General features: G+C 37.8%; 2 protein-coding genes across 6 annotated transcripts; both read right to left on the minus strand.

Annotated features, from left to right (window-relative positions):
* Window positions 1–34,910: 34,910 nt before the first annotated feature.
* LOC145988988 (histone-lysine N-methyltransferase SETMAR-like) lies at window positions 34,911–35,679 on the minus strand. Its single transcript, XM_083124290.1, has 2 exons — window positions 35,346–35,679; window positions 34,911–35,086 (listed from the first exon to the last, which is right to left on the minus strand). Exons 1-2 carry the CDS (start codon window positions 35,677–35,679, stop codon window positions 34,911–34,913), a joined length of 510 nt encoding a protein of 169 aa, XP_082980416.1.
* Window positions 35,680–40,262: 4,583 nt separating this feature from the next.
* Window positions 40,263–99,199, minus strand: LOC145988567 (uncharacterized). Of its 5 annotated transcripts, XM_083123516.1 has the most exons (5): window positions 99,068–99,199; window positions 93,913–94,116; window positions 87,314–87,760; window positions 43,471–44,155; window positions 40,263–43,405 (listed from the first exon to the last, which is right to left on the minus strand). In XM_083123516.1, the coding sequence occupies exons 2-5, from the start codon at window positions 94,041–94,043 to the stop codon at window positions 43,343–43,345; spliced, it is 1,326 nt and encodes a 441-aa protein (XP_082979642.1). In that variant the 5' UTR covers window positions 94,044–94,116; window positions 99,068–99,199; the 3' UTR covers window positions 40,263–43,342. The 5 variants fall into 5 exon arrangements, with proteins under 5 accessions (XP_082979642.1, XP_082979641.1, XP_082979639.1 ...); XM_083123515.1 differs by having other exon boundaries at window positions 40,263–44,155; XM_083123513.1 differs by lacking the exons at window positions 40,263–43,405; window positions 43,471–44,155 and adding an exon at window positions 76,562–80,878.
* Between the last annotated feature and the right edge of the window lie 15,039 nt (window positions 99,200–114,238).

A 114,238-nucleotide genomic window follows, 5' to 3' on the forward strand; every position in this document is an offset into this window, starting at 1 on the left:
CAATCTATTTTACAATTGACTTATGTCATACAGCGCTCTTTCTGTGAGATATTGCTTGATTAACTGTTTTTTTTTCTTAAAAGGAGTGATATTTTTTAGCCAAGAAGGAAGTTTAACTTTCATCGTCAAACTTTACCTAAAACAGTTAACTGAACGTTTTAGTTATTATTACTCGTACCTATGAATAGTGAATTATTGCATCAACTATGAAAAACTTTTCTGTTATACCTTACTGCAATAAAACACAAGAGGATCATAATTAGAATATTTTTCACTATAATTATGTACATTGGAGCGGGAAACTTGGAGCACAGGGTATACCGAGGGAAAATGTAACACTTTGAACATTTCAATTTTATGCAGGTTCCAGAAGCAGAGCTATTTTCTTATAACCTTGCTTGTACTTCAAAGCTAATGAAGAATGAAAGTATTTTTCCTCAAGTCTGAATATTTCGTAGTTTTCATTGAACAGGTAGTTCCATAACAACAAAGTTAACTGCTACAACTATATCGTACTCTGAGTATAGTTATAATGCAGCCAGGGGATGGTTGTAACAGACTAGAAGTACACCGTTCTCACTTCAGGCAAATGTATAATTAGGGCCTGGATAGTTATGCACATAAAATACCTAAAATATGCACTAAATAAGTGCAAAATAGGCAAATATATATTCACTTTATAAAAACACGTTAAGCAGTAGAGTTCCTGTTTGCATATGAAAGTAATATCTTAGCTGATATAAGTTTTGCTAGTGACATACTCAAAGCGGGTGACTGGGTTATGGGTCGGCACCCTAAATCCTTCATTGCGTCCCATTGTATTTCGTGAGATATATATATATATATGCATCTATAGTATTGGATTTCTATAAAAAAGGTAAAAAAAAGGTAAAGTGCTCCCCTGTACTTAGCACCACGCCATGAAGGGGTATAGGGGGTGTGAGGGTAACGCCTCACACTTTCTTGATCCGGTCGTGAGTGGGGGTGATGTGATCAGCATCACGCTCCTGACCGCCTTTACCCCCCAGAGTTTCCCCCAGGTACCCATGATATTCGACGCTGGGTGGGCGCCGGGGCCGCTTCCAACGTTAGAAAAGTTCCCGGATTTGAACCAACCGGGGATCGAACCCGGGACCTTTAGCATGGTAGTCAGACGCGTTACAGACTGAGCCACCGCGACCACTTTTTCTATATAAAAGTACAATAGCAACAGAGTTAATAATACTATTGAAGACAGAAAAATGTGTGGGAGGCCAATGAGGAGAGGGAATTTTCAAAGGGAGCACTGACATACCATCCTTATCTACGATACGTAAAGCTTGTATTCAGGGTAAAAGACCATTTAAGTTGTTAGTTTTTCTTTTCCTAAGCGTGAGAACTTGTTGGCTAATTCTTATTTGCATTATTGTCAATCTAGAGTACTTCCCATCCAATAGTAATGCCATGATCAGATTTATCACAAACGGAATTTGTGATTAGCCTAACATAGTAGTACAAAAGCGATTTAAATTTAAAAATTAAAATAAATCTTAGACTTAAAGAAGCATATGTGTATGCATTTTGAGCTCCTTCATTTGCTTTCTATTTTGATAAAAAAAAGTTTTAGAATATTTTCTTATCATGCCCTGCGTTACGTTTCCGTTCAAATATGTCCGATTTTTGCCACGCGAAGACCTAAAATGGAGTAGGTTATTGACAAAATATAAACACATGTATAAATATGTATATAATTTATTAAGTTAGAACATTTCACCAAACGATCTAAGATTGCGTTTCATTTGAATTTGTTCCCTTTACACCTGTCCATACCTGAAAGAAGATAATTTATTTATTTAGAAATCGAATCATTAGCTATAAAATATATGTGCACTAAATAGTATTATACATGCAAATTCCCTATGCTATACTGGTTCCAAGATTTTCTCATGCGTGTCAGTGGCGAATTCTTCCATGTTGTCTGGTTCACGGCTGGTAAACCAGATTCTCTCACATTTATAGAAATTGCTGGAAAATTTGGTGTTGTTTTTGTTTTACTTGCGGTGTTTTATTTCCATTATATCTAATTAAAACAAGAAAAAGAGTTGTTGCGGTGAACCAGGTCAAATGTTCGGAATATGCCACTGATGCGTGTACTAACATATGGACATAGTATGTAAAGTATGTGGTTAAACGACACTGTATTGGGAATGTGTGGATAATTCCAAATATTCTTGGCAGTCGTTCAGTCCAGATATCTTTGCAATCGATTGTACAGTATGTTGAAAGTTTATCAGAAAAAAATACTTATAAGGATAATATGTTAACCAGAATATTTAATATCCTATTATTATTATTATTATTACAATTATGGGAAACGATTATGTATCTGTGCATCACAGTGTGCAAATTAAAGCTTTGTTCTTAGAGGAGGGATGTTAGACAATTCGCTATCTTCTGGAAGACGTTAATACACTCCATTGGTAATATTGGTTGTAGTATTAAGAATATTAATATTATTAGAATGAGTGTTAATGTTATCAGACGTTACGAATGATGACTACCTAGAGGATATAAACATTATGGAATTTGAAAAATTTCCAGGAAAAGGAAAGTCTGGTAGGCAACTTCTCTTCACGCACTGGGATATTATGTAAATTGTGTGTGTGGTGTAGGTATGTACGTGATCATCAACCAGAAAGGAGTGCAGAAACTAGAGGTTGAATTTCCCTTTACCCCCCTTCAAATAGTACCCTGCTAATTTTCTTCCAGAAAATTTAGTGCTTTACTACTGGTTATTCTGAATTTCATCCATTATTTGAGACATTTATCACTCTAAAAGAACTGTTGTACTAGAAAGTTGGGTCTTCTTGTATTAAATTAATACAAGGGGCGAGGATCGCTAAACCACATTCCTGCCTAAGGTGCCAAAATATCTAGCTACTGTAATCCTTTCATCTTTTTACCTTATTTCATTCCGCGAACTTTGCCATCCAGTGATGCTATATAACTGACGCTAACATATTTCAAACATCCTGAGTGACTTATGTACAGTCGAAATACAAGTTTGTTTGTTTAAAGTTCACGTCATGCTCAGATAGAGTAAGTAGGAGTGAGCCTATCCTTGATTACTTGGATACAGTAGGTCAAGACACAAAAAATGGAAAATGGAATGGAGTGGAGAGTGTAATGACTCAGTTTGTTTAGGGGCTACACTATGAGATGATATTACAATGAAAAATGTAGATTCCCTATGAAGATATTTTGAGAAATAACTACCTACCTCTACACTGTATTCAAGCGCATGGGAAGATCCACTGTTGAAGTCAATTTGGATCGAAGTGCGACCAATGTTTCCTGCTGGGAAATGGTGATTGCCAGCACCTATTCGGTCGACTAGCCTAACTCCTTTGATGACGTTGTCGTCGGGAAGATCTCCTTCCGCTGGGATTCTCAGTGTGGCTACCGAACCTAAAAACGAGAATGGAGTCTTGATTTCCGCGCTGAAATTTGGAACTCCTGTTGTGTCTCCAATTACCTCGTTCTTCTTAGACGATGGTCTGCAGGCTGCCAGAGTCACCAAGCACAAAACGAGAAGGAGCTTCATCTTCAGAGCAGGAATGATGGACCTGTACTTCATTGGCTGCAGGGCTTGGTATGTTATGATTTTCACCTCCGTTCGTGGGATTATATACTCGACGGTGAGCACAAGAAACAACACATTCCTGAAGATTTCTAATCAGAATCACACCCAGTCACCACCTGTGACCCAAAAAAGTTTCTACATCTTCAATTATAGCATTGCACCACTTTGATAAAACAAGAGAGACATGAGTGATGGAGATTGTGTACGTATGGAATGAGGACACATACAAGGATTTGAAGTGTTAGAAAACATTGCAACACTATAATAAACTTTGTGTTAGAGTGCTCAACACTGAATAACATGAAAGCAATGCAGTTTACACAGATACAGATATTTATATATGCGATATGTGTAAACACTTCAAGCAGGTAAAAACCACTATTCATCTTAGCGACCTTGAAAACTATGAATTCCACACTAATTACGGTCGTTTTCGATATGTCAGGGTGTCTTACCACCACAGTATTTCTTTCCAGATTGCAAGTGATATGTGTAGCAAGTTTGGTTGAAATCGCTCCAGGCGTTCGAGAGTTATGCCGGAACAAACATACATACACACACACATACATACATACATTTTTATATATATAGATGATGGTGTACAGGGTGTACCAAAGGAAGGCAACACGGTGGTTCCATGCCTAAGCAGGGGCGCGCGAACGGAAGCTTGCGCGCCCCTTAATTTTCTTCCGCACGCCCTACTTTCAACTGAAAACATTAGCATTAATATATCGTGTCATTCTATAGAATGAAGGGATCTGAACCAGTTAATCGATGGGGTGATGTAAACTACTCATCATTCATCCTCTTGATGAGACCACTCGTCATTGACATGACGAGTTATTGCTTGGCGTGCGAAAGGTACAAATTACACAAAGGAATTAAACTACTGAAAAGACAATGGCAACTCGTTGGATTTTGTGAACCGTTGAACCTGTATCATGGCTGGGTGTAGGATAATTACCTGTCTAACTGAAGTCTCTGAGCTGAATCAAAATAGCGAAGTCCTCTGTGAGCTTCTCTCTAACTTGTTGACCAAAGCCTGCTTCCACTATCGCCCTCCTGCCTTGCTGACCTCCTCTCTCTACCAACTCAATTCCCAAAGTCCAGTCACTTCCCAGCTTGTCTCACCTCTATATTCCCTGGCCATCGAGCTCTTCCTCGATGCCGAATCGCCGAATCGTGTTTATTATCATAATTGCTACCATGCAAACCGCTGACACCAAACCCAGAAGTGTTACCTATTTCCTGAATGCTCAGGAGGTTTGCATGGCACAACACAATGCATTGTAAACATGCCTAAGAGGCTTGAGACAGCTGAGAGAAAAACAAGTGAATGCCCTGGTCAACATGAAGCGTTCAGAGAGACTTAATAAAATAAACATACAATCTTAGGGATTGTTACGTTCGCGCCTCTTAGGAAAAATTTTCTCCTTTGAAAATTTAAAAGTCAAATCGCAAAGCTTGACATGACTCAGGTTCGCCAATTCCATATATTTTCTTAAAAAACCAAATATACAAAAGAAATCCACCAAAACATAATTTTCCCTTGTTTGCCGTAGCCTGAATGAAAAAAAAATATTTTTATTCCCTAAACTCTAAAATGAATAATACCCTTAATACTAACAAATTCGTATGTTTATACGATGTAAAAAAAAACAATAATATATACTATTATAGGACTAGAAATCACAAAAGTTCGTGTCGTTAAGCGAAAAAAACTCTTAATGCATCACATGTGCGTGTTCGTAATGAGTATTATGTATAATCGCTCATCAACCCGCTCCTAGTCAAGAGTCTGTGCTGTCTCGCCACGCGGTAACGACTCTGTGTGTTCCGCGAAGCAAGCGGTTGGAGCGTCGTGCAAGATGGAACGGAATTCACAATGTTTATGTATAGTTCCACTTGATATAGACTCTTCAAACAAATAGAAAACCCTTAAAAAGGTGCACAAGTAAGTACACGTAAGTAAGCATGTAAAACATTGTCACATCTCACTGTTTTGTCCGTGTGAAAACCTGATCATATCAAAGTGCGTATGTTTTACGAACTGCGTAGCCACTACAAAAACCGTTGAATATATGAACTTGCACAGCTATGTTGCACATTCCAAAGTAGTATTATTCTACAATATTCAATGCATATAGTGAGTTACACTGAAAACTGTCGCTGGTAAAAACTGAATTATAGCGTTCCATTTTCTCTTCTACATTAAACTGTACAGGCACGTATCCAGAGGGGGGGCTTAGGGGGCTCGAGCCCCCCCCGAAAGTTTTAGGTTTACACTAGATAAAATGAGTTTTTTTTGTTTCTTGTGGTGTGAAATAAAATAATGTGACAATAATTTAAGGAAAGAAACAATTATCGAGGCAAGACGGAGAATGTTCCGTAACCCAGTTATTGATAATAGCACGTATCCAAGATGGGGCACAGGGGGCTCGACCCTCTCTCTAGGAAATTTTTCACTTTACGTTAGATAAAATTAGGTTTTTGGCTTCTTAAATAATGTGAAAATAATGTAAGGAGAGAGATAATTATCGAGGCAAGACGGAGCATGTTTTATACCCCTGTTATTATTAATAGCACGTAGCCAAGGTGGGGATGAGGTGGCTCGAGCCCCCCCCCCGTCAGGAAATGTTTAAATTTACACTAGATAAAATTAGATTTTTGGCGTCTTGAATAATGTGAAGATAATAAATTTATAAATCTGAGAGAAATAATTATCGAGACAAGACGGAGAGTGTTCTATAACCCTATTATTGTCAATAGCACTTATCCAAGGTGGGAATCAGGAGGATTGATCCCCCTTCAGGATTTTTTTCTGTTTACACTAGATAAATTTAGGATTTTGGCTTCTTTAATAATGTCATGATAATTTGGGAGAAATAATTATCGAGACAAGATGGAGAATGTTCTATAACCCTGTTATTGTTAATAGCACGTATCCAAGGTGGGGTTGATGTGACTCGAGCCCCCCCCCAGGATTTTTTTTTATTTTACACTAGATAAAATTAGGTTTTTGGCTTTTTGAATAATGTGACGATGATTTAAGGAGATAGACAAGTATCGAGGCAAGACGGAGAATGTTCTATAACCCTGTTGTTCGTAATATTGCACGTACACTTTTCTTGCGCTTTCGGTGTTGTCTCAGCGCACTTGAGGACTATGTAGAGACTTGTCAGCATTTGGAAGCTGCACAACAAAGTTAGAGCCACACGTAGGGCGATTCGTTGTAATTTCTAATCTCTGGAAGGCGGGAGAGGGTACGTTCTTGAATGAGAGAAGGAGTCAATTACTGGCGATATTAACGAATCGTTTTATCTGCGGAACGTTCTACAATATGATGAGGATATAAATACGCCGATTCAATTTTTAGATTGATCTGTACAAAGAATCGGTTAATGAGATTTCAGAGGTAAGTGTGAAAATTCATACAGTCGATTGGTGATGAGATCAGTCAGCGTCCTCTGGTTGCTTTATAAGATATAGTGATTCGAAAATGAAGACATTGACGACAGCAGAACTTCCGGGGCCTCAGAGTAGTGTTAGCTCGGTTCGAGGGCCGAAGAGATCAAGGTCTCTCTCTCTTTCTCTCTCTCTCTCTCTCAAGTGAATATTTCATCAGTACCGGATATTAAAACAGAAATAAACTGCATAGATCAACTGAAAATCAAAGTTTTGAGTGATGATTTAGTTTTGCCAGAACTAAATTTCGTACATGCAGTCTGAGAATTTCATGATATAAAAAAATACTTTTGTTTAAGCCTACTGGGTTCGAAACACATTCAAACACTTAACTACCATAAAGAGACAGCCGAAAATTTTATGAATGTCGAGAAGAGAAAGCAAGAAGATGTTGCATATGTAGACATTTTAGGCGGAAATTGCAGGCTCTGCCAGTACCCAAATCAGGGCTCTACCAACTGAGCCACCTAGCCATCCTTGACTTCAACCGATTATTCGTTAAAATGTCTACATAGTACATGTCCTGTGTATATCAAATCGTAAGGTGTTGCCTGTATAGTGAACAAGCACAGAAAATATAGGAGAGAGAAGAAAACTGAAGAGCATTATCACCGGTTGAGGATATTTTTTCTGTGGTCGACAAGAGCTACTACTTCAAGGTGACAATGACAGTGGCCTAATAAGGGAGATTTCGCACCGTGTCGCCTGAAGATTAGGTTTGTGCGGCCTTTTGTGTCGCTACGGTGTGAAACGTTGCTGTTGATTAGCCCATTCCAAAGGATGGAAAATTAGGGCCTTGTTAAGGTTAGGTGTGGAGGCAGGCAGATGACAGCACCCTAAAGGATCATATTCAAACCTGTAGGAAGAACGCATCTTACTTCAATCTCCAATACGATGATAAAAACTTCTGGTGAGTTCATTTTAAAAAAATGTGTCCGAGATAAAGAGAGGCGTGCCCAGGATTTTCGGAAGGGAGAGGGGTTACGCATACTATTTTTGGTAGTCAGTCCTGATTTTGCCATTTTTTCCCTGTCTTTGATGTTCCTCTTTTTTTTTTTTTTTTTTTTTTTTAAAAAAAAAGGATTACTGGGTCAAATGGGGTTATTACCTCACCAACCCTCCCTTGGGCACGTCAATGGAGATAAATGAGTAAGCATTTGATCATACTGGGAGACGAAACATTAGATGTGTTGGGAACGGAAGGGTTTTCATTATGCATTAATTGTTTCGTGATCCACCTATATTCGAGAAGACTTCCTTTGTTTCGTGCCGATATATAACAAGACAGCGGAAGCTGTGACAGGCATTTTTGAACACTTGTGAGTGCTAAGGCCTGAATCTGAACAATTTGATGGGTTTCGGCTTTTATAAGAGTTGAAAAAATGGGAGGGCAAGACACGTTAGTGGTGTTCAGGCTCGTCAGAGAGAAATATTCGAGAGCTGTCTGCGTCCAGTTCGCAACCCACAATTTGAATCTCGCATTGTCGAGTGGATTGTCTATCCCGTGCATGTGTAACAGCTTCGTAAAAACACTCAAAGATACCATAGATGTTTTTATACCTGATGAGAAGAAATGGACAAACACACATACTGAGATGGTTCCGGCACACATTATTAATGCATGGAAACAGAGGAGTCGAGTGGTAAAAAATGTTCCGATTTCACGTTCTGATTAAAATAATAGCCTTACAGTGGCAACGATTTAAGAGATAGTTGCTCCCCATTTTTTTAATTTTCTGCTTCAAAATTATGGCCTCTTAATTTTAAGCCTTGGCTACCAAGAGAAAGTAAACTTTCCTTGCAACGCCCTCCGCACCCCCCCCCCCACCCCGGTTTGGAACCCAATTGCCACCACTGGTCTTAAACATACAATTGTGAGGTTCTTACTATACCCCTTAAAAAAAATGGTGTTGAGCCCCCCCCGAAAGGAATTCCTGGATACGTGCCTGAAACTGTACACTGTATACATATATATGGCTTGGTGAATACCTTTGTATGACTGCACACAAAATTAATAATCTTCCAAATGACAAAACTATGTGCTTGAGTTTAAATATCAAATAAATGTTCTGCGAACAAATGTGTCGCTTTCAATATTCCATGTTGGTGAGAAGGGGAAAAAAAAAATATATCACACTTATATTTGCATGCAATAAACATATGCATAAAATATTGTCACTAAAGCATGCTTTCTAAAATGTTCGAAAGTGCTGTAATTATGTTTTTTATTGCTTGCATGTCCGTTTATTATTCAAAGTGCAAAATTTCATCGTAAAAAAAAAATTATGCACTAATCGATGCACTGGTCAATTGACTGATGCTTGTCGCTTCCTTGTAGTATAAAGTAAACTGAAATGCATATAAAACTAGTTCTTATGCATGACACAAAACTGAAAATGTATATAAGGACTATGGAAAAGTACTGTTTCCCATAATGCATGTTAAATGACCAAATAGATACACATGATAGGAGCTCACATGTGTATGTGTAGAAACACTGTAGCACAATTCTGTAATTATTATTTGTGACCGGAACTGCTGTTTGTAAAGTGTATGTTTTCTCTGCCTCCTCTTCTTTCTGGATTGCTTGTCGTCTTGACTGCATTGGGGCAATGTAAAAATGTAGTAAATTACCCGTAGAACTTGGGAGATGGGGAAAAGTTGTTGTTTCAACTGCAAACAGTGTGGAGGGAAATTTTATTTAGCTCCATCACTAGGTGTTGTTGATACTGTATAGTCCGCTATACTGGGAAATGTATGGTTGACTACATCCTTCCTGTAAAGGTAGTCTCCGTGCAGTAATAAGTAGAAATGTCTGCATGTCTCCCTCAAATTGGTGGTGACGAGTCTCTTCTTGAAATAATACTTAAAATGTCTGCATGTCTCCCTCGTAGAATGATACTCAGTCTTTCTGCCTGGTAATAGTAGACTGCCTGCGGATGTCCGTCATGAAAAATGCCCATGGATGGTGTAGGCATTGCTTGTCCATGGCGTTCCGTATAGACAGGTTAGGTTGAAGAAAGGGAAAATTATGACAAAGAAAGGAAATTGCAATAGGATGGGTATATATAATTCAAGTACGCATGTACACAAAACCAACTAATTTCCACTGCCTTTTCTTTTAAAATTAAATTAAATTGTCTCATCAAAATAAAATAAATTGATAAAATAATTGCCATAACTCTTTGAAAATAAATAAGGAAAAATTTAAATAAAATATCCAACCGTAATTAAAATATTAATGTCCATGATTAATGTGTTGCCTTAACCTATTAATTATTACTGCGCTGCTCTGAATTAATCTGTTTCGAAAGCTGGTGATGTTTATACAAATAATATCCAAGTACTGATGTTAATAATAAATTCCAAATAATAAATACTAATATAGACATGGGCAAAGGATTTAAAACTAATTCATGAAATGAAATGTTCTTACTAATTGATTGATTAAGTTGTTTTAAAGCAAGTTCAAGCGAAGTCCATTGGGGAATAGTGAAATCAGATAAATTCTTGGGAATATTAGGTAGTAACTCAATTTCCTTCATTTTAACTTGTTCGAAAGCTAACATTCTTGTGTGTAAAATTTGTTGATCCACAATAATTTGCGAAAAATCCTGATAATTAAAAAAGAAAGATTGGCCTTCGTTAAGCTGAACTGATCTGTGCGTGTTCAAATTATTATTCAAATTCTGAATGACAATAAATTGACCTGAACCTGATATTAAAATACCATTGCGTGTTCTAATAAACTGGAATAATTTATTGTCAGTAATAGATTTCACTTCAAAATTACAAAATGTAAAATTAATAAACAAAAGTAAGTGTTGCAAGCATGTTCTAAATTCTGTTTAAATGTAAAAAATTATTATGTTGTGAACCCTTAAAATAAATATATAAAATTTGTGTTGCGCAAAGCAAGCTGTTAGTATCTAAAAGGTTGCTTTGGCAAGCCTCTAATGGCCTCCTAATAAATGATAGGCCGGTGCAATTTGCCGTGGTTCATAAATATGCAATGTAAGACAAAATTTCAGTAAATGCTACTTCTGAGTTTCGTTGAAACTCCAGGTGGTAACAAAATATAGCATCAGGGAATTAAAAAAAGATGATATTCAAATTTGAAACACAATAAAAATAATAAAAACTTTCTCAATTTCAAATTTCCTTTAAACAAAAGAAATTTAACCACTCAAAACTTCTTGAGTCCGCCGTATACCTCAAATCACTTGGTCGTGTAAACAGACCCGCCGCGGAAAGGTATACTTGACCCATATAAGAATGGTGTGTCAATCCCTTAGGTATGTTTAAACAAAATAGATAGAGAATAGTTATGCTATATATTACAAAATAAGTACAAATTAATAGTTATTACCTACTGTACTAACATTAACATGAAGTTAATCAGTAAGAAGTAATGAATTTATTGCTGCATTGTCGAATAAGGTGCAAATTGGGTAGATAAACTAAACTTCCTAATAATAAATATTAATAATAATAATAATAATTTCTCAAATTCAACATTTGTGGTAACCCACTCTGTCTAAATTTGGAAAGGCTAACGATGCCATGGCGACTTTTGCTGCACATGCCTGTGCTAATCACCGAGGCTTAGCCTGGGCCTGTTGCTAATAATCTTGATTACTCTAAGTGCATAAAGTGCTAAAATTGCCCTTTTGTAGAAATTTCCCTGATTTTATCAAAATTTCGTTTGACTTTATCCTGATTTTAAACCAAATGTACGTCGATTTCCCAAAATTTTTACTTACTATAAATATCTCTATGAAAACGGGAAAATTTTGCGAGAAAAACGCAAAAAAATTCGTCTTGTTGTTCCTTTGTAAAATTATTGGTCGTGATTAACCTGAAGTGCATAAATGCGACGTTTTATGACAAAAGTTATCTATGTAAGACAAAATATCCCTAACATTGTTTACATGAACTTCTATCGTGAAAATCAAATTCTGATGGCTATATGCGTAACTAAACTGATCCCAAAAATTTTAATGGACGACCGCCACTAAATGCGAGAAAATATGTAAAGCCTATAGTAAGTGTTTTCTGAGCCTCCAGCGTGTTCAAAGTACTCGGAAGAGAGCGCTTGAGTGCAGAAAAGGAATTCGCTGATACCAGACATTCTAAATAGTGCAAGGTTGCATTTGTGATCGCTGGACGTAACTGAAAATTTCTCTATGGCGACAACGAGAGCTCTGGCAAGTTCGCTGCCGTGATCGGCGACTTCGGGGAAGTTCGGGTTCCGTTCGGGAGGTGGAGGGGAAAAGGTCGCTGCTTCGAGCAGCGGGCAAAGGAAAGGAGAGAGAAAATGCAAGGCGATGGTTCGCTGATACATTGAATGACGCGTAACTGTTTACAAAACTTTAACTTACTACGAACAAAGTCTAGTAAGCGCTGCGGGAGTTCGAAATAAAGTCAAGGACTTTGAAATGACGTAATAAATTGGATGGAAAAAAAAAAAACTTCGTTGCGCTTGCGACAGCGTGTTCACTTGAACACTTCCGTGCTCGTAAAATAACAACAGTTGGGAAGCTGTTAGCAAACTAAATGACTAATAAACCTTGCATAAGGTACAATTAAACGTAAAAAATGAATCATACTTAAAATTTAAATCGTAATGAATATAAAATTCTAGGCAAACATGAAGTCGTAAAAAAATATGGTCTGTAAACGATACAACAGGTTCGGGAACCTGAAAATTTGACTTACTTTCTGCTTTTAAAGTAACACTTGAAACTTTCTCGACTTTTACTGGTGACTGATTCGCAAATAACTCTTTAATATTTTCAACTGGCTGAACACAGGATGAACTAGGCAATTCACTTTCCATTTTGCAACTGTTTTGAACAAAATTAGGATCCTTGCTTACGGCAAATTTCTGAACTCTATCTTTAACGAATAAAATATTCTTCGGCAAATCTATACTGTCGTCTTTAGTGACTAAACTATTTCTGGATACGTCTTGAACTTCTAGTTGTACCTTAAGTAATAGATTTCTTGCGGTGACATTGAAAATAACAGATTATGAAAATTATAAAAATACTAATAATAAATGTTGTTAATAATAAAATTGTAATTATATTATAAGGATAGTCAAAGGACTTGTTCAACAGATAAATAAAATTAGAAGCTTTTACGTATGGAAGAAATCCGTTTAAAATAACTAAAATCGCAATGATTTTCATGTTGCTTAGGCAATCAAAACAAACAGTTCTTCAAGGCTAACACGTACTTTAAGCCTGCCTAGTCTTAGTAGTAGATATTTTAACTCAACTTTTATTTATTTCTGACTCTAGGCTCAATTTATCTGCGTAATTTATTTATTTAATATATATTTCTTTATTCTCTAAATTTATTAGCACTGTTTAGCTTATCTTAGTTTAAATTTTACTGCAAACTTATCTTCAGGTGTTAACTTTATGTTAAAAGACTTTGAAATCAATCGAACCGTACTGAAGTACAAGGTAAGGAAAAAAAAAATTGAAACTGATTTACTCCTAACTACCTGAAATAAAATAATAATTATTATTTATGCGATCTTTAAATGCATTAAAATACTAACATCACTAAAACTTGAAGAATCTTTAATTCTCTCTACTCATTCTAAAATATGCTTAGCATATTATTGTAGCAAAGCTTTAAACTAAAACCGTTGTGGTTTACTCATAATCATTCTGCGATGGCAGAATGGATTTCCAGGATTATCGGTCTAGATCCAATATCCGAAGGAAAATACTTGTTATAGGAGCGCAATAAAATCTGGACGTCGACGTCTACATATTCATATAATATAAATATTCTCATAACTGGCGCTTAAAATTAAACTTTGCTAATATAATCATATACCTTCTTCTGAAGAGTAACTATAAAATTCCAGTGATGTATTCGCTGAGCTAGTATTATTACATACTGCAAAAACTTTTGTGCCTAAAGCACGTTATTAAATAATAAGTCTGCTTTTAATTGTTAATATTATTAGTGCTAATTTATTATAAATTATTATTATGTCACGCAAGTGAATTTAAAATGTTAAATCTGTTACTTATATAAATTTTCAATTTTAGTGACCATTGTCCGTGCGTGAGTCCGCGTTGTCCTCTTGACGATCTTCATCTTCACCTGCCAAATTCTCTTCGCCTTCACCGTCATCTGGCGCATAATATTTTTTGAGTCTCTGGACGGCAATAGAGTCCACTACTGTCTTTCCGCGCTTGTTTTGGAATTCCACCAGGTATGTATTCGGATTCTCTTCTCGAATAACTGTGGCTGGGCCTTTATAAATACCTGAAAAGCACCGCGCGGTTCCAATTTTCTGGGTGCTGTCAAAAATTAATACTTGATCGCCTGGTTGAAACTTGATCTGTTTCCTCTTCTGATCATAATATTTCTTCACTTCAACATGTCGTTTTGCTAAGTTATCCGTAGCATTGGTTCTTGCTTTCTCCAATACTCGGAACCGTACATCATTCTCCACATTTTCACAGCTTGGTGTGTGCAATGCAAGCTCCCAGGGCAAAGTAGGTTGGAATCCATGTACTAAAAAGAATGGGCTATACCGCAAATTCTGATTCCTGGTAGTATTGTAACTAAATACACTTGGCTGTAAGTATTGGACCCAATCAGTGTGTTTTGAGTTGACATAACACTTCATTATACTCTGTAAGACCCCGTGGTTACGTTCCGAAAGACCTATAGAGTTATGAAGACCGACTGGTGAAAACTTGATGTTAATTCCCAATTTAGTGCCAAGTTCCTGGAAAAGCTTAGATTTAAATGCAGATCCACGATCCGTGTAGATATCCTGTGGGACACCGTAGCGTAACACTATCTCTTCATACACAAATTCTGCTGCTGTACTGGCCGTGCAATCTGCAACTGGTTTGGCTATTAAATAGCGCGTCCCAAAATCTGTTGCAGCGATTATGTATCAATGACGAAGATTGGATGAAGGAGGATATGGGCCTGAAAAGTCTAGACAAATCCTCTGGAATGGCTTCTGTGCGGGAAAGGTGCACAGTTCCCCTGCTGGTAGACCTGGACGGCGTTTATTCTGCTGGCATGTTATACATTCCCTAATTTTCCTCTGTATAAATAACTTCATATTAGGAAAATAAATTCTTGGTAAGGCCACATTGTAACACTTGGTAAACCCAAGATGAGAACCTCCTATGGGTGAAGCATGGAGTGTCTCAATCACAGAATCACGTAACGTCATGGGAATGCATAATAATTTCTTGGTAGTAGCCCCTAATCTCTGCTGTCTATACAATAATCCATCTTCCAACACATGATGATAGACCTGCCTCTGGATGTGTAAAGGTAATGTTCCATCGTCCCTGTCTGGGTCCTCCAAAACTTTAATAATTGGGCCAAAAAATGAATCCTGTCTCTGATGTTCTGCGACATCTGTGCTTGCATCAAATAAAGTAAGTGTCCTGGGTTCGGGAATGTCCTCTTCAATGTTGACATCCTCTACGTTTTCTCCACATTATCTGCTTAGGGGATCGGCGATATTCTCCGTAGTTTTAACATGGATAGGTGTAAATGAAAAATCCTCCAAAAGGTTGCTCCATCGAAGAAGCTTTGAGCTCAAATTACGGGATGTCCTAATGTACGTAATTGCTTTGTTGTCTGTGTATAAATCAAAATGGCGGCCAACAAGATAAAATCTAAATGATTTGAAAGCGTATAAAATTGCTGTTAATTCCTGCTCAATAACACTCAATCTTTTTTCAGTGTCGGTCAACGTTCTACTACAGTACGCACATGGCAAGTACTCTCCTTCTGCATTGGGCTGCATTAATACGCCACTGACCGCATGAGATGAAGCATCGGTGAAAACTTTGGTGTTCTTCGCTGGATCGTACGGTAACAAAACAGGTGCAGTAATTAGAGCTTCCTTTAATTTCTCAAATGCCGATTGTTGTTCAGGACCCCATGTAAATTTCTTGCCCTTACGAATTAAACCCTGTAATGGTGATGCAATATCAGAAAAATTCTTGACATATTTCCTCACGTAGCTGCAAAGACCTAAAAACATTTTAACCTTCTTCGTGGTGGTGGGAACCTTATAATTCTTAATGGATGACAGTATTCTATCACTTATACGATAGCCATATTTGCCCACATTGTGGCCCAAGGCAATTGTCTCATAATATTCAAATGAACATTTAGGTACAGCCAATTTCAATCCGGCAGATCGTAAACATTGAAACATTTTCTCTAAATTGACCAACATATCCTTAAATGTATTGGCAAAAACAAACATGTCATCAATATAAAAGGCGAAATTATTGTCGTTCATCCCCGCTGTAGCGAGCTGAACACATCGGGTCATTGCCGCAGGAGAAGTCACATGTCCCATAGGTGTAAAATTCATCGCAAATTGTCCCCTGGCTGGTATAGTAAAGGCAGTGTACTTTTTCGATTGTTCTTCTAATGGTATTTGAAAAAATCCTTGTTTCAAGTCAGCACTACAGTAGTAGCTCTTACCGGCCATATTGTGCAATATCTCTGAGATGTTTCCTATAGAAACTGCATCAAAAACAGACCTAGCATTAAGTAATCGAAAATCCTGTACCATGCGATAAGCTCCTGATTTCTTCTTGACAAGAAAAACTGGTGAATTGTACGGTGATGTCGTAGGACTGATAACCCCTGCTTCTAGCAAGTTGTCAATTTGCTGGTTAATTTCCTTACGCAGGTGAACTGGTATAGGGTAGGCTGGGACGTGAAATTCCGAATCGTCCTTTAACTTTATACGATGCGTATAATTAGTGGCACAACCAATGTCTTGCTCAGACCAAGAAAATACATCTACATACTTCTCTAATAATTGTTTAAGTTGCAATTTCTGATCGGGTTCTAATGCTGGATTTATGTCAAATTTAGTAATGTCGTGCACAGGTTTTGTCACGGTGCCAGTCTCCTTGGTCACCATAACGTTAGGTCCTTCGTCGTCTGCAATATGACGCGAAGCTGGTACTGGATTTTGCCATGCCTCTGCGGTACCTAAGCGTGCCCCTTTCCTAATTTTAACTTTGTAAGAATTTGGATTTGTAATCCAAATTAAAAATGACTCCGGATTTACAATGGCTCGAGGCACCATTAAGCCTGTGTCCATTTGAAACTGTAAATCTGGTTCCAAATAAGTTAAATTTTGATTACTAGAATTTGTCAATTTGACAGGAATGCACAAATGAGATCTAGGTTTGATTCTAATTTGTCTGGAAGTTACAAATTCCGGCACATATAAATCCCTGATCAGACTAGCAACTTTTATGGAAACGTCAAAGGTCTTTCGGTGTTCCGTCCTTAACTGGTTTCGCGGAGGAGTACCAAATCTCCTCAATGTGAGTCGATTTTGATCAAAATCCAAATTTGCCTTATGAGCTCTTAAGAAATCGTTTCCCAGGATTGTCCCATGTTCAAAATTTGGAATCATCCGAAAAGGATGGGTAAAATTGCGGCCGTTTATTGCAAAAGTTAATAGGACAATCTCTTTAATTTCAATTTGTTCTTTAGCTACTCCCCTTATGGCCGTATGAATTTTGAAACGTTTGGCGGTTGTAGGAATGCCTCGATCACTGGTAACGGATACTTGGCTTCCGGAATCCACGAGAAACCTCTGACGTTGTCCCCCTAATACTGTGTTAATATAAATTAATTCCTCATAGGGGAAAGTAGAGACTGAAATCTGTTTGCCAACGAAATCTGCGCATACGTCTCTTCTATGGGCAGTCATTGTTCGTTTAAAGCCTCCGTGTTCTGAAAACAAGTGGCTGCTGTGTGATTAGGGTAATTACAAATTGAGCAGCGTGGTCTCCCCCGTTGCTCTTCCCTGTTTTCCTGGTCTCGCCCTGCTGAAGACGAGGAACCCCGCTGGTTCTGTCCGCGGAAGTTTCCACGTCCTCGCCATTGTTGGGTATTACCGTATCGCCTATTGCGATCTGTGTTGTTACCATTATTATTACGTCCATTCCTGTACCCCCTATTGAATTGTCGTCTATTATTATTACCCCGATAAGAGCCTCTATAATTATTACTTGATTGATAATTATCCTTATAATAGGGTTCTCTAACTTGTTTTGGAGTAGATGAGTCGGTGCCAGGGTTCTGTTTCTGATCCTCCATGCTATTCAATCTCAAAGTGAGACTGGCTAATCTCGCTTCCAGACCAGTTTCCTGAGCCTGGACTTGAGCTTTGGTATTGTGAGGATTGTTAAATAATTTGAGTTGCTCAACCTCCTTTTGTAATGCTTTAAATTTTGCCTCCATGTCTGAAGTGGGTCGCGCTTGCGCTGACTCAGCAGTAGCCAGATTATTACTCTGCAGTAAAATCTGCTGCTGTTGCGAAAGTGCTGATGTATTATGCAAAGGAGAGAATAAACTCTCTCTTTGCTCTTCGTACCTCAATTCCTTCAGCTTGCGCTGTCTCATCAGAAATTGGAGTTTCTCAAAGGATTTTAAATCTTTAAGCAACCCATGCACGGACTCATACTCTTTATGGTGAATATCTTTCATATAATCCACCTGTAAGCCTAATATGATCTGTTTGATCTGTTGTTGAATACTCATTTTGGGGTCTGCCTTGAGTAGAAGTAATTGTTTGTCCCGAACATAACTCGTAACTGGCTCAGTTTCTTTGTGTAACCTATATCGAATTTGCTCCTCGATCTGGAGTTGATCCAAGGACCCCGTAAATTCGTCTTTAAATTTTTTCTGTATCTCCTCGTAAGTAACTTCCTGATTGTCTGTACCATCTTTCCAGGATTGGTACCACCGTAATGCTGGCCCGGCCAGAAGGGCTGGAAATAATTCCAGTTTACGGGCATTATTCCATCCATTTAATATGGCAAGGCTATCCACTTTATCTAAAAATTTTGAAACGTCCTCCCCGGCTATCCCCTGAAATGGGATACCCTCTAAAATAGTTGGGGGAACAAACTGCGACTGAGCCATTGTTGCGAATTGTGTTTGGTCTAAATCTCTAAAATCCTGATCCTGTTGCTCTAATTGTGGTTCACATCTCTGTTTTTCCAATAATTCTCGCTGAAGGCGTCTAGTTAAAATTGGGCTACGTTTAAACTTGGGGGTGGAACTTGCAGCTGGGCCGCTGACATCTAAATTAAAACTTGTAGTTCCTCGTGCTATATCTAATAATTTGTCTAAAGTTTCGTCGAGTTCATCAGCAAGGTGAAAGCTCGACATCTATCATGGCACAAGTAAATTCTTCTCCCCCCATAAATGCAAAAGCTTTAGGCCCTATGTATTTTCAAAATAAAATATGGCAAGGACATACTAATGAAACTAAATAAATGAGCAAAAATTTTGGGGTGGGTAATGAACTAGCACTCCATTACGTGTCAAAATTTGGGGTGGGGAATAATTCTAAACTGGTTAACAATTAAATGAAACTCTTTTCATTTCCGAAAAAATGAAAAAACCCAAAGCAACTCCACCACGTGTCAAGCTTTCGTTGGGGTGGGTTTGAATAAAACTGGTTATAAAAACTAATATTTCAATTTTCATTTAGTTCATGGTGAAATAAATGAAAATCCCAGCACCTCGACCACGTGTCATTCTATAGAATGAAGGGATCTGAACCAGTTAATCGATGGGGTGATGTAAACTACTCATCATTCATCCTCTTGATGAGACCACTCGTCATTGACATGACGAGTTATTGCTTGGCGTGCGAAAGGTACAAATTACACAAAGGAATTAAACTACTGAAAAGACAATGGCAACTCGTTGGATTTTGTGAACCGTTGAACCTGTATCATGGCTGGGTGTAGGATAATTACCTGTCTAACTGAAGTCTCTGAGCTGAATCAAAATAGCGAAGTCCTCTGTGAGCTTCTCTCTAACTTGTTGACCAAAGCCTGCTTCCACTATCGCCCTCCTGCCTTGCTGACCTCCTCTCTCTACCAACTCAATTCCCAAAGTCCAGTCACTTCCCAGCTTGTCTCACCTCTATATTCCCTGGCCATCGAGCTCTTCCTCGATGCCGAATCGCCGAATCGTGTTTATTATCATAATTGCTACCATGCAAACCGCTGACACCAAACCCAGAAGTGTTACCTATTTCCTGAATGCTCAGGAGGTTTGCATGGCACAACACAATGCATTGTAAACATGCCTAAGAGGCTTGAGACAGCTGAGAGAAAAACAAGTGAATGCCCTGGTCAACATGAAGCGTTCAGAGAGACTTAATAAAATAAACATACAATCTTAGGGATTGTTACGATATAATATTATGTCTTGTCATATTGAGTGCCGAATGATAAGGTACTGAAGTAAGGCCGTTATTATTGTATGCAACAGGCAAGCACTGAAAGAGGTGCCGATACTTTTCTGTACTGGCGGCAGCCTCTGTAAAGATCAGCGGCCATTTCTTTTCTTTCGTCGGCATTGTTGTTATGAATTTTTCCTCTTTTGTTTCTTCAAGTGGCCTGTTTGTGGTTTTTGATCATTGCCTAATGTGATGTGAGTTATGTTTTTTTTTTCATTGTTGATAAACGGTTTCTTTTCCGCCTACTTGTTCTTCCTCAACACTGGAGGAACAATTTCAGCTGCTTTTTAGGTATCACCAGGTCGTGCTCGGGAAATTATTTAAGCCTATTGCGAGTTGTAACATGAAGGGTAGTTTTCTTCTTAATACGTTCTATGTATTTGTTTCACGTTACGTATCTAGTAAACGTACCATTTCAAGCTTTTTCAGAAACTGTTAGGAAGAGGCCCAATGTTCACGAAGAAGTTTTACAGTTCGTTGTTGGGGATAGTGCGGCAGGAGAGATTTAAAAGATGACACAGTTGCTGTGCTCTTCGCGTTTTCTTGTGTCAGACGGAAGGTATAATGTACTATGTATTTTGTGCCTTCATTGGTTACATTGAAAAGCTTCAAAAATTGTGTTTTTAAGGGCAGGATGATTTTATATTGTATTTCACTACATAGTTCAATAAGACTGTAACGTGTATCTGAATGTTTACAATGTATGACCATTTTCTTACATTCTTGGTGTAGAAGATTAAATACCTATCATCATGGACATCCAGTGAGAGAGCGGGGGGCAGCATCCCTGGAAAATTAATGTCAATCTAAAGTTATATATTTCACTATTTTTATATTTTAATTTGAGTCAGTAATTTATGTTAATCAGTGGCGGCGATTATGGATGCAGTTGCCCCCCGCTTTTTGATATTTTTGCCCCCTCCCCAATATGCTAAACCTTATCTACGAAGGGAAAGTAAACTCTCCTTGCCCCCCTCAGTTTTGGCACCTGGCTCCCCCAGTTTTGAAAGGTTGCATGCGTGTTTCATGTTTTCCTTATTTTCAGAATCGCAACCCCTAAATTTCTTTCCGCACCCCCTCAGCACCCCTAGATGTTCAATCCTGGCGCCGCCGATGTGCCTAAGTGACAAGGGACACATGCAGATTGTGTCGCTTCAGTAGGTTACGATGGATTGGATTTGTGTCAGAAGGTATGGTGTCCAAGTGACACGCGTCGCTTGGCTCCTTTCACGTGTCCATTGCCACTTCGGTCTGCAAGCTGCCATAGAGAATGATCAAGGGAAATTGAGCAACAATAGAGGAAGGCCGTTGGCTGACGAAAAATAAGCTGTGAAGTTCTAGAAAGAAGACAAGCCATGTGTTTCAAGAAGGTAGTTACGTGTATAGCTTAATAAAAATGTAAACAATCTGGAGAAGAAGTGATAATATTGCATTGTTTTGTATTTTAGTTATTTAGCGTCAATTTTCTTTTCCGTCTGATTAATCGCGACCATGAACATGGGTGATGATAGATGAAATTGATGAAGGTACACTCACACACGAAGGTCGCGACTCAAATTTCAGTGGCGAGATAAAGAGTCGACCACTTAACACGCTTTTTATGCAACCAATCAGTATTGAGTTTTACATACATTCGTAAAGAACATTAAAGATTGACCTCTACAGGTCGTAAATAACCTTACAGGTTCGGGATCTTACCATTGGGGGAAGCGGTAGCTCGTAAGCACTCGCTTTGCTTCATCCTACATCTTCGGAGGTACCTAGATAAACTTAATCTACACAACTTTTTTAAATGAATGGCAACTCACACGTATTCAGGTTAAAATGACCTTAAGACTTCATTGGCAATGTTGGCGTTTGAGAGAAAAGTATATTACCTGTCTCGCTCTTGAAGAGATGATCAGTAAGAGTTTCAAAGTTAACTCTCACACACACACTGTTGTTAGTCTCTTAAAACTGTCTCTTAACTTCTCTGCACTTCTCTCCCGAACAAACTTTCGAACCGACGTTCACTTTCCATAATAAAGATCGACTGTCTTCCAAACTAAAACTGTCTCTTTCTTTCAGACTCCCACTCGACACACTAACACTCACAATCGTCTCTCTTCTCAAAATCAAATCAACTCCCATCTAAACAAATCCAAAACCAACAACTCTCGTTTCAAACTGCAAAACCCCAACTGTCCTGTTCAAGATTCAACTTGCATCCTGTCCACCTAAGCTCCTCCTACTTTTCTTCGTCTCACCCCAATTTACCTCTGCAATAACTGGAAAATGCATTATGCTGAAGTTAACACATTCTTTGATGTTTCCTGCCTGCTACATGACTGAGCGTAACTCGAAAAATGATAGATGCGCTACGCATTGTAGACATGAGTACTTTAGCACAAACAAGTTTAACTTTTATAAAATAATATTAATAAAGTTCACATATAAAGACTTTATAGAGCCTTGGGGTTCATTATGAAATTCGTGGTTAATATGTATCCTACAGTTTAAAGTGGGATCCGCACCACTATGTGCCTCCAACAGATATCGAACCTATGACATCTTTGTTACACTACGCCTCGGGGAGAACCAAACGTGCCTTCAGAATCAGTAGCAATTGCATTTATGAAGTTTGCACTAATAACTTCCTGCGGCATAGATAGGTTCTCCATGGACACTTCTGTGTTGTAACGACCACACTGAAAGTTAATGGGATTGTTCCAACCCAGAAGTGTCCGTGACTGTACAAGCTACCACTCACAGACCACTGGAATAACTTCACCATGGAGAACATTGAAAAGCAAATGGTGGTGCGTGCAGTGCTTCAAAATATGATAAACTTTTTACATTGGACGAATTGTACATTTTTTTACAATCAAAGAATAGTATTCATTCCACAAAAATAGTACCTTTTGGATACAAATTGCATCTAAAACCAGTTATTTTATAAAATTTCTAGCTGATTGCCCGGCATTGCCCTGCTATTTATTTATCCCAATCTTCTATTAGACAGGAATATAATGAATTCTAACTATAGTGTAAAGTGAACTTAGAGTTGAACGGCATTGGGAGTGTCACTATTCATCTCAGCGGCCACGAAAACTATGGATTCCACACTAATATCGCTCGTTTTACATGTCAGCCCTTCCCACCCCCACCCCCTAGGGGTGCCAGGGGTGTCTTGGAGTTGAACAGCATTGGGAGACTCACTATTCATCTTAGCGACCCCGAAAACTATGGATTCCACACTAATATCGGTCGTTTTCAATAATTTTTACATGACACCCCTCCCCACCTCCACACCTAGGTGGGCCAGGTGTGACTTACCCTCACAGTATTTCTTTCCAGATTGCAAGTCACAAGTGTATCAAATTTGGTTGAAATCCCTCCACGCGTTCGAGAGTTATGCCGGAACAAACACACACACATATACACACATGCATCCATTTTTATATATATATAGATTATTAATGAATAATTATGCCTATTAATTTATTATCAGCACCTAAAAACCCGTTCCCTACTTATGAGTCACTGTACGCTGAGCATTTATGTTCCTGGGTAGTAGAAGGTAGACAACACAATAATATGGACGATAAAACATTTATATGTGCCTCCACTCAGGGGCGATTCCTCCATGTAGGAGGTGAGGAACTTCCTACAGTTCATTTGTACTAATTTTGAGTTCTCTACTTTTTAAGAGTTTAATGCATTATAAAATTATGAGCGCAACGTAGTACGTACAATTGACTAGATTAGCTACTGTCAAGAGTTGACTGCTCTCGCACTCACGAGCAGCAGCCGAAAGACGATGGCCACAGGCTTTCTGCTGCTCGCTGAGTAACCACGGCTGCCATCCTGCAGACAGATGGGTGAGGGGTGGAAGGGACAGTGAAGGGCGGGGCGTCGAGGTTGCGAAGATCGGCGAGGACTGAGGAACCAGCAAGTTGTTCCTCAATCCCAGCAAAATGGTACTAAACCAAGCACAGTTTGATATTTGTTGGCACTTAGCACCCTGCTTTTGACAGTCCCTTGGAGAGGAAAAATCGAATTCAATGGAATATGTTTTCAGGAAATAGAAATAATATTATGTCCAAATCTTATTTCTACTTCACCAGCGGACTTGCTTCAAACGAAAGGGAGTATGCAGATCCAGCGACAAGCTTTTTTACAAACATGCCACGATCCATCTTCTATATTTTCATCATCCTGCCCGATTTAGTTTGTCAGGATATTTTGTGGTAGGAAATCGGTGGAAATTTGGAGGTAAACAATTTTCTCAAACCTTTTTAAGTTCTATGTTGAACCCATGTTGTTTGTTGCACAATTTTAAACAATTTTGGTGGTAAATTTATACTATTACATAACTGTTAAGAATAAGTAAGGCAAGTTCAAAACACTAGAAAAGTAAATGCAGAATTACAATTATTCGAAAAAAAAGTAATTAATAATAAATCCTAGCACAATTTAGAAACATTTAACATAATTTCGAAGTTTTAGTAGCACTTTTTGTTATCATGAATCCACTCGACGACAGGGAGGGAGAAGAAAATCGAAATTCTTGAAAAATATGAAATATCGTTAATGTTATTTTCGTCTGTTTTTGTAGGTTCACATTTAAATATTTCATAGTTCAAAGTGAGGAGCAAGGGCCCCTTGCCCTACCTTGAGCATAGGCCTGCAGCTAAGATTCTAAATGCAAAGGATAGTACAAGCGATACGTGTGAATGCAATTGAACGCATTTTTCAAACTTTCCTCGGTTTACCATAAATTCTTCCTACATTCCGAAAAAGTCACGAGTGCCCACTAGCTCTATTGGGTATCGAACCCGGCATTCCTTTCATTATAAGGTGACGACATTATCACTACGCCATCGGCTACCTACAATTATGAAAATATTGAAATTTATCACTTGAAAATTAACTGGGTCAGTTGATAATGATACGTAAATAATAACGTAGATATGGTGGTAACAAACACTTATTAAGACAAGAATGGCATGATGGCTATTCTGAATGGATGGTGATAAAACATTGCTGAAATCGTGCCTCTCATTGATTATGAAAACACTTGAGTGTAACACATCTCATTCATTCCGAGGTCGCTCTTGTGTCTTTTTCATTGATAAAGTTGACATAATACGCAACTTAAGACATACTGATAAGTATTACAAAAGCGTAATAGACCTATTTATTTTCGGAAACATATCTTCAGAAATGTTATTTTGCAAAACGTGGGGGAGCAAGGAAATCACTAAGAACCTAACATATCTATGTAACACTAGAACTACATTCTCTTGTTCCACTATTTTTCTTTAATATAAGTTAGAGCTACGTGTAGTGTGAAGGTGTAAAATGTACACTTTACCTCGCCCCGATTCTTTCAGTTGCCTTTTTCAAACATTTCATTGAATTTTAGTTGAAATTGTGCTATGCACAAGACAGTTTATATCACTGTAGGTTTTTCAAGGTGCCATTAAAGTTAAGGTTGACAAGTAACTAGAGGATAACTGTAATTTTGAACTTCTAAGAAAGTTGGTTGGCGACTCTCTGCTGGTGCTCAAGATCTATTTACGTATTTACTTATTGAAATCCCAGTACAGCAGAAGCCATTTTAAACCAGAAAGAAACAATAGTAATTCATTGATTGATTGAGTTGATGTTTTCAGGCCACTTTATGCACAGTATGGCTAATCTGGACTGGACCTACAGTCTAAAGTGGTATCCGAACTACCATGTGGCTCCACCAGGGTATCGAACCCGGGACCCCTTGATTACAAGGTGACCACGCTACCTGCGCCATTGGGGAGATCCGTGAGTATTACCGCGCAAATTGTCCATTACCATGTTCGTGTACTTTATTTGACTCAATAAGAGCTTCAAGAATTAAGAGAAAACTCAAAACAAGCTGTTAACTTCTGCAACAGCATGCATAAAAATCTATCGCTTAAAAACACAGGATGTAAGAGAAATATTAATGAAAATAGTCATGGACAATTTGCACGGTAATACTCATGGATCCCACTGTTATCCAGGACCGTAGGCTCCGGGGGGGCCTCATGGGTAATTAGGGGGGCTTTGCAAGTTCATTTTTCAAAAATTTAACAGTATTAAATGAAGGTAATTTATGTGTGTAGTGGGGTGTAGGTAAGTTAATATCTAAAATATATCTTGAAGTGTTAATTGACTGCTACTGACATCCCGTACTACACACTCCATAACGAATGTGGATGATGACGTCAAAGTCACAGATGTCTGTCTAAACAGGAGGCAGCAACAGAGGCAGCGAAGGTAAAGAAGCTCCCCTATGAAGGAACTTTCTAAAGTCTAAATAATTACCGCTACTTAGACTTCGACTCATAAACAAGATAAACGAATGTAATAAAATTAACTGCTGTCCATGTTCTGTGAATTTATCCCTCACCACGATGTGAATAAAATAATGAATGTTGCAATTTTTAACGTGTACGGAGAAAAATTCACGAAGAAATCACGCAGAATTCCCGGAGCCAACTCTTCATGCATAATTCCCAGAATTCAAGGAATTCCCGGTGAGTAGCCACCCTGGATATGCACGGAGAACTTTACCTTTACCTACTATACAACATACGGTAGCTGCACACACACTTTAAAATCTGATTCAATACAGTTTGTTCACAGTTGTGTTTTCTCGTTATTTTTGTGGATGTTTCAAGTTTAAATATCTCCCCCACGTATTAACCATGCCAAAATTATAAGACTGACATATTTAATTTTCTTGACTGATTTCATCCAAATGGAATACCGTATCCATACTTCAAAATATCTAGTTGCTATGAAACTAACAGTTCCCATGGACAAGACATTAGTGGCCCCCATTTGGATTCCAACATACATATGCACTATATTGTTAAAAAATTATTAGTCAAGCCCTACGAAATGCCCTAGAATATTTAAGAACCTTTTCTTAATGTCCAAAAATATAGTTTAGGCAGATATTTGAAAGTGGCATTAGAATTTGGAGCTACCTAAGAATATGAAAAATATTTTTTTTTCATCCACCATCTTGAAATGCTTTCAACAAATGCAAATGCAAAATAAAATCATTCCCTAGGTGTATCTATTTGCGACATGAATTTCAGCTTAAAAACTCTAAAATTGCTAGAGATATCGTGGTCTCAAAATTGCTGACCCTTCCAAAACCACACACTATATCACAGTTGTTTTATTAAAAACTTCAAGCTCAAGTAATGTCCTAACGTAGCTGAGACTTGGTTCTGTTAATCTACGAAAATCTAACCTCAAATATTTGCATAACTTAAAGCTCTAGAAAGGCATGTTATATCAGTCTGTCGTCCACCATCTTTAAACATGGTGACATTTTTTTCTCAAATACAATATGACACCAATCCTTTAAGTTATCTTGTAACTCTAAAAATTGCAACTCAAAAGGTTTATATTTATGGCAAAATGTATGTTGCGGTTTTATCACCACTTCTCTCCTAAACTATGAAATATAATTTTAAAAGTTTTACTGCAAAATTGCGGACCGACAAATTATCTACAATGACTGAGTTTAGTTCCTTATACTCCGAAAATGCATTGTAGCCAGTTTTGTGGAAAAAGAGAGCATGATATAGAGCATACGTGTAATTCACTCACATGTAATACCATTGCAGTCTGTCAAGTTTTCTAGCTGCAGAAACATGATATCATGGTCACTAAATGGATGACTTGTCTTTCATTGCCCATCCACCCCATGCATGCTCCTCCTAAATCGTGCATTTTGATAATTTTATAGTCAATTTACAGTGCAAGTAACGTCACAATGCTCCTGAAAGTTTTATGCACGAAGCTCGAAATTGTAGTCTATAAAAAGGTTTGAAAATGTCAAAAATGTTCAAAATATGAAAGTATACGTATGCATTGTATCTACTTGAGTACCCCACACTCCCTATTTTCAAGAAAAAATGAAATTGTGGTAGAGTATGAGAGTGCTCGACTTTTGGGGTATAGAGCTCCCAACCACAAATAACATTTATTCTATATGGGCAAGGAATCCATTACGTTCAATCAATGCAATGAAGTGGAGGGAGGGAGGGGTTACTGTCCCAGTGGAAGGCATTGGAAAGATAACAGAACATTTGCACACATACTAAATTTTGAGAAATGAAATGAATCATTTGAAAAGTGTTTGGCTTAATTATAACACAACTAACTTTATTCTACTTTCACGACATTTCAATAACATGTACTCAATTCTTCTTTGTAATGTTTCATTGTAAAAGTTGATCATGAAACTATGTGGCTTGCGCACATACGGAAGTGACTGATATCTAAATTGCTAGCACATTTCAAAATTATAAACTTTGTTCGTTCAATGTTTTATCTAAATACATATTTCAGAACCTTCTGATTTTTTGTTTCTTGGATGTAAGTTCGTATTATTTCTGTTAAAAGTCTATTTCTAGCATAATTTGAGAAACATATCGTGAAAAAACCCAGTGACTTGTACCACATTAATTATTTTGAGTATTATAAGCTTGGCTAAGCTTTTATTTTACAAGTTTTCCCAAAATGTTGACAATTCTAGAACCTTACAATTATTTAAAGCAATAATTTACAACATTTTCTGAAAACAAAAAACACATTTTGAGTGGGTTTTTGGTGAGTTTTTCTGAAAAAACCCACGTGGGGAAAACTGAGCTGGGCCCACCCAGGCCAACCCTGGTTTGTGACAGTAAGAGTATCAGCTCAGCCCTGGAATAATACTCCCCCTCTTTGCCAACCAGTAAGAGTATCAGCTCAGCCCTAGAATAATGCTCCCCTCTTTACATGAAACATACACAAATAATAAATCCTGCAATAAAAGTAGTTCTTTTGTAGCCTAAGTGTGTGCTTATGTGCATAGTGCTTGCTGTCTAGATACTTTGTCAGTGTCCTCATATCATTGAGGGTATTGTTAAACAAACATTGAAAACTACTTCAATAAGTGACATATGCACACCCAAATCATTGTAATAGTCTTCTTTCACAAAATTACAAATAAAGCAAACATATCTCTTCACCTTCCACATAAGCTTTTAATCAGATAAAATAATTGCTTTATTTTTAATGTCATGAAAAATTAAGCACTACAAAATACAGTTTGCATTGTATCATATCTAATAATCTTACTCTCATCTTTGGTTCGTATTTTCTTTTATCTTGTCTTCACATAAAATGTTAATACCACACAGTAAAACTTAGTGGTTATTTGTATTCATATATTTTCTGCCTGTTTAGGTTCATCATGTCGATCATGGTTAGATGAGATGAAATTGAAGCAAGATCCATGCCCAGGGTGAGAGCTGAATCTGGAACCTTCTGTGCTGAGACTGAGTTAACCATTCAACTAGGGAAGGCCAAAAAATCCGGGATCCAGATTCCAGAAAAAATAAAATCCAGATTCGGAAAATTAGCTATTCGGATTTTGGAGGGAATCCGGATATCGGAGGAAAAACGGATTTCAGAGGGAATCCAGATTTCGGAGGTAAAACGGATTTCGGAGCGAGAAGGATTACAGAGGGAAAACTGAGTTCGATCCATGTTTTCAATAATTGTCCCATGAATTAAAGAATATACTCTAATGTGCCATCCAAGTGTTAGCCTTTCTTCCACGTAGTATGAGACTCCGTGTCTGCTGGACTCACAGCCAGTACATTCCTACGTGGAGCTTGTTTTGTGGGTTTGTCATCTGCAAATGTGTGTTTGTGTTTCTCCTTTTTTCTTTTTCATCTTATCACAATTCATCCTCTTCTTCACGATTAGCCACAAGAGGAAGAAAAGCGAAACAAAATAAAACAAATAAATCAAGTCAATTAATGTAGTCTGTCGTTTACCTAATAATGTATGGTTTTAATTTAAAGGCGTAAGATAAAGTACAGCAGTCAGTTCACGAGGAGATCCCGAATCAAGGGGTGACGGAGCGCAGGGTTAAAGGAAAGGACCGGTAGCAGAAAGTCTTCCGCTGTGGTCTAGTGTATTTTTTGGAAGTGCGTAGTATAGTGCAGAAGGCCTTAGAAAGATCGCTTCGCGGGCTTACAGCAGACAACAATATGGGGGTGTGTCTGCGAGAACCAATCAGGTCCGCGAATGAGCGAGCCCGGTTGCCACAGCTAACTCGCTGCACCCTTGTGGAAGGGTGAATGACCTCTGCCTCTTGCTACCTCGGCCTGTTTGTTCGGCTGAGGAGCAGACGACACGAGAGTATCGGCAATATTGTGCGAGCGACGTCTGCTGTTAGCCCACGAAACGCTCTTTCTAAGGCCTTCTGCACTATAGTTGATTTGAGTCCAGGCACGTAGCCAGGATTTTATTTCGGGGGGGGGGGGGGGGCATCCCTTATCAACACATCAGCACAGGCGTCACCAGAAATATGTGTAGAAGGGGGGGCAGGCCAATGATAAAACTTGATTAGTACAAATAATAATGACAATAATAATTATTATACCACGGTTATAATTTTCATTTTACAATAATAACTATTACAAGTTACATACTAAAAATAAACCAATTTTAATCCAAATTTATTGTTGTTGGTATTATTATTATGCAAATAGAGAGACTTTGCTACTTGATCCACCGTATGAGTGAATATCCAACACAAGTGTTGTCCATTATTTTTCTTACATTTTGTACAGTTAGTGTACTGAAATTCACAGTTATTGGATTTTGTTATTTATAATTTTTACACATTCCGTTTAAGAAAAGGCTTCAACAGTTAGGGGCAAATTTTACTCATAAAGTTTACATTGTGTGACCTCTCACAAAGAAAAGTATACATTTTGAGAGCTGTGGATCCATTTATTATTTGGATTAAATTGTAGAATATAAAAGTATAATTTTGTTCCTCTATTATACACTAAACTTTTTTCTATCTAATATTTAATCCTGCTACGGAAGTAAAATTTATTACCACTATACACTATTTAAATTAGATATTTGTAGGATTTAGGGGGGCTTCAGCCCCCTTAGCACTCCCCCTGGCTATGTGCCTGTTTGCGTCAATCACACAGAATGTGTGTCTGCGGCAATAGGTTGCTGCTTTTGTTTTCAGTGTGTAGAATACTTTTGTATTGCTTATCGTGCACATAATATAGATTGTATTTCAAAGATTTTTTTAAGAAAATAATAGACCTATACTGCAACAACTTAGGGTTACCAGATGACAAATTAAAAAAGAGGACATTGTTACATTGCAAAAAGTTAAGTTTCGACGAAGATGCAGCACTTCGAACACACATTTTGTGCTTACTGGTTTTTTGGTGAGCTCATAGATCACACACCCCTGTAAAACAATTTTACACCATTTCCGTATAACTAATAATAGGCCTCATTATAGGCAAATGTCTGAATATTCTAATATTTAATCACTATGACCGTAATATTACATGGTTGTGAAACTTGGTTTCTTATTTTATAAGAGAATAATGTAATAATTGACACATTACCTTGGAGTTGTTTCTTCCAGGCCTTAAGTCAGGAAACCGTTTTTGTAAGTCGTCACTAAAAGCACGTTTGCGTTTCGGAATGGTTCAGATCCCTGATCGACAGAACTGCACTACTCCACTACCATTATGTAAAACTAAAGATGGCCAAAAAAAAAAAAAAAAAAAAAAAAAAACAGATTCGGAAAATATACTATCCAGATTTCGAAGCGAGAAGAATTACGGAGGCAAAAGAGGTTCTGGAAGAATAACGGATTACAGAGGGAAAGCGAATTTTGGAGGGAAAACGAATATTGATCCATATTTTCAATAATTGTCTCATGAATTTAACAATATACTTTAATCTACCAATCCACTGTCAGACTGTCTTCCACGTAGTACACCTTGGGCTGCATTTATCAGACTAACGAGACTATGCCGTCTGGACTCACAGCCAGTACAAACCTAGGTGGAGCTTTTTTTGTGGTTTTGTGATCTGCCCATGTGTGTTTGTGATTGTCCCTTCGCATGCTTCATCTTATCACAATTCATCCTCATCTTCGCGATTAGCCAAAAGTGGAAGAAAAGCGAAGTTAAATACAACAAATAAATCAAATCAATTAATGTAATATGTTGTTAAACTAATAAAGTATGGGCTATGAAAATTTTCTTCTTGATTTAAAGGGATAAGATAAAATATCCCCTGTACAGTCACGGACACATCTGGGTTCCATTAACTTTCAATGGAATCGTTACAACCCAGAAGTGTCCATGACTGTACAAAGCGAAGTACATACTGAGCAATTGAAGGGCATCAGGGAAGGGACACATAAATGAGATAAGTAGGAAGGCCATATCAAGATTCACACAGGAAAGATAGATTGATTGAGTTGGTGGTTTAAGTCCACTTTATGCACAGTAAGGCTAATCGTGACTGGACCTACAGTTTAAAGTGTGATCGAAAGATAGGAATGATACCCAACGGCGGTTACTTTCGCTGTTTTTTTCTAGACTGGAGGGGATAGAGAGAATTAAGATTTGGTGAACGGATTACCCATGCACACAGATGTGTCTTTTAAAAAACAGAGAGAGGGGGACGGGGGTAATATAAGCAGATAAAAATGGTGGAAGGGAAAAATAAGACGTACAATAGGAATGAGAAAAGTGAAAGAAATACAAAGGAATTCGGGAGAGGACGAGGGAATATCCGTGTGTGAAACTCAAATTTTATGTGTCAACTCAGTATTTGGCTCCTGCCCAGCCGGTCAAAATTTTCTGGCACCACGCATGAAAGTAGTCAACTGCACTTAGTAATATAGTAGATTTCCCTTCATTTATGAAATGATTGCACTACTTTATGTTTTCAGTTTTCACCATAAAATAATTGATACAGGTTAAGAGAAGGTTGGTACATGAGATAAGTTCCGCAACAATCAGACGCAATCTCAATATTTTTTGTACGTATGATACGAGGGCAGCGACGGCGGCAGTATTAATCATGTAGGTGTGATGAGGGGGCGTGGAATGAAATGTTGGGGGTGTGATGTTGAAAATAAAGAAAACATGCATTCTTTAGCCATTACATCAAATACCAATGAACATTTAATAGGCTTGTATAAAAATATTGAAAACTGAAGACTACTAGTGACTTGTTTCAGTTTTGTAATGTTGGAAGAAAGACAAAAGCCACTAATAATTGTAGAGACTCCCCCTAATAAAATAAAACAAATGCGGGTTCTCTTTCAGATTATGATCAATGTCTGTTATCTATAATGACAGCGGTGCTACTCCAATGTGACGACAAACTTTTAGTAAGTCATACATAACGTACCATAGCAGATGCGGACGAAAATTAAGGGGTGCTGAAAAACCCCTTCGCACTTTCTTCCCCGCGCACATGCATGAGAGCAAGAAAAGTTTGGTCGAGAGCAGAAAGAAATATATATGACATTTTGTGTTGTATACGATTTCATTGATTGAGCTCCGAAGCATGTAATCTCAGGGAGCAGATGGAAATTATTATATTCTTCCGGCGTCAGAAAGTGTTTGTGCATTAAACTGAAGTGCGAACTTGTCCAATCTATCAAAATTTCGCTGTTGTGCAACTGTTACGACAGATAAGGAGCCATCGAGCAATGGGGGCATGTTTGGCCGAAACAAAGAACTGTTGTACAATACTACTGCAACAACACTGATCGCTAATTCCCTCCGATACCCGGATTCCCTCCGATACCCGGATTCCCTCCGATATCCGGATTCCCTCCAAAATCCGGAACTCCTCCGATATCCAGATTCTCCGTTTTTACTATCCGGATTTGGCCATCCCTACATTCAACGTGTTCAACCACAGAGGTAGCATGACACTTAATGAATTGGAATCTTAATGGTGAACCTGTAGGTCGTTCATAAGTGACCATGGATTGAAAGCTAACCTTATATTTAGAAAGAATGATTTCCTCATGATAGCAGCCCCAATAGTCCAGATGCATCAGATCAAAATTCATTCTTTGGAATTACACACACACAACTGAACTCAAAGAATTGAATGCAAAATAATCTAACACAGTTATTTTTAGTGGTTTTTATTTTATTTTATCTGCGACGTTTCGTTCTGGTTTCCCAGAACTTTTTCAAGCTACACCAAGATATACATACAATAACACAACCTCACATGGCTAGTCACTCTAGAAGTGTAAAAAAGTTCTGGGAAACCATAACGAAACGTCGCAGACAATAAAATTAAAAAAAAACACATTAAAAATAACTGTGTTAGATTATTTTGCATCTACCAGGTATCCAAAAAAGTTCATGCCGTATTTTGCAGTGAGAAATAAAGACTCTGTAATTTCTGGCAAATGTGTTTTATTCAGCAAAATAAGCTCCTTCAGCTTCAATTACATGTTCCGAACGAGATACAAGCTTATAAATCCCACGTTTGTAAAAGTTCTGGTCCCTAGAAGCAAAAAAATGTCCTATGACCTGAGTTTAGGAACTGTTGCTCACAGAAATGGTTATCCATGGCTAAAAACAAGTGAAAGTCAGATGGGGCAATGTCCGGGGAGTAAGGAGGATGAGGTAAAATTTCTCAACCAAGTGTGTTGATTACCTCCTTGGTCGTTTTCGCCGTATGAGGTCTAGCGTTGTCTTGAAGAAGGATCACTCCTTTCCTGTTGACTAGTGCTGGATGCTTCGGATGCAGTGCAGATGCAACCCTTTGCAACTGGGTCGAGTACACCTCGAATATGATGGTTTTGCCATGCTCTAGCAATTCAAAGTGCACAACACCAAACACAAAGCAGTACCTTCTGTTGATGAATGTTTTCTTTGGGGGTCAATGCAACAGAACCAGGGGATGACCAATGGTGTTTTCTTTTGTGGTTACTGTATAACACCCATTTCTCGTCACATGTCAATATCTGGTCCAGGAATGGGGCTTTCTTGTGGTGTGACAGCAATGATGTGCAAATGGTGAGCCGCTGATATTTGTTTTCCTCGGACAAAACGTGAGGAACCCACTTACTGAGCTTCCAAGTCTTCCCAAGGTTATGCAGATGCAATTGAATGGTTTTCTCCGACACTCCAAACCCTTGTGCAAGTTCTTTGCACGTTTGCTGTGGATCGCGCTCGATGGTCTCCTTCAGCAGGGCTTCGTCGATAGTGGCAGGGCTTCCAGCTCGAGACTTGTCCTGGAGGCTCTCATCGCCCGATGCAAATCGACTGAACCACTTTTGCGCTTTGCGCTCACTCACTGATGCCTCTCCAAACGTGTAGCATATCTTTCGAGCAGCAGCTGCAGCATTGCTGCTCAATTTAAACTCATACAGTACACACGGCCGTAAAACGTAAACTGACATGTCCCCTTCAGGATTATAGTTCCTACAGACCTGCTGTCTATGCGACCGACACGCCTCCCTGCACTGACTGACAGTTGCCGGGAATATAAACTTCTGACGTCATCCAGACAGGGTTGCTGACACATGCCGTTTGACTTTCACTTTTCGTTCCAGCGGCACAAACTTTTTTGGATACCTGGTATAAAAAGTGGTTATGCGAACCTTTAGGAACAACAAAGAATTGAATGTAGCTACCTGCAAGTTTGCCACCAGCTTCTAACTCAAAGCTGATTCAAGCTTAGCTTTGTGTGTCTTACACTTTGGCAGTCTTCCAATCCTGTGAAATAAAGGCTATTATCTTTACTATACGAGGGTAGGTTGATAAGTTCTCAGCCTACCTAGGTTCGAACGCAGCAATATATATATAAATGTTAGCTATCCTCGTGAAGCTTAGAATGTGTGAACCTAAAAAAAGGTAAAGTGTTCCCCTGTGCATAGCACCACGCCATGAAGGCGTATAGGGGGTGTGGGGGTAACGCCCCACACTTTCTTGATCCGGTCGTGAGTGGGGGTGATGTGATCAGCATCACGCCCCTGACCGCTTTTACCCCCCAGGGTTTCCCCCAGGTACCCATGTTATTCGACATGGGTGGGCGCCGGGGCCGCTTCACCGTTAGAAAAGTTCCCGGATTTGAACCGGCCGGGGATCGAACCCGGGACCTTGAGCATGGTAGTCAGATGCGTTACCAACTTTTTTGTTTTTTTTTTATAAAGGAAAGCCCCCTAAGCGGAAGCTTCCCCATCACATTCACTCATATCATTTCATTCACATTTCTATTTCAGGACTTTTTCAGGACAGACAATCACAAATACCCATGCCTTACCCGGGACTCGAACCCGGAACCCCTGGCGTCCAACTGAGCCACCGTGTGAACCTACTATGCAAATTTCTGTTCGGAGGAACTAATTTTAACTTTGTTTTTTCTGGTCCAAACTGAGGATGGCAGCCCACAATTATTTGTACCATAAGTATGAAGACATGTACAAGTAAATGTACAATGGGAGATGTTAACGAAGTTTAAGTTTGCTTTAAAATAAGCTAAATGGGTTTGAACTGTAGATTAAACTGGGATCTAATGTACTGAAATGTGTCTTCACTAGCAATCATACCTTGGGCCTCTCCATTACAACTAGTGATGCCACGAATTGGTAAATTTACTGATTCCATTGTACCATAAATAATGTTTCAATCAATTCTGATACTTAAGTAATTCAACAGTGAAATGAACCATGGTATTCCATTCTCCCACATTATACATTCAATCTTCGTGGTTCCAAATAAAATTTTCCTGCATTTTAAGTTCTTTCAAGTTGGTCCCGTAAAAAATGTAAAATCAAGGTTCCACTGTATTTATTTATTATACACTCTTCACAAAAAGTTTAGAATATTGTTATATTAGACAATAGGTGATAGACACCGCCTTGGAATGCAAAAACACATGGTATCTGTCTGGTGGACGTTCTCGTTTTTTTTGCCAACATATGGCACCATGCCTATCACCTATTGCCTAATATAATAATATTCCAAACTTGTTGTGCCTAACAACAATATTCCAAACTGTTTGTGAGGAGTGTATATAGTACATATAAAAGAGTAAGAAGGCTACATGGGGAAAATATGAACAAAATCGTCACCCTAACCAGAACAAATAAAATGTTCAAAGATGGCATCCAACACTACTTCCTTTGAAATATTTTGTAAATATCTACAGAAATTTTACATTGGTTCATCTTCACGAGACAGAAATATAGTGTATGAAATTTGAAGACATGATAACAAGCAGTAGAACAATAGAGTACTATACTATATTGAACCTGACAACATGTCCTATTTTATCAAACTTCTGGAGGTACGAAACTGAGTGTCAGAATCAGTTTAAATGTGGCTAAGTAAAAATTTTGGCTAATATTCATACTTCAGAAACCAGCATCATCACATCCCAAAGCACAAAATTGATTGTCAAAATCAGGAACAGCATAGTCAAAGACTTTCAAATATAATTATTGCAGTACTCAGCACTCCTTCCTCCAGATGGAAAATCTTCATGAATAGTTAGTGATTTTAAATTTTAGCAGCTCTCTTGGAGCTACTTCGAACTATGTTGTTGTTTTTTTTAAATATTTTTTTTCAACTCAAAGAGAGTGCATATAGTCTCTAGTAATAACAGTAACTCATGGGTACAGGATACTATTTTATTGTATTGTATAGACATTATTTGAAACACAGTAAATATTTTATTACAAAAATTACAATCGCAATGAAGCATAATGTACAAGTGTATTTTGAACAATTCAAGACGTCTGCATGCTATTTTTAAAGCTTTTCTGTGATTAAACCACAATTAATTCATATTTATGAATTACTGAAATGAACATAAATATTATTCATAATTGGGAAAAGAGAGATGCGGTAGTATATAAATATGGAGAAACAAGTACTCACTTATCTGCCAAACTGTTTTTTCTTTGTTCTATCAATTTCAGTGGCCACTGCCACCATCTTTGTTGGAACTTGCTGACAAGAACGAAGAAAAAACAGTTTCGTGGATAAGTGAGTACTTGTTTCTCCGTATTTATAAATATGTTAAAAATTATCTAGAAACATGATATAAATATACTTTCCACAAGAAATACATAATTTTAGCTTTTTAATAATCATATGGTTGTAAATGTAACTAGGTTTGCAAAATACATTGTATACAAATACAAACTCATGCCTAATGTTGTTTTCATTGTATTTTGTATTTTTGTTTCAAGTCACTTCTCTATGTCTTTAGGCTAATTGTGATGAATCAAGATTACATGAAATTGACACTCACAATGGAGTATGAGTATAAATTATAATCACAGTGTAAATGATACCGCTTAATGCAATCCCAGGTTAAGAATCATTGATTTAGACAATGTCATTGTATGCATTTGAACAAATGAACATCAAGTGGCCAGTTTTCTCTACTGGAAGCTGTATAGTTTTTTTTTAATTACTTTTTGTGTGGGGACTTCGCCTATGACTGACTCTGCAGAGCAAGTTGGGTGCAAGTTGGTGCAGAACACACCAATGGTCAGTATTACTTTCTTCACCTAAGCTTCTATATTAGAAAAACATATTAAGAAAATTACAATTAACAAAATGAGGTAATTTGGGTATAGTGCTTCCAAGGATGTATATTATATATGTGATACGTATCCTACTTAAAGAGATTTCAAAAGTGAATTGCAGAGTTTATATATGCATGTATGATTGAAACTGTATATTTTTCTGTTTCATGAAAATATCATCAGAATATTTGTTCAATATTTAAACAAAATCTCTGTGTGTTACTTTTTCCTATTCTCAAAATGTGAAAAATAGAAGTGATGTATGATTACTTTTCACTTTCACCTGTGCAAGCATTATCTTCTTCATGTTCACAATTTTCTACAGTTTGTAACCAGTAAGTTTGTCAAATAAAATTATTCAGAATGCAATGTTGAATACTGTATTCAACAACCAGTACTTAAATACACCTATGGCAGGCATAATCAAGGTATACACAGAGTTCACATTATACCCAAATTCCCCCAACCCTGGGAAAATTTGGGTATAGGCAAAAAATTGACTGCCATTCGAGCAACTAGCAATCGGAACACATAAAACTGTGTTGAAACATTTTGGAAGGTCCGACTGCCAACAAAAAAATCGAAAGCACTAATAAATAATAATTTTGAACAAAAAGCACTAATAAATAATAATTTTGAACAATGTTATGGGCACCAGAACTTTCAAAATGCTGTTATGTACTCAAATTACTCTGACTCCCACTGTTCATGTAGGGACTTGAAGGAGCATAGGTGGTAACACTGTGAGTTCACTAGCCAACATGTTGTGCTACTGAAGTGTCAGTTTTACTTGCATGTTTAGTTCATACCTCTATAAATATTAAGTGTATAAAACTGCTGACAGCAATTATTTAAAAAAAAAAATGCTCTCGTGGTAGGCAACTTACTCTTCTTGTTTCCGTGAACTTTTAGATTTAGTTTTAAAGAATATTCAACCATTGTTAAATTTTAAATTGATATTTCTAACACAGATTATGTGCATTGTTTTCTATTTAAAATTGTACATATTTGGATAAGTGTTCATATAATTTGTGGTACAAAAATAAGAATGTCCCCCTAAGTTGAAAGTGAAGTGTGAGGAATGAAATGTAAAATTCACTGAATTTTTACTGACTATACCAGCTAAATAGATATGTTCTCTGTCAAAATGTCTGCCTCCTGACAGGGTTGTTAAAGGTACAGGAATTTATATTCTAAAGGGTTCTGCAACAGGATCGGAATGTTTTTTCTCACACAATTTAAATTCAGTCTAAGTTGTGTTTTGTTTCACTGAAAAAAAGGTTCCTGGACAGTATTAAAAATTGATCCGGAAAAAAGGTTCCTGGACTGAATTAAAATACTTTACAGATAAAAAGAACCCATTTACGGTTCCTGATTTTCTCTCCTGGACCAGAATAGAATTTATTTAAAATTGCTGGACCTTTAACCCTCTCCCACCTCCTGTTTTTACCCTCCTTTCATTTTAGAGTTAATAATGCTGATAAGCAACCAGTGAAACCTCAGAATTGTATTTGCTATCATGATCAGTATCAACTAGCTGGTTTTTTATTACATTTTTGTGATGTCGTATTTTTACCCTGGCTTGTTTCCATGCAGAAATTAATTTAAACATGCTTTAAGCTTTTGTGATCACTAGGGCTAGGATTTTTTTGACCTAAAAATAACCAAAATATGCAAAATATAATATGCTTTTATGGCCAAAACTTTTGCAAAATATGCACTGTAATTTGAAAAATATGCCTTTATAACTGGACTGTTTCAAACATGAATATCTAACATATGCTGAAATATTTTCACATACGTACTATTTTTAGTTCACATTATGGGCCACGAGTTGCAATGCACAATGAGCACTTTCTGTAAATTTTCCAATATAAATGAAAAAGATTTTGCTTCAATCGGAAAAAAAAACTCGAGTGAACATGGAAATAAGAACGAATCCACTTCGAAAATGACTGTATATTTCATGAAAAAGCAAAAATATGCTGAATATGACCGAAAATCCATCAAAATATGCTCTACCACATAGAAATGGGCAAATATGCAAAATATGCCCTTAAAAAGCACCTTAATTCAATTAGTTTCTTCACAATATAAATTTATATATATTTAGGGAACACATCACCTTACCAAAAAAAAAATATGCTAAGTCATGAAAATCCTATCCCTAGTAATCACAATAATGTTGGGTTTTATTGGGCGTATAAATGCATATTTTTTGCCATATTTTAGCTTCAGGTCATATTTTAGGCAAAACTGTGTAACAATATATTTGATTATATTTGGGTAAACATTTCACCAAATATTGTTCATAAACCATAACTAAGCTGATAATGTACAATGTTAAAAATTATCTTAAACTTTTTCTTTTTCAACCCCAAAAAATATTATTTCAGTTTATATTTCATATCTTATGTTTCAAACAACACTACTTACAAATAATGATATTGTAAAAATGCCTAATAAAAGACATTGGTCATTTAAAGGCATATTTCTGATACTTTTTTAATTGATAAAAATTTCAGCCCTAGTCATGTTCATGTAACGACATGTTTTTCCCATTGGGAAGATAATGTCAGCCATGGAAAATATGTAAATATCAAATTTGGTGACAAACAATTCATGATGGAATATTTACAGCTCTTGGCCAAAAGTTACAAGAGGGGCTGCATGTCAGTGTGTGTGTGTGTGAGGCTAGACGCACACCAGATCTGACATGACGAGGCATGATGCGCTGCAACGCAGCACGATGGGACACAACATGACGAGTCACTTTGCTTCCGACAAAATGAAATACATATTTATCAGTGCTTTTTTCCTGGAAAGAAAGTTTTTGATACTCTACAACTTGGTTTGTTGTTATTATTTGTTATTGTGTTTATCATAAAAACTGCTCTAAATATTGTGGTACATAAATGATTATTCATACATGTGATTTGTATTGATTTTGATTGATATGATGAAATTGATGAATGGACACTCACAAACACCCATGCCCAGGCTGGGATTCGAACCCGGGACACCTGGCATCGTAGCGCAATGTGCTAACCGATGCATCACATCTGTAATTTCAGGAAATTAGGTTCTCATTTGCATCTTAAACGAATAGCACTCACCGCAATATATTATTTTTTTCTACATTTCCAGTCCAGCCACCGACAGGAGACAAATTTAGTACAAGAATTTTATTTTATCTCTTTCATCTATTCTTTACAAGGATTAATGTAACAAAGAATGGACTTTTGTATGGTGCATTAAATATATAAAATGCGTGTCCAATGCTGCAGCAGGAACAGTTTTTTTTTTTTTTTTTGCCAGAATGGAGTTCCGGTGCATTCTGGCTCACTTTAGTGCTGCCCCCCTCCAAAAAAGGAAAAAGTTTAATTTGCATACTGCAACCACATACTTATTCGAGCAATAAATATCAAACTGGCCTGAGGATTGTTTTTCTTGTACAATTTAAGATATATTTTGTACATTACAACATAATTTGTAATAAACCGATTTTTTTCACGTAATGCAATTCATCTTCTGTGCCACTTCATTCCATAGCGCATCAATTTTGTCCTTATTATGGTGCTCAGTTGATGAAATATCATACAGCGGAGGCCTCGCTTGCACAAGAATGATTAGCTGCTCTGTATCAAGCTCTATTTTTAACCTTAGACTGCACTGTCAAACTTACATTTATATGTGCTGTTAAACGATACAGTTATGAGTCACATGGAGGTGGTGCACTGAGAAGAAAGGATTTGTACATGCGCAGAGCGTTTTTTCGCATCATGCTTCCCAGGACCTTCATTGTTTTGTCGCAAACCATCACATGACTCTAGTCAAATGTTTCGTCCAGTGTGCGGCAGCTCATAAGAGCCCCATGTTAAACGTTCCCAGAGTCGGTTTGCAACAAAAATGACTGGTCGCGTCGTGGATCCGGTGTGCGGCTGGCTTGATGGGGAGAGCGGGGGTGGAATGAGAGTGGACTAGTCTGGAACATCAATTCCGGACTGTTGTAACATTGCTCCTTGTTGTCAACAATGGGGATGAATGATGAAAATTTCTTACAAAAGAACACCTAAACTCAGGTCAAGACTCAAATCTGAATCCTTTAATGTCAAGTGAATCACTCAACAAGATTGGCCAAGATAGCGATTGTAATACTGAAAAATTGTGATCCAGAACAACTGAACGCTGGGATGTTAAACATTTTTTATGAGCACAAAAGTAAATTAATGCCCAGGTGACCTTTGTTAGGGGAGGGGCTTCAGATAAAGTTACAAGAGAAGCAATTATGTTGATGTTATCACACTATAACAAGAAGGAAAAGGTCACATGGTTTAACATAAATTTTCTTTTCTCATTCATCACTTCCAAGTTACAGGGGTCATCTCATTATTTTTGTACTGCATATTTTATTTTTTAAAAAATACAGATGCACACATGAAATGCTTATTTACATTGTGAACTACTTTTTTGGTGCGGCCTCAAGGCTGCTTTCTGCGTGAATTTCTTTTCGCAAAGTATACATTCAAAAGGTCTGTCCCCTGTATGAACTCGGCTGTGAACTTTTAACTCCCCTTTGTGTGAAAATCTCCTCCCACAGTCAAAACACTCGTAAGGTTTTTCCCCAGCGTGGACTCTTGCATGTGTTTCTACCTCGTGCTTCTCTAAAAATGATTTCCAACAGACGGGACACTGATACGGCTTCTCCCCAATATGCCTCTTGATGTGACGTGTCAGGTTCGTCTTTGTTGCAAATTTCTTCATGCACTCCGAGCATTCAAATGGCCTTTTCCTGTCGTGCACTGCACTTGTGTGTGCTTTCAGCAGAATTTTGTTTGTGAACCGTTTCTCACATACCAAGCAAGCAAATGGCCTCTCTCCAGTATGCAATATCCTGTGACGCTTAAGATAGATAACCTGTGAAAATGTTTTTCCACAATCGGGACAATTAAAAGGTTTTTCACCTGTGTGTGTTCTCATGTGATTTTTTAGGTTGTAGTTGCCAGAGAATCTCTTTTGGCATTCCGGACACTCAAAGGGTTTTATTTTCCTATGTATTTTTGCATGGGTTTCCATTGCATATTTGAAAACAAACCTCTTCTTACAGTCTGGACATTCAAAAGGTTTTTCATTACTATGAATTTTTTCATGATATTCTAGAGTGCTTCTGTATAAAAATGTCATGTTGCACTGCTCACATTTAAAAGGTTTCTGTTTATTATGTAATTTTATGTGTTGTTTTAAGTATGCTTCCTTGAGAAAATGTTTCCCACACATTAGACATTTAAGAGATGAATCTTCTCTTTGTCCAAAACTCGTATCTGAAGAAACACTGGTCCTATAAAACAATATTTGCATTATAGAAAAAAAATCGAAAGTATGCACTTCTAGAAAATGTACAAATATATTATTTCGTTAAAAAGGTCAAATTCTCACAGTAAGTTCATATTCCTACCAGGGAGGAAAAAGCCAGAAGAATTGATCAAATGAAAAGGCACATAGCACAGGAGATCATGCAAGATGGTACATATGATGCTTCCTTCTTCAACCAACATGGCCAGAAAAGTGGTAGAAACTTCTGGTGTTTCTCCAGAAAGAACACACCATCAATGTAACACCATACTGTGACACACTGTCATCAGTAAACAGCAGGGTTGGCATTTTGCCCAGGTTTTTTCCCAACCCAGGTGGGTTTTTCATTTGTTTTGGATATTTATTGGTTTTTTTCAGGCTATGTTTAAAAATATATATTTTAATTATCAAATACATTTTCCCCCTGATAGTAGCGTATCTTAACATTCAATTTGTATTGCTTTATACCCTGTCCCTACTAACTCTTGAGCAAGTGAATGAAAACAAATCTCTGCGCAAGTAGTGATGCGAGACTGCTCCACCAATGAGCATGTGAAAGGGAACTGAATTGCGTTGGGGGGGGGGGGGGGTCTGCAGTTACCAGCCTTCACAGCAGCGTGTACTGCTTTGCTCTGCCCACTCGATTTTCTCCTTGTGTTGACATTTTCTGTTCCAACATATTTGTCGAACATTTTGATTCTACTCTTCCTTGAGGGTGTAATAGGTAATGCTGTATCAGTTTTCAGGGTTGCATTCCCTGGGAAGGCACATATTTTGGTGTACCCAACAATCAGGCTACCGGGGAGGGGGGAGGAAGTAGAAAATATGTTATAAACTAGGGCTGAGCAAATACCGATGCCAATGTATCAGTTGGAATTCATCTGCTGATGCTTTTCCGGCTTCTTGGTATTTCACGGGGCCCGCAAAAGTGGTTTCGCAGCATCTTATTATCCTGGAAGTTATGCAAAATTCAAACTTTCATTTTATTTTGCAGGAAAAACTATATTTTGTGATTACACAATATCTAATTTAATATTCTCATGTATTTCTAAAATATTCTAAAGCAAATTTCTTGGTAAATTGATGCATATAATTGGAGAAGAATATTTACACACCAATATTGGTCAGTATTTTGAACAAATTTTAATTGTCGCAATTTTCAAGTATTGGCATCTGTGGAAATCAGTAAGAGTATCGGCATCGGTACCGCCTCTGCTTTTTTTTTCCTGCAGTCAACAATGGTACTCCATGATGGCACCTTTTAGGTGAGGACTAATAACATTTTAAATGCCTATGATGCCAGAGGTCCTGTATTCAAATTCCGGCCTTCGCGATTAGTCAAATGTGGCACAAAAGAGAAGTAAAATAAACCAAATCAAACAAGATGTATTTGTGTGTGTGGGTGTATACTTGGATGCATCATCATTTATGAACAAACACAATTTTGAGTAGTTGTTATAATGAACATATTAACAAGCAACACAGTAATATAACAAATCAACTTGGATATTGGGATCATTCCATGCCAAATCAACCGTGGTCTGAACCTTGACATCTCAGAAATTGATATTTTTTTGGTACAGTGGTAGTACCAGTAAAGTTGACAAAAACTGCCAAATTTCAGATTTTTTCCAATCTTAGGTTTTGAATTATTGACTTTCAAAAAAGAAAAAATCCCAAAATTTGATAACGTTTTGAAATCTTTAAGCAGCTGTAGATCAAAAACTATTTGACCTAGAGAGCTCAAATTGGTGTCACTCTCTTCTGCTTATAATGAGCTTTAATTTGAAATGCAACATCAGTGTGGTATTTGAATTTTGTAATTTCTAAAAAACTTGAAAAGATGTTTTTTGAAAATATAAAAAACACAATTTTTAATTTTTTTGAAAATATAAAAAACACAATTTTTTTTTTTTTTTGAAAATATAAAAAACACAATTTTTAATTTTTTTGAAAAAATATATGATTTGAAGACATCAATTGAATATTTGTGTGCAGCAAATTTCTGTATTGTAATGTGTGCGAAATTTGCCAAATTTGTTGACTTCCAAGTTATAACCACAACTATATGCTAAGTGGTTGATATTGAAGTCTTCATATTAGTCTATTTTATAATTTTTGGATTACAAATAACATTAAAATACCTAAATTTATCACTTTTAATATCAGGTAAGCAAATTGAAAAATGTACGAGGGCAAGTCATTAAATAACAGGAATCTTATTCTAAACTTCATGGAGATTTATGCATAACGAAAATTTGTGTTTCGGCACTCAAAAAGGTTCCTTAGCAACACTCCATAAAGTTGTCATGACGATCGAGTAGTATGTGCCTGAGCAGTAGCTCGTACAGCATGGCCGCTCCACTGTTGACTTTCGGAAAGCTACAGTAGAATGAAGGTTCAGTATGGAAACAATTGTTTAATTCAGGCGGGAGTGTCTGAGTGGGTGGAAAGATTTGAAGATGGAACACGAAACGTCAGTAATGAACACCGGACTGGGAGGCCAGTTTGCGTTGCAACGGAAGCAGTGAAACAGCAGATCGACCAGTGAATACGTTAATTTAGTACACTATCCCCTGACATAAACAATAGTCTTCATACTGAACCTTCATTCTGCTGTAGATTTCAGCACAGGCGTGTGCAGACCCTCTTTTAGGGGGGGAAGGAATCCTTGATGAAAGTTCATTTGGAGAACGAAAAACCTCATTTCATCTCAGTTTTATTGTACCGATGGGTATGAAACAGGGGCGTATATAGTGTGTGTCCGGAACCACTGAAAATCACCGTATTAGAGGAACACAAACTTCCATGGCACCAATGTTCTTTGCCCCCCCCCCCTTTATTCCCCATAATTTACATATGAACATAGACATGGTTTCATACAGCAGATTCAAAACAACTGCACATAATTTGTTCTCATTTCCAACACTGATGGCCATTAGGGAGGCGGTTACTACCTCACATTTTGACCCTAATCTACAGCCTCTTAATGCTAAGCCTTGTCTACAGAGAAAAAGTAAACAGTTCCTTGCCCCCCTCCCCACTTTTGTCATCCAATCATTGATACCGATTTCTAATGTATGGGCAATATATCTTGCAAACACATAGGTAACCAAACTAACAAATAAACTGCATGTGAGTGTTAATAGTAAGAAATTTGCTAGAAGACGAAGTTGGATAGTTCAATTACATAGGAAACAATCCACTTTCCGTAGTTGCTGGGAACTTTTGTCGGCTTCAAAATACTTAATTATGTAAAGAGCATAATATCGTTTAATAACGGTGATAAGATTCCTCTGCACTAAATTCCTAAACAAGAGTATTATAGGGGACAACTGGCCCCTCTTGCCCTACCGTGCGCACACCTATGGATTAGGGATGGCCAAACTGATCTGGATCCGGATCCGAAAATTCCGGATCCAGGTTTGAAAGTTTCGAATCTGGATCCGGATCCGAAAGTTCCGGATCTGGATCTGGGTCCGAAAGTTTCGGATCTGGATCCGGATCCGAGAGTTTCGTATGTCAATCCCATTATAATTTTACCACACCTTAAAAGGTATTATGATCTTCGATTACAAAGAAATTTTTCATTAGTTAGTGCTACAAGAATTTTTTTCAAGTGTTGTTCCTAACATACTTTGCTACGCATCGGATAACACACTCGTGCACAAAAATAATCTTACTTGTTTAACATAAAATGTCAGAGGTGATTTTGTAAATGTCATTGAAACAAATATGTGTTCATTCGAATGTATTGGAAATGAAAACACACATAAATGTGAGACATTCCATTCCAGGATGAAACCTTTAACACATATAACAAGATAGAAATGTTATACAAAAATTATACAATTCTTCTACAGTTACAGTTTTACAAATTAAAATAAAACATTATAATATATGCAGTGTTATATAATTACAAAGTGTAAGACTATTTGTACGGACACGATAAGAAGCGGCGTGCAATCAGAACGCAGAACGGCAGAACGTGACCAAATTCTGTCTCCTCGTTGGCTGCCATGTGGCTGGGGGGTTTCTACGTTGCCACGTTCGCACAAACACACGGACAGGCTAGTCAGCTGTTGGCAAGCTCGGGCATTCTGGCAAGCATGAAACATTTTATCTTCCTGCTCTACACAGCAACCGAAAACCTTCACTGAAAGAACCTTTGTTGTGTTTTTATTATGGTACATTGCAAGCATCAGCTACCGGCATCTTTTTACTTATGTTGTATCATATCACAATTACCAACAAAAGAAAATGCATCTTGTGTTATGAACAACACTGTGGCAAATTTCTCCTTTGATTTCATGCCGCCTCTCTTTGCCTTCTTTGTCACGCCGCGATTGTTGAAGTTTCAGAACGTACAAATGAAATGTATTTCTTGAAAATTAGGGCAAATTACGTATAAACAAATTACGTACAACTTCGTTTCGTTAACACGTTTTTAAATTATATTTTGAGGAACCTACAAAAATTCACCTCCAAAACTGAATTTTACAGAACTGAGTTACTGTATTACGGAGAAGAATTTATCAAGAACAAATCAATTGTGTGTGAATTGATTGATTGAGTTGGTGTTTTAAAGTCCACTTTATGCACACTACGGATAATCTGGAATGGACCTACAGTTGGAAGTGGGATCCGAACCACTATGTGCCTCGACAGGGTATCAAACCCAGGACTACTTGATTACAAGGCGACAACACTTACCCTACCACTGTGCCATCGAGGAGGCACATGTGGGTGTGTGAAGTGAGATAATTTGGGAGCTATATGAGAATACAGGCTCTGGCAATACAGAGTTCAATAAATTACAACGAAACGCTTGGCAATTGCTCGATTTCCTTAACATTAATGATACATTTGGTACATGTGTTATTAATGCTTTGAGGCTACCTGTATGTAAAAACATAAAAAATGAATGAAAGAACAGAAGTAGTAGTTGTTTTTGCTTACCGGCTACCATTGCAGTGGCGCTATCCCAAGATCATCTTCATTGTTGGTTGGTAAAGGAACATCTTCATCTGAGCTACTAGTGTCACTGCTGTCTTCCCGCCCAAGTGAAATTACAAAATACTCCATTTCCTGCTCTTCAACTCCCTCCTTTTCCCATGCTTCGGAAATAATCTTCCTTGCGTGTTCTATACCGAACGCCACCTATCTGCTGTCACATCCCCGATAGCCTGACTGTCAATTGCAAAATTTTAGATGGTGTAAAAGGTGGCAAAGTGTTCCTCTGTGCTACCAGCCCTTTGACCTGTGCCCAAATAAGTTCGATTGCATTGTACATACAATGATAAGGCGGGAGACGGACCACCGTATGTACCGCTTCTTCTGCAAGCTTGTCTATTCGATATATGAGGAACTGGGGTTTGTGTAACATAAGGAGCTGCAGTAGTTCAGCCTTCCTCATGTTTCTGTGGGCTCGCAAGAATCCTGAAGTAGGTCAATCCGGCAACAGCGCGTCGCTACCAGAGTGGGTGGTCACACGCTGCTTGCTAGCGCGTCCCAACTGTAACAAGGGCGGTTATCTAAGTGTCCCCCTTCGATTTCCATGAAACTTGGCAGTGGGACCCAAAGGAAGAAATACATGTTTTTTTGTTTCAGCTAAAAAACTGTTTTAGGGGGCAAAACCCCCTCAAATGTCACGATGAGGACAAATTGAAGTGAGGATCTGACCCCTGTGTCTCCCTCCGATTTCCATGATACTTGGCAGGTGTGTGTATAAACGGGCCCAAATGAAGAAATACGTGTTATTTTGTTTCGGCTAAAAATCTGTTCTATGGGGCAACCTCCCCTAAAATGTCAAGATGAGGACAAATTGAAGTAGGGATCTGACCCATGTGTTCCCCTCCGATTTCCATGAAACGTAGTAGGTGCCCAAAGGAAGAAATATGTGTTTTTTTTTGTTTCAGCTAAAAACTCCGATTTCCATGAAACGTGGCAGGTGTATAGAGGGGCCCATCCGATTTCCATGAAACGTGGCAGGTGTATAGAGGGGCCCAAAGGAAGAAATACTTGTTTTGATGAGGACAAATTGAAGTGGGCATTTGACTCCTGTCCTCCACTCCGATTTCCATGAAATTTGGCAGGTGTATAGAGTTGCCCAAAGGAAGAAATACGTGTTTTTTTTTTTGTTTCGGCTAAAAAACTGTTTTAGGGGGCAAACCCCGCTTCAAATGTCAAGATGAGGACAAATTGACATGGGGATCATTTGACCTCTGTGTCCCCCTCCGATTCCCATGGAATTTGACAGGTGTATAGAGAGGCTCTATGCCCCCTGTTTCTTCCTATGCCTTATTTACGTGGTTTCGGGGTCAGATCCCCACTTCAATTTCTCCTCACCTTGACATTTGAGGGGGGGGGGCCTCTATACACCTGCCAAGTTTCATGGAAATCGGAGGGGGAGACTTAGACCTCCCTTGTAAGTGTATTAATTAATTACAAATCGTGCACGCGTGCACACACACTACGTGTATGTATGTATATTATATATATATGTATATTAGCAGGTAACAATATGTTATAAGCACATTCTTACTTTCCAAAGAAGCGCATGTGTATGGCAAAATGGATCCGGATCCGAAAATTCCGGATCCAGATCCAAAAGTACCGGATCCGAAAGCACCGGATCAAGATCCGAAAGTAACGGATCCGGATCTGAAAATTCTGGATCCGAAAAATTTTAGGATCCGGAACCAACTGGATCCGAATTTCGGATCCGCCAGGATCCGGATCTGGCCATCCCTACTATGGATTTCAGAAGGTTTCGCTCCCTCTGACTGCAAAAAACTAATAACACTTCGTTGCTATTGTACGGAGCAAGTCAACAGTGGAGCGGCCATGCTGTACGAGCTACTGGAGTGTTGCTAAGGAACCTTTTTGAGTGCCAAAACACAAATTTTTGTTATGCATAAATCTCCATGAAGTTTAGAATAAGATTCCTGTTATTTAATAACTTGCCCTCGTACATTTTTCAATTTGCTTACTTTACATTAAAAGTGATAAATTTAGGTATTTTAACGTTATTTGTAGAGCAAAACAAAGCCCAAAACTAGTCTATTCAAAGGTTTGAATATGTCAAAAATTATCAAAATATGAAAGTATACATGTACACTGTATTTACTTGAGTGCTGCTATATACCCTTAAAAGAAAGTAAGGAAAAAAAAGAAAAAAACTGAAATTGTGGTAGATCATGAAGGTGCAAGACTTACATGGGCAACAACTCCTAACCAGACATAAAAAACATTTATCCTGAATAGTTGAATCTATGATGTATCACTATTACTTCCCCTGCATAAGGAAGTGACTGATAACCAAAAAGCTAAAACATTTTAAAATTATAAGCTTTGTTCAACTATGCTGCATCAATCAATGCAAACGTTTTGTCTAAAAATTTCTGATACTTTTTCTTTTTTGTTCCTTGGATATGTATTATTTTTATTTATGTTAAAAGTCCATTTTTATCATGATTTGAGGAAAATAGCCTGAAAAAACTCACTATGACTTGCATTACATTCATTATTTTTAGCATTATAAGCTCTCCTTTACAAGTTTTCCAAAAATTTTTGACAATAGTAGAACCTCACAAGTATTTAAAGCAATAATTTACAACATTTACTGAAAAAAAAACACTTTTTGACTGGTTTTTTTGGTGTTTTTTTCTGAAAATACCTGCATGGGGAAAACTGGGCTGGGCCCACCCGGGCCAACCCTGCTTGATTGGTATTTACACATCAAATGTTGTGAGAAAAATTGGCTCTCTTGGGGCTATTCCTCCCCACTTCTCCGTTTTCTCACACATTGTTGTAGTACACCCCCTTCCCCAGTAGCAAGATCCACTATGACATGGAGTATCGGTTTACTTGAACCACCTTTGAATGTCCTCCACTAATTAGCATTGCCACTAATGACCCACTATTACAATGATTTGTCCATGCTACACATGATGTTTTGCGGTCCTCAGAATTTTCATGATGCTTTTTCCCCTGTTCTCAAAACTTATTTATTTATTTATTTATTTATTTACTCAGAGTTTCAGATACAGTCTTATTTGGCCATTTTACACTGAAACAACATAAAGTAGAAACAAATAATAACAAAAGATAAAAAACAATAACAAGATGGGATAGATTTACATGTTCTTCGTCAGTAATATACAAAAGTTACGTTCTGGAAGGAATATATCTACATTCAGGGGAAGTTTGTTGTAGATTTCTGGGAGCCTGTAAAACAAGGAGCGTTGTAGAAGGGATAGCCTAGTGGTTGGGTTGTGGAAGAGTTGCAGGTTGCGCGTTAGATTTTGGGGTACCCTAAGTGAGAATTCACTGATTAGGAGATCTGTTCTGATTTTGCCATTTATTATTTTGTATAAAAATTTCATGTCAGCTAGATCACGACGAAAGGATGGAGTGTGAATATTCAGAGCAGCCATGGTGTCTGATTTGGATACATGTCGAAAGGAAGGTATTCTATGGCGAACAATTGCAAGAAAGAAACTGAGAACAGAATCTATTCTGGTGAGATTGGTTTTTGAGGCCATTGCCCAAATTGGGGAACAGTATTCAAGGATGGGCGAGATGAAAGATTTAAAGAATAAAGCAAGAGATGATGGGTTTTGAATTTCGCTAAATCTGTATAGAAGACCGAGAAGGCGCATGGCTTTTTTAGTGGTAGCAATAATATGATAATTAAAAGTGAGTTTTTCATCCATGATAATACCTAGGTCCTTTTGGGTGGAAACGTTTTGGATTGGTTTGTTTTCAATAGTATAAGTAGACACCACTTTGTTCTTTTTTAGGGAATAAGTAAGGAAAGAGCATTTCTGAGGGTTTAGTTCTAAATTCCACTGACGACACCACTTAACAAGTTCTGTGAGAGCATTTTGAAGAATCATCATGTCATGCTGCGATGAGATCTCCTTAAAGAGTTTACAATCATCCGCAAAGAAAAGTATATTGATAGGGAGGGAGGACAGTTTTTCAGGGAGGTCATCCATGTACAGAAGGAATAGGAGCGGCCCTAAGACACTCCCCTGGGGAACTCCAGACAAAACGGGAAGAAAGTTAGAAGAGGTACCTGAAAGAACAACACGTTGTTCACGCTCATGGAGGTAGTCCTGGAGTAAAGAGAGAAATTTGCTATGGATGTTAAATCTGGATGATAATTTATGAAGGAGAAATTTATGATTAATTTTGTCAAAGGCTTTCGAAATGTCCAAATATATAGTGTCAAGTTGGGAGTTATTATCAATAGCTCTGGCAGCATGCGAAAGTAAGACGGAAAGATTTGTTAGGCAAGAGCTGCCTGGAAGAAAACCATGTTGTGCTGTGTTGATATATGGTGACGTAAACTGAAATAACCTGTTTTTGATGATTTTTTCACAAATAATTGATAGTGGCGATAGAAGCGAGATTGGTCTATAGGATTTTACACATTTTTTATCTCCAGTTTTGTGAATGGGCACAATGTTGGCCCGTTTGAAGTTTTTAGGAAACACACCCTTAGAGAAACATTTGTTGAGTAAGGCAGACAGAGGAAGAGCCAAGGAGTTGGCAGTTTTACGTAGGAATATTGTGGGGATTTCATCTGGACCTAGGGACCGGTGGAGGGGCAATGAAGCGAGAAGGTATTTTACTTCCTTGTGGGATGTTTTGATTGAAGATAGTGTGTGAGGACAGACAGCATTTAAGTGGGGGAGAGGGTCGGAAAGTGAGGGAGGTGAGAAGTTCTGATGAAAAAAAACATTAAAAAGTTCGGCTCTTTCTTCTCCACTAGCAATATCAGTATTATGAACAATTTCTTTAGGTATAACTGGGCTTTGTTTTCTTGAATTTAGTAAAGTGAAGAATCTCTTAGGGTTTGTAGTACATTCGGTTGTTATGTTATTTATATGTTCACTATATTTTTTTCTGAGTAGGTATTTTGAATGACGTCTGATGTCACAATAGGTACCGTGAGTGTGAACATTAGGGTGCTGCTTCCATAGGTACCAAGCCTGTTTTTTATTTTTTAACACAAAGAGAACTTCTCTGTCGAACCAGACGGGGTATTTGGTAGATCTCGGTCTCGCAGTGGGCACGAAGTCCTTTATCGTGGCATGCAGAATTTCGACAAAGTTCTCAACGGCTTCGTTCACTTCCTCTTCCATCAGCAAAAACCAAGGGTATACATTGAGCGCCCGCTCAATGGCATTCCATGGAGCTTTTCGCCATAGGTGGTGGGGGCGTTGGTTCTGCTTGACGGATTCCTTGTCTTTCTTCGTGGTAGGCAGGTGCATTGTGACGTCGAGTGAGTCATGGTCGGAGGTTAGAAGATTTTTTCCTGTAGTTACCTGCATATTAGGCAGGGTTGCCAGTACATAGTCAAGGTTACTGTCACCACGTGTTTTATGCAAGTTGAACTGGTTTAACCCTATTCCGTGAATGAACGTATCAATAAACCACTGATCATTTTGGCAGTTTATAGTTCCCGTATTTGGGCTTTCCCAATTGATGGACAGGTTGAAATCACCAAATAGCATAATATCACCACTTGTCATTGCTGCTAATACCGAATCCCTGCAGGCTTCTAGGATGGAAATAGGAGAGTTCTTATGTGGGCGATAATACGATCCAATTAGAAGTTTTTTGTTTTTTTTGAAAATTGAGTTCTATCCAAATAATTTCACAGTCTTTGATTAGGTCTCTTCGTATTTTACAATTCCATTTAACATTAACGCAGATCATCACTCCTCCACCACGACGACTTGCACGGTCATTTCTAAATACATTGAAATGCTTTAAAAATGGTAATTCACTATCCATCACCGTGTCGTTTAGCCAAGTTTCGGTGAAAACTAAGCAGTCATATTGCAGTAGCTCGCTTAAGTGAATGTCACAGTCAGAAAGTTTGTTTTTTAAACTTTGCACGTTCTGGTAATACACGGAAAAAACAGTATCATTTCCTTGGGAGGGTCCCGGGTTGACATGGATGTCACCGCACAAGAGCACGAGGCACAAGAGGTGAAAGTAACCGAGAGTGGATCGCTTACCTCGCGGTCGTTGGTCCTCGGACGTCCGTAGTCCCATCATGGCTGCGGTCAGGCCAGAAGAAGTTCCAGCGGCCGGAAAAAGAAAGTTCCTATATCCTATTTTCCACGTCTCCAATAATGAGCCACTATTGACCATAGTTACATTAGAGTTCTGATTCACACGTACGTGGTATTGAAAAACACAAATGAAGCACAACACTGGTTAAAACTTAGGTTACTCATAACAGTAACAGGACAAAATTATTTTTTTAAGTCAAGTTGGCATTATGAACAGGAAAAGTGACAACATGTTGAATACAGCACCCAGAAAAGATGTAAATACTTTTAGAAGTTATTATTTGATATTTCATTAACACTAGTTGTGGGAGGACAGAAGGGTACTAGAGTGTCTTATTCAATTCAATTCAATTCAATGGTCTTTATTCTTGGGCGAGGTTCAGCAAATGCTGATCTACCACCTAACCCGACAAAGAAAAATGTAGCAAAGTACCTAGGTACATTATTATACATGACGATTATAAGACACTACATAAGTAAAATAACATAAAAGAAACTATAAAGAAGAACTACTACTACACAATGAAAATCACAAAAAGAAAACAGATGACAAAATATATACAGTGCGTGTGTGCTAATAAATGAAAAGATAATAATATACATGCATTAACTTAGTTTCGGTCCAGTTTTTTTCAATAATTCACAGGAAACAGTTTTTAATCATATGTGGTCTTACTTTGCTTCTGATCATCAATCAGTGAATCATATGCGGCCCTACGAAAGTGTTTGTAGTTCAGTTGCTTTATTTCGTTCGGGAGTGCATTCCAGATTTTAGGTGCCCTGTAACCGAATGAAGATTGCGAAACAGAAGTTCTGCAGCGAGGTACATGGAGATTAGCGGCGCTTGGTGGAGCATGAGTGCGTTTCACTCCTGGCTTTAAGCTTTACACTCAGATAGTCCGGTATGTTTTTATTTATAACATTGCAAGTAATGCAGGTCATGTGCAGTTCTCTCCGTCTTGCCATGTTGAGAATTTTGTGCTGATTAAGCACAGGTAGAATGTGTTCGTGATTTTTAAATCTGTAGACGTACGTCATGCATGCATTTTGGACTTTCTGAATTTTGCCTGAGAGCCTTTTTGTGATTCTTGGCCCGTAAACAACATCGCAATAATTGAAAAGAAGATATATTAAAGATTGGACCAAATTTAATTTAATTTTGGGTGAAAGAAATTCAACAAGCGTGTAGAGGCTCTTTAGCACTGAATATCCTTTACCGCACTGTTTCAGTACATGTTCAGACCAGTCTAATTTTTGATCCATGGTCAAGCCCAAATTTCGTATTGTTTCTGAGAATTTTGCGTTCTTTGTTTCAATTAATATTTTGCATTCGCTGAGATTTATTTGTTTCACGAGATTATTGTTTCCGATAATAGTAAATGTAGATTTATTTAAATTTAGAACTAAGCCATTTGATTCACACCAGTTACTTATATTTTTCAAGTCCTGATTTAATAGTGCAATCGCATTTTGTAAATTAAATATATCTGTCGATATATACAATTGCGTGTCATCGGCATAACAGTGCACGTTACAATATTTCACTGACGTAATCAAGTCGGCAGCTGCTAACGTGAATAACAAAGGACCCAGGATTGAACCCTGAGGGACGCCAGCATCCACTAGCAGAGGCGACGACAGTTTATCTGTTAATACATGCTGTTGCCTTTCACGGAGATACGTCTCGAACCATTTGAGTGTTATTGGAGAGAATTTGTAATATTGTAGCTTTGCAAGAAGTAGTTTATGTGGTAGCGTGTCAAAAGCTTTGCTGACGTCAAGTAAAACTAACATTGTTACATGGGATTTGTCCATTGCATGGAAAATATCGTCGGTCACTTTCAGGAGAGCAGTTTGCGTGCTATAGTGAGGACGAAAACCGGATTGTTGCGGAGGAAGAATGTTATAGTCGCCAATGTACTTACGAACTTGATCGTTTACTATTTTCTCAATGATTTTTGAGAGTACCGGCAAAATACTAATGGGGCGAATGTCATTTACAGAGCTCGGGTTCTGTTTCTTAGGTATGGGAATGACCTTTGCCTCCTTCCAAGAATGCGGGAAACAGCCTGTGAGGAGGGAATAATTAATGATATGCGTTAATGGCGGAAGGATTTGGGGAAGTGAGAGTTTTATCATTTTTACAGATATGCCGTCAACTCCGGCCACGTTTGATCGGATTTTGTACACGAATTTTCTGACAACGGATTCATCCACTTCGTGAAAACTGAAATCAGCCGCACTCTCACTGAAACAGCCAGCGTAATAATGCTCACACTGCTGAGAAACTTTCTCTTGGTTTATTTTCAAGTTGCGGCATACGTTCACAAAGTGATTATTTAGGACATTAGCATCATTTAATGTGGGAGGAAGTTCCCCGATTTTGTTTTTACCACTATACCCCCAATTCCGCATATGTTGCCATATGTGCTTTGAATCATTGGACGAATTTATGATATGTTCGAAATACGCTTTTTTCTCCTGTCTTACGACCGATGTTGCGAAATTACGTAATCTCTTGTATTCGGTCCAATGTTGAGAATTATTTGTCCACTTAAATTTCAGTAGCTCGTTATCTCTTAATTTCATGATTAACTTAACATTTTCTGTTATCCAGGGTGCTTTTCTCCTAGTTGCGCAAACAGTTTTCAATGGAGCATGTTTATCAAACACCGCATTCAATTTTTCGGTGAGAAACGCACTTTATCTTCAATGTTTGCAAATTCCATTAACGTATTCCAATTTATTTTGCTTAGGTCGTTTTCGAGGTTGTCTTTCACTATCGCATTATAGTTCCTGTAAGTAATTGTCGTAGCCTTAGGCTTTGTTTTGCTGAAATGCAGAGAGACATATGTCAAACAATGATCCGAGTTGCTGACTGGTACAGACACGCCAGAATTTATGACATCAGATAAGTTATTTACGAAGATCGGATCAATTAAGTTTTGAGTGTTATGTGTGATACGAGTGGGTTCCGTTAGGATTTGGGAGAGCTGGAACTGTTCAGCAAGTGACCGGACGTATGGTGTGTCGGGCTCATATGGGGAAGGGGGAAGGTGGAATGCACTGGGCCGGTGCAGAGGCAGGTCTAACCAGGGGTGGCAACATTTGAAAATTTAACATGAAACAACATATGAAAACTGACGATGAGAAGCAAAGTAAAACTTTTACCTGTGATATGAATTGCATCTGGTCCACTTCTTGCACTGCTTTTCCTCACACGTATGGTATGTGTATAACTAAATAATAAAGTGTAAATTATCATTGTTCACTTCAATCTTTTCACACGGCACCCGTTCATGTTAAAGCGTCGAGGTCCTCAGGTGATGCAATCAAACAGCGCCTTCCTCCGTGTGACACAAACACTCGCCCGTCCTGGCTCCAAGCGTTCCGTGGTCCCACTCGATCCTTCGCCACACGTAGTAGCCTCTGCCGGTACGGGGTTAGTGATTCCGTTATCAACAGTGGCGAGTTCTTCAAAAGCTTCTTCTTCTTCCACACTGCGTTTCTGGAGCGGTAACTAACAAATTTAACAATAATAGGTCGTTTTCCAGATCTCACTACTTCCGCTGCCGATCTCCTTGGACGACCAATTCTGTGGCAACGGTCGACGTGTTCCAGTCCCAGGTGTTGCAGCTTCAGTTTGTTGTGTAGCACCTGGAGGACGATGCTGTCCACATCCTCGTTTGGTGTTTCGGGGACTCCGTGCACCAGAATGCAGTTCCTTCTTGAATATTGAGCCAGGTCGTTAATGTCGACACTGTTGTTCTGTACTTGTTTGTCCATAGCATCCAGCTCTCGTCGTAGGACTGCAACGGAGTCGTTTGTTGTCTTCTCCCTCTGGCTATGTCACTCAGTGGTTATAATGTGCATGCAGAAAATACATTTGAATATTGCCTGCTGTTCATTTACAACATAAATGTATTGCAAAGGGCTGTTGCATGTCTGCATTCGTGTTAAAGTGTTCTCTTTATGTAAAAGTCTTCATGCATTGTACTTGTGCAAATTCTCTTGTGAACTCTAAAATGAGTTTTCAATTGTCAACTAAGTCTAAATGCTTCTTGACACTCATTGCATTTGAAAGGAGAATATTATCATGAGTTCTTAAATGACGTTTCAAGTGCCTATTCCGGGAAAATGTCTTCTTGCACACACTACATTCAAAAGGTCGATTTCCCCCATGAATTTTAAAATGATTTTTCAAATTTCCGTTGCATGTAAAACTTTTCTTGCACAAATTGCATTTGTATGGGTGAATTCCATCATGGATTCTCAAATGGCTTTTCAATGCTGCCCTAACAGTAAAATTCCTTTTACAATGATTACATTCATAAGGGCGAATTCCCTCATGAAGTCTGAAATGAACTTTCAAACTTTCTCTTATTGCGAAACTCTTCTTACACATACTGCATTCATAAGGACGAATTCCCTCGTGAAATCTAGAATGAATCTTTAAGTGTGAACTCTATGAAAATGTCTGCTTACACACTTTATATTCATAAGGACAGATTCCCTCATGAATTGGAGAATGAATTTTCAAGTATCTTTTTCGAGTAAAACTTTTCTTACAAAAAATGCATTCTTAAGGACAATTTCCACCATGAATTACCAAATGTCTTTTCAATGTTCCTCTTTCTGTGAAACTTTTCTTGCAGTGATCGCATTCATAAGGGCGGATTCCCTCATGAATTCACAAATGGATATTCAAGCTTCCTTTTGTTGTGAATATCTTCTCACACACATTGCAATCATAAGGGTGAATTCCATCGTGAATTCTCGAATGAATTATCAAATCTCCACTCTGTGAAAAGCTTTTCTCGCACACTTTGCATTTGTAAGGGCGCATTCCCTCATGAATTCGCAAATGAATATTCAAGCTTCCTTTTGTTGTGAATTTCTTCTCACACACATTGCAATCATAAGGGTGAATTCCATCGTGAAATCTCGAATGAATTTTCAGGTATCCTCTACTTTTGAATCTCTTCTTGCATAACATGCATTCGTAAGGGCGATTTCCATCATGAATTACCAAATGGCTTTTCAATCCTCCTTTATGTGTGAAACTTTTCTTGCACAAATCACACTTGTATGGGCGAATTCCATCATGAATTCTGAAATGGTTTTTCAATAGAGTCTTACAAAGAAATGTTTCTTTGCAGTGATCGCATTCGTAAGGGCGAATTCCATCATGAATTCTTGAATGAATTGTCAAATCACCACTCTGTGAAAAGCTTTTCTCACACACTTTGCATTTGTAAGGGCGGATTCCCTCATGAATTCGCAAATGAATATTCAAGTTTCCTTTTGTTGTGAATTTCTTCTCACACACATTGCAATCATAAGAGTGAATTCCATAGTGAAGTCCCGAATGAATTCTCAGGTATCCTCTACTTGTGAATCTCTTCTTGCATAACTTGCACTCGTAAGGGTAAATTTCCATGTGAATTCTTGTGTGAATGTTCAAGTTATATCTACATAAAAATGTCTTCTTGCAATGCTTGCATTCATAATGGCAAATTGATTTCAAATTTTGCCCCCTGCAAAACATATACATTTCTTTGCATAACTCATCAAAATATGAATAATAGAAAGTGGTAATGGTCTAATTCTTAAGGATCTTATAACATTAGCATAAGTGATGGCAATTGATGACAAACACATGTGCACTGAATGTCACACATATTCTAGCTCCACATTACTACAATTAAATAAGACCTTGGCAATTGTAAGAACTTACAATTTTTAGCATTATCGCCATTGATAATGGTGATTTTGGAAGCAATAATGGGAAGTAGGAACATTTTGGAAAATAAGGGAACAAAGAAGGGGGAGGGAGGACAATTTGTTAAATTTAACAGAATATGAACTTCCGGAAGATCTAATAGAGATTATGGGGAAGGGACAAAAATTTGCCATAGGGAATGAACGGATTGTTAAAGAGGAATTCATAATTGCAGCAGAAGGAATAGGGGTAATGGTGGATGATAAAAATGATAAAATTGAAGTTAAACAAAAAATTCACGATATAATAGAAGAACAGGTTAGGAAAGAGAATTTAAAGGAAAAGGGGGTAAGGAAGGAGAAAAAAGACATAGGAATTATAAGAGAAAGTTAAATAATGCTAAGAAATGGGTAAAAGAAAATAATGTATTTTTGATCCTATCCGATAAGAAGAATAAAATGGTGCTTATAGATAAGGATGAGTACAAAAGAAAAATGGAAGAATGTTTTTGTAGCAAAGATTTTGAAGTAGTAAAGAAAAACCCAATTAACAAAATTACGAAGGAAATCAGGGAAGGAGTGGAAAGAAGTATCAGCCTAACGAGAACTGTAAAAAAGAAATTAATTGAAGGTAACAATAAAGGTAGTATCTCAATAGTGTTTGGGATTCCTAAAACACATAAAGAGGAAACCCCCTTAAGACCTATTATCCCGATGTATTTGCACCTGGGATATAATTTAGCTAAAACAATAGTAAAACAAATTAACGAAGTGGGGGAAATAACTGAATATAGTGTTAGGAACTCATGGGAGGTAAAAAAAATAGAGAAACTTGAAATAACAACTAAAGATAGAATTATGAGTTTTGACATTGTAAACTTATATCCGAGCGTCCCCAGAGATAAAGCGGCAGACTGTTTGCAAAGATGGCTAATGGAAAAAGGTTTAAGCGTTATAATTGCATGGGAATATGTCAGGTGGTTTCATTTAGTTACTGGATACAACTACTTTAGCTTTAACAGCAAGATATATGTACAAAAAGAAGGGTTAGCTATGGGTAACTCGGTCTCCAGGATCGTATCCAGTACATTTTTGCATTATATTGAGACGGCAGCTATAGAACAAGTGAAAGTGGAATCAATTTGTTGGACCTTAAGATTATAAGTACAAAAAAGGGAATTGGAACAGGAGTTTTTCATAAGGCATTGGCATTAGCAAAGAATCAGAGCATGCAAGGAGAACAAAAAACAATGTATTTTTAATCTTCTACGAGGGCAATTCGGAAAAAAACCTCCGTTTGAGCATGCGCGGGAAATGTCCAGGAAGAGCGACGTCAGTCCTGTGGCAGTATGTGCGGTAGTCCAGTAGACAGTGAGCAGTGGAAGGAGAAGGTTGTGTTGCAGTTCACTCGTCCGTTACAACAATTGAAAATGAACGTTCCAATAGCAAAGCCCGCCAAATGTGAAGTGCGTGCCGTAATTCGATTTCCGTGTGCGAAAAATCTTTCGGCGGCTGCGATTCATCGCGAACTGTGTGATCACCAAATGTGATGAGTGACAGTGTCGTACGTGAATGGTGTCGCATGTTTAAAGATGGACGAACTGACGTGCACGATGTGGCAAGAAGTGGGCGCCCATCTGTAGTCAGCAACGAACTCATGGAGGAAATTGACAAAACTGTCCGTGAAACCCGTCGGTTCACGATATCGGAACTTTCTCTGAGCTTTCCCCAACTTTCTCGGACTGTTTTGTACGAGGTGGTGACAGAAAAGTTGGGGTACCACAAGTTCTGTGTTCGTTGGGTTCCAAAACTCCTTTCGGAGGAGCACAAAAAAAACAGAATGGGCTCTGCTTTGGACTTTCTGTTGCGTTATGCCGAAGAAGGAGAACAATTCCTTAACAGAATTGTGACTGGCGATGAGACCTGGGTGTCGTACGTGAAACATTACGACAACTCAGACGAGCCATCCAGAACAAGCGTCGGGGCATGCTGACTTCCGGTGTGGTGTTGATTCACGATAACGCTCGCCCGCACACTACTGGACGTACTAAAGAACTTTTGGAGCAGTTCCACTGGGATGTTTTTGGTCATCCTCCCTATAGCCCAGATTTGGCACCGAGCGACTACCACCTCTTCAGGCACATGAAACAGTGGCTTGCATCGCACCGCTTCGACAATGACAATGTGCTTCACGATGCTGTTAGCAGGTGGCTTCATTCCCAGGCGGCAGATTTTCTTGCAGAAGGAATTTCAAACCTTGTAAAACGTTATGACAAGTGCCTCAATTTGAATGGTGATTATGTTGAAAAGTAATGGAATGTTGTAAGTTTCAAATGTATATAATACAAGTTCTGTATCTACGAATGTATGTCATTGATAACCAAACGGAGGTTTTTTTCCGAATTGCCCTCGTATATCAGGGCGAAAAGGCTATGTAATCGTAAGGAGGAATTGATAAAAGAGGAAAAATGGATCATGGGGGTAGGAAAAAAGAATGGGTATAAGGAGAACGAAATGAGGAGGATTCAAAGGAGAGCATGCAAAATTTGCGAAAAAGAGGAAAGGGGGATGAATAAAGAGGGGAAGAGAAGAAGGGGGAGGATACAGGAGAAGAGAAAAGGAAATATAGGTTCACGGGGATTCTGTATTTTAAAGGGGTTTCTGAAAAGATTGAAAAAAAAAAACAGTAAAGGAATTAGGTATAAAATGTGGAATGAGGGCATCATGCAACATTGAAAAACATTTTACAGAATACAAGAAGGTAGGAATTGTAAAGCAAAACGAGGAGGGAGCGAAGGGTGTATATAGGATTAGATGTGATTGTGATAAAGAATACACTGGGCAAACGGGAAGAAGCATGGAGGTAAGGTGGAAGGAACACGATAAAGACATCAGAGAGGCAATATCAGAACAGGTTTATCTGAACACATTATAGAAAAGCAACATAATATTAAGAAAAGGGAGGTCATTAGAAGTGAAAATAAACAAATAAATAGAAACGTATATGAGGCCACTAATATATGTAAGGAAAGGAATAATAAACTAAACAGAGATGACGGGAACCTAGATGAAATATGGATAAAGATGTTTAAAAGGTGGGAGTTAGGGAAGAAAAACGAAATAGGATTTCATGTCACACCGGAGGTAATTCACGCAGCCCAGGAGACACAGGATTTCGAGTTGGAAATGACATAAGGATACGGTGGAAAGGAGGGAAGCTACGTGGGAGGGGAAAGAGCCTCGAAGAACTTCCTGCATTCTACAAGAAAGACAATCGGGTACCAACACAGGTGGCTGAGGAGAGTGCGATCTCACAGCTTTAAGGCTCAACCTTTATACATTTTCGGAGGTTTTTCATGAAGGAATAAATGGATATGGAAAGTTTTATTGAGGCATGGGCAAGTTTTTTAACAATTCTTTTACCCATTGAAACCTCCCACCTTATTCCTTGTTCGACATAAATTGACGCGGCATGTTGCAATGATACATGCCAAAGAAGGTGCCTGAAGAAGGGAGCAGTAGACCCCTGAAACGTTGCTTTTAGAAACGGAACATACTCACAAATCGTAAGTAAACGGTTTTATATTTTTTATATTTTATGAAACACTTATTGTTTACTAAAGTGAGTAATTCGCACATATGCATATGTGTAGTTTTTTTTTAAGTCAACTTTATTGACAGATTGGCTAGTCAGGACTGGACCTACAGTTCAAAGTGGAATCAGAACAAATATGTGCCTCCACCAGGGGGACATCTACACTGGTCTATATGCATTCCTTGCCTTCCTTCGGACTGGCAAGGAAATCTTATTATGAACACTGTGAAAGTTTGTATGTTGATCCATTGCACATTTTTTTATTATATATCTGTGTATTTCGTGACATGAAACCAGACCGACATGAAGAGATAGATGTTTATAATTCGAATCGAGATTTATGTTTTAGGTAGTGAATGGACACAAGGCTCTAAGGAATTCGGGTTGCCACGAAACTTGTTGTGAACTACGTGTATCGTTACCATCATATTTCATCAAGAAGACAGCATACCTGATGCCTTAAGAAACAGTAAATAAGTGGAATTTATTGCATTTTTAATAACATCACATCATATTGTGTTGACAAATAAATCAGTAACACTTTCAACCAATGTATAACCATTTCCTTAAAAAAAAAATTGGAAAACTAAAACTAATTGGAATTTTTCATTGTCAATTTGTATTCAGAACCTTCGAATTATTAGAAATTTGGGTAATTTAGTTTCAGAAAAAAAATTAGCTGTTGACTAGTGTAATTTGTTGTTCCCCTACAAATATCAGGAATAAAATTTAACAAGCAGACAGAGGAAACAAATATCCATAGGGTGGGAATTCCCCCATCCCTATTTATCATGAATAGGGAAACTGCACATAGCGAAAGCAGACTTAACGGTATTGAATTTTTGGAGGGAAGTTAGCTACAAAGCATGTAGCAACTGCAGTAATATATGGATACGGCGGAAGAGAAGGAAAATTCTGAAGTACGATTACGAAGCAGGGCAGTGTGAACTTAGTGAGTACTGTTATTTGCTTTAACATTTATTATTCTCTTGATTTCGCTTGATTTGATTGGTTTGATCAGTCTGTCATTAGAAATAAACAACAGCTAGATAGATTACAACTGATTTTCCCCATGTTGTAGTTGGATCGGCTTCTTTGGCATATGCCAATGTTATTATTCTCCTTGTTCATTAACATCAGCAGAGCCGGGGAGAAAGTTTTTACGAAATATTTTGCAAATCGACTATAGTATTGACATTGTAGATCGGTATTTCTATGTTATGAGTGATTTTGTCAGGTTATCGAATGCTGAATTACATACTGCACAATAACATCGCTCTTTTCGTGATTGGCTGGATAATTTCCAAAATATTTGAAATTTGTAAAATAATTTGTTTTAAAAAAATCATGAAATACGTATAACTCTGTCATAGCCCCATTCTCAGTGAAAGGTGATCAAAACTTGGGTTGCCAATATATTAAGCTTCATTATGTACGCAAAAACGGGTGTGAGTATTTCACAGGGGTGGTATAACACTTCTGGATGATAGTCTTAAGTGCATACCCATAGAGCCAGACCACGAGCCACCACTGCTAATAAAGCTACGTACAAATTAAAACTACACCTTTTTATGTATGCCTCTTACGTCATTACGAATTCTTGTATAGAAGCCAGAAGGCATCTGGCAGCAGAATCCCCAGATGTTCCTGTTCCACACAGAGACAATGTTCGGGAACTTCTGAGCAAATTTAGGGAAACAGGGTCTGTTCTTTATAAGAAGTGCGTGTGCTTACTGGGAAGAAACTAGATGACGTTGGAGCTCAATTGGTACACAAATTTCAAAATCCCTCAAGTGCCTTGCACAAGGAACTTACATTTTCATATCGTTTGCATGGCGAGCTACCAAGCTTTTAAGCCTGAAACACACATTGGAAGAATTGAAATAAAATATCAGGAGAGTAATTGAAAAACATTCGGAAGAGGAACTGATACATGTTAGTGAAAATTTCCTAAGAAATGTCCTTCGAAGCTGGAGGACATAATTTCCAACAACTCTTGTAACAAGGTACGTGCTCATCTTAATTTTAACTGTCCATGTAATTCTACAAGTGTACGAGTTTATTTCATTACATAGCAAGCAGTTCCAGTTACGTGGATGTTGCATCCAGTTTGCTGGCAGACACGCTCTCACTGCCCGATGTAACAGCCGCCACTCTGTGGAAGACCCGACTGTGAAACGCACTGTACTATGCAACACAATATTTTCAATCTGTTTCAATGCAGTTATTTTACAGTTTATCACAGTTGTGTTTCCCCATTATCTTTCTAGATGTTTCAAGCATCCGTGTATTTTGCCACATTTAATTGTCTGGCTGATTTCGTCCAAATGGAATACCTTATACATCCTCTAAAATATCTGACTGCTATGAAAATGGCAATTGCCATGGTCAAAACATCAGTAACTATTAATTTGGTTCCCAACGCTCCCCAAACATGCTCTATATTTAAAACATTTATTGTCTAAAATTCTTAAAAGAGTTTCTATTCTTAATCTCCAAAAATGTAGATTAAGCATTTAGAAGTCACCAAAATTTGGAATCTACCTCAGCATACGGAAAATCCATTTTTCATTTACAATCTTGAAATGCTTTGAACAAATGCAAATGCAAAATAATTGTTCCCAAGGTGTATCTAGTTGTGATTCATTTCAGCTAAAAACCTCTAAATTTGCTGCAGTTATAATGGTCTCAAAATTCGTTACTTATCCCCACCCTTCCTTAAACACACACTAGATTACAGAGTTTTATTAAAAGATTAACACTCGAGTGATGCTGTAACATTGCTGAGACTTGTTTTCTTAATATACTAAAATGTAACCTAGTCAAATAAGAGAATAATTTAAAGCTCTTGGAGGTCATGTTAAACCGGTCTATTGTCTACTATCTTTAAACATGATAACCAATTTTCTGTAAATAGAATGCGAGACTAATCCTTCAAGTTATCGTGCAACTATAAAAATTGCAACTCAAAAGCTTTCTATTTATGGTGGTTATCATAAATATGACGTTTGTGATTTTACCACCACTCCCCTCCTATGCTATGATATATTATTTTAAAAGTTTTACTGCAAAATTGTGGACCAATGAAATCTCTAAAATAACTCAGTTTAATTCCTTATACTCTAAAAATGTATTCTAGACAGTTTTGAACAAAAAAAAGATGTAGAGCATAGCATAGGGAACATGGGGAAAATCAGTTTTTCATCCACCATCTTGAAACACATTATCCAATTTTACTCACAAGTTTTCTAGCTGCAGAAATAATTTTACCTAAATGATTGTAAATTTACTGCAGTTAACATAGCCACTAAACAGATAATATCCCTCTGCCTATCCACCCTAACTCATGCTTTTCCTAAACCATGCACCATACTTTGATAATTTTATTGTCAAATTATAGTGCAAGTACATAATGCTCCTGTTAGTTTCATGCACAAAACCCAAAACTAGTCTATTCAAAGGTTTGAAAATGTCAAAAATGATCAAAATATGAAAGTATACATGTACATTGTATTTACTTGAGTACCCTATATACCCTTAAAAAAAAAGTAAGGAAAAAAAAGAAAAACTGAAATTGTTGTAGATCATGAAGGTGCAAAACTTACATGGGCAACAACTCCTAACCAGACATAAAAAAAAACATTTATCTTGCATAGGCAAGCAACCCATTATGATGAGAAATGAGAAAAATCATTTAAAGAATGTTCCGATTTAATTATGACACAATTAATGACATTTCAATAAAATGTATTCAATTCTTCCTTGTAATGCTTAAAGATGCAAAAATTTATTGTATCAATTGATCATCACAGTTGAAACTATGATGTATCACTATTACTTCCCCTGCATAAGGAAGTGACTGATAACCAAAAAGATAAAACTTCTTAAAATTACTGCATCCAATAATTTGAACATAATCTGATACAATACATCCAGAGAACCTTGAATAAGTGCTTATCCTTATAATTTTAAGTCTGGGTAATAATCAGAGACAAAAGGTATTTTATTGCATCTTAATATTTGAAGGTCACATGTCGTAATGCAGGCATGTAGTCGGCAGAAAGACGAATTAGTGAAAATTTGCACGGTTAGTAAGAGATGTGCAATTGCTTGAAATTGTCTGTGTATAATTATCTGGGTTAATTATATAAACTTGACGAATTATAACCATGAATGAGGCAATGTTGCCAAATCAGACACACGGTGAAGATATTTAATTCTAATTCAGCTGTTCGTACTAAATTAAGTTACGAGCTGAGTGCAAGTGAATATATAAACAGCTCCTGTTAATGATCAGGGAGAGGTGTAATTTCTCATGTGAATAAATGTTTAATTATTTCGAAACTTCTATTTCATTCTATATATGCTTACAAAAATCGGTATGTGATAATTGCATGTTAACATATTTTAATAGTGTGTGTTTTCTTTCAGAGGGAAGAACTTTGTGTGTCTTGCCAAAGTAACTCATATTATTTCATGCTTGTAATTGGTATGGCAATCAGCTAGGGAAAGGTCAGGTTGTTGGGTTACTACAAAATTTGGTATTCCGTTAGACAGGTTTGAACGGTATGGAAGTAGACTGGATAAAACATGTAAACTGCATCACATACATTTGTGCTAGCTCTGAATTTGATATCCAAGACTGAATTATATGGTGGCTGACGGGCATATTCTTATTTGAATATTGATCTTATTGAGTAAACTTATATTGTTCACATAAAAGGAATCCCTTTCGAGGTCAGTTGTCCTCCACAGTATATAACAAATCAGCGCTGCCGGCGTTACTAGGTAAGACTCGTGGGAGCTATCGGAAACATAAATTTGAAGTTGCTGTAATTTTGGTGTTGGGAGGATTGTTTGGATGCTCTCATGACGTGATTGGTGCAGGTGGCCCTCGCCTCTGATTACGGAGACATTAATTGGGTTCTGGACCATCGTAAAAGATCATGTAGACTCAATGATTTAGTTGTTGCGGTGGGGAACAAATAAATCTGAATAATAAGTTTGGACAATAAGTTTAAAAAAAAAAAAATGGGAACTGAAGAGGAACCCATTACTTTGAATACCGTACTTGCCTTTATCAGGGAAAGTAGTCAAGCGTCAAAGGAAGGGACCGAGTTAATGAAAGCAGAGCTGTTGGCTCACACTAGTGAACTGGTGGGCAGGCTTCATACTGACTTAAACGAAACTAACCGATCTATGGCAGAGTTGAAACTGGACACGTTAAAGACAAGTGAGGGATTGCATGACCTGACACTGTGTGTGTCTCAATATAGAATTGAGTGCATGAGTAGGGCAGAGGGATTGGAGAAGAAATGTGATGCCATCGCAAAAAGGTTGGACTTAGAAGTACAGGGTATGCAAGTTTCTATTGACCAACTGAAGTCTTATAGTGAAGCTAGTATTAGATCTTTAGAAGGACGGATTGTGGATAAAGTTGTAGATAGGAAAGTTCCATCAGTCCAGATCCCTAGGGTGTCTCAGGTGGTAAAAGCTGTCAGTGAAAGTGAGTTGTTGGAAATAAAAAGGGAGTCCCCTTCAACCTCACGGCCGGTGGTTAATATTTCTTCTGAACATCAGAGTAGTAAGGCTTCGGTGGTAAATAATGTGCCCGTAGAAGTAATGGTCACGTTGCGATCTCTTGAGGAGTCGATGGATAGGGTTGATCAGGTTCTGGCCAGATGGGAAAGGCGAGATTCCTGTAAAGGTCGTGACATACAGGAGTCTGGCGTGAAGCAGAGGAAAGTTCAGGGAATTGATCGGGAAGTGCCTGATTTTGTGGGAAGGAAATTTGTAGATAAGGCTACGTCCACAGATGATTCCGATACCGTACCTGGTAGGTTGAGTGGTACAGTGAAGCCACTGGCGGGCATCAGCGATTCCTGTGCAGAATCTGCATCTGACACTGACAGACCATGCAAAAAGAGTTTCGTCTCAAACAGGAAAGGTTATATTAAAACCAGGCATAAAAGGGCTAAGATCAGTAGGTTTCAGGGAACAGGAAATGATCAGGAAAAGTCGAAGTTAGGGAAGGTGGATCAAGTTGATCCTAGTATTAGTCTTGGTTTAGCTCGAGGGAAACAATTTAGTATCAAGCCTCAGGGCTTATTAAAATTTCCCAAATTTAACGGCTTGATCACTGATATAACTCCCACTGAATTCCTTGAAAAGGTAGAGGAACTCTTGGAGTTGTATGGAGTTGACCAAGCTCAATATATAAATTATGTTCCAAAACTCCTAACAGAAAGTGCAAAACTTTGGTTTTCAGAAAAGAAGTCAAAACTGATTTCTTATGCCCTATTCAAAACTGAGTTTATCGGTCATTACGTAAGCTCAAGGTGGCGAAGTTCCTGTCTAGCTAAGGTTCTGAGCTCACCGTATCAGAAAACATCTGAGGAGAGCGTGTTGCTTTACTTCTCCAGGAACTTCAAGTTATTGCGTTCCATTCAACCTAAGGCTGAGGAGTCCCATATTGTGGCTCAGCTTGGCGCGCTTTTGCCGTACAAGTTAAGGGAACATTTCGTAATGAAAGACATATCGTCTTTTACAGAGGCTGTCCATGTTATCGAAAATTTTGAATCACTTAAGGATGCAGTTGTCAAAAATGAATGGGTTCTTCCCTCCAAAAGTAAAGGGATAAAAGGGGGAATAAACAAAGTAAGGGTTAAGTCACCGAGTCCTGATAATAAGGGTAATCTTGACTCTCGCTTCCCAAAGAGTTCACCCAGGGGTGCATGGAAAGATTCTCAGAATAGTCCGAAGACCATCTCATCGTAGGAGGTGATGTGGGTTTGTTTGCGGGTAATCCTCCCAAGGATCATAGGCCTTCGACATATACGCGAGTTTGTAGGGAAGTAGGAGACAGTTATCGAGGAATGGATCCGATGTTTGAAGACAAGCTATTGATAGGAGACAGCTTGTCAGTCAGGTTAGCGCAAACAATTGGAAATTACAAAATCACGTTTGACGAAAGAGGCTGTCGAAAAATAGGTTGGGCGGTAAGTGGGCAAACCACTGGGCAATTGATTGAAAGGCTTCGTTCATGTCCGAGGTTGCCGGACGCAGTGATTGTTTTGATAGGAACAAATGATATTCTTCAATTCAAATCGGTAGAGGCCATCACAGAGAACTTGTTGGAAATTTTGAAACTGTTGGGGGAGCGTACAAAAGAAATTAACTGGTTGACTTTGCCACCCTTGGCGCGTATCATGCGGGACAAAGACTCAGGCATCTGGCGGAAATGGCAGGGAGTCAATGAATTTATAATGTCGTTTCATAATGGTGAAAACGTAAAGGTTCATGATATTGCTTCTCTGTTCTTTAATGATCAGGGAGCAATTAAGGGGAATTTGTATGAAGAATATTTGGGTAATCCTTCTCGTGGTAAGGTAGACAAGGTACATTGGAATAAGGATGGGATAACACAAGTTATGAATTTCCTTCAAAGAAAGGGAGTGTTCAAAAGTCTAGGTAAGGTGAACTCCATCTGTGGTACTCAGTTCGTGGTAGAGGCGGAGGTTCACGCCATTGAGGAGTATCCTAGTGATAGTCGACAAATATTTAAGATGGAAAACCGTCAGAGGTCCCTTACCAATGGGCAGGGGGTGAGGGCGTAAGGTTTCAGCCTGCCATATTATTTGTAAATATTGTTGACAGCAGTGAGGAGTGTGATTTAGATGATGCCATGAAATTAGTTACCCCAATCAATGCTGGTCCGCAAAGTGGTGCATCAGCTTTGATTGACGTTACTATATTAGGAAGGCCATATGTAGCCCTCTGTGATAGCGGTGCTGAGGTCAGTCTCCTTGAATACAATACGTGGAGATCGGTTTCGTCTTTAAGTTCTAGGCCCAGGTTGGAGTCTGCCGCCAACATCAAGCTAGTGGACTACTCTGGCACAAAATCAAAATCAGTTGAGGGTATCACTAAGTTGTATATTAATTTGGGGGGTTATGAATTCTATGTTCAATTAGTTGTCGTAAAAAAGTTAAGTGTACCTATAATTTTAGGTTTAGATGTCATTTATGGTATTCAAGGGGAATTAAATTTTAACAATGATGCGTTCTTCTATCGAACTCCCAATGGTAGGGCACTCCTAAAATTTACTCCGCTTATTGAAACAGGCAGCATAGAGCAGGATGTGTCAGTTTCTAAGTTGGTATTAAAAGATGTAATTTCAGGGAACGATGGGACTAATTTTGCTGAAAAGGTGAAGGACTCTCTGAATTTGAAGGTTAACCTAAGTTCACGTTTCATTGATATGATCCTTAATTTTGAACCGATGTTCTCAGAGAAACCGGGTTTATGTGGTGAGTATGTTCATCGAATGGAATTGGATACCAGCGTGCCAATAGTTGCTAGGAATTACCCAATACCTTTTGCATATAGGGATAAGGTCAGGGAACATTTAAGTCAAATGTTAGCATGGGGAGTAATTGAACTCTCAGTTTCTGAGTATCGTTCGCCCCTGCTAGTCGTCCCGAAGCCAAATGGGGAAATTAGACTGTGTGTGGATTTGAAAAAATAAATCAACACGTCAAACCTATGCAACTCACGCCAATGAAGATCAATGATTTGCTGACGTCTTTCATTGGTTGTCAATTTTTCACATCGCTAGATTTGGGAAATGCGTACTGGCAGGTTCCGTTGCATAAAGATAGCAGAAAATATACGGCATTCGCATTCGAGGGGATCCTCTACCAATTTAAAAGGGTTGTATTTGGGTCGGTCAATGGTACGGCAGTGTTCGTCGACGTTATGAATCGGGTGCTTGGGTCATTCCTAGAATTCGTAGTGGTGTACGTGGATGACATCATTATTAAGTCAAAAGATTTTGAATCTCACCTCAGGCATGTTAGTCTGGTGCTTGAGAGATTGAAACGTGCAGGTTTCACTTTAAAATTAGAGAAATGCAAGTTTGCGGTTACGGAATTTAAGTTCTTGGGGCATGTGGTCACGACAAAAGGGTTTAAAAAGGATCCCTCGTATGTTGAGAGCATCGTTAATTTGCGTAGACCGGAAAATTTGAAACAGCTTCAAAGAGTTTTAGGGTGTTTCAACTGGCTATCCAAATATATTCCCAATTACGCACTTGCAGCACAACCTCTCTATGAATTATTGAAGCATAAGTCTAAATGGCATTGGTCAGGGGAAGCGGAGGAAGCTTTTAAGCTCCTCAAGACTTTAGTCGTTCATGAAGTAACGTTGAATTATCCGGATTTTGACCACAAATTATATATCCAAACGGATGCATCTTTAATTGGAATTGGTGGTTATTGTTACCAAATTGTGGATGGTAACATCAAGCCGTTAGGATTTGTTAGTAGATTGTTGAAGACGTACGAGAAGTCTTACACGTCCACAGAAATAGAGGTTCTTGCCATATTGTTTACGATAGAGAAATTTTCTACGTTTCTCAAAGGCAGACAATTTGTCGTGGTTTCAGACCACAAGTCGCTCACGTGGCTCGAATCGGCTCACTCTTGGAACTCTCGTTTAACGAGATGGTTCATACAAATTCAGCAATACTCCTTCAGTGTGCATTATTGCAAGGGGGCGGATAATGTTTTGGCGGACACACTTAGTCGAAATTTTCCAAACATTCCGGATTCTCAGTTCTTGGTGAACGTATCTACGGTTATGAAAGCTGCTCGAGAGTTGTTTACCAAAGAAGAATTGATAACTTTGCAGCACAAGGATATAGGTTTGCTGGAAATAATCAATCACCTACAAGGAGTGGTTCAAAAGATAAATGCTCGTTCTAGGTCCTGGAATCAAACTTACTGTTTGAATGGTGGCGTACTCTACATCAAAGACTTCCATGACAATTCACGCCACAGAATTTGCATTCCCGTAAACTTGATAGGAAAGGTCTTAATAGCTTGTCACGATGACATGGGGCACTTTGGAGTTGCCAAGACTCTTGCAATGATCTATCAGGCATTTTATTGGAAAGGCATGAAATCTGATATTAAGTCGTACATTAAAGATTGTGATATCTGCCAACGCACCAAACCTAATAAGCATCCGGCCAAGTTCGTTGCTAGGTCGCATGTCACAGACAAACCAGGCCAGTTGTTATTTATCGATTTGCAAGGTCCCTTTGCACTAGGACCAAGGCGTGAAAGATTTCTTTTTACCGTGTTGGATGCGGCCACGAGATATTTAGTAGCATATCCGGTCGTTAACAGTAATGCGGCCACAATTGTAAATAGATTAACCAAAATATGCTTTGTTCATTTAGGTGTACCACAAAAGATAATGTCTGATAACGGACCACAGTTCCAATCTAAAAATTTTCAGGATGTCATGAAAAGCTGGGGAGTACAACTCCTGTACACTCCTGTGTACCACCCGTGCTAAAATTTAGTGGAACGGTATCACTTGGAATTAAATCGGCTGATGAGGGTACTATGTATATCCAACCATGCCAAATGGCCAGAAAGGATTCCAGAAGCCCTTAACTTCCTCAATGGTTCAATCTCCTCTCAAACGGGTTATTCACCAGCTGAGTTGAGGCTAAACATGCAAAAGAGTTTGACAAAAATACCGTTGTTGGGAGTAGAAACTAATAAGCTCACGTGGGATGAAAAATTGGTTATGGCAAGTTTAGGCAGTATCAGCAAAAGGCGGGAAAGGTTGAAAGTACTTAACGCAAGACATGTCACTAATCCTGTAGTTGACGAAGGTAGATTGGTCTTTGTTAAAAATCAAGCGCAGAGTGGTATAGGGGATAAAGTTATACGAAAATATTGCGAGCTCTTTGTCGGTCCTTACCTTTGCGTAAAAAACAACAAAGATTCTACACTGTCTTTGGTAGATTGTATTAATGGGGAGAAAATAGAGAACCAATCTATTGAAAATTGTAAAATATGGAATTGTTCCGAGGACAAGTTGATGGTATGGATGAAAAAGTTATCAGATTTGGGTTTAGAGGATACGGAAAAATGGTTGCAGATGATGAGAGATAGCATCACCCAAGGTGTTGCCATTAAGGGCAATCAAGATGAGGTTGAGGGTAGTGAGGACTGAGGTTTGGAACATTCTCCTGTGGGTGAAGTGAAATTTGTACCTGCGGCGGGTAAGGAACCAAGTAGGTGCAGTTCTGCGGCGCACCAGCACAGGAGATGTGGGCCTGAAATTTTCTTTCTTGGGTTTGCAAGGGATTTCCTGATCTTAAAATTTTGGGTATAAATGGCAAAGAAGGGTTACATCTGGGGCACGCACGGAGTTCTTCCTTCCGGTAAGGAACAATTGTATTGTACATATTGTATTTATATCAAGATTTTATGAATGTAATCATGCGAGTGTATGTTTTAGGTGAATATGTCCTGACGAATGGTTAGGTCATCTGGTGTAAATGTAAAATATATATATTTGATTATGTACAATTGTCGAAAAGGGTCGAGCCCCTTGTTGGGCGACAAATATGACGGTTATTGTCATATGGTATCATAATATTACAAGAATGTAATGAATGCTGAGAACATTTAAATATTTTACTTACGTCCGTAAACCGGTATATTACGAAGTTCAGAAAATAACGCTAGATGGCACTATTTGTAATTCATTATAAATTGCAAAATTCTTAAATTACATTGTACGTAAATGTTATTTCGAAGTTAAATTCAAAGTCATGGTATTGCAAGTGCCTTTATAACAAGTTTTAATCTCTGGTTGTTGAAGATCTCATTGTCATAAAATTTACCGCCAAAAACAGTTTGCTTTCGCTATGCACAAGGACATTTTGATGTGTCGGCGGCTGCACACAAGGACAATTTGCAGTGATGGCGAAAACCTATAAAATTTACAGCGTAATATTCTCCATTATTGTGCTTGAATAAAATAACTATAATCAATTAAGTCTTTATTACATTAAGATTATTAATACATACATATATGAATATTTGTACTTAATATTATGTTCAGTAAAACTTCTTGTGTCACGCGGAAAACGTGATGTATAAAGAAGAAAGAGGGACGAGTGGATGGGGAAAAAAAGAAGGAGGAAGAGGGAAGGAGAAATAACGGAACCATGTGGGAAGGAATCCTCACTGATTAACTTACGGAAGATAAGTGTCCGACAGTGAAGGAATGTACTGCACTTTGTACAACAGGAGATCGGCCGTTGGATCGAGCAATTGATGGAAGTAAGGTGATGCGATTAGGCAGTTCCATGACAAAGGTAGGGTGTGAAAAGGATCACGTGACCCACCGTTTCAGGAGGTAAGCTGCAGCAGTTTAATCACTTTAATGAGCTCATGTTTATATACTTCAAAGGTAGATCTACCTGAAGTGCGTTTCGAATAAAGCATGCTAGCGTGTGTATCTAGTGTGGAAAATAAATCAAAAATTTAGCGTTCCGTATCTCATGGTTGACAGCTAATGGCAGGCGATGCCGTTACATGTAAAAATGGAGTTTTCTCCAATAATTTGAACATAATCTGATACAATACATCCAGAGAACCTTGAATAAGTGCTTATCCTTATAATTTTAAATCTGGGTAATAATCAGAGACAAAAGGTATTTTATTGCGTCTTAATATTTGAAGGTCACATGTCGTAATGCAGGCATGTAGTCGGCAGAAAGACGAATTAGTGAAAATTTGCACGGTTAGTAAGAGATGTGCAATTGCTTGAAATTGTCTGTGTATAATTATCTGGGTTAATTATATAAACTTGACGAATTATAACCATGAATGAGGCAATGTTGCCAAATCAGACACACGGTGAAGATATTTAATTCTAATTCAGCTGTTCGTACTAAATTAAGTTACGAGCTGAGTGCAAGTGAATATATAAACAGCTCCTGTTAATGATCAGGGAGAGGTGTAATTTCTCATGTGAATAAATGTTTAATTATTTCGAAACTTCTATTTCATTCTATATATGCTTACAAAAATCGGTATGTGATAATTGCATGTTAACATATTTTAATAGTGTGTGTTTTCTTTCAGAGGGAAGAACTTTGTGTGTCTTGCCAAAGTAACTCATATTATTTCATGCTTGTAATTGGTATGGCAATCAGCTAGGGAAAGGTAAGGTTGTTGGGTTACTACAAAATTTGGTATTCCGTTAGACAGGTTTGAACGGTATGGAAGTAGACTGGATAAAACATGTAAACTGCATCACATACATTTGTGCTAGCTCTGAATTTGATATCCAAGACTGAATTATATGGTGGCTGACGGGCATATTCTTATTTGAATATTGATCTTATTGAGTAAACTTATATTGTTCACATAAAAGGAATCCCTTTCGAGGTCAGTTGTCCTCCACAGTATATAACAAATCAGCGCTGCCGGCGTTACTAGGTAAGACTCGTGGGAGCTATCGGAAACATAAATTTGAAGTTGCTGTAATTTTGGTGTTGGGAGGATTGTTTGGATGCTCTCATGACGTGATTGGTGCAGGTGGCCCTCGCCTCTGATTACGGAGACATTAATTGGGTTCTGGACCATCGTAAGTAGAACCTCACAAGTATTTAAAGCAATAATTTACAACATTTTCTGAAAAAAATAAACACTTTTTGACTGGTTTTTTTTGGTGGGTTTTTCTGAAAATACCTGCATGGGGAAAACTGGGCCAACCCTGCTTGCTTGGTATTTACTCATCATATGTTGTGAGAAAAATTGGCTCTCTTGGGGCTATTCCTTCCCACTTCTCTGTTTTCTCACACATTGTTGTAGTACACCCCTTCCCCAATAGCAAGATCCACTATGACATGGAGTATCGGTTTACTTGAACCACCTTTGAATGTCCTCCACTAATTAGCATTGCCATTAATGACCCACTATTACAATAATTTGTCCATGCTACACATGATGTTTTGAGATCCTCAGAATTTTCATGATGCTTTTTCCCCTGTTCTTAAAACTGGTTAAAACTTAGGTTATTCATAACAGTAACAGGACAAAATTTTTTTTTTAAGTCAAGTTGGCATTATGAACAGGAAAAGTGACAACATGTTGAATACAACACCCAGAAAAGATGTAAATACCCATACTCTTAGAAGTTATTATTTGATATTTAATTAACACTAGTTGTGGGAGGACAGAAGGGTGCTAGAGTGTCTTATTGAGTGTACCTACCCCTCCTCTGGCTATGTCACTCAGTGGTTATAATGTGCATGCAGAAAATACATTTGAATATTGCCTGCTGTTCATTCACAACACAAATGTATTGCAAAGGGCTGTTGCACGTCTGCATTCGTGTTAAGTGTTCTCTTTATGTAAAAGTCTTCCTGCATTGTACTTGTGCAAATTCTCTTGTGAATTCTAAAATGAGTTCTCAATTGTCAACTAAGTCTAAATGCTTCTTGACACTCATTGCATTTGAAAGGAGAATATTATCATGAATTCTTAAATGACGTTTCAAGTGCCCATTCCGTGAAAATGTCTTCTTGCACACACTACATTGAAAAGGTCGATTTCCCCCATGAATTTCTAAATGTTTTTTTTTCAAATTTCCGTTGCATGTAAAACTTTTCTTGCACAAACTGCATTTGTATGGGTGAATTCCATTATGGATTGTCAAATGGCTTTTCAATGCTGCCCTAACAGTAAAATTCCTTTTACAATGATTTCATTCATAAGGGCGAAATCCCTCATTAAGTCGTAAATGAACTTTCAAACTTTCTCCTATTGCTAAACTCTTCTTATACATACTCCATTCATAAGGATGGATTCCCTCGTGAAATCTAGTATGAATATTTAAGCATGAACTCTGTGAAAATGTCTTCTTACACACTTTACATTCATAAGGGCAGATTCCCTCATGAATTGTAGAATGAATTTTCAAGTATCTTTTTCGAGTAAAACTTTTCATACAAAAAATGCATTCTTAAGGACGATTTCCATCATGAATTACCAAATGTCTTTTCAATGTTCCTCTTTCTGTGAAACTTTTCTTGCAGTGATCGCATTCATAAGGGCGAATTCCATCGTGAATTCTCAAATGAATTGTCAAATTTCCACTATGTGAAAAGCTTTTCTCGCACACTTTGCATTTGTAAGGACGGATTCCCTCATGAATTCGCAAATGAATAATCAAGCTTCCTTTTCTTGTGAATTTCTTCTCACACACATTGCAATCATAAGGACGAATTCCTTCATGAATTCTCAAATGGTTTCTCAATAGAGTCTTACTAATAAATGTTTTCTTGCAGTGATCGCATTCGTAAGGGCGGATTCCCTCATGAATTACCAAATGGTTTTTCAATATCCATCTTTCTGTGAAACTTTTCTTGCACAAATTGCATTTGTATGGGCGAATTCCTTCATGAATTCTCAAATGTCTTCTCAATGGCGTCTTACTAATAAATGTTTTTTTGCAGTGATCACATTCATAAGGGCGGATTCCATCATGAATTCGCAAATGGATATTCAAGTTTCCTTTTGTTGTGAATTTCTTCTCACACACATTGCAATCATAAGGGCGAATTCCATCGTGAATTCTGGAATGAATTTTCAAATCTCCTCTCTGTGAAAAGCTTCTCTCACACACTTTGCATTTGTAAGGGCGGATTCCCTCATGAAATTGCAAATGAATTTTCAAGTTTCCTTTTGTTGTGAATTTCTTCTCACACACATTGCAATCATAAGGACGAATTCCTTCATGAATTCTCAAATGGTTTCTCAATAGAGTCTTACTAATAAATGTTTTCTTGCAGTGATCGCATTCGTAAGGGCGGATTCCCTCATGAATTACCAAATGGTTTTTCAATGTCCATCTTTCTGTGAAACTTTTCTTGCACAAATTGCATTTGTATGGGCGAATTCCTTCATGAATTCTCAAATGTCTTCTCAATGGCGTCTTACTAATAAATGTTTTTTTGCAGTGATCACATTCATAAGGGCGGATTCCATCATGAATTCGCAAATGGATATTCAAGTTTCCTTTTGTTGTGAATTTCTTCTCACACACATTGCAATCATAAGGGCGAATTCCATCGTGAATTCTGGAATGAATTTTCAAATCTCCTCTCTGTGAAAAGCTGCTCTCGCACACTTTGCATTTGTAAGGGCAGATTCCCTCATGAAATTGCAAATGAATTTTCAAGTTTCCTTTTGTTGTGAATTTCTTCTCACACACATTGCAATCATAAGAGTGAATTCCATAGTGAAGTCCCGAATGAATTCTCAGGTATCCTCTACTTGTGAATCTCTTCTTGCATAACTTGCACTCGTAAGGGCAAATATCCATATGAATTCTTGTGTGAACGTTCAAGTTATACCTATGTAAAAATGTCTTCTTGCAATGCTTGCATTCATAATGGCAAATTGATTTCAAATTTTGCCCCCTGCAAAACATACATTTCTATGCATAACTCATCAAAATATGAATAGTAGAAAGTGGTAATGGTCTAATTCTTAAGGACCTTATAACATTAGCACAAGTGATGGCAATTGATGACAAACACATGTGTACTGAATGTCACACGAATTCTGGCTCCACTTTACTACATTAAAAAAGACCTTGGCAATTGTAAGAACTTACCATCAACGTCATTCACGTTGATGGTAAGTTGTTAGCATTATCACTATTGATTTTGGTGATTTTGGAAGCAATAATGGGAAGTAGGAACATTTGGGAAAATAAGGGAACAAAGGAAGGGAGGGAGGATTATTTGTTGAATTTAACAGAATATGAACTTCCAGAAGATCTAAAAGAGATTATGGGGAAGGAACCAAAATTTGCGATAGGAAATGAACGGATTGTGAAAGAGGAATTCATAATTGCAACAGAAGGAATAGGGGTAAGGGTGGACAATAAAATTGAAGTTAAACTAAAAATTCACGATATAATAGAAGAACAGATTAGGAAAGAGAATTTAAAGGAAAAGGAAAATAAAAAGTGGTCAAGGAAGGGAGAAAAAAGACATAGGAATTATAAGAGAAAGTTAAATAATGCTAAGAAATGGGTAAAAGAAAATAATGTATTTTTGATCCTATCCGATAAGAAGAATAAAATGGTGCTTATAGATAAGGATGAGTACAAAAGAAAAATGGAAGAATGTTTATGTAGCAAAGATTTTGAAGTAGTAAAGAAAAACCCAATTAACAAAATTACGAGGGAAATCAGGGAAGGAGTGGAAACAAGTATCACCCTAACAAGAACTGTAAAAAAGAAATTAATTGAAGGTAACAATAAAGGTAGTATGTCAATAGTGTTTGGGATTCCTAAAACACACAAAGAGGGAATCCCCTTAAGACCTATTATCCCGATGTATTTGCACCTGGGATATAATTTAGCTAAAACAATAGTAAAACAAATTAAAGAAGTGGGGGAAAAATTGAATATAGTGTTAGGAACTCGTGGGAGGTAAGAAAAAGAAATAGAGAAACTTGAAATAACAACTAAAGATTTAAAGATTTTTTTGACGTTGTAAACTTATATCCGAGTGTCCACAGGGATAAAGCGGCGGACTGTTTGCAACAATGGCTAATGGAAAAAGGTTTAAGCATTATAATTGCATGGGAATATGTCAGGTGGTTTCATTTAGTTACTGGATACAACTACTTTAGCTTTAACAGCAAGATATATGTACAAAAAGAAGGGTTAGCTATGGGTAACCCGGTCTCCAGGATCGTATCCAGCATATTTTTGCATTATATTGAGACGACAGATATTGAACAAGTGAAAGGAGAGGTCAAATACTTTGGTAGATATGTTGACGAATAGGTGAGGAAAAAGGTTTAAATAGGATGTTTAAAACTTTAGGGGAACAGGAAGACCGCATTAAGTTTACAAAGGAGGAAATGAAAAATGATGAAATCAATATGTTGGACCTTAAGATTATAATTAAAAAAAGGGAATTGGAACAGGAGTTTTTCATAAGGCATTGACATTAGCAAAGAATCAGAGCATGCGAGGAGAACAAAAAACAATGTATTTTTAATCTTCTATATCAGTGCAAAAAGGGTATGTAATCGTAAGGAGGAATTGATAAAAGAGGAAAAATGGATCATGGGGGTAGGAAAAAAGAATGGGTATAAGGAGAACGAAATGAGGAGGATTCAAAGGGGAGCATGCAAAATTTGCAAAAAAGAGGAAAGGGGGATGAATAAAGAAGGGGGAGAGAAGAAGGGGGAGGATACAGGAGAAGAGAAAAGGAAATATAGGTTCACGGGGATTCTGTATTTTAAAGGGGTTTCTGAAAAGATTGAAAACACAGTAAAGGAATTTGGTATAAAATGCGGAATGAGGGCTCCACGCAACATTGAAAAACATTTTACAGAATACAAGAACGTAGGAATTGTAAAGCAAAACGAGGAGGGAGCGAAGGGTGTATATAGGATTAGATGTGATTGTGATAAAGAATACATTGGGCAAATGGGAAGAAGCATGGAGGTAAGGTGGAAGGAACACGATAAAGACATCAGGGAGGCAATACCCAGAACAGGTTTATCCAAACACATTATAGAAAAGCAACATAATATTAAGAAAATGGAGGTCATTAGAAGGCAAAATAAACAAATAAATAGAAACATATATGAGGCCACTAATATATGCAAGGAAAGGAATAATGAACTAAATAGAGATGACGGGAATCTATATGAAATATGGATAAAGATGTTTAAAAGGTGGGAGTTAGGGAAGAAAAACGAAATAGGATTTCATGTCACACCGGAGGTAATCCACGCAGCCCAGGAGACACAGGATTTCGAGTTGGAAATGACGTAAGGATATGGTGGAGAGGAGGGGAGCTATGTGGGAGGGGAAAGAGCCTCGAAGAAGTTCCTGCATTCTACAAGAAAGACAATCGGGTACCAACACAGGTGACTGAAGAGAGTGCGTTCTCACAGCTTTAAGGCTCAACTTTATACATTTTCGGAGGTGTTTTATGAAGGATTAAATGGATATGGAAAGTTTTATTGAGGCATGGGCAAGATTTTTAACAATTCTTTTACCCATTGAAACCTTTTACCTTATTCCTTGTTCAACATAAATTGACACTGCATGTTGCAATGATACATGCCAAAGAAGGGAGCAGTAGACCCCTGAAACGTTGCTTTTAGAAACGGAACATACTCACATATCGTAAGTTATCGGTTTTATATTTTTTTTAGTTTAGTTCTTCATCTGAGGAAGACCCTGATACAGGGTTGAAATGTTACCTGTTAAGTGTTTTTTATCTTAATAAACTGCCTTGGTCAGTAACTTAGTGTTTTTAATATGGAAACAAGGCTTAATTATATTACCCACTTTAAACTGTAGGTCCAGTCCCGATTACCCTTATTGTGCATAAAGTGGACTTAAAACATCAACTCAATCAATCAATCAAACCTGTTTTGAAGAATTGATTTTGACATATGCTGCTGCACAAACTTTCAGCAGCTGTTTTGGAACATTTGTTTCATTTCATTTCAGAGCTTCAGCTTTCATTGCATACAACCAGTGCTCAAGGTGGGGGATTGGAAGCAACCCCCCCCCAGCTAAAAAAAATACCTAAAGCATCCCCCAGCTAATCCACTTTCAATTGTATCCCTGGTCAGTTTGGATTCAGAGGGTGTGGGGGGGAAAGCTTTTCTGTGCAAGCCTTCAAATGAATTTCTGAAAGTGAAAGTGAAGAAGATGAAGAACATTCCGACAATAGATCCATCTTCTTATATCATCAGAACCCACAAGAACAAAATTGTGGGAGGAATCAGCAATAGGGGTATGCTGGATGGAATGTGCAATATCTTTATCTATATATAATTATTATTATTATTATTATTGTTGTTGTAATATTATATAAACTGAAGAGAACAGTCTGGTCTAGAGATATTTTGTTTGATTTAGAACTGGAAGGATATGGGTTCAAATGCTCCTCCTCGGCAGAATCTTTTTTGAAAAGTGAAGTAGCACATATTCTGAGGTGGGTAGTTTCAAACATTGAACGCAGCAGAAATATTGTGGTTGTAATTATGAAACAAGTTTGAAATATGACATAATTTAGAGCCTCAGCCAAGGGCACAAATAAAGAACATTAAGAAGAAATGCCTACATCCTGTTTAAGAATACATATTTATAACACATAAAAGACACTTAATGTGTGTTAACTTATGATGCAAAATCCTGCCTAATAAGTATTTTGGCGGGGAAAAATCAAGCAAACCAGGCAGAAGGAGCATTCCTCAAAGTATAAAAGGCAAAAAAAAAAGGTAAAGTGTTCCCCTGTGCATAGCACCATGCCATGAAGGCGTATAGGGGTGTGGGGGTAACGCCCCACACTTTCTTCATCTGGTCGTGAGTGGGGATGATGTGATCAGCATCATGCCCCTGACTGCCTTTACCCCCCAGGGTTTCCCCAGGTACCCATGTTATTCGATGCTGGGTGTGCGCAGAGGCCGCTTCCATCGTTAGAAAAGTTCCCGGATTTGAACCGGCCGGGGATCGAACCCGGGACCTCTAGCATGGTAGTCAGACACGTTACCGATTGAGCCACCGCAGCCACAAAGTATGCATCACATAAATATTTAGTCATGTAATATAAATTACATTATTATTCCATTTATCCCCAGTAATATTCAAATGCCAGGAGTAGGGTTTGAACCTATAATGTTTCGTTCCTGAAGAAACAACATCACCAGATCTACCAAATTCTTAATGAGCAGCTCTGTAAAAGATGTTGACTTAATGCAACCATCTGCCAGTGTTCTGGGCCATTTTTTGCTACATATCAATGAAAATGTGCATTTTGGAGAATTCTCCCAAGTTTGTACAGTGTATTGTTACTGTTATTTTGCCTAAAATTATGAGGAATTTTGAGTCTTCTTGTTCAAATGTTTTGCCAATAATTACATACGGAGCAGAGACTTGGACAATGGCACAGAGAGACAAAAGAAAGATGCAGGCAGTGGAGATGAAATTTTTAAGGAGTAAATTGGGAAACACTAGAAGGGATTGAATAAGGAATGAGGAGATCCGACAGACAGTGGGGGTTGTGAAGCTTCAGGACAGGACAGATGAGATGGTTCGGAGACATGAAGAGGATGGATGCAGAAAGACTATCACCCAGAGCTTACCATGCACAAGGAGTGGGCATAAGGCCAAGGGGGAGACCAAGATGTCGGTGGAAAGAGCAGATAGTGGAGAGTGTTAGGAGAAGAGGACAAGATTATTGGAACACCGTAGAAAGAGAGGAGTGGTGAAAGACCAGGAAAAAATGGAGAGGCTTGACTTCTATGCCGACCCAGCCAGAGGCAGGAAACAGCGAAGGATGATGATGATGATGTTCAAATGTGACGATTCTCTCCACGTGGAGGATAATCTGTTCAGTGTTTCAAATTGCACATGAATTTATTTTTTTCAATTTGCAAAAAATCATAAACATTCATCAATATTCTAAAATCTGCTTGCGATTTCTGTTTGATCATGTATTATATTACTTCTTGAGTATAGCTGGGAATGCTTACATGTTTCACTGTCATGGCAATTGAATGAGTTGGATGGAGAGGGAGAAGGGGGGGGGCTTATATAAATTTTCCTTGTTGAGTGATAGCATTGTTCCGCATTCCCACTTGATAATATAGAAAAATTAGGTTCACATTCCAAAAATGACAAGCATCAATGCCTTTTTTCACACAAAAATAGGTTTGTAGTTCAGACAAATAAGAATTTCCAAAATGTACGGGGAGTGTATTATATGTAATACTGTGTATTATTTTAAGCTACTAAAAGTAAAAACTTAACACAAAGTAACATGTTCTAAATCATCTTCCTAAAAAAATAAGAGCTTTGGGTACTTTTCAAGCAAAAATCATGGGCTAATCCATAATAAACAAAACAAGTTATGATTCATAGATCTACCTTTTTTACATTACTAGATATTTAATTGAATAGTAACAATTTGCTATATAGGAGAGGTATTGCTTCATTTATACAGTACCTTCTTCTCAGAAAGTAGAAGTAACACAATTACTGATTTATTTTATGAATGAACCATAAAAGATCCAATATTAGCTATTGCTTGAAGATCTGGCAGCATCTATCCAAGGTGGATGCAACTTTACTTATTTATTTTTGGTGAAAAAAATATAGGACTAATTTCTTCTTCTAATACTGGGACATACAGGCACTTTATGAGCATGATATCATAGCCTTGTCTATGCTGAACAAAACTAGATGTGATTCATAAATCTATTTTTCTTTGTTTTTATAATAGATATTGAATTTATTCAAACATAAAACATAACCATATACTGATTGTTTACACTTGTAAAAAATTAAAATTTTGCTCAGAAAGTAAATTTGAAAAGTGCTCAATTCTTTGTACAAGTTGATTTGACTTTTGTTATTTAGCGTCCCTTTTCTGCCACTTTTGGCTAATTGTGACAATGAAGATGAGTGATGATATGATGAAACTGATGAAGGAACACTCACAAAGAACACCCATGTTCAGGTCATGATTTGAACATGGGACCACTGACCAAAAGTGAAAATTGCGACTACCAATATTTTGGTACTGTTTCCAATGCTAGAATGCCAGCCATGCCTACTGTGGGGATGGGAACAATTTTCCAGTAGCTTGATCTATGCTGAACAAAAGGAGGTATGATTCATAGTTCTAACATGCACAATTTCAGAGATATTATATTTTGGGTTATATTATGGTATAATTTCAAATCTTGTACTGAGAAGTCTCTCAGTATTGAGCTGCTAAAAACAGCCTTGGAAACTATGGGTTAAAAATAACCAGAACAAGCAACAAGAAACAGCACTACATTATTACATAGAAAAACGTATTTACCTTGTAGTTTTATCTTCATTGCTTTTAGGACTGTTCAACTCTGAATTCAAAATGCTTATTAGTTCTGTTTCTATGGTATTTTCATCATTGCTTTTCACATCATTCCCTTCTAATATAATTTCATTTCTCACAAAAATATTTTTGTGTTCATTTTGAATTTCACTTTCTTCCAATTTGAATGTATTTTTGATCTCACTGACTTGTGAAATGCTTTCCACTGGCTCCTTCTCCATCTTTATATTTTCAATTAAATCTCGTTTTGTATCTGACCATATTACTGGAACAACAGCACCAAATGTATTTCCAGAATTCTCATCTTCTACTTTTATGGAGAAGTTGGATTTTGACAATTGGGACAGAGTGTTGTTTTCTCCACTATGTGATGGAATGTTTAAATTAATCTGTCTTTCACATTCTGATGCTGTGTTGTCACATGTTATATTTTCGCTGAAACATCAGAGAGAAAATTAAAATACCATACACGAACAAAGGAAAGACAGTAACATTTTAAAATTTGAATCTTAGAATATGTCAAAAAGAAAATGTATTATCAAGCTCATCACCAATAGTTAATTGCTGATAAAAAATATTATTTTATGAGGAAATGACTGAATGATGTGCAAATCTTCATTGTGCATTGCAAATTTTATTAAGCAGTAGTAATGTCATAATTCATAAAGGAGTGGACTACATGGGGGCAAAAAAAAACACAAAAAAACAAAAACTGTTGCTTTCTTTTATATGTTTCGTACAGACGTTTCTTCAGCTGGAGAACGCAAGATCATAAAGACAGTGTATCTACATTAATGCTTGGCATTTACACAAATTAGTATATATTTTTATGTGTGAAACTTTCAAGATTACCAACGAATAAAATAAGGGTGTAAAAAAATAATAATTTAATATTCATTCAAGAAACAAATACAAAATTGCAGAGCGCAGTACGAAGAAATACAAACACTCATACAACACACTCTCTCTCTCTCTCTCTCTCTCTCTCTCTCTCTCTCTCTCTCTCTCTCCCCCCCCTATACACATACATACATACACACATAGGCGTAGCTAGAACTTTATATTTGGGTGTGCACAAAGAAAAAAATGAGGTCTTGTACCTTTTTAATAGCATATTTTGCAACACAATCACTTGGCTCTTTAACTGCACTGATGTTTGTAAATGAATATAAATTCACTAAATGACAGTGTTGAAAATTTCTGAATATATGTAGTAGAAAAAAATCATATTGCATAGAAATTACACACACACACACACACACAAAATGTTCATAAATGCAAACAAATACATTAAAATACACGTCATCTATAACAAGAGACGTCTGTCAAAAGGTACAATGTTCGTAAACTCATCACTAACTTCATTTACATCAATAGACTAAGCTTTTTCCTGTTCCACAAATAGCAAGAGCAGGGCTTCCAATCTATCCTGCTTCTGAGTTGCTCTTAATTTAGTTTTAACTTGGGTAAGCTTGGAGAAAGCTCTCTCACACGTGCAGCTTGTGACAGGTATAGAAGAAAGGCGCTGCAGTACAGAGTAGAATGCAGAAAATATCTTCTTTCTCCAATGACATCAAAAAATCGAAAATCTATAGACACCCGTTTCATCAGCGATAATACACACGTTTGTACCAAGTAATGACATTTTCAACTTCTTGCAACTTCTTCTCTCTTATTGAAATATCTGTCTTTAATTCTCTTCAATAAAGCAGCCCATTAGGGTGTGCCTAGCACACCCGCCACACCCCGTAGCTACGCCTATGCATACACACACACAAATATATATAAAGAGGAAGGGGGGGGGGGTGATACAAGATGTTGATTTTTCTGGGATCATGTTAGAATCAAAGTTAGCATTTTTAAAATAAAGTTTAAATGTACTTGTATTAATACACACACACATTTTTTTCCAATTTATTAGAGGTTTAAAGTAAATTATTTAAAGCATTTTTGGGTAAAATATTTTATGAACACTCTGCATGTTGTAGTTTTGGCATTTACTGAAAGAAAATGCAATATTTACAGAAGAAAAGTTAGAGACATGCTTGATTAGAAGATATACAATGTCAAGGTATTGATATAATTGGTGAGGAAACAGCTTTCATCAGCACAAATTACAATGTTCTGGGTACTTGAAATGCCGAAATGCTTGTGCCAGAAATGTGCCCTACATGCCAAGGAAGACCAAATCCCAAAAACGAAGGCTACACAAGGTCCAAGCCGAAAACCATGTGGCCACGTTTGCGACTGCAACTGCCCCTCCAGCCAACACTGCCTCATCTGGAAGTGAAACCAGCACCTTGGGATAGAGGTGCTTTTATAGGGAGGGCAACTGAAATGAATGATGTAATGGGCTGATAACAACATGAGTAATGTAAATGAATGATGAATGAAATGAAATAGTGAGAGTTGTCCCCCTCACTATGTCAAGGCATCCACAAAAGGGGGATGTGGGGATTTAGTACTGATTGATTGATTTGCTTTATTTTACTTCACCTTTTGTGCCACTTTTGGCTAAGTTGCAAAGATGGGGATGAGTGATGATATGATGCACAGGGGGCCGGCACCCTCTGGAACAAATACATGATGAATAATGCCTTTGCGGTCATAACAAATTATAACATTGTCTTCACCTTTGATTTTTGAAGCTGTATTTTCTTGTCTTTTGATAAATTTAACGACTTCCAGTCTACAATATTGTCATTTCATAGGAGGACAATAGCGAAAATGCTCTTGTTTTATCTTCCGCAATAATGGAATTCAATGTTTATTCCTGAAAGCAGTTTTCCAAATGTCAATAGTGTTTACAGAATGACACCCTTACACCTCCCTCACAACATGGTGGCATAATTCCCAGCATGTCCATTGCAAATTCATGATATGTTGCAAGGTTGTAGATTATGGACCATTACTAGCTCAAAATTATTATCACCAGTGGCGTCTCGTCCCTTGGGGCTTCCGGGGCTTAGCCCCTGAAGAAAATCGGACGTATTGACGTAATTATCAATCACCATAACACATAACTATCACACAGTCTTTTAAAAAGCGATTTTTACCCACGTAAATTCATCGTCTGCTGCAATGGATACGACAGCGCTCCTAGCGGCATTGATGTGAATTATCGGTCTCCGGGGCACGTCACAAAGGAAGGCGTGGCCTACACCCACCTAAGCTACAGTGAAGGTCACATGCTACCAGAGAGAGAAGGGGAGAGTGCAAAATTGATTTGAGTGCTGATTCGGGGCTAGTATCGTCGCGTCGCGTTCAATCTCGCGTGTTGTACTGTGCCCTACATGCCAAGGAAGACCAAATCTGTAAACAAACGGTCTCACCGATTCGATGTATCACTCCGCGTCAGCTGATTCATGACCACAGTCATCTGCTGTTACACTCATAGTTCGCCGCACCTATTCATTTTATATAAGAGCCTCTGAATGTGAGAACCCGCTCTCAAAACATCAGACAAATATGCAGCCGCATACATTGCTACGCTCCCGGTCATTCTCTCTTTCATAACCCTTAAAACTGCAGACACTGACACACCACTGCACTGGGATACCAACTTAACCACTTCATTTACTAGTTTCTCAGGATACCACTGACAGAACGTTACATAAATATTGAGTAGAATCTATTTCTCACCCCTTTTCAAAGGCTGTCCTTGCTGGTGTTTTGAAAACAAGCTCGGAGAACACGGAGACCTTCCCGCACGCATAGAACTCGGCATGTTATTTTTCTAAGGATAAGTCTGGCAATATTGCTAAGTTGCACTACTTCCTTGCTGTTCACATGATTATTTTTAGAAAATAACCAATGTTATAAAATCTCATTATGTACACAAATCTCTAAGCTCATTGAAAGTTACAATGCATATTCCTACAAAATGTTCACACTTATCTTGCCTTGCCATGTCACCAAGTTATTTAACGAAGTGCACTATATTTGGGGGACCAAAAATCGTTATTAGGATGCTTGTCAAAGTTTCCAACCGCAATAAATTTACGAACTTTCTTTGTCTTGTTTTGATCATCATCATCAATATATTTATTGGACTTACAGCAATGCATATGGCTGTTTATGCCCATTATATATTTTATTTACATAAGATACAATTTACATAAAATCTACAAACAAATTTCAAATACACTCCTATCTATATCATCCTTAGAAATATACATTACCATGTTATATCATTTTGTCTAAAAAAATGCAAGTAAAATATATTCAATTCACATGCAAGAAAGAGTTAACCATAAAGGTGAAGCAATAAGTAAAGAAAAGAAAGAGCATTGGGTTTAAAGTGAGACATCATTTGCGGCAGCGTATCCCATACTACAAATTGGCCATTGTTTTACCTTACGTAATGAATCCTGTAACAAAGCTGGATTTTCGTGTTGATTATTTTACTTCTATGAGTAGGGACACAAATTTATGGTAAATAAAAACTGAGGAAAGCGGTAAATAAAATGTTAGATCAGCGGTATATACCAGCGGTGGAAAAAAAAAGTGCACACACTTTTTCATCATGAGAGGAAACAACATACAAAAGAGCTATAAATTGATAAACTACTTCATTTTTATATACTGTACACATACACAAGTACTTAGCTGTCCAACCAAAAAGAAAACATCAACACAAAATCATTTCATTTCTAAATTGCATATCTCAAGTGATTTATTCATTGTATGTATTTAAAGGATATCCTTGCTGTCCAACAAATAAAATAATCAGTACTGCACATACACAAACACATGTTGAAAATCACATGATGATAAACAAAATTCATTCATGACTGAACACAAATAACACCATTGTTTCCCTTGATGTGCGGGAACAGACTAATCTTATCGCTGCTACAGCTAGCAAGTTCAATGAAACTGAGTAGAAATTTGGTGGAAGAAAGGAATGCAGCTTGGCAGGGAGCGAAGATTTCGAACTGAGATTATGTGCATGGGAAATCCAAATTTGCAGCGTCTTCCTGATGTGATCGAAGATAAAACGTTTTTCAGCTGCAAGTGGTAGGAAACTTTAGGCAAACGTTTCGGATTTTCTACTTAATTTGATGATATTTCACGGTTATTTCCCGAAAAAGCGTTCATTTCGTGGAAAAGCACACATTTCGCATTACTTCGCGAATAAAACTCATGCATATTTCATCATTGGGGTGTAGTTACGTGCAGAATATTCAAAATTGCATTTTTTTTTTCACATTTCGCGATTTCGCGCATCGCGAAAATTCAATGTCCCTATCTATGAGTTTGCAATGCTTTCTGCATGCAGGTGGTTTTGTTTACAGAAGGTCTCAGGGTTTGTGATTTGAACTTTAGTGTTGTGGTGGCTTTCATTCGCTATGTTTGAGTGAGTTTGGCAGGGTTGATGTTCGAACACAAATTGATGAAGGACGTAGGCTGTCAATTACAAGACACAATGAATTTGTCCGGAAAAATAGGCATATATTAAATAGAATTATCGATTGCTTAAAATTCTGTGGTCGACATGAACTTGCTCTACGAGGACATAATGAAAGAGAACAATCTTTAAACAGAGGCATCTTCCTAGATTTATTATCCCTTCATAGAAGAGGGAAAACTAAAGAGGGAACTTTGTGTTCTTTATTGTAGTGAAGAGTTGAAAAACATAAAACTCTATCAGTAGATTGCATCCATTTTTTATTTAAAATTATTTAGAGGGTACCTTTTCAGAAACAGTAAAAGTGACAAATATAGTTTCAATAACTCCAGTGGCAACAGCTGAATCTGAACGATGTTTCAGCACATTGAAGCGTATTAAAACCTGCTTAAGAAATGCAATGGGACAAGACAGACCAAATGCCTTGGCACTTGATTACAATAGAGAAAGAATACATTTCAAACATAGAGGGCTTCAACGAAAAAGTAATAACAAAATTTGCTGAGCAGAAGAACAGGAGGCAACGTTCGTAGAAAGGTATGTTTCACAACAATAACTGTTTCTTTTGTAATCATGTGAATTGTCATTATATTTTAAATTCATTCAAAAAATAAGTCCAGTTTTGTAGTTTAGAAGAAGATAAATACCCATTTTTTTGAAATTCATGTAATTTGTCATTACATTTTAAATTCTTTCAAAAAAGTACGTCCAGTTTTGTAGTCTAGAAGAAAAAAATACCTATTTTTTGTAATTCATGTGAATTGTCATTATATTTTTAATTCTTTAAAAAATAAGCCCCGGCCAAATTTGAGGCCACGAGACGCCACTGATTATCACCACCTCAGAAAATTAATGCACACAGAGGACAATATAAAATCAGTCTCATTATTTAATTGTTAGACTGTGTGTGTCCAGTGCAGTCCAGAATGTAACATTTCATTCATGTACAATGTCTAAATATAAAATTACCCGTGGGTCATTCATGATACATTCATATGGATAGGCACATAGATATTAAAGGAACATATATTTGCTGCAGGGGACCTGCAAATAAATCATGAAAAAAGCATTCAACAAATAAGTGTGTGTTTGTGTGCATCCATACAGGGCGAGGGCGAGGAAAAGCACAAAACTGCAATTGTAAATTTTCTATTACATTAGGATCAAAGGAACATACCTTTCAGTCAAACTAACAGCTTCATTTCCACATCCCTCAAAAAACTTAGAAAGTTCTGTGATACATTCATGTTTCAAAGATTTCAATCTGTCCAATATCTCCGTATTTGTAAGTTCCTCTTCACCATCCATTCTCTTTCGTAGAACTTGCACTTATATTCTCAAGATATATGCAGGTATGCTTTATTCATTCCTTGAAAGGCACCTGGAAAATTCCAAAATAAAACAACAAAGAAAATCACATTATCCTCGTGGAATTAATGATAAATTATACAAGTCTAATTTAACAAAAAAGTCGAAAATTTTGACAGTGTATAGTTGGCAATGAGCCTCGTTCTTTTACATGAATGATGTCCCTAACAGACTTGTCTTCTCTTCCTACAGCTGATGGTTGTAAACCATTCACAGAAATCTCATCAGAACATGATTCTTTAATCATGCAAAAACCTTGATTGGATTGATTTGTTGTTTTAAGTCCACTTTATGCACAGTAAGGCTAACCAGGACTGGACCTACAGCTTAAAGTGGGATCCGAACCACTATGTGCCTCCACCGGGAATCGAACCCGGGACCCCTTGATTACAAGGCAGCGGATACCACTGCACAATCGGGGAGGCTTTCATGCAAAAACCTCTTACAGAACTACTTGTGTGGTGCATTCTCAGAAATGCTCCCCCCACATTTCCCTTTAAAATAAAAAGTGCATCCAAATATTTCATCTAAAAAAAAATATTAGTGTTACCATTAATGAAAAAATAAATTTGAATGTGCATCACGGTGATTCTCTATGTGATGCACAGGACATTCGTATGTGGTTAATAAGTCTGGTGTGTTGGTTATTTGATATTGCACTGATCTATTATATTCAGAGTTTTAATACTTGGTGGTTGCTTATTATGTGCCAGGAAATAAAATCCTTTCTCAAATTAACAATGCAAAATTAAATTAAAAAACTGTGTGATGCACAGGACTCAGAAAAATATTTCAGAAGCACTTTGTAGTACAATATGCAATGAACAACATTTTTATATTTATAAAAAACAATTTTTTAATATTTTTATCATGTGTGATGCATGGGACATTTCTTTCCCTACTGTTGTCACTCCACTGCAGGTTAATGTCTGCCTTCATAAACTCTCTCAAACGTTGGCAACACTTCTTCAAAAAACATCTCAAGGACAAAGCATATAACAAAGGTAACCTTATAAATATATTCTCCTATCTGTCAATTAATTCTACATAATGGTATTGAAGTTAACAGTGTAGGACTAAATTCCTGTATCCTTATTTCTTTCAGTTTATAATGGATAGAGTAAAAAGAATGAGTGACAAAAAGAGAGCTAGACAACATAGAAGAAGAATGAAGATAAAGAGAAGGGGACAACATATTTAGTATGAGAGAGAAATACAAGGTGTGAAAGGAAATGGGAAAGAAGAATGAAATGGAACTGCTTAGTTGGAGAAAAAGAGAGAGGTTAAGAAAGGCTGAATACAGAAAGAAAAAGAAGATTAAAAATGCACTTCAGGAAGATGATGCGGCCATTCCATCAACTTCACGAGGAACCTATCAGTCTCTGAAGGCATTTTGGTAAAGCTCCGAAAAAATAACTCCAAAAGCATTCCCCAAATCTCCTACAAAAAGAAAAGCTGTGGTTACAGAATTTGCTAAGGATGTGGGTTTATGTTTTGAAAGTCAAGACCAGAAACACAAGAGACTATTATTCAATTTTATTTAAAACCAGACATTGTATTCACAGCCCCAGGAATTAAAGACAATATGTATTTTAATTGTATTCTTATTTCGGTAAAAATTTCATATGCGGGAAATGGATTTCTTCAAATTTACAGGAGAAAGTACTTACGGAATTGAGTTTCTGTGTAATTTCGGAAGGTCATGAAAATGTTTTCTTGCATTTTTCAATGTATTTGGCCGCTAAATCATGCATTTTTCTATAATAATGTCCGTCCGATGCACGAAAGCTTTTGCTTGCATTTCCATCCATGTACTTGAACTGGAAGTTGCAAGCATCTGATGACGTAATCCCTGGTAAGTGTTTCCAAACATGCAGTTTTCTCACTATATTGCCCAACTTGTGTGGAGCTATCGTGAATGGTTTTTGGGGCTATTCATGGATAGTTATACGATCCAGAATGGTTTTTGGGGCTATGCGTGAATGGTTTTCGGGGCTATGTGAGAACTTTTCTGTTAAGAACGTTGAAACACTACTTTGCCGTTTGAAGCACAACACTAGTCAAGATTTGCCCGCCATTTTGCATATTCAGGAAGCGAGAAAAGAACGAACAATAATTACATGATATGTCTACAATAGATACTAATTTTGTTAAAAAAGCGAAATCCCTTGTTAAACAATGTTTCGCAATGCAGAATAGGTAAGTACGAATTTAAAAAAGTAGACAATGAACAAGTCAGAGCGATTTCCTGCATATGACAGTTTTACCCTTATTTCAATCATGCAACAATGATAATGTGATTTTATTTTCATTGTAGTGTAATGTAGTGTATTTTTCAATTTTTACTTTGGTGTAGTGAGGCAATGTACCACACAATGCTTCTTCTTTTTTGTTATGATGTACTAAACTAAATATTATTTCGTTATGTATCTTGACGTTTTCCATGCCCTTTTAATCAAGGGTCAATGGAAGAAAAGAAAATTCAAAATTCAAATTCACGTGAGAACCGTAAAGATGGTAAGAAGATTATATTAAGATTTCATATGACTCCACGACTTTCTGGAATAAGAATCTTTTCAACAGCATTACAAATTCAGATTGTAGGAAAGGATTATTTAATGCATACAGCATTGGAATTCATCTTAATACTAACCTTGATCTTGGAGCAACTCTAACCTCGAAGAAATGAGAGAAATCAAATGAAAATAGACTATATTGTTCATTGAAGGAAGGCTGTGCTGGTGAGCTGCAAGAAAGGGTGCAGGAGAGCTTGAAGTACATGGCACAGCACTTGAACACAAAACAGATACAAGCACATGATTTTTCAAAAGACAAAAAGAACCTTCAAGTGTGCACATTGCAAATTGATATTGCAATGAAGTATAGCTGTAAGTACCACATTGAGGTGCAGAGTGCACTCTGGAGCAGAGAAAGTATTACTTTGTTCACAGCTGCTTTAACATTCCAGGGTGAATGTTAGACATATCTTGTATGCTCAGATACAAGGTTTAAGGAGAGAAAAATACTGTTACTTGCTTTGTTGGTGCTCTGTATGAAGCAATTGATCCAAAACCAGACACCATTCCCAATACTGAAGATGGTCAGATGGACCATTTTCAGAATTCAAAAATAGGGTAATTGTCTGTTGTATCGGAGACACATTTCTATCGAATATTTTCAGTTTTAAATGGTTCGTACTTACCAATTGTGTATTGCGGAACATAGTTGAAGGTGCCATTATGCTTTTTACACGAAAATAACTTCGATTTTTCACATTACGAGTAATTATTTTGGATCCTTTCTTCCGTTGCGGAACATACAATATGGCACACACAGCTGTGGATCATCGCACGTCGTGCTTGTGTTTTGTCGATTTGGAGTGGGGTATGCAGTATTTCAACCTTCTTAACCGAAAAATATTTACTTTCGTGTTCATTATGTCATCACAAACCATTGACGGATAGCCCCAAAAACCAGTCCCGATAACCCCAAAAACCATTCACGATAGCCCCAAAAACCATTCGCAATAGCCCCCACAAGCAATTCACGATAGCCCCCAAAAACCATTGACGGATAGCCCCAAAAACCATTCACGATAGAACCAAAAACCATTCACGATAGCCCCACGAACCAATTCCGGCAAGGTTAGGTTAGTTTGGGTTAGGTTAGGTAAGCATAGTTAAAAACATAAATAAAATAAAATTCTGGTAAAAAAAAGGCACGTTTGGAAACACTGGCGAGACCGCATGACTTTCGACGCTCGCGCCATCTGCAGGTACATAATTGGGTATAATTGGTTACCCATAATTGAAACAACGGCATAATGTTGTCACTTTGAACAAAGTGCAAGTTTATTATATAAAATTTCTTGTTGTGTAGCATTCTACGGTGAGAAAATACCTCCAAGAACTTTCAAAATACTACAGAAACTCATTTCCGTAAGTAGTTTCTTCTGTAAAAATGAAGAAATGTGTTTCCGATATAACAGACATTTACCAAAAATAGATATATGGCTTTGTTCCTTTTGTTTTATTGTAATTTCATCATGCTACGAATGCAATTTTAACATGGTTCGATTTCGCTTTACTTCTGTTAACACATACTGCGAAGTTTTAGCGATTACTTAAGATTTTGTTCAATATATGCTTTCGTTCTTAGGTTAGGCAGGCCAAGTTTGGTTCTCTCAGTATTAAAATAAAGTCCCTAAAAGCATCCTACTAAGGTTCCGATTTAGTTCTACATTAATTTCCACTAGTCTACGAGGCTGGAATCTAGTTTATGTCCTCCTTGCCTTTTGGTGGTATTCCATGGGAGTTAACAACACTGCATGCTCGTCTTTGTGTCCGCGTTGTGAATGCGTGTTAAAGAAGAACAGGTTCCAAAAACTTCTAGATAGTGTAAAATACGTTTATCCCCAGTGATAATTCAGTGCATCGTTCAAAACCATGCTACCAGACATCCGGCGCTCTGGCATCTCTTAGGGTAAGTAAGTTTTTCATTTTACACTTTCTGTCACTAACCATTCACGGGAACGAGGTATGCCTACGAGGTTAGGTTAGGTTCCATTAGCACTCATTTCACCCCTAAATATGTGCTTCATAATCGAAAAATGTCCTCAGTACGTTCAATCACTCATATCCGGACAACATCGGTTTTTCTCGATTTTCTCCTCCAGGAAATTTTTCCTCGCCTTGGGATTTAGTTTGTTGAATTCCTTATACAATAACCTTTCCAACGATATATGACACTTATTCCTTAGGAAAACTAGACTCTTACCTAATTTTTACGTTGTTTTTCAACACAAATAACTTTTGCGAAATCCGAACAGTGCTCATTTTTTTTAAGGAAGGTTCAAATTTCTTGTGACAATGATTGCCAAAATTCTACGATAATTAATTAGTCTTCCTGCTAAGAGAATTTGAAAAAAAATCATAAAACAATCTGAACCGTTCCCGTGTACTTACGTGCTAAGTGGATATTTAGTTATATCTGGTTAGCATGCTATAAAACTGCGGTATTCGGGGGAAAAAAGGATGGATCGATTGACATTCTATATTCTCTGGCTTGTGTTTTCTTTCCTTCGTGTTGTTGTTGCCATGGTAGCTTGTTGTTGTCGAGTATTATTCAGAGTTGCCAGAGACCTGCCACATAATCCACGGAAGCTGCTGTGAAATAACACACACTCAGGGGCGGCGCCAGAAATTTTCGACCGGGATGCCGAAGCTGTATATTAGGGTGGGCAGTATAAATGTAAGACCTTATATGAGGTTCACATGCACTCATGCCCCCCCTTTCCAACATATACAGGGTGTTTTAAAACAATTTCAACAACGGTTGGATGCTGTAGATATAAAAAAACAAGGAACTTTTCCTCGTACACATAGCCTCGAAAGTGCTTACCTAGTCTGGCCATAAATACTGTTACAAACTTTCGGCTTGGACTGTGCATTCCGTAGTCAGGCTCATGAACCATGCTTGTGCTGAAGTTCAATCCTGAGCGTTGTGTGTTTAGCTGTGAAGGAACAAACGTGTATCCATTCTATGGTGTATCTTCTTGTGATTAGGATGGAGTGTGGCGAATATGAAAATAGAGTAGCCGTAATTGCTCTGCATATGGTTGAGAAGTCACTCACTGAGATTTTCCAGCCCCTAAAAATCCCGAAGATCAGCAAAAGGTTTGTGTATCAGACAATCCAGAGATTCACTGAGACTGGTAGCATGAAAGATCGTCCAAGAGTTGGTCGACTTCACACCGTATGAACAGCTGCGGCTGTTAAAGCAGTGATTATTCGCATCCGCTAAAATCCTATCCGGAAGCAAGTGATAATGGCACAGGAGTTGAACATTTCACAACAATCAATGTTCATGGCACTAAATGAAGACCTTGGAATTGGAGCTCACCGGTGGAGTACTGGAAATTTCCTGACGCCACAAGTGAAAAAGCAGAGGAAACTGAAATCCAGACGACTCCTGCAGCGGTACGTTGCCAATGGGCATTGCAGGATTCCCTTCACTGATAAGAAATTGTTCACCACTGAATAAAGTTTTAACCGCCAAAATGAAAGGGTGTATGCTTCAAACTCAGAGATACCACCAGCCCTCCTCAGCCATGGTTTGGTAGGGGTGAGCTATGAGAGTTCCACCAGGCCTCATTTTTGAGAAAAGGACTTAAAAGCCGTGCGAAAGTATATGTGGAAAGTGTCCTGGACCCTCTCGTGACACTGTTGAACCAAACAATGTTTCACAATGAATCCTAGATGTTCAAGAAATATTGTACCCCAGCTCATAAGGCAAGGATAACGCGATGGTGACTGGAGACCAGTGTACTCGATTTCATCTCCACTTTTGATTGGCCATCTGACAGCCATGATCTCAGTACCTTGAACTATAAACTGTGCCCAAAGCTAGAGAGGACTGTCTGTAAGAAAATGCACCCTATAATTGAAAGTTAAAAGCACTCCTCGATAGCGGCAGGGGTGGACTTTCCCATCAAGACCATCCGTGCTGCAATAGATGTCTGGCCAGGGAGACTTAGAGCCTGTGTGATGGCAAAAAGTGGGTATTTTGTAAACTGATTGGTGCTATTTGTGTGTAATATGTAAGTGTAACATACTAAAAGAACATTTAAAAATCTGAAACCATATTAAATTTATTCACAAAATAGTGTGCAACAGTATTTATGACCAGACTAGGTACGAGGGATGATCGAGAAAAAAAGTTACAAAGCCTATTATGGCGTATGTGTTAGACATAGCTGGAAGATCAATACACCTGATGATGGAGGGCACTCAACACTAGTCCTCGATGTAATCACCTTTTTTGTTCAAGCACTTGTCACAAGGGTAGATGATGTTTCAAATACCGGTTGCACAGAAATCCGCGTCAAGTTCTCGTAGCCACCGTGAGGCAGCTCTTTTGACATCATCACATGTCAGGTAATGGTGGCCAGCCAACCAAATGGTAGTCTCAGCTCAGCTGATATTGAGCGTAATGTTTTTCTTCTGTCCTCACGAATACACTCATCCACAAGAGCACAGTTCACGTCAGTGGTTGAGGTACTGGGCCTGCCGCTGTGTCCAGGGTTGTCATTAACAATACTGGTCTGTCCTTCTTTGAAGGCACGACACCACTTCGCTACATGTTGCCTTGAAATTGTCCCCTCCCCATACACCTCCACAATCTGCCTATGATGTCAGCAGGTGTAGTGTTTTTGGCCCACAGGAACCGCACCACTGCCCTCACTTCTACTCTTGACCAATTTTCTAGACGAGTCACCATTTTAAATGTCCGCTTGTCGGGTATACATGGTCAGAATCCTCAAAGTCCTCAAACTCGCAACAAGACAAACATGTTATTAATTTACACATAAATTTTCGTTACGTTACAGTGAATAAAACAAAAGTTATATGCTTTGTAACCTTTTTTTCGATCATCCCTCGTAGTTTCTGATCTATGAGCGCTGAAAACGAACACTCCGACGTAACTTACAGGGACGCTTAGCAAGGATGCTACTTGAATTGAAAACAACAACTTGGGAGTTTTATCTGGCAAAAGAATAATTTTACTTGCGATGTTGTAAGCATATGTGTGCGCAGACTAATTTATTTTTGGGGTGCCTTAAGGGAAGTTTCAGTGACCTATCTAGACAAGGTTAGCCTAATAGTCATAACTTCATGTTCACAAACTATTAGGTATATGAACATGAAATTTTAACATTATGGAATGGACATTTGTTATCACTTTAGCACAGTCTTTACTATCACTGTGTCGATATTTTAAGTAATGAAAGTAAACAATTGAAAATTATAAATACAAGGCTCTATCTCTACAGGTACTATCAGCTGAATCATTCTCACGAAATACATCTGTAGGTTCAGTTTTACCATGTTTAATAATGCACATTACTTCATAAAATATATTGCTGTACCTGGTCACTCGATAGTTAATGCCATGTGTTATATATAATTTTAAACTGTAGAATTCAGATGCAAGAGAAATCTGAAAATTGATACACTTGTCATTGAAAGAGAAGGGAAAGAGAGCATTCATGAAAATCTTAGAACATGAAAGTCTTATTGGAAATGTTGGAAGATTGCATTTGCATTAACAAACAAGTTTGTCGTTATGTGAAGGGGCTCTGCGATTTATAGAGAAAACAAATAATTACTTTAATACGTGATTAGGAATATCACATTGTTTTGTGGAGAGGGAGAGAAAGAGAGACTCAGAGAGAGCGAGCTGGTCGTCTCAAATGAAACGAAATTCCTGACTTTTTACCACTGATATTATTTTCATTATTTTAATGGTAGTTCAACTTCTATTTTTTGAGAAGACATTTGGGGTAGCCAGGTACCTTTGGCACCCCCGTGCACACACCTATGGATGTAAGAAGAATTTACAGCATTTATAAACTGGCCAAGACAAAGAAGTTCCAACAAATGCAGTCTGAAATTCAAGACTCTTCATTCTAAAATGTCCCCATCGTGTTTCGAGTGTCGTGCAGTACGACATACGACATGTTGATGAAATCGACGAACTGAGAAATGCAAACATAGTGTGTTTGCCACCTTGTTTCACACCAGACCCGTAGCTAGAGGGGGGGCAATTGCCCCCCCTGCGAAATGTACAGAACACATTCCTACCTGGTATTCTCACTAATCTTTACAATTATATCCTGTATTACTCTAGAAACATAACAAAGACACTTATTGATTTTGTGATTTAATGAGGTGTGTGGGATTCCGAATAATGTCGTACTAGGATTGGGGGGGATCCCTTTCTGATTCACACTTCGGGAAATTATTTTGAAATTTTCAGTATCTAGAACAGTTATGACATTTTGAGAAGTCTTATATTAAAGGTGCCTGATGTGTTTGGATGATTTTCTTGGATGTGTTGCTATGAAGTTTGAACTACTTAATTTTTTGTTTCCCAAGTCTACCATTTAGTAGCGATTCATGCAGTAGAGAGAGGGAATGGATATTTAATTTTTGTTATTTAGCTTTGGTTTTCTGCTACTTCTAGCTAATCGCGACAATGAGTGATGAAGTGAAATTGATGAAGAGGCACTCACAAACAGTGCCGCAACCACAGGGGGGCAGGGGGCATTGTCCTCCCAACCTTGAATGGAAGTCCATTCTAGGGGGAGCAAACATTTAAGTAAAAAAAAAAAAAACAAGACTAGCAGAATCTAAGAATAGTAGGACAAATGGATACTCAAGATGGAATTAGTTTTTTCTTCCAGACGGCCAAGGGAACTTGCAGGGGGACACAGAAGGTCAATTGCCCCCATTGATTTCAAATTTTCGTAAAATTTTCTTGCTCGCTTCGCTCTCAATGTGTGCTGTGTGAGAGCCATAGCAATGGGGCCAAAACGGTCTAAATGAAATAAAAAATGTGTTAAAGAAAATGCCATGGCGCCCTCTGAATTATTTGCACCCTATTTTCAGTTTGAAAAAATTGGATCTAAAAATTTTCTTGCTCGCATCGATCCCAATCTGATTGTTTTCGGTAATGCATTTAAATTACTCGAGAGAGAAGTAACACCAAATATGTAGCTACTTCAGACTGTTGCTGCTAAAAAGTTTTGTCTCAAATGCACGAATAATTCTTTTGAGGAAAAGGAGACAAAATTTGTATTATTTTTACTGTTGATTTGTTATGAGGCGAATGAATTGATTATGTAATGTATTTATGTATTCTCATAAATAATATATATATTGAAGAAACTTTGAATGCATACACAATTTAGCGTCAACATGTTGCATACTTATGTATTTTCTTATTTTACGTCGTTCCATGTTGCATAAATAAAATATATGTTGTACGTACATGAGTTTGCCTTTCGGTCTTCTATCAGAAGAAATACTTGTAATTAATATCACATAATGCCATCTCTTACTTATTTTTTTGTTCATTTGCTATTCACTTTTATGTTGTTTTGTTACTCTTAATTATTTCTTATTTATTTTTTTATTTATGTATTTTATTTTATTTATTTTATTTTTATGCTTATTATAATTATTGCTTTCTCATTGTTGACAATTTCAGTGTAAAATGGCCACCTGTGCTGTATCTGAAATTTTCTCAATAAATAAATCAATAAATAAGTAATACATGTCATATGTACAAATAGATTTATGTTCATCATGCATTTTGTGTCTTTCAAAAATACAGTTGTGTGCTTGTTTTTCAGTATTAGCTGATGTGAAATTGAACGTGTTGGAAAAATATTTTCAAATCATTTGTTCCATCACAAATGCTTTAACACCGACTTCTAACCCCTTTTTGCGTGATTTTTAATAACGTCTATGATGCTACGATTATTACTTCCACTACCACCACTATATTACAATTATTATTATTTGCACGTTTGTCCTGGTACTGCCCCCCCCCTCCAGACAAAAATTCTTGGTTGCGCCCACTGACGTACGCAGGATTTTTTTCTGGAGGGGCTGGAATTGTACCTATAGGTGGACGCTTTCAGTGGCACAGCTTATAGTGGTCCGTGTGAACATAGCGCACCTAAGAATTTGTTGTGTTATTATTATATTTATTATTGTTATATATTATATAAAATCAATAAATAATATTTTTAGAATAGCGAGTATGGTGCGTATTAATATCATAATACATGGAAGGGAGAATTTGAGATTTTTTAAACTTATAAGAACCTAATGTTTTTCAAAATTTGGCATCCCTGACTGCTTTCTTGGGGGGGGGGGGCATACACAATAAGATATATCATATATTTACAACTTTCCACTCTCAAAAATGTCAACTGGGGATAATTTTATAGGGCTTGAATTTACCACTCTGGTTCTCCCAAATTTATGGTGATTTTATATACTTGAAATTGTCGAATTTCAAAATTTATGAGGGGGCTGTAGCGTACGCGAGTGGTTGCGCCTCTGCTCACACAGAACACTCATCCCCAGGCTCTAAACTGGGACCTTTGGCTTCGTAGTGTGTTGTGTGACCATCCCACCCTAGAGGTCGGCTGGTGAAAGATGTAGGACAGCTTAGTTTGTCAAATTATTATAAAACACGATGAAAATGTGATTGTGTTTCACATTTATTATTTTGGTTAAAAAGCGACAAAATTTGTAGTTGGATTCTCATTAGATTCCTTTGTGCGTAAAAATCTTGCATACTGGAAACTAGAGGGAAACATTATGAAGCACGATTTATAAAGGGCTCCCTTAATCAGCTCTGCAGAGAGGCTCAAAGCTGTAGGTACATATTAATCGTCTATTAACATTATCGACCTGTAAATATCGAGTAGATACAGTCCCTACTAGACTTTATCTTTGTATTCTTTGGCAGCCCTGAAAGGTCATTATCGAAATACTGTTATTTGATGTTGCTCGAACTTTTTTTGTTCGTTGGAGTTTCAAGGTATCATCCCTTTCCTGTTACTTATAGCTTTTGGGGGAGGGGGGCAAGTGTGTGAAAGCGTCAGCCCCCTATCCCTTGTTTTATCCGGCCCTCTGGATTACTTCCTGCCTTAATTCTTCAAATCTCTCCTTTCACCTCACCCTGGGTGCCAAGCGAGCAGATTATATTTGCGCCGGAATTACGAAAGAGGGGGGGGGGGTTCACATAACAATTTATATTTTTTAGTCCCTGGTTCGTTTACACATGTACAGCAAGTGAATAAACAACTGGTTGGAATCATAACATTTCTAGTAGGATATATTGGTTTATTATGCGTTGTTATATATACATATTTACATACTGCTTCCATGTGTGCATTTACATAATCAACCAATTCCCTTAATTCAACATAATTGCGCACCTATGGCTTACACAATCGGCAGAGTTAGCATAACTATCTCTGCGGGCCTACCCTCAGCTTAAATGATATTCCGTTCATAACAAATACGTTTCCCTACGCCTTCACTCTTTCTTATGGGCATCAATTATTAAATACGGAAATATCCACATATTTAAAGCTTTTTCTAAAAGGGGACTTGGTACAGCAACTGGGGTTGACTTACACCAAATGCTACATGATTATATTAAGTCTAGCCACCAAAAGTAGAATAAACTTGACTTGACTTGACGATCTTCGTCGATCAATGGGGAAACACTGTTTTTTTGTTTTTTTTTGCTAAAGCCCACTGGCCTTTTTTATAGTCGAGGTAAACGTCCGTGGACAAAGACCCCGTAGCGTTGGAAAATTCCACTGTAACGGTCTTTGAAAGACAGCTAGCTGCCCCAACCGGGGAGATAAAAAACAAGGGAATCTAATATCCAGTAAAGCACAATCCAATAAGCACAAACACTTATGCAATAATAACATAAAAGTACACTCATGGAAACATATTAATTAACCCTACACCTTGTAGCTGGCCAGCAATTAATTAATACAATATATCAAAACCAGTAATGGTTAATCCGACCATTACAACTGCACCCTGCTATATCTGCAAATAAGACAAAATATATTAAAAATTTGCCCCCTCTGCGATTGACTTTTCCCCCCTACTAAGGATTCCTGGCTACGGATCTGTTTCACACGCATTTATATCTAAATGGCTAATCGAGTCCCTCACATAATACGGGGGTAAAACCTTTACTGAAAAGAATGAATAGTAAACGCTCTTGCAATAAAATGAAAAACATCGCTTAAACATTAATTAATTCGCACATTAAAACTAATACATAATAACTCAAATCAATCCGATCTGAAGAAAGGTGTCACTACATCACGTGTGCATTCCGAGCGCCCAATACAGCTCAGCGTTTGACATAAGTATGGATAATGTCTTATTGGCAAAATTTAAAAAAAAAAAACAAGAACCCGGGTATAAATCAAATTCTTAGTTCATTCTGCATAATATTTACCTAGGGTAAAGAAGTACATTTTGGCAAAATATCACCGAAAAGTAATAAATAAATGACATTGTATGTATTATGTTATGAAGCACAAAGTTAAAAAAATTCGTCCCTATTCTATGTTAGTTAACCACAAGGAAAATCACATGATTACATAACTCATAGGGAAAATGTATCTGTAAGAAGATTTTTTTGCCTCCCTGATGGCATAGTGATAGAGTCGTCACCTTGTGATCAAGGGGTCCCGGGTTCAATAACCGGTGAAGGCACATAGTGAAATTTGAATATATATGAAATTTACAGCTATAAATATTCCGATGCTTCAGGAACAGTAACTGAAATTTTCCCCCTCACTGGAAATTGTTCCAAGATCATATACTCTCGCCATAGTTATGTGACATAAAATTTCGATTTCGGAGATGTGATTGTTACGCAAAAGGAGCAAAATAAATTACATACGAGAGGTAATCTAGATTCTTTTCTATTCGTTGTATTTGTGTAATTTCCCTACCATACCACACTATACGAAATGTTCATACTTTCAGAATACTAATGTGTAAAGATCATCACTCGAAGTGGAAATTCTTAATGGGGGATGCATTGAAGGTGTACATATTTTTAATTTTCATAATGTTAGGGCCTCGCGAGTGTAGTTCGCATAGGGCTTCGCGTTTGCTAACGGCGGCCTTGATCTAACGTGTTTAGTATATCTGACAGAAAGAAATGTCAGTAGCAAGGATGAATCTTTAGTGTTATTACAGCCAATCCACCTCTATGCTTGTGGTTAACAGTTTGTTTATATGGAAAATTAAGGTTATGTTCTAGAATTACTAAATTATGTATGTGCATAAGGATGGATATGTTCCATTTGTACAGTTGTACTCTCCCTCGGTCCCTGATTTTCCCTTATAACTTCCAAGCTAATGGACGCACGTCAGTGAAAAGTGACACGGATATACAGCACATTGATATATGAGAAGCACCGTTACGGAAGGATGCTACTCTCTACTGCAATTCGTGTGACGCCTGCACGAATAAAAAGGTCGATTGCGAACATCTTGCGTTACATGAAGAGGCATCCCATCCCCAGGCATGCCTCGATGCTGATGACAACTACTTTCGAAACCCTCTACGAGGCCAACATGCTTCTCGTACAGCAAGGCATACTCTTCTCAAATTTCACTGAATTACGTTTATTAGTTTTAGAGTTATAGCCGAGTGAAACACCCTGTATATACTTACTTTATTATATTATGTAGATATATGTTTGTGTGTATGTATGTGCTTGCGTATGACTATATGTGTGAATATTGTTATGTACAGAGTGATCACAAAGTCCCATGACCCCCTATCGCGTGTCCACATCGTCATAGATGGTCGCATCGTATTAATGTGAGATCATGGTAGAGGACAACTCGGACGGAGTGTGACTATTCGTTATGATCTAGTCCAGAGTGTCTGTGTCTACACCATCGTTTTCATAACAGAGTATGATTCTCCGCCTTGTACGATGGGAAATTCTCCTCAACATTGCTGGCGTGATGGCAGTAAATGCACGTCGAACAACATCCTTAAGTTCGTCAACTGTCTCGTAGCGTGTGGCAGCAACCTTCTGTTTAATGAACCCCCATAATGCATTGTCACAAGATGACAGATCAGGACTTCGGGGTGGCCACCCCAAAGGCACAGGCAAATGGACAGAATGGAGATATTCCCTCACGGAAATAGCATAATGGGCTGGTGCTTCATCTTGCTGGAACCATATATGACCGAGCAGTTCCTGTTCTTGCAGATGTGGAATAAACCAATCACGTAACATGGTGAGATACGACATTTGATTCACAGCAGCGTCGAAGAAATATGAACCCACCAACTGGGTTGCAGACATTGCAGCCCAGATCATGACATGTGGTGGGTTGTGTTCAAGTTCTTCATAAAAATGTGGGTTTTCTTTACTCCAGAAATAAATGTTTCTCGCTTTGGCACTGCGATATATCGCATACTCGTCCGAGAAAAACACTTTACCCCTTGAAGGAAAAGTTGTAAAAACATCGAGCATTCGCCCACAAGCCTGATGACGTTCTTGCATGTCATTATCACTCAATTCGTTTACAAACGAAGATTTAAATGCCTTTAACTTCAAATCCTTCTTCATATGTTTTTGTAATGTCGAGTATGGAACTCCCAATTCCTGTGACCGCTTACGAATGGACTTTTTTGGCGAACGTTCGACAGACGCTGCAGCCTCCACACAAGTTTCCAGTCGTGTTGATGGTCGTCCTGGGCGGGGCTTATCTTTTATGCAACCAGTTGTAAAGAGCTTTTTCTCCCACCGTAAAATTGTTGGTTTTGGTGGGGAAGGTTTCTGAAACCTTAGAGTGAAATCATGCTGAATACCTCTCATTGATTTTCTTGTATGGGGTCGTTCGTGTAATACATAGGGGGTAATGGGACTTTGTGATCACTCTGTATATATACGTTCATTATTTAAATACAAAAGTGTATACAACAGTCTAAGCTTTCCTGTAAATGGAAATATTTTCTCTGAGGAAAATCAATAAAGTTATTGAATGGTGCTGGTGAATTTACGAGTTTTTCAAACTAAAAAAAGTTGAAGAATGTGTTTTCTTTGGAAACATTCTTTACGCAGACGATATTCAGTTACACTTTGGAGTTAGCGTGGAAGAATATTCTAGTAATTGAATTCCTAACTGAACCTCGAATTAGTGTATTTAATGGTCTCAAAATAAATGCAGAATGCTCCCCTTTCATAATCATTGACACTAAACTTTCGAGGTAGTTATTACAAACATTAAAATTAATAAAACATTATTTTTTTTGCTATAAAATTTGCCTTGGTCAATATTTTAATGTTTTATTAACATGGAGGCAAGGCTTAACTGTGTTACCATTAAAATTGAACTCAAAATAAATTATGTGTCCATTGTCATGAATAACACTGGCGGCGATTGGGTTCCAAAAACGGAAGGGGGGGCAAGGTGCCAAAACAGGAGGGGGCAAAGACAGTATATTTCTCTTTGGAGATAAGATTTAGCATAGTGCGGGGGCTAAAGTGGCAAATAGTTTGGGGGGCAACTGGACCCTCTCGCCCCCCCTAATCGCCACTACTGACACTGATGAAAATTTTGATCTGGTCTTTGACGAAATATTAGATTGGACAGAACATATATACAACATGTAAAGAAAATGAAAGCTGTTCTGTGGCATTCTCCCTAGCCTGAAAAGTTCACATTAGTATCACTACAGCGCCTTGAATAACGTAGTGTGGAAAACGACCCAAGAAACTGGTTCCCCGAGACGATGACAAGTAGATGGCAGTGTGATCGACCCAGGTGCTACTTTTGTTATGAAAATAATGCGGCTTAGTTAGTTTTTGGAATATATTGTGTAAATTTGTTTCTCTAGAAAGGCGATAAGTGAATTGATGGAAACAGTTATATTTGTGGAGTGATTTGCAGTCACGAAATGGCATTAATTTCGAAAGAAAAGTAAAATAAAATTAATAAATAAATAGCATGCGTAACACAAGAAGAAACATCGCAATGTGATTCCGGACGTCAGGTTTTAGACTGTGTATTAGAGTTTATTTTTCTATGTTATTAGAATATAAATAGTATCATGAGAGATATTTCATACCGAGGCGACAAACCACAAATGTCGCTTGGAAGCGAGCAGTCGGAAATCAATGCAGCCTTTCGAACCGTAGGGACACAAGCTCTGACTGCACCGTTTCCTCAAGGAGATTTTACACCAAAGCGACACGCGACAAACGATACGAGGATTTCACACCAAAGCGACACGGCTCCTTCGATCCAAGGCAACTTTCACACTGAAGCGACTCATGTTGCTTGGAAAGGAGCCAATCAAGAGCAACATTTCACATTCGTAGCGGCATGACGGGAAGCACAGGCCAGCGTTCGGTTGGTGAAATCCTCAAGCGATAAGTGTCGCGTGCGGCTTGGGTGCGCAATCTCACTAAAGCAAGACACTCATTGCATCGCGTATGTGCGAACAACAAACCACGGCAACATGTTGCAAGCTATTGAGGGAATGGCCCAGTTTGAGCGACGCAGAAGCGACAAAGCGACACGTGTTGCTTATCGTGTCGCCTAGATCTGTAGTTGTAATGTGCGGTTTATCGTGTCGCCTATCTGTTGTTCGCAAGCAACGCTTGCTAATGGACTGAAGGCACCATGTCGCTTGTCACTTAGTTGGGAACTCCCCCTGTAGCGCGTCGCTTCGGTCTCAGCACCCTTCCTTTAAGTAGCTTTCCGACCGAAGTAACAAGTAGCACGCGAATACGCCATATGAACGTGTCGTTTGCTGTTTGGACCCTCATGTGCAATGAATGCTATTTTACAGTCTGGAAGTGTGTGTCACTAGTGTGACAGTGTGAACATCCCGTGTCGCTTGTCACATTGGTTTGAAAGTTGCCTTACAATCATGTCGACGGCACTAAGAAAGTTTTGTGGGGTTCCCCTTGTCGTTTCATGCAATCATCATTATCATCATCGCCGCGATTAGTTTAAAGCGGAAGAAAAGAGACAGTAAATATCAAAAATACAAATGCTTCAGTGTGTATATCTTTAAAAGAAATGATGATGATAATAATAACGAACCTAATTCATACACAAAAATTTAGTTGCCAAGAGCATTCCACGCGTATTTTTTCTCCCGTATTATTAACGAAAGTATGACGATAACAGGACGTGGTCGACTGTCTAGAATGTTCGTTAATATCTTCGCAACCACTGTACCAAATATCATAGCAATTATCACATTCATAGAAATGCTTCATGTAAAAGAATCAGACGTTGCAGCGAAAACTCCATTTACTTCCATTATAAGCAGTCGAACACCAAGCACCTGGGTCAACACCAGCGCCTCTAGCGGATCATTTCCGAGTGGAACCATCCAGAGAGCGCAGAAGCATGCCGTTTTCCACACTACGTTATTCTAGGCGCTGTAGTATCACGTTTTGGTTTGATGGATAACCTAAATACGTACTAAACTGACATTCAATGAAACAACAAATGTTCTCATTTTATGCGTTAAAAATAACCGTGTATCAAATTATCAATACAATTTCAAATATATTATATTGTTTTTTTCAATTCATGCCTTCTTGCGTTTATGTAGTTCAATCAGGGAAATTCACACCTACGTTTTCACAACAACATTATGACAAAGGGAATTTCAATCGAAATAATTAATTATGCGATGCTGGAAAGCAAGATTTTTTTGTATTAACGAAAAATATAATGAAGTGTTAATTGTACCGCTGCAAAATGTCACACTCGATTCGGCCTTATTTCTTTACGGAATAAATAAGCGATACATGTAATTATCATGGACACAATGGAAGAATCTGTACGGCTTGATCCGTTTATCCCACGTAGCAATATACCAGTTGACTTTTCTGAAATCTATGCTCGTTGGCTTTGCCGGAGAATGAAGAATAGGCTATGCAACGCACGGAAATGGCGGTTCAAGTGTAGGTGCAGTGTTGCTAAATGGATGGAAATTTTCTGATAGAAACCAAACTGTAGGAAATGGTACTGTTTGTATTAGTTTCCACGAGGAAAATATAAAAGTTCGGTATTTAAACTTAAAATTAAATGATATGCTCAATGACCACTATCCTGCGATATTGATTGATGTTATGCATTGTTAAATTACGCTAAAAGATTGTTGTAACAGTAACACGATTACAAGAAATATATACGAATGCATTCAATATTATTCAAACTCGTGAAGAATTTGAGACTATTTGCAATTTTTGATGCAGTATATTAAATGTGGGTATGTAAGCACTATGTTTATATCAACTTTCCTTTACACACATTACGCACACACATTTCAATCTTGCTGTTAGTGTGTCCATTCATGAATTTAATCCATTCATCACTCATCATATAACCTATGTATGTATACACAGTGTGTCCCATAATTTTCCGAACTGATGTAGTGCATTTACATATTGCACGATTTGGAAACATACCCCTTCTCCAATTACCTTCATGTTTTCTCTCTTTTGTTGGGGAAGGATCCTCTTAAAAGTTACAGTATCACTAGCAACACCATCCTTGGTTACCATGTCGGAAATGACCAGAATAAACAAAGGGTTCAACATCGCCAAGACCTGATAGGGCTGCGTACAGGGATTCCAATTGCTTGAAAACTGTCGTGATCGGTGACGAAACGTTGTGTTTCCAATATGAGCCGTTAACAAACCGCCCGAGTTCGGTGTGGAAGAGCCAAGGAAGTTCACTTGCAGAAGTCCCGTAGAAGTCAAAACGATGCTCATCACGTACTTCGGCTCCATGGAAATCATTCATAGATAATGGACAGACGGTCACAGGGGAGTTCTACCTTGATGTTTTGAAGCGTCTGTGAGCAAGAATTCGATGGGCATGCATACCAACAGGTCTTATGGTCCCTTTTGATCAGGGGTGCCCACAGGGGGGTTTCATGACGCGCCTGCGTCATGGTAAATTTTGGGGGAGACAAAATTTTGTACCAATTCTATATATCTTCACACAAAAATGGGGGGGGGGGGTGGATCGTATCGTTTGATTGACTTGTTATTGATCTTTTGTTTTGGTTATTATGTATAGTTTTTCTACCTACCTATCGCGGCGATAGGGTTGAAATGAAACACCACCTCTTATGCCTTTAGAATCGGTTTGGATGAAGGGGGGGGGGGCGTGGTATCCGCATTAATACAAGGTTAGTCGAGCAGACAAACTGTGCAGAATAAGGTTGACCAACAATGACAGTGAGCCTAAAGTATCTAAAGAAAACATATATTGCTTAAATATGCTGTATTATACAGTGACGCAACCACAGGGGGGCAGGGGGTGATTACCCCGCAACTTTTGACGGAAGTCAATTCTAGGAGGTCAAGGGGGAACAAACATTGACGGCCAAGGGCACCTGCAGGGGAGTCACAGAGGAGCAATTGCCCCCTTCGATTTCAAATTTTATGCAAATAAAAATACATTTTGTAAAATTTTCTTGCTTGCTTCGCTCGCATTATCTGCATTTCTCGTTTTCGTCAAGTTCAGAGCTGTAGCTACGGGCGGCGGGAGTCGGCCATGGGTGCCGAATGATTTAAAAAAGGTTGTAAAAGAGAAAATGCCATGGCGTCCAGTGAAATTATTTGCGCCCTATTAAATCAATATTGTTTTCAATTGCAAAAATTGGATCTAAAAAGTTTCTTACTCGCTTCGCTTGCAATCTGCTTGTTTTCTGTAATGTAATGTATTTAAATA

This window comes from Lepisma saccharinum, chromosome 6, assembly GCF_977018435.1.
Source record: "Lepisma saccharinum chromosome 6, izLepSacc3.1, whole genome shotgun sequence".
Taxonomy (NCBI): domain Eukaryota; kingdom Metazoa; phylum Arthropoda; class Insecta; order Zygentoma; family Lepismatidae; genus Lepisma; species Lepisma saccharinum.

Excerpts from the sequence above, each read along its gene's own strand:
- LOC145988988 (XM_083124290.1), bottom strand. The coding sequence starts at position 35,679 with ATGTCAGTTTACGTTTTACGGCCGTGTGTACTGTATGAGTTTAAATTG. Across the intron at positions 35,087-35,345 it reads TGGGAAGACTTGGAAGCTCA|AGCATGGCAAAACCATCATA; the intron begins GTAAGTGGGTTC and ends TTGAATTGCTAG.
- LOC145988567 (XM_083123513.1), bottom strand. The coding sequence starts at position 94,043 with ATGGATGGTGAAGAGGAACTTACAAATACGGAGATATTGGACAGATTG. Across the intron at positions 87,761-93,912 it reads GCTGTTAGTTTGACTGAAAG|CGAAAATATAACATGTGACA; the intron begins GTATGTTCCTTT and ends CTGATGTTTCAG. Across the intron at positions 80,879-87,313 it reads AATGAAGATAAAACTACAAG|GGGGCAAAATTTGAAATCAA; the intron begins GTAAATACGTTT and ends TATGTTTTGCAG.